At 35.7% G+C, this 109459-nt stretch overlaps 1 protein-coding gene, 2 long non-coding RNA genes and 1 other non-coding gene across 7 annotated transcripts; 2 read left to right on the top strand and 2 right to left on the bottom strand.

Moving 5' to 3' along the window:
- Positions 1 to 3190: 3190 nt before the first annotated feature.
- LOC149082662 (uncharacterized) lies at positions 3191 to 6229 on the bottom strand. Its single transcript, XR_016193194.1, has 4 exons — positions 6056 to 6229; positions 4593 to 4665; positions 3605 to 3648; positions 3191 to 3406 (listed from the first exon to the last, which is right to left on the bottom strand). It is a non-coding gene; the product is annotated as an uncharacterized LOC149082662 (long non-coding RNA).
- Positions 6230 to 6471: 242 nt separating this feature from the next.
- LOC149082660 (uncharacterized) lies at positions 6472 to 27732 on the top strand. Its single transcript, XR_016193193.1, has 4 exons — positions 6472 to 6710; positions 18231 to 18297; positions 20912 to 20940; positions 24648 to 27732. It is a non-coding gene; the product is annotated as an uncharacterized LOC149082660 (long non-coding RNA).
- On the top strand, positions 21016 to 21087 carry TRNAQ-CUG (transfer RNA glutamine (anticodon CUG)). The gene has a single exon. It is a non-coding gene; the product is annotated as a tRNA-Gln (tRNA).
- A 1432-nt stretch (positions 27733 to 29164) lies between the features above and the next one.
- On the bottom strand, positions 29165 to 90731 carry LOC149082659 (uncharacterized). 4 transcript variants are annotated; one of them, XM_089235932.1, is made up of 25 exons: positions 90610 to 90698; positions 86738 to 87342; positions 83860 to 84030; positions 81519 to 81636; positions 80855 to 80889; positions 78949 to 79073; positions 78420 to 78677; positions 69780 to 69872; positions 68230 to 68317; positions 66954 to 67087; positions 64380 to 64439; positions 62610 to 62665; positions 61785 to 62004; positions 60903 to 61002; positions 57613 to 60633; positions 56540 to 56616; positions 55830 to 55980; positions 54763 to 54896; positions 51564 to 51743; positions 50945 to 51187; positions 49072 to 49147; positions 44863 to 45155; positions 41495 to 41714; positions 36440 to 36588; positions 29165 to 31464 (listed from the first exon to the last, which is right to left on the bottom strand). In XM_089235932.1, exons 2-25 carry the CDS (start codon positions 87087 to 87089, stop codon positions 30841 to 30843), a joined length of 6978 nt encoding a protein of 2325 aa, XP_089092058.1. In that variant the 5' UTR covers positions 87090 to 87342; positions 90610 to 90698; the 3' UTR covers positions 29165 to 30840. The 4 variants fall into 4 exon arrangements, with proteins under 4 accessions (XP_089092058.1, XP_089092060.1, XP_089092059.1 ...); XM_089235934.1 differs by lacking the exon at positions 83860 to 84030 and having other exon boundaries at positions 87187 to 87342; positions 90610 to 90731; XM_089235933.1 differs by lacking the exon at positions 51564 to 51743.
- Between the last annotated feature and the right edge of the window lie 18728 nt (positions 90732 to 109459).

Genomic DNA, 109459 nt, shown 5'->3' with positions numbered 1-109459 from the left:
CTGCTGACAATTTTCTTTTTGGCCAAAGGTTTGAAGAATTATGTTTCTCTTTGTTGTATAGCAACAATTTTTTTTTATTTTTGTAAAAATACTATACAATATAACTACAAGGTACACATTTCACAAACATTAAAATCATATTTTGCATTTAGTTTTTTCACTTGTTCTTCATCATCTGAAAATTGATGAATCAATAAAAATCCAACCCATTTTTTTTATTGGCAATTCGATTATTTTTTATATTTGTTTTCAAAAACAGTGGGAAGTGATTTAAAATTACACAGGAAACTTTCTACAAAATATTTTTACATGAGATTTTAGTTATTAATTTACAGTAAACAACCTAGAATAACAGTATAAATTTATAAAAAATGACACAAATATGTAAAAATTCTGTTTATGTATGCCATATTTCTAGGATTTCTGGGAGAAAGTACTGCAGTGTTGAAAAGCAATAAAAGATATAAGGGCTGCTCACACAGTTTAAGTGTCGTGTCAAAAGAGTTTTTTTTAAACCAGTAAACTGTGCAAATAGTCTGAGATATACTTCTCTGATGAGATAGAATGAAATTTAAGTTTTTTAACTCTGTACTTCAAATCTTTAATAAGCTATTCAGCAAGCTATTAAGTGAATCTATTTGCGATGGTAGCAGTTTGAGGGCTAATTCTACAAATATTTGGTAAAATGCGTAAATCATTTCACGTTTGACCAAACACGGATTGTGGATGTTACACATGTTTATTAGAGATTGAAAAGATCAGGTACTATACTTTCACAATTTAATGAAATGATATTTAAGATGATGATGATTATTAAAAATTCCAAAAGGCTGTTTTTTTGTCAACATTGTATTTTACAAATTTCAAACTTAACATTTGTTCGCATCAAGGTAAACGACTACAAGTCTCATACATCGTTTTTAAAAGTTCAAGTGTCACACAACACACATTCCCAAGCAATATGCAACATTATTCAGGGTGATATTCAATGCCAAACCAAAAATATGTCGTGAGATCACTGGTTCTATTTAAAACAGTTTACAGACCTTCAGCTATTTAATTTCATGAGTATACAAAAAAAGGAAACCCATCAAAAAGTCATCATTTCAAAGTATAAAAATCATAACAAAACAACATTAAAAAATAAAATAAACTTTTTAAAAACCAGTTAAATAAAATAAATTAACCACAAAAAATAAAATACATATATAAAAAATGAGTGATTAAGGCATTAAATTAAGCATAGAAAAATAGCATCACATTTTCAAATAAAACATAAATATTTGGCACAAATGCAATGGTACTCTCAATCTATTGTAAATACTAGTTAGTTATGGTTTAAGCTCTAGTGAGAGCAGCATCTCCATAAAAAATATGTATTCAGGAATTTGAGTAAATTCAGAAAATACACGTAATGCACTCTTGACGTAGGTGTGGAACCAGGGGGGCTGAGGCTATTTGACCCCCCCTCTATCAACAACTAGCATACAATGCAACACTCTCTAATGATTCCCTTATATACTGAATGACTAGTAATATTCAGCCTCTCCCCCCCCAATGTTTTCTTAGTGTTGGTGCTTATGGTGCCTGATGTTTTTGACAAGACTAATGACAAAATGTCTATTGATTTTGTAAAAAAAAGATGAGGGACACCTTCAGATATACAATTCAAAATAAGAGAGAAAACTCCAACAGTAACACAATTTTCATGCTTAGTTCATGTACAGGCTATCAACTTTGGATTTGAGGTTTTTTCTATTTATTTGATTAACAATGATGTTAACCCAAGAGATCTAAGAGGGATATAGAAACTTTCAGACACTGCATGCCATTAAAAATTTTCACAAAGTCTGAGGATCATTAAGTCCTGCTACTGTATTTAAAATAAGTATTTAGATTCACAAGGATGCTATGTAAAACCTAACGTGTCAAATGCACAGCATTACTTGTGAACCTGGGAAAACACCTTATGTGGAGTGCTTGGGTTCCATGTGGGGGAGGGGGGGAATAAATAATTACACCTGACTTCTGTTTTTCTTACTCTTTTTCTGCTCTAAAAAAAAATTGCTTGCAATCACAGTGACACAAACTTCTGATACAGAAGATTCTGGAAGTGTGGCAGGAGTCTATTTTTGATTTACTGACCAAAATGGGGACCCGCAATCTTGTTTGTCTGGAGCAAATTACATGTCTTTTAATGAATTATATACAGACAAATCCCCCATGCATATTGACTGGAAGTTGAGGAAATCACTCGAAGACAATGCATTGCATGTGTGATATAGACAAGCTTGTAAAATTCCAAATACTGAAGTAATCCTGATAAGCTTACTGAAGTTGTATGTCTTTTATAAGAATTTTTAAAATGTAATCACATTTTCAATTAAACTCTTTCACAAAATTGTTAGTCATTAATTAATTAATACAACAGATTCTCGATAATCCTGTCGTGCACTAATCTGCCCTGTCCAGTAAGCCTGCATTTTTAGGTGGGTTTTCTTTGAGCTTAGAAGAGAAAAACATGTCACTTCATGTCTGTATGCAGAAGTTTATATTCTTTGAGTGGGCTTTTTCAATTAACTTCCACTAATCCAGCAATTTCAGTAATTTATCACACCCTGATCTAATATGTGTAGGATTAGCGAGAGTTTACTGTACATTAATTAATTTTGATAGGTCAAGGAAAAACAAGCAAATTAATTAATGGAGAACTTTAAGCAATTCCTTCTGTGAAATTAAAAACTACTGTATTATTACAGAAAAAGTCCGAAAACAAACTATTTAAATAAACACCATTAGCAAAACATAAAAAACAAAAAGATAGAAATTATTTTGCAAGTATACTGAAGAAAAAAATAATAATGTTCACGTTGAATTAACATTTCAATATATATATTCAGTGAATTAAATATATGGCCATACTTAAATTTGACACGTATATAATGTATATAAAAACATTTTTGTAGTTAGGGACTGGCACATATTTTTCACTATTTGGATAATTTGATACCTCAGATAAAGTAAATTTCATAGCAACATAATTAGGTTTCATTTATTCAACTCATCACAAAACATGAGAGGTTTGTCAGTATTATCTTTCAACACAAAACAATAGAACTTCTGAATAAAGAAATACTATCAGACAATACTTGCACAAACCCCTTTGTGTTAATGATTCAATAAAATATATATATATAGGACTATATCAGCAAAAGCATAGGGGGGGGGGAAATATAGCAAGATTAATTTTGCTTTTTTTTCTGCCCTCTTCACACAAATTGTTGATGAGGTAAACAAGATCGTGTACTTGATCTTCTAAGGAAACAAAAAAGTAGTACACCCAATCCTATGCTGCCAGATAGCAAGACTACAATCAGCACTATGCCCCAAACTGGAAACCTAGGTCCTAGATGGAAGAAGTGAAATTTTTAGAGCTGTTTTCTTTAGTTTCGCACCAGTTATTAACAATTTTTAACACTATAAAACTTTAAAAAAATTATTAAAAACAAATTTTGCTTTTTTAACCCAATTTAGACCGACCTTTTAAGTATATTATCTCAATAGATTTAATGAAGCAATAAAAAGAGTAATGAAACTGATGTACCTCTTCTAGGAAACAAATGTGGAGCTTTCGGAGCAATTGCACCCCTGAAAATGAATTAAAACGTATTTTCAATCATTTTCATAGCTTACAACAACTGGTTTATAACAAATAATTCTTATGGGGTATAATGCAACAACTTTTACATGAATGAAGTCAGATATAAAAAGTGTTTATTAAGCAATGTGTACATGAATGAAAGTCCAGTAGCTAGCTATAAAAAGTGTGTATTATAAATTATATCAAATAACAACCACCTCCAACATAGATCGAATTGAAAAGATATTTACAAAAAAAAACTGCATTAACCATTTAACAGCCGAATTAAGATTTGAGAATGGATTTTCTTTTAATTTTCTCCTGTTATTTCCTATGTTTAACTGCTTGCATGGACATGTAAATCTTATCAGATAAAGATAAGAACCCTTTACTGGTTCTACTGAGTTTTAAGACGTTGTAAAACACTTATAGAAGTGATTCACAATGTACAATGAATATTTCAAATAATACCTCTACTACTACTTAACCATAAATGAACCTCGTACACATTCTTCTAGGGAATTTCTAATGAATTGGTAGAAGCCGGAATGTGCGTGTAGGCTTACGTGTTGTGAATCTAACATGAAGTTTGTTTCTGTGTAATGCTTGTTGTGTGTAGTGCCGTCAATTTTTCTAACTATGAGTGAAGTGTAGTCATTGAATAATTGTACCGTTGTATGCCCATTGCTCTCTGTGGCGAGAATTTTTTAACTGGGAGATCGGCTTGTATCTGTGCCTAGAAGTTGGGAACTACAAAAACCAACTTTAGCCAACCACCAGTGTAGCGATGGTGGGGTTCGAACCCAGATACTCATGAAAAATACCACAACAAAGTAAAGATATCAAATAAAACAAAAACATTTTTTTGGTAAAAAAAATCTGTTTGGTCCTGAATTAAACGGCTTATAATGGTAAAACTATAAACAATAATAAAAAGTTGAAAGTTACTAACTTAAGAATAGCTTTAGCTATTTTCTTCTTTCCAGCTTCCCCAACTTGAATCAGAATGAAGAATATAATCAAGCCTGTCAATAAAATAACTAAGACTATATATACTTATCACATATAAAGCTTAATAAATGATTAACAATTATTATTAATAAATTAATGATCCTATTCAAAATAGCATGTTGCCTTAAACAGTAGTGATTAACCACTCAATACAGTGGAACCTCATTTTACATTGCTCAGTCATGTGACTTTCATGTTTATACAACATTTGACTTTGGTTGCAATTGGTTTCTACACATTTTAATGTTAAAATAATTAATTTATTCGATGCAAAGCCTCTATTATTTGACATTTTCACTTTCACTTGAACTCTAAATCTTTTGAAAAAAAAAGTTAATTATATCCATCAAATGTGAACAATTTTTGTATGCACTGAAAATGCATTGTTGCAACAGTTCTTGCATATTGTTACTGCAATAGTTCTAATATTTAGGGCAATTGCTGACGTTTACGAAAATAGCCAGTGAGCTGGCTGATGGGCATTTAGAATGGGCACTTGAGTGATTCATTTATTGATTGTTGCTGAGAATATGCAGATATGGCTAGCACAAAAGAAATGGGTTTTGATTGTTATGACGCTCATATGTCCTCTCCGAATTTTTTTTTCTCCCAATGTGTTCAGTGTTATCACACACGGTAAGAAATTTCATCGCAAGCATTTGGAGGATACATGACTGTTGATAAGAGACACATTTGGTATACAGAGAAGTCACCAAGCCAGTCATAATGCCGCTGGGTTGCCGTATTTCTTGTTTTTTCTATGCAGGTGGAGCTAGTTCCACTGTGTTTTCAAACGGGTCCCTAATTTGTTTGTTTGACTGGATCTTTTGAAATTTGAAACAGCCATTGCATTTTGTTGCTATTTTTCCAGTTCAAGTAGCGGTGGATTATTTTTTTCCTGTCGTCAGGTCAGGTTGTCGTTCCATTATATTTATTTCTGTTATTTTTAACCCAGAAATCAGAGAGTATTTATTTTTACACCCACAGAACTATTTATAACAAAGATCTCATTTATGCTGTTACATTTTCTCTTGTGTTTTGTCTAGAAAGTGATATTATTATTATTATGCTTGTTGGTTTCTATTATTGTTATTCTGTTTTTTATGCTTATTTTTCAGTATCGTAACATCAGTAGCGGCCTTAGCGACTTTTTGTCGGGCCATGTTTTTTCGCAGAAAAAAATTCGCTAAAAATTGCCAATCTCTTGATTATACTGAAGCTGTTCCTCTTTGTTTTCCCTTTTTAGCAATGCCTTGGCGAATTTTTTTTTTCGGCATCCGTAGCGTTAGTTACGGCCTTGGCGACTTATCGTCGGCACAACGGATGTGTTTAGTGTCGAAAACATCGTCAATGCCTGGATTATAATACAGCTGTTCCAACTATTGCATTAAAAACCACACTCACCCACGCATATAAATGACAACTGGTTCCTTTTAAATAGCATATTATTAGAGAAAATCAAAACAAGATCCTTGAAAGAAACAATTATTCTGTGAAGGAATGAAAAAAATAGAAAGCTTCACATCTCCACAGTGCAATTTAAACAATCATAATTATAAAAATATAACCCTACTAAAAAAAAACAAAGCCTCAATGTTTACAAACAGAAGACGCACGCTAGTACTGACGTCTGTGACTTAAAAACATTTTTCCTTGCCCTATTTGAAAATATTCTTGATGATGACTGAAAAGTGATTTAAAATTTCGAAATATTATAAAAAAAAGGCATATGAATGTTGAAAATTTGAAAATAAATAATACTTCGAATATTTTTTAATTTCCACAAGTAGATATATTTTTTATTTTCTCAGTGGCAACACAGATAGCTCTGTCTTGGGTGTGGTTGTCGTGGAAACGTTAGCATTTTGTTTAGATCTGATGAAGGGGGACAACAATTTCGTTATGTGGGGATAATAATGATTGTTTTGATCATGTTACGTGAATAAATGAAATTACTTCACGTTAATAATTAAAAAAATTTAAAAGCGACGATTTTGAAAAATTAGAATTTTTTTTTAAAAAATTCGTAGGATGGCAAAGATTCAAGCTCTGCTTTACTGTAAGAGATTGTTTATAAATTTACCCTCCCCTTTTTAATATAATATTTAAGTAATAAATTTCATTGTTTGTTTCATTTCTCTTACATAATCATTATTAAAATTTCTCTTAAATGCCAAGAATATAAGTGTGTAAGTTGAGATTGGATATTATTATTGTAATATATCTGAAATTAATAAGCTAGTAAAGTGAAGTTTTTTTTATAAAAGAAAGAGGGATTTCAGTGATTGCTCTTATTTTTGAAGTAGTGTGATGTGTTATGTGTCCCGGTCTAATTAGCCCTCGTGTGCAGAAAATGGCCGTAGTGCGATGTCAAGGTGGAAAAGTCATGGCACACTTTTCCCCCTCTTTTGACATATGACATAGTGTTTTTTTGTAATCGAGAGTTATTCATATCATATTTATGTGTCATGTTTTTGTGTCATAATTATGTGTCATGTGTTTTGTGTTGTAAGAAAATAAGTTTGTTGTCCTTTTTTTTTTTTTTTTTTTTCAGTTGGGAAAACGAGTAGGTTACACACATTTTTTTTTTTGTACACACGGTATGTGTTTTCGAAATTTTTGATTTTCCACACGATGTCGTGGACTTTGACCGATTTTTCTAAATTAATCCCCTGGAAATTTTGCTCCTTGGTGTCAACAGTCAACCGATTTTGAGGCATCTTTGTTGAAAAAATTAAGAGTTTGTAAAAATTTAAATTTGTTCCAGGATAGTGAAGCAGGAGATGGCCATTTTTCGAACTTTCGTTTCCGATCTCGAAGGTGACGCGGAGAGAATATTTTTTTTTCTGTTTGTTTGTTTATTTTTGCAGAGGGAAACACACAAAATTACCGCTTTTCGTGTTTGAAACTTTTTGCAACATCATCAGAAATTTTCTAGAGGATGAGACATACATGCTGATCTATTTTGTGGAATCATTAATTAAGTAATTCATTAATAATTTCTTTTTTTTGAAATGGAAACTTACACACGTGCCGTTGATATTTGTTAACGTTGAATTTGAATAATAATTCTGATTGGAAAATATTTAGATATTTCAAGAAAGTGTATTCTATGTGTCATCTTGAATTTAAAATCATGTGTTAATTAATTTTTTTAATTTTCTCTGTCATATGACGAAATTCTTTCTGTATCATTAATTATGCGTCGAAGTATGTCATGTGACCTATCATTGGAACGCGGAATTAATTTCCCATCTAATGGTAAAATTTAATTTGTATTTTTTTAATGATGTGTGTACGTAATTAAGCGTTTTCCATTTTGTATAACATTTAGTGCATTGTCCTTGGGATCAGAAGAGACTCCCCGTAGGAAGAAAGTTTCGTTCAGGGCGTTATTTTGTCTGGATTTTAGACTTGCCCTTTCACCTTAATTGGTCAAAATTGATGTCGTAAAAATTTACGCCACGAATCAAAGTGTGCGCATTTTCGAAGCCACGCCCACTTTTCATTTTACTTATACCCTCGAAACGTCGGTGGGTTGGTCAGTTTTGGTTAGTCGTTGGTCAGTCTTGGTGCAGTCTTCCGTGTTTTCTCTCGTCGAGAAAAACGCGGTAAATTTGATGTTAGTAATGTGAAATCGTTCTCGCGAGATGTTGCTTTCGCTACCGCAGTAGTTTCTTCATTTTGTTGCCGAGGCAAATCCTGAAGCCTGTCACCATGTCCAGAGCAGAGCGGAGAAGGATCCGGAGAGTTTTGTCCTGTCTTGGATAGGCCGCCTGTTTCCCGATGTCTCTAGAACTTGATTCGAGATCCAAGAACTGTGGCAGGAACACTGACCCCTGGGTGGCAGAACGTCGAGTCACTCGGAATTTGTGAGTATGTGAGATATTTCCTCTTTGTTCTCTCTCTCATTCACCATTTCTTATGAGTTCGTGGCGGTGATCCGAAAATTTGTTAAGTTGTTGTTAATATCATGATTTCTTTGAGGTTAGATCAAACTCCCCCCCGTTGAATTATTCAGTTAAGTAGAAATTTCTTTAATGTGTCTTAATGCTAATGATCGCTATGGCAATGCACCCATTTGTGTTTATTTCAATATGTTTGTTTCGCTGTTTAAAGTAAAGGTTTGTTAAATGTTGATGTTGGAAAAGCATTTATTTTCTGCTATAAGAGACTTTTGAATTTGCTCAATGTCAGTTTTGAAGTATTTTAAATGATGCTGCTGTATTGTTAAAATATCTCATTGAGGAAGAAAAGTAATTAAAATTTAATTATCTTAACTATTATGAATGTGTATGTGTGACTTGTAGTGATTTGGTTTTTTTTTTACTTGTTTTCATGTGGTAAATGTTAATTAAGATGGAACACTAGCACTCCCCGTTGATAAGGGTTATTTTGTGGTCAAGGTAACCACGCTCTGTATGCCCTATTCGAATCACTGGCCTAAGTGTTGAAAGATATTCATATAAGGGGAAAAATGATCATAGTTCATAAATAAAATTGTTATGGTAAAATATATCTTGGGGAGAACACCATAACATATTGGTGCCGTGTTCTCCTAATAAGAAAATAACCAACATAACATATTGGTGCCGTTCCCACTCGAATTGGAGTGCTCAGTGCAACACACTGTAAGCTAACAAGGTTTCTCTTTTGTTTGTTTGTTGAAATACATCAAGTTTGTCAATGTGTCAAGCAAGTCACACAGGAAAAAAAAAAAAAGTTCATTTGAAAGTATATAGTATATATGTGTACATATATTTTTTTGAGTTGGAGCATTTGTCATTGTGTTGTAACAGTTGAAATACATGATACGAGGTATTGTTGATCGAATCTTTTAGGGGTGACCTCTTTCACTTTTTTTTCTACATCTCATTGATTTGTTTTGAGTGACACACATACATTGACCATGGCACAAGCACAAGATACACAAGCTCTGTGGCCTATTCTCATGGGTGCTTATAATAATTTGCCCATATTTTCTGGCACAGCTGAACCCTCAGCTCGTGAACTGTTTCGTTGCATTGACAATGCTGCTGCATTGGCAGGCTGGAATGCCCCACAGAAAAAACAACTTGTACTGCAGAAGTGTGCAGGCAAGGTGGCCTCACACTTGCGAGAAAATGAGTACAGAGTATCTCAGCTTACCTATGATCAATTGAAAGAGTACTTAATTGAGCGTTTTGATGCTCATGTCACTCCTGAACACACATTAGCACAGCTCACCAGTTCAGTCCAACAGGATGATGAAAAAGTGAAAGACTTTGCAGACAGATTGGAAGCTCTTTCTCGTAAAGCAGTGCCAGTCACTGAAGGTGAGGATGAATCTGTCACGACCTTGAGGAATTCACTCCTCCTTTCTAGATTTACTCATGGTGTCAAACCCACACTTAGACAGTTGATGGCGACGCAAGGTCCCACCACATTTCAAGCTGCAGTGCAGATCGCTCACCGAATTGAGTCGGTGACTAACATGACAAATCTCACAGCTTGGGCTGCCGTAGCTTCACAAATCACACCTCAACCATCTCTTCCACAGGTGCAGTCGCACGTGACTCCCTCAGTGTCGCACAGTGTTGATTCAGACATGCTATTGTCACTTATGGATAAGGTACAGTCACTTGAAAAGTCATTGAAAGAATTGTCACTTTTAACTCAGGCTAGTGCACCAACTACTCGTTCACGTTCACCAAATTTTCATTCGTCTACTCAAAGTGCTCAACCACAAAACTTCCAGTCACATAATGTACCCTACAGTGACACTCGTAAGCATCCAGTTACATGCTTTTATTGTGGATATCGTGGCCATGTTGTTAGAGAATGCCGCAAAAGGTTGAGAGACCAGTCCTCTCGTCAGTCTAACACTTACTCACGTGGACACTCTTCTCGTAACCAGCCATTTCATCGTCCACAATTTTCACGTCCTAACCAGAATCGTCCTGTCAGAAGCTCACGCTCCACACGTAATGAGAATACACAGTTACAAAAACATGAAACTAGGCCTACATCACCAAAAACCACAAATGAAAACAATGCACGCTCCTCTTCTCCAAGAAGGGTCACTTTTCAAGACAATGTGCAGACAAATGAAGAGACTGTAGACTGTTCTGAGTCGGACAAATCACTACCAGTTGTTGATGTCACAGTGGATGGTCGTAAACTCCCATGTCTTGTTGATTCAGGTGCTTCGCTCACTCTGATTTCTCATGTTTGGTGTCGAAACAATCAATTGACTCATAAGTACACACATATAACGCCTGTTATCATTAAAGGTGTATCCGGAGAGACACTTAAAATTCAAGACACTATCACTCTCTCTTTCCAAATTTTGGACAAAACAGTAGAGCAGACATTTTTTGTTATTCCTGCTAGTTCGTCACAGTTGTATGAAGCTCTCTTAGGAGTTGACTTCTTGACTAAGCACAAGGCTCACTTCACGTTCTCTTCAAATGGTATGATACTGACATTCCCAGACTCTAAACAAGAATGGTCAACTACACACAGAATAGCATATGGTAGGTCAACCAAACAAGTCAAAATTCCTCCACACTCAGAGATATTCATTCCCATTGTTGTCAAACCTCGTGTGTCGTCTAATCTTTTGGTAGTTGACAGAAAACGTCCACTTGTCCAAGTATTTCATGTATCAAGTTTTTCAAAATCCTTTGAAGTGGTTAAAAAGAATCTTCGTGTTGCAGCAGAAATCCAGGAGTCGAATCGTTCAGTGAAAGCAGTTGACAAAAACATACAGGTTGGAGACCACGTATACCTTTTCACTCCTAAAGTGCCACCTCACCTTTCGAAGAAATTTTTCAAGAAAAACACAGGACCGTACAAAGTGGTAGATAAGCTGTCACCAGTGAGTTTTCGTATCCAGAAAGTCAATAATGAGCAGGATACACAGGTTGTCCATGTGGACAGATTGTCAAGACCACATACAAAATCTCCACCTATTTCTTTGGACTCTAACGTAGATCAAAATCAGTCCAGTAATTCCCAAAAGCCAGAGTCGAACGAAGAGACACAGTACATGAGTAATACGCCTTCTTTGTTGTCATTTAGTGACATTCCTTTGTTCAAGTCATGTAATGTGCCTGTTGTTTCCAGATGTAATGTACCTATTGTTCGAAGACGTAACCAATTTCATAACCTTCGTCCCAGTGTTGTTCGACCTGCAAGGTTTCGGGACTAGTTACATTATTATATTTCAGCTGTATATGTATATATATTTGTTTTAATGTTATAATTTTCTTTGAGTACTTGTTGTTTCTGAAAGTATATTCTGTAATAATTATTTGACATATAAAAGGTTTGGTGTTTTGTAGAACTGTTCACGTTCATGCTATAAAATGTGTGATGTAAGAATTACTCATTATTTTTTTTGTTTTCTGTGTTTATAATCAAAATTAATTGTGAATGTGCTCAGGATAAATATGTGAACGTACATATTCAAGTTTTCTTTTCTTTCATACATTCATGATATGTAACTGCTGTGTCCTCTTTGGGAAAGGTGATTGAGCTGCCAAATATTTTTTTTTCTTTCAAAAATTAGGCTGTAACCACACACACACACACACACAGAGTCTGTGCAAATTTCGAATCCTACATAGGGATACACAAAAAGAGAAAGGATTTGTCAAACTAGCCCAAATTTCTCACTCTCCAGTGCAAACTTTCGGAAAAATCAGACGTTCATTGAACATGTGTAGATCATGAGAATTGGTGTCTCTAGACAAAGAAATATTGTAAGATGATACATGTCTCAAGTATTCAGTATATATGTCATGAAAATGTTTGTCGCTATTTTTTTTTGAAAGATTTGTCTTATGACATAGGCTGGTGTTGTGACCATGGTGAACAGGAATCCCTTATACCCTGTTTTCTCACTTTTAACTTCGCAAGTTTCTTTAGACCCTAGGGTTGTGATTACCGGAAACCACCCGAGGTAAACCCCTGGCGATCCGGTTCGGGCCAGTTTGTTTGGGCAAATTCGGCTTGTTCGTTTTTGTCCGGCATTAATCCGCTGAGTTCTACAGTTGAAGGTAGGGTCTTTGACTGTGGAGCGAGGATTGGGAGCCAGAGGTCGGGCTATTGCAACTCATCGAAATCCTGGTTTTCAATCCATAATCGATTTCTACATCTTTGCCACGTCACAGCACCCCCCTCTCGAGACCACATTAAATTTTTTTTTTTCATTCACTATTTCATATGTCTCTGTAACAAGTTGCATTGTTTACCTTTACCAGACCGCCAGAATGAGAGAGAGACGGGAAATCTCACATGCTTGGATGTATTTTTCATTTATGTAACATGTTTTAAAGAATATATATTTTCTTATGCATAACAAATGTCCATATGTGCAGAAAAATGTCACCTTTTGAATACTAATCATGTGTTGTTACTTGAGTATTCCAGAAAAAAAAAAAGGGAGGAAACCAAAAGCGAAGAAAAAAATTCTGATAGCAAATCAGTGTTAACCATGGATGTGATAATGTAGATGATTGTGGACAATCAAAAGAATCTCAGAAGAAGTCGGTTTGTAGATTTAAAATGTTACTTATTTGTGGTATCTGTGAAACACCAGATCTTATTTGTGGTATCTGTGAAACACCAGATCTTATTTGTGGTATCTGTGAAACACCAGATCTTATTTGTTGTATCTGTGAAACACCAGATCTTATTTGTGGTATCTGTGAAACACCAGATCTTATTTGTCGTATCTGTGAAACACCAGATCACTGTTGCATATTGATGATTGAAGTATTTGTACGTTCATTTCTTCTACGTTTTCATAGTTCGTGTGCAGAGTCCTAGCCAGGAAGACATTGGAAGTAGGTACTTTGAGGTACTTTGATGGACTTGCTCAGGTGACACACTTTGATTTTATTCGTCTGCGTGGACAATATTCTTTTTCCTCGTCTCAGAATTTAGTCATGGAATGGTATAGCGTTTGCACTTGTTCTTTTCTACTAAAACCACACTTGGTATTTGCCAAACAACTCACTCAGTCACTCTTTCATTCATTTTCTTTTTGGCATAAACAGTGACATATCCTCAGTTCTCTACCCTGCCTTTTTCTTTGTGGATGTTCCGTCTTCAAAAATTTTCCCTGTGTGAAAATTTTTTTTCCAGATCCGTCGGTAATATGTCAAGGTGGAAAAGTCATGGCACACTTTTCCCCCTCTTTTGACATATGACATAGTGTTTTTTTGTAATCGAGAGTTATTCATATCATATTTATGTGTCATGTTTTTGTGTCATAATTATGTGTCATGTGTTTTGTGTTGTAAGAAAATAAGTTTGTTGTCCTTTTTTTTTTTTTTTTTTTTCAGTTGGGAAAACGAGTAGGTTACACACATTTTTTTTTTTTGTACACACGGTATGTGTTTTCGAAATTTTTGATTTTCCACACGATGTCGTGGACTTTGACCGATTTTTCTAAATTAATCCCCTGGAAATTTTGCTCCTTGGTGTCAACAGTCAACCGATTTTGAGGCATCTTTGTTGAAAAAATTAAGAGTTTGTAAAAATTTAAATTTGTTCCAGGATAGTGAAGCAGGAGATGGCCATTTTTCGAACTTTCGTTTCCGATCTCGAAGGTGACGCGGAGAGAATATTTTTTTTTCTGTTTGTTTGTTTATTTTTGCAGAGGGAAACACACAAAATTACCGCTTTTCGTGTTTGAAACTTTTTGCAACATCATCAGAAATTTTCTAGAGGATGAGACATACATGCTGATCTATTTTGTGGAATCATTAATTAAGTAATTCATTAATAATTTCTTTTTTTTGAAATGGAAACTTACACACGTGCCGTTGATATTTGTTAACGTTGAATTTGAATAATAATTCTGATTGGAAAATATTTAGATATTTCAAGAAAGTGTATTCTATGTGTCATCTTGAATTTAAAATCATGTGTTAATTAATTTTTTTAATTTTCTCTGTCATATGACGAAATTCTTTCTGTATCATTAATTATGCGTCGAAGTATGTCATGTGACCTATCATTGGAACGCGGAATTAATTTCCCATCTAATGGTAAAATTTAATTTGTATTTTTTTAATGATGTGTGTACGTAATTAAGCGTTTTCCATTTTGTATAACATTTAGTGCATTGTCCTTGGGATCAGAAGAGACTCCCCGTAGGAAGAAAGTTTCGTTCAGGGCGTTATTTTGTCTGGATTTTAGACTTGCCCTTTCACCTTAATTGGTCAAAATTGATGTCGTAAAAATTTACGCCACGAATCAAAGTGTGCGCATTTTCGAAGCCACGCCCACTTTTCATTTTACTTATACCCTCGAAACGTCGGTGGGTTGGTCAGTTTTGGTTAGTCGTTGGTCAGTCTTGGTGCAGTCTTCCGTGTTTTCTCTCGTCGAGAAAAACGCGGTAAATTTGATGTTAGTAATGTGAAATCGTTCTCGCGAGATGTTGCTTTCGCTACCGCAGTAGTTTCTTCATTTTGTTGCCGAGGCAAATCCTGAAGCCTGTCACCATGTCCAGAGCAGAGCGGAGAAGGATCCGGAGAGTTTTGTCCTGTCTTGGATAGGCCGCCTGTTTCCCGATGTCTCTAGAACTTGATTCGAGATCCAAGAACTGTGGCAGGAACACTGACCCCTGGGTGGCAGAACGTCGAGTCACTCGGAATTTGTGAGTATGTGAGATATTTCCTCTTTGTTCTCTCTCTCATTCACCATTTCTTATGAGTTCGTGGCGGTGATCCGAAAATTTGTTAAGTTGTTGTTAATATCATGATTTCTTTGAGGTTAGATCAAACTCCCCCCCGTTGAATTATTCAGTTAAGTAGAAATTTCTTTAATGTGTCTTAATGCTAATGATCGCTATGGCAATGCACCCATTTGTGTTTATTTCAATATGTTTGTTTCGCTGTTTAAAGTAAAGGTTTGTTAAATGTTGATGTTGGAAAAGCATTTATTTTCTGCTATAAGAGACTTTTGAATTTGCTCAATGTCAGTTTTGAAGTATTTTAAATGATGCTGCTGTATTGTTAAAATATCTCATTGAGGAAGAAAAGTAATTAAAATTTAATTATCTTAACTATTATGAATGTGTATGTGTGACTTGTAGTGATTTGGTTTTTTTTTTACTTGTTTTCATGTGGTAAATGTTAATTAAGATGGAACACTAGCACTCCCCGTTGATAAGGGTTATTTTGTGGTCAAGGTAACCACGCTCTGTATGCCCTATTCGAATCACTGGCCTAAGTGTTGAAAGATATTCATATAAGGGGAAAAATGATCATAGTTCATAAATAAAATTGTTATGGTAAAATATATCTTGGGGAGAACACCATAACATATTGGTGCCGTGTTCTCCTAATAAGAAAATAACCAACATAACAGCGACAAAAATGATCAATAATTAGATTTATTGCATTTGAAACTGCTGGTGCGAACTGAACTCAGATGTTGGAATAGATAGCACATTTCAAATTATTTTGGCAGTTTAAACCTTATATGCTCAATCCATGGCCCGTAGAGTCATCTGATGTGGCCTGTGACCCCAAACCTAATTTTGTCGAAATGAACTAAGTGGCACATTGACAAATAACTTGAGTGACTTGCGACATATTTATAGATAACTTAAGTGATCCATGGATTATTTGAGTGGCTCGCGGCATATTTATAAATAGCTTAAGTGACCCGCTGCATGTTTACAGATCATGAATGACCTGTTGCACATTTACAGATCACAAATGACTTACACACATTTACAGATCACTTGAGTGACCCATGGCACATTTACAGATCACTTGAATGACCCATGGCACATTTACAGATCTCTTGAAGGACCCAAAACACATTTTCAGATCACCCAAATGACCTGCGGCACATTCCCAGACCACTTGAATGACACTGCACATTCCTAGATCACTGAAGTGGACTGAGACACAGTTACCTATGCCACCTACGGCACTTTCCCAGATCACTAGGGACTAGTTACAGATCAACTAAATGACCCACTGCACAGTTTTTTCCAGATCACTCATTCAGCCTGCAGCACATTTATAGATCATTCAAGTAACCCATAATGCTGATAAAGATCACTCAATAGCATAAATGGTGATAATGGGGCTCACACCCGGATCCACACGATGGGAGTCCATGACAATGACCACTCGACCACCACAGCAGTACTGGGATCTTTTGTGGGCCCCCAGACCAGAATTTCATGGGGCCCCTTTATGATGAACTTATAGTGTGAAAAAACAAAAAAATGATAACCATCCCGGGCCCTCAGAGCTGGAGCCTTGTCAGCCCCACTCTTGTGGTGGCCATGTAAAAAGTAATACTTATTTCAAATAATTCAATCAAAGCAGAACTGGCAGGACTTGATACCCAAAGCATTGCTTTACACGGTTAGATACAGCTTGTATTGGAAAACTATTAGCCTACATTATATAAATGCTAGTAAAAATACTGTATCGTAATCAAACTTAGTTATTCTTACTTTTGCGCTAAGAATAAGTTTCAGGAGTTTCTTAAGCATCATATACAATCAGCACTGCCAAATTGAAGGACATTTTAGTCCTACAATTTATTTTGATTGCTACATATACAGTCAAACCTCGTTAGTACGTCACCCGGTTAACACGTCACTCTGCTTACCGGATCACTTTTTTGGAAGTCCCAATTGTCCTCAGGCAGGAATTGCCCAGCTATGGCTTACTCCGTTTAACGAGTCACTCCGCTTATCAAGTCATATTTTTGATCTCTCAAGAGTGACTCATTAACGAGGTTTGACTGTATTCTAATGTTATGCACAATAGAGGTGTCATTTTAAGTATCCATGATTGCCTAGATGATTTAATAATAGAAATCAACATTACATATATGGCATAAATGAACTTCGGAAACACCTATCTGCTATGAAAAGAGTACAACAAATGTTTTATATCAATATACATATATAAGCAGTTGAAGAAATTTTGGAAGGTCAAGAATCTTATCTTCAATTGAAAAATATTAAATAGTTCTGTAGTTTTTCCTTCAGCTTTTATGTTATGCTCTATTCAAATTGTATATTTTACAAGAAAGAATACATACATATTGTCCAAAATAATTCTTTAGAGAGCAGAAAATTATTTTACAATCATATTAAGTATTCTTTGTATAACATAATCACTTTAAACATTACATGCAATCAATGTGTGTATTTCCAAAGGAAATTTAATATTGAAAAAGCAATATTCGAGGTTTTTGACATGACTGTTTAAACTGTCAAAAACTGCCATGCGCCAGAAACCCTGATTCAGCTGTATGCCATAAACATTAAAAAAAAAATTCCTATAGATTTAATTGGGAATTTTTAAGTTAGTGTTCCATCGAATTGCTTCAGATATTTTAATTTTATTTTGTCCTTCAGTTTAGAAAGGTTAAGAAACACTAAATTCGAGTATTACTGCTTCATTATGTAAAAAGTTTGGGAATTTGCTGGATTGTGACAAAACATCATAATGTGAGGCAATAAAGACGGCAAAGTAATTGTGCCAGTTTTCTACTCACATGTCCTACCTTGATTTTTAAATAATATTTATTATTATTTAATCTTTTCTAGTGCTCTGTTTTGTTGCAACTACGCTAGCATATGAAGCGAAGGGAATACCTGACCCTAGAGGGATTCAGTAAGTTTTATATTTTTATTGAATTGAACTGGCTTTTGTTACAAATTCTATGATTTTTTATACATGTGTGTGCTATTCCTTCTTCAATTAACCTTTATCATTATACCTACATTTTCAAGAACCTAGTTGCAGTTTAATGTTTGATCAATGTAAAAACAAAATATTGTTCTGGATTAATTCTGTCACAAGTTCTATAAAGATGAAACAAAATACAGAACATCACAGATCAATTTAGAACAGCTATTTACACGTATTCACAAGCAGAGATTTCACTACGCATGCTAAACAGAGCCCCTGACAGACTGCTTCTCAAGCGTACACAAGAAAGGTGAGTTCGTCACTATGACCTCTCGACCACCACAGCAGCAAAAGTACTTCCATCTGTTTGGCACATGCTTAAGGGTATGAGGAAAAAAATATCTCGAAACCTCAATTGTCAGATCCCTTTTCCTTCTACAAATTTCTTTGGCACCAAGACATCATTCAGAGCATCGATGCTGCTGCCGAACTCGCCAAGTTTGTCACCAACATGGTGAGATTTACAAAGAAATGTGCTACTTTTCATTTCTATATAAAATAACATGCCGTAATAAATGATAAATAAGGACTATTTACGCAATTTTTGTAATCGTATTTTGATGCTTTAACACCGGAAGATTCAAATGCCATTTTTCATGATTCTCTTGTGCTAAGCTTTGTAAAACTGCACCTGAAATGTAACATAAAAACAAGGGTAACCACTGATAGGCATACAAACTCTGAGGAACTTTATTTTTGTAATTAAGTCAATTTTTGCTGTTTAGATCACATTGTTTAGTTAGAAAATTCACTTAAATAACATATTAATGCATTAATTTCTTAGAACATGTGACCGAAACAAAACAGAAGTATGTTTCACCTCTGGCCCTGCTGTCATTTTGTTTGTTCTTTTAGAAAATGAAATTCTTTGTGGCATTTAGTTTTGTGAATATGTAATGGGTGATTTCTGATTTCTCACAGAATGGCCTAAATTGTGTCCACAGCAGTTTACATTTAATAACTTGACACAGAAATTTTTTGTCACTTTCTATTTAAATTTGTGTTTCTGAAAAATCGCCAATCGCCACTGTGTTTTTAATTTTTTCATGAATAGATTTTTTTAATTTGCTTGAACAAATTTTCATTTGTTTAGGGAATGTCCTCTTTGCTGTCCCCAGTGTATTTTTCAAAATCATAATTTTCTATCGTGAAACAAAAATATATTCTTTTTTCCCCAATCATAGGTCAGTTTTAGGACTAGTATACTTTCATCTTTTTCATAATTTCAAATATTTTTATCAGTAGTTTATAGCAAAATGAAAACTTTCCCCATCTTTTTTTTTTCCATTTGTGACATTTGGAAAATATTGGTTCAAATCCTACAACAGTTGCTCTACTTATCAAATTTTGTATTAAGGAGGTTAAGAAGAATGTTGCTATTACTTGAACCTCCTTTTATATCAATTAGAATTAGATTTATTGAGGAAAAAAAAATGAGAGTGTTTTTATTAAATGTCCTTCTGGCTACTTTTTTTGTGAGAAATATATGATCACGAATAATTTTCACTTTACCATATGTTTCAATTCAGAGACATCTATTATTTCTGAAAAGCACATGTTTTCGACATGCTTAGTTTTTGACCAGTGTTGCAAAACATGTAAAAATGTCTTCCTCTTGGTATTAGCTAACCAGAAGGAAGGTTTGATCATAAGTTAAGGGGAGAGGGGAAATTAAACAAAATCTAAATTTCTTGGTTGCAATGTCAAGGTGCAGTAATGTTTCATCTAATGACTTTGCTTTAAGAATGCAACTCGTGCTCTAGCAAAACAAAGAAAAATTAGAAATCAGTTGCCCCCATAAAATTGGCAAAAAAAAAAGCAATTGACAAAAATATTGTTCAGAGTATCAGTGTTTGTTCAAGTAGAAAATGAGCTACTAAAATAGATGGAACATGTTGCAATAGTCAAGCATTAATATCAAATTATGTACCAAAACAGGTGAAATACCTAACTGATTTGTCTATCTCTTAACATGATTAAATTTAAATTAATTTTTTTCACCTTGAATTTTTAAAAAACTTCATTGTTGACTATATTTCATTTATTAGCAGGTGAAGAAGTGCCCCCTAAAAATTGTTTTGGATTTTTTGGGTTGGCATTTTTTTTTTATAATTTTTTTTTATTTTTCGTCCAATTTTGTGAGAATGACCCTAATACGTATAAATATGATGTAAATAGAGTCTCACATATAAAGCTATCAAAATGATGGTTTAACAGATTTAGAGGGTAAATAAAGTTTTCCTCAATGCCACAGGGGCATCTGCAAGGAAAAAAAAAAGAAAAGAGAAATGCAGGAACACACACACTTGAACTCTACACACTAAAAACATCTGCAGGAAGAAACATAACCATTTGCTTCTGAGGGGTTGCTATGATTAGAACAAATTTTGTAATGATCAGAAAGATCTCATTGAGAGTCTTTTTTTTTTTCACCAGATGTTAAAATATTACCATTGATCCACCCTGTATTGTGTGTTGAGATTTGCTGGTGGTTTTGTTTCTTATAGTTTATTATATATATATATTTTTTTTTCAGGAGCCATACGAGTAGGAGTACTGGTACAGGTAATTTTTTCCTTGTTATTTTAGTGCTATGCATTAATTATTTTTTCATTCTTGTTTATATAGACTGTACAGGGTTCCCACATGGTCTAGTGGTTAGGGTACCTGACTCTGACCCAGGAGGCGTGGGTTCGATTCCCGGTGTGGGAAGCATTTTTTCCGCTGTGGTGGTCGAGTGGTCATAGTGACAGACTCGCATCGCGGGGATCCGGGTTTGAGCCCCACCATCACCACAGTGGTGGTCGGTTGAAGTTGGTTTTCTGTGGTTCCCAACTTCGAGGCTAAAATGCGAGCCGATCTCCCTGTCAAAACGTCTCACCACAGAGCAACAGGCCTACAAACAGTACAAATATTCAGTCACTACACATCACTCACTTCACTTCTGAGATATATATGGCAGCACTGAAAAATCACAGACAACACTAGATACGCACTCAGACTGTTAGGTAGACAACTTTACACAACTTTAGGTAGTAAATTGCCTATGGCGATAGACCTGAGTTGTGCTTGGTTGAAAAAAAAAAGACTACAGGGTGATTTTATAATTCTCTTTGTCATATTTTATTGACTAACCGTTATTCCTAGAGGCATACTTCCAATTAGAAAAGTATTCAAATAATGTGAAGAGACTCGGATATGCCATTTATGTTGCGAAGGATCATAATTCAAAAGTTGGAGAAAAGTTTGGAAGGAACAGCATGAATCAGGGAAAGAAGCATTTTCCATCAGTTTATGCTGTTTTTTTTCCCTAGTTTGCTCAGATTTTTGTATTCAAATAATTCAGCGCAGTTAGAAACATGGAATTATTTTAGTTGCCATCAAAAGAGAGACACAGGTTAACAACTTTCTGAGTATTTGGGCACACAGGGATGGTATAAAAAGGTTATTTTTTTATTTTGACAACTATACAACCCCTTACAACATGAATGACATATCTGAGTTCTACACATTATTTGGGTATTTTTTGTAATTTGAAGTATGCCTCTAGGATCTATGGCTCGGCAGTAAAATGTGACAAAGGGAATTAAGAAGCCACCCTGTATACATTCCTGTTGTTTTGATATCTATTGCCTAAGGGGCCGTTCAAGTATTACGTAAGCAAATTTTTATCCACTTTTGACCCCCTCCCCCCCTTGTCAGCAAAATTTCGTCATCAGCTCTGCCCCTCTGAATCCTAACTCATATTTTCATAAAGGGTGGTTGATGACGTGAGCATTATCCAAACCCCCCCCCCTCCCCCCTTGTTATCAAAAGTCAGCAAATCGGAAACCCCCTCCCCATCGATGATGACGTAATACTTGAACGGCCCCTAATAAATACAGTGATGATAATTAAATATTTGATCCAAATGCGTTTGGATATTTCACATCTTTTTTTAGAATCGCTACAACAAATTTAACATTACAACCTGGACCAAATCGTTTGTTATATCACTGCCAACTGAGCTAGAGATTACATGACTTTCTTCATCCAACCTAGGAAACATTCTCTCTGATTAAATATATTCCCCACGAATATGAATATATTGCCTACGAATATAAATGTATTCTCTATGCTCATCTCCAGCATGTCAGCTAGAATGTGTCATGTGACCAAACACATCGAGTTGGCCATGCCTGAGATTTGGACAGATAAAGTCTCTAGTTTTGTTGGCCTTAAACTAAGTTAGCCATGATTATATTGAGTTTTCAGTTCATTGTATTTTACACCCTCATATTGATGATCATTACTAGATATATTATGATCAAAAATTTTGGAATCAAATGTGACTATTGAAAGAAATGGAATATTACTTGCACATGTGTCAGCAGCTCTTAGTGAGAAATGACTATTTTATCTCCGAGCTGCGAGACATTTAAAAATTTTATTTTAGGAATTGTAAATAAAACATTGAATGCACTGCATGCACAACCTCATAGCAGCCTCTCATGTTCTCTCTCTTACTCTTTGATAAAAGTTTGATTGTGCCCAGCTCAACGCAACAGCAGCCACCTGGTGATAGTTTTTGTAATTGATGACCTTGAATGGTACACTTCAGAGCTGGAGTGAACAACTTCTGGGTAGACCAAAGAAGCTCTACCTGGCCCACGAACAATGAAAGGAATGAAACAACTGAGAAAGCTCACGAAAAAACAATGTCAATCCATACAAAATGATATGCATAACAGCTTAAAGGCAATGAGCGCTATGTAGCCATCTTGCATGTCTGCCCTTCAGATTGAAAAGATTATGCACTGCTGGTCTATGGTATTCAGATTATATACAGCCTATATTTTTAGAAGAATGATACGTTGATGAGAAATCAATGCACTGAATTTTTATGGGTATCTTTTTTCAGCCACCTCGTTGGGCATTTTGTCTGTTGTGGCCTTTTTATTTGTATCAAATGGCTGGGCTATTGGGTCATGATATGAGGAAATCCATTTTTTGGCATTTCACCCGCAGCTGCAGTGCATATCTTAAAGAGATGCATTTATGCATAGGGGACTTCTACAGTACAGATATGTTATATAGTACAGTGACACCAGGATTCGCATCAGTGATTTGTTCCAAGACCAACGATGTAAGTCTAGGTCAATTTTCTAACTGCTTGTGTCTCTTCCGTTTTCAGCAGGAGGGGAGGTAAAAGCATTTTCTTTGTTCTTTCTCATCTGTTGAGATTATTTAATCATTACACTTCACTTATAGTTGGAAATATTGATGACAGATTGCAGCACTTTACATAACAAACATTACTCAGAAACAAGACTTCACATTGAATTCACAACATGTACTAATTTGTTAGAAGTTTCGCAGAGGAATATGGGCAAGGTGCATGTGTGTGGTTTAGTAGTAGTCTCTTTCCTCAAGTCTTTGAACTTATCGGATTCATGTAAAAAGTTCTTCTTTTAACCAGTCAACTGTCCAATTAATTTTTCCGAGCGTTACTCGCAGTGTCCACTTTTTTTTGAAGATGCGCGTGCTTTTTCCCTTTTTTTGGAAGTTAGAAATATTAAAATATTTTTTATAGCATGTTTTTTTATAGCTTGAATGTGTCGAGACATAATATGACGCCCCAAAAGTGGGGAGGGCGGTCATAATATCCTGTGACTAAAAGAAATGCTGTTGATGGATTTATGTGGAACCATAGTGGTTGAACCTTTGCTAAAAGATATATGAGTAATAAAACAGATGTATCTTCGCAAGGGAGTTGGAAATTGAAACAAAAGTGATGGGGATGCAGCTTTGCAAAACATGACAAAGATAATAGTAATAATAATCTCAGACCTTGAAATATAATTGTCAACTCCATCTTAGTGATGAGATAATAAAGTAGAAAAATGGCTGTACAGAGATGGCAGCACATGTATGACAAATTATTTCGTCATATCTATGTGAAAAAGACTGAAAAGTCTGCGTGTCGGCAAATGCCATCGTAGGCAACACCATTACGTATATCAGTGACGGCAAATGCCGTCTTAACCACTTGACTGGTGAAAAATACCAAAAAAAGTCTGTGCGTCGGCAAATGCTGTCGTAGGCACCAACATTACCTATGGCAGCGACGGCAACCGCCGTCGTAACCACTTGACTGGTTAAAGAATTAAGGTGTATTCATTCTATATAATTTAGTATTTCTAAAAGGTAATATTTTTAATCGTTTGAAGAATTGTTTTATATGCAGTATTATTAAGTTAATAAGTAGAATTATTTATCTTCATTACCTATAGGTCCAATTTTGCCTGGTTACATAGTCGTATCATTGTTAGCGTTTATCCTTTTCATTGCAATGATGGCCATCTTTTGGTGCTATAAGCGAGAAAAAGGGATTCGTGGTGAAGAAAAAACCATTTTCTTCACAGAGAACTGATGGAGGGAACAGTGTGTTCATACACACACTCATGCCTGCAAATACGATGATGTTCAGTGTCTGTTTTATCCTATCAAAAAATTTACGTCTTCGACCTAGGATGTATAATATATATGGTAGAGGGCAGGAAATAGGGGAAAAAACTGTTGTGTGTGTGTGCATGTATACACTGTTTAGATTAGCTGATGACCAAAAGTGTTTCAATCATTTGTATTAGGTTGCAGAATTCCATTGCAGGAAAAATTGTATTACAGCCATGATGTTGTATCGAAGACCTTTGTATAAGATCGTATGCTGATATAAATATCTGTATTTTATGGGAATACTAAACAAGTTCAAAATTTTACAAAGTTATTTTCATTGCTTATACTCTTTATGTTACAGACATTCAGTGGTAAATGTACCAAAATTATAAAATGCTAAATCTGTTATAAGGCTGAATATAAAACATTGTTATTGAAGTATCACTGAGCTTGTATTGTTTTGAAATGTTATTGTTTTACATCAGAAATTTAAACTTGTAAAATGTGTTAGAGTGTGCCTTTATGGAATTCTTTGATGTTAAAAAATGAGTGATAATAAGCATGTGTATCAATGTCTGAAAAAAAACTTTACAATTATTCGTAAATGAATGATTTAGATGATTAGCTGTGTTGCAAAATCTGTGTTTGTTTCATAAAGTGATATCGCTTGAATGTGCCTATACATATTAGAAATTTTAGAAGCAAAAAATATCTTCTAAATACTCTGGGAAATATACCCCAACTTGCCATCAATGCGAAATGCATATGACCTATTTTTATATGCGTTTTCATATTTCATTAAGCTTCCGTCCATTTTGCGTTTGGCTTTTATATACTTGCAATTTTATAAGTTTATATTTTTTCAAATTCCTGATGTATTTAGCTTAGAAAATGAGTGTTTATGAGTGAGTACTGAGAGCTTTGTGAAGTTACGCATGCCATTATAAGTTCTATGAAAGATGGATAGAGGTTACTGTAATGTATTTCTATAAAGTGGTAAATATTTTTTCCGGGTGGGGGGGGGGAGAAAGGGGAAATTGAAGTTATTAAGTAAAATTTTGCTGTCGTAAATGAGAGCCTGAAATGTGCATGTTTAAAAACTGATATAATCCTCGACAAACATTCATGCATTTCTTATAAGGCTTAAGAAATAGATTTTGCGCAGCGATTTCAGTCTTCATAAAGACAGTAAAAATCTCATTTTATCGATATTTTTTCAAAGATTTTAGTCATTTTAATTTTTTTTTTTTAAATTCAAACATTGCACAAATAATGTTTCTCTATTGAATGATATTTAGTATGTGCTGAATAAATGAGAATAGTTGTGTTAATAAAACAGCGCAACTCAATAGTATTGTTCATTTGATGTTATTCAAAGTATAGTAGAACCTCGATAACTCACCCCCAAAGTACAGATGAACATGTTGATTTAAGCAGATGTCAAGTTAGCAAGGTTTCATTTGATCTCAGACTCTCAATTTTCAAACATCACATATATATATACACATTTAGAGTTACATAATTCCATTATCCATAAATTAATAAAAAAATGAAAAATATCTGAAATTTTTTTCCACAAAAAGTTTTTGAATAATGGGGTTGACAAAAATCACAATTTTTTAAAATTTTGCATCTCTAAGATTTAAATAATAAATTTTGAATTTAAATATTGTGTCTAAACATGACTGAACAATACTAAATCCTAAAGATCCTACATATGTTTTTAAGTAGAGAAATCAGATACCAATTTTTTACACAAATTTATTTTTAGCTTATTTAACTATCTCTTGCTCGAAAATTTCAGCTATCATCTGCACTTAACTTTTGTAGTTCCACAGGTAGAGTTCCCAGGCTCAAAAAGTGGAAAATGACCCAACCCCCAAGCATAGCTGCCAACTTTTGAAAATGAAAATTCAGGAGATTTTCGCGCAAACCCGTATTTTATGCTAAAACCACTCCCTAATAAATACAATAGGGATTTTCCAAACATAAAAGTTAAAGCGTAGGGAATAAAATCCCTACTCAAAAACTGAAGTCAAATTAAAATAGGGATTTTACTCACATGGAAGTTAAACCCTTGAGAATCAAATTCCTACGCAAAAAACAAGTGAAATTGGAGGCCAAAACTTCAATGATGTAAAAATAAATATTGTGTTCAATCAGAAACGCTGTGAACAAACATTCTGCGCGAATGTCCCCAAAATCATCGGAAGATGAAGGAAAACACCGGCAATTTTTGAAGAACACTGACTTTTTGTGACACTTGCTTGATGGTTTTTTTTTCATTTCACATGAGTGATGATGTCAGTCTTTCCATGACCGATGTTTATGTCCGTAACACAAAGGAAAAGTTGGCCCTCTTCTGGAACGTTTGATGAAAGGAAATTCATCGGAATAAGTATCTTTAAAATTGATTAAATATGTTTTTGCTTATGAGTATTCATGCTTTGTTATATCACACGTACGTAACTTCAACAAAAGAAATTTTGACCATATGCGCGACACTATAATCTTCAATTATTATCCAGGACTATTGGCTGCTAAGCCATTTCCCTGCAGGATAAGACGAACAACTTTCTTGTTACCATCAGAGGGTTTGTAAAACTTCCTTATAAAGGGAATTTCCCCATTTACGACGTGTGATGTCATTTCGAAAGGGAAAAAAAAAGAGACTTCATGCCCCACAAGAAATTTCTTAGGAATTGTTTTCATAAGCGGGAATTTTTTTTAATGAAGTAGGAACAATTAGGGACTTTTTTGATTTTTGTAAAAATTCGGGAGATTTAAGAACTTTTCGGGAGGTCGAGCGATGAAGCTAAAATTCGGGAGACTTGGCAGCTATGCCCAAGGTATGAGGACGTATTTTCAACCAACAAATGACAAAAAAAAAAAATATATATATGAAACCAAGAATTGTTGAAGTATACAAAAGAATTATGAGAATATATTAACTAGCCAATCCATGGGCAGTTTCGAAAAATTAGTTGTGATAACACAATGCGAGTCAGTCCATTTAAGCAGGGTTTAGCTATTATGTGTCGAGTTAAAGAGGTTTCTCCCCATTGAATAAATGTAGAGTTATCATGGGTCTACTGAATTGATTTTATTATGACTTGGTAAATGTTTGAGTATTTTCTATGGCTTTACAAATGTGAGATTTCAAATTGTGAAGAAATGGGCTCTACATGGTAAACATGAAGTTTATGTAAATAATAGCAATCTCACTTGCATCACAAAAAAGTATTTTTTGTCCCGGTGTTTTAACACATTCCATTTTATAATTTGTTTTAAAATTATTGTTCTGTATTTTGATGTTTACTGCCATTAAATAACATTACAATTAGTAGAGAATATGCATTGTTATTGGGAAAGTCATATCAAATATACTGTTTCCATTACCTGTACATCACTGAGATGTAACGGGCACCAAGTAAAGCAAGGGAGCCATGGATGACGAGTTTGAGAACCACTGTTGTACAGAAACAGAACTTTAGGGCTTAATAATTTAAAAAAGTAATTTAGGCGCCAATTACAGTGAAACCTGTGGGAAACAGGATGCTATGAGACTAATATTTCACTTTAGAAAAATTTCCCTTTTATAAAGGTGCAAATCAAAGCACTAATCATTGAACACTCTTTTGACTGCAATCCAGACAGGTTTCACTGTATACTCTGTTTTTGAGTAAAATGGTTCCAATTTGTTTTCAAGTTTTAGGGGGAGGGGAGACCTAGTCATCCATTTTCCATGTTGGTCGGCATTATGATGTAATGCATCATGATATGCCTACCCATGAAAGGTTTAGACAGCTGGCAGATGCAAGGGATGAAATTTTAGAATGAAAATTTAACTGCCTCTGTCTAACCACTGTTTCCTTGTAATTCAGACAAGTTGGCTAAACCACAACACTACTAAAGCAATGAACATTTTTTATACCCTTAGAGCACATAACTGGACAGTCGGACCTAACTCAGCAATAATAGCTCATATATACTGATAAAAGCCACAAGATAGCGATGTTACTCTTTGCTATTCATACAAGGGGTTGAACAATTTCTTCCGCAGAGGCAACTGAATTTTCTTTATAAAATTTCATCTTCATATAAGTCAGTTGTCCAAGCCCTTGCATGAATACCGCAGAGTGCCATCTCCATGCTGATATAATTTCCGAAAATTTTGTGCTGTCCTTAAACACTAATTTAACAATCATGTATATAAAAATTTAGGTGCTAATACTAAATTTTTATTCATAATTACCTGGGATTTTTTGAGCCGTTATACGCATACATAAGTAAATGTAGTTCTCATATTGTTTTAAAAGACTAAAAAAATGAACAAAAACTTACTAATTATATACATTTTCTTTTTTCATACATTTTAATACAAATTCAAACAGAACAGTAAATATACATAACAATAAAGCTCCAGAATAACAAAAAAAGTTTCCAGTGGATTATTTTAGTAAAAAATCTTTTTTTAACGAAGCTAACTCAATACACATTCAATTTGCAGATGTGTACACTCACAAAACAGTTACCTCGAAATTCAATAAGATGCAAGCAAAAAACAAACATGGAGGAAAAACCAATTTCTGACATATGCATGTTTTCTTTTAGAATATATATGTTAGAATGCAAAGACAAATTTATACACAATAAAAAATTTTGTTTTTCATTCTTATCAGGTTCGTTGAAAATCTCAAGCAACAATCAATTTTTGATTGAGGCTATGGTGAAGTTAAGTTCCTTAGAACTACTGATTCCTAATGGTAGAGAACACAGTGGTTCTTAACTAGGAGGTTGATAGACCATTGAGAATCCTTCAAAGAGGTTCAGAGGGGCTGTGAGTTTGAAGGAGGAAACAATTAACTTGAATGGTTTCAGTGCTCTCCTTCATCCAATTGTGAAGATCTTAGTGCTTTGGAAGAATTACATAGAAACAAACTTCATATTAGGTTTATGGCATGTACAAGCACATTTTGGCAAAAAAAACAGTTCATTAGAAATTCCATAGAGGAATGTGTATGAGATGCATGTACGGTTAGAGTAGTAGTATTTTAGCTTTTCGTTAGTTTCAATTTTTTTATAGTGCTTCTTAGTGTTTATGAATGTTACTAAGAAATTTTGGGCAGTTCCTAGAATGAAATAAACAATTTTTCACATAGAAACCTATAGAAAATTGCATTTCAGCTAACAAATGTAGTTCTGGAATGAACTATGTTAGAGACAAGGTATTAATGTACTTCTCAAAAAACAAGAGAACACTGAAACTGAATCACACACATATCAAGACTACATATTTTTCTCTGAAGACGTAAATGAAACAAAATTTACATAAATGAAAACGTGGAGAAAAAAATGCACATACACCTTAGAAACAAACAAATAAAACAATTATTAAAAGTGTCCAAACCTTTTAGTTCTTGTCTGTGAAAAAACTTTGCTGGCAACCTTGACACATAACCAGACACAAAATGCACCAATACAAACTTCTTATGTTGAACATTTTTATTTCTGTATCCATTTTCACTTTTCATAGACGGAATAGTTAGTAATCAAATTCAACTCAATACATTAATCATATTAAAAACACATAAAAAATGTAAAAACATAAAAAAATAGTTACTTTCAAAGTAGTTTACACATTTATATACTGCATAAAAACAATTGGCAAAATAGTATGAATTTATTGGTGAGATGGGATAGTTGATACGATACTGAAAAAAAGGGGGGAAGGGAATCACAGCAGATATAAAGAATTACAACAATCATTTACATATCATCATCACGAATATGATACAGCTCATCTTTACTTCTGAATAAAGTTATTAAAGTTATAAAGTAATCAACTATTAAAGTAATTAACATTCATTTATACAGAGTGAACACAGTTTTCATGCACAAGTTACATTGAAATGTCATGAAATAATTAAGAAATTTGAAATTTTGCATTGATAAGAGCATTACTGGAAAAGAAAAATAGCAGGGAAAATTTGTTACAGTATTGCCAAAAAGTTTTGCATGAATGCTACCCTAAAGCTGGTTGTCAGCTTCTGTCTGCTTTTGTGAAGATAAACCAAGGATGAGATGAGGCCTACGAGATTCTTCAGGAGGTGATGCATTAGAGAAAACCCTGTTTCCAATGATAATAGGTCTTTTTGAAGAGCCATTGTCTGTCCCAGCTGCACTTCTTACTGACATAACAGGCTCCTGAATGGCAACGGTCTGGTGGCATTGTCCCATGGCACTTGATTCGGAAGATTTAACGGCTCTCCTCACCGTGCAAAAAATTGAGTTACCAGATGTACTTGGATTCCCAGATAAAGCTGCTGAGACTACCTGAAGAATATTTGTTGATGGGTTTTGCGTGCAATTCCCGTCAGACGGTGGCTTAGGCTTTATGGCAACCTGTGGCTTGGATGTAGGACCAGGGACTAGCATGGTTTTGACATGAGGCATCATTAGATGATTGGAATTTTTCTGGATGTTTTTTGGATAAAAAGTTCTAATTGTTTGAGTTACTGTTCTTGGAGCAGTTGCAGCAGCAGTCGCTGATGAACTAGCAGTAGCAGTTGATGCCACTTTGTATAAAGTAACAACTGAGGAATTATCAATGGTTTCTGATTCTGGACGTTGGGCATGGTCTTTCTTTACTTCCTAAAAAAAAAGAAACTTTACATGAGTGTGAAATTTAAAAAAAATTTAAACTTTACAGACACTGTGCGCATATTTATCATAATTTTCTGAATAAAAAAGACAGTGGGAAGTAATTGGGTGTAAGTTGCAACCAGAAAAAAACAGCAGAAAATAAAAGGTGAACGAAACACTTTAGCTTTGTAATTATTGTCTGCATATATATATATATATGCTGTAATTATTTTTGTGAAAAAAAGATGTGCAATGCAGTCATCAATCTTTGAACAGTGTGTCTGTATGTTCTTCACTCAAATTTACATAGCGTCTTATTTACTAGCATATAAGACAAGGTTTTTTATCAAATTTTCACCACTTCAAAACCCTAGGTCATCCCACATGCGCGAGAGAAAGATTCATTACATATATTTTTTTAAAACCATCCACAATTGATGTTGTAATTACAGCTTACCGCTGGGGACAATCTTTAGAGATGGGTCACCTCATGGACATACGCATCAACAAGCCATTTGAAGATTGTGTGGGAAAACTGTACACAAAATGTGACTTACTTCTCAACTGTACATGCACCACCAATATTCCTCTGTGGAATTTCTAAAGAATTGGTTACATGCAGGAACATATTGTGTGTGTATGCATGTAACCCCAACATATTTACAACATAGTTGCAATGTAATAACAATGATTATAATGGAGTTGTGATTGTTTCCTGTTATGCTGATGCTGCCATCTCTCTTCCATGTTTTAAAGTGAAAATGGTAAATGCTTAAATTTTCATGTTATGCAAGTATCATGTTGAAGGTCTGCCTACTCTATATAGAGAGACTTTTTTCAAACAGGAGACTTGCTTGCATTCATGCCTTGATGTTCAAAAACCCCAGAAAACCATCTTCAGCCAACCAGCATGTTGCTGTCAAAGGGATTTGAATCTGTATCACGATGAAAGGCTTGGCTTACTGATGAAGCTCATGAAGCGACGCAACCAGCCACATCAAATGGGATAATGGTTTCAAAGCTTACTATGTGAGTGTCAGTTGCATAGAAGAAAATATCACTATAGAGTGCATATGGCTGATATCAGCCATTCAGAAAATGTTGCATTTCAAATGCACTCGACAGAACTAAGGACGATGCTTTGTTGTAGTGACAGTGAAAATAGAGTTGTAGCGAAACTTTGGAGGGCAAGTTTAAGTAGAAGAAAGATTGTAGTATTAAGGGAATGTGGTTGTTTGTCTTAATACATGTATATTTTGCTAATATCTGTGAATCTACAAAATAAGAAATTGCATTAATAAATCTTTCCCTTATTTTGATCCCTAAAATCATAAGTCATCTTATATGGGAGTAAATAGTATTTTTTATAGAAAAATAAAAAATCGTGAATTGAAATCACTTTTTGAAAAAGTCATGAATTCTATGAGATTAAGATTTCTGTTCCCCTTGCTTTGAACATTTCCTTCATACTGAACAATATGGAATTAAACACAGTGACATAAAACTTTCTGGCTATTGTGGGTGCCATCATCTTCAAAAATTAGCTCCTGATGCTTCAGCTTAATTATGGTCGACGGAACGTAAGTTTGTTGTTTTCAAGGCTTTTTTTAGAAATGAAAATATAATTAGCTGCAACCAAATACTGTGCATGAAGTTGATATTTTGCTTTGATAAGGGTAACTATATCTTATCATAAAAAATACTGGAAATTGGGATCATGAATGCAGGACATTGAACATTGAAGGACCAGACACACCCCGCTTTCCATCTCAGAGAGATATTGAAGCTTTCCCGGGGAATGGGTGTATCTGGAAATTTATTAATTTATGTGAAAATAACAGACAACGATACATATATACAATAAAGAATCTGGAATAAAAATTGTGATCATAGCATCATCCACAGATAACCAGTCTGTAATCGTAACACTGTCCTTATGTAGATAATCAAAGGATAATCTTGTCTTGTATATGATAGAATCTGGAATTGAATTTATCCAATCTAGAATATACCAATCTCATTGATTTTCAGTATAAGCAATCAAGCTGGAATAAGATACTAATTGATGTCCATATGGCCTTTGATATATTCTGGTGAGAATCAACAATGTCCTGCAATGCTGATTCTCACCTGAAATGTTGCCAATTGTCAAAGAAATTAACACAAACATTGCTCACATAAATAACAGTTGGTTAGAAATAAATTGCTATAAGCAATTTACACCAAGAAGCTGACTTGGCTCTTACTGGTGATCACAAAATTTTAAATTATATTTATAGGATAATTCAGCACATTTAATAATAATTGCAATAAATAAAAGAGAAAAAAAAAAGTCTGCAGTAATTTGACATGTATTTCACGAAAAATAAATAAAATAAAAACTCCAATATGCGAGATGAACATTTAATCACATTCCAGGGTTCTCACAAAACCTGCTAAATCAGCGGTTCTCAACCAGTGCTCTGTGCATACTTCCCAGGGGCTCCATGGCCGCTCAATAAAAAAAACAAACTAAATTTGAAAAAAATAACTTTAAAGAATAAAAATAAATCAGTAACATTTTGATGCATAAATAAAAATAGGCCTATGGAGCTCAGTCATAGAAATTGTATATTAGAAAGGACTCAGCGAGTCAAAAAAGGTTGAGAACTACTGTGCTTGATCATTTTCCTGACAAACTCTTGAAGAAAGAAATATATAACTCTAAATCATAACCTTTCATAATTCAAAATTTTTGTTTTTCGAGTATGTTGCATTTCCTTTCACAGAAGTTTTCCTTGACCTTTATCAAACACCAGCTATAATACCGGGCACTGCCCGGGTTTTCTTCAATTACTGGGTTTGAAAAAGTGACAAACCATTGTAAAGGCTGTCTGAAACAGCAGTTTGAAACGCATTGCTAGGGAACCACGGTAACAAAGTAAACATTCCAAAAGTGATTGTTGAGTTCCAGAAGCTAACTGTTGCCTGATGGTTTTTTCGGGCATTCACCATGCTCTGACAAACTTTTAAAGTAGCCTATTGTTCAGGTCCTGTTTTGTACATATGAAAAATTTGGCGACAATAGATTTAAAATTGTAGATTTGTATAGAGAACACACACACAGACGGAAAATCAATTTCATATATATAGATTTGCATATTTTCCTGACTTTTGCCAAATATTTTACATTTTCACTGATTATCCAGATAGCTAGGAACACTGCATTCATTATAAAACAATTTCTAAATTGTGTAAATTATCTTCATCCCCCCTGTTCTAGAAAAGATTATGAATTAAAGTTAACATCATTAAAAAAAATGGGGGGAAAAAGGACGTTAAAAAAAGTAAAATTACAAGGGAAATATATGGAAAATGGGTCATATATACTAATGAGCATGTTGGGGCATTAAACATGTAATAGATCTTTTACTCTCCGTTAGGTATTAGCAGAACAACAAACAAAAACTCATTCCCTTAATGTGAGCTTTAGTTCAGGAATTTTTTGAAAACTGAAGCAAACTGTAGATAAAAGTATTTATAACTGTGGTCAATGCATTTTCATCAACATCATAGGTACAGCCCAGAAGTTTACGCACTAAAAATGGTCGAAATAGGCAGGCCAAAAAAGGCCCTAAAATGCCTAAAATAGGCACTAAAAAGAAGCATTTATAATGTTTAGAAGGAAGAAAAAATAACTAAAAAATTTGTTGCACTTAATCTGTCTACAGTTTGAATTATAGTTTACAATAACTGCTTTATTATCCAAGTTAAATTGATTTCAAGCAAGAAACAAAATGTTAGTAGACCATCAGAATTAGGTAAATTGTAAGACCACCATTACCAGACACAAAGCCTGTAGCAAAAATTATCTGTTGCGCCTCCTTCGAGTTGCAAATAATTCTCGTTTATTTGCTATATTATAAAAATATTTAACTTTTTTTTATAATACCACGTATGTGGGACTTCAAGCATGGGAGGGCCCCCATCTGGTTGCATCTGTCACACACACCAATGAAGGTGACTCTGGACTATTTAATTGAGTCTCTCAATATGTAAAATAAAAAGTCATGGTTGATTTCAGTGCATTTATGGTGCAAAAAAATAATCAAACCAACATGGGCCCCGGAGCTCTGTCTGCTCCTACTCCACCTTGTGTGAACCATGACATCAACCGATAACCTTTTGGGACAGTCATCGGTCAGCTACACACATATGATGCAGTCCAATGACTGAGCAAGCCATGTGAAGCATGTGGGGAAATAAATTTCCAAAATTTCTCCTCTGCATTTTTAACATGGGCTGCATTCACCTGAAACAAAATCAGTCACACGTCTAACACCAACCACTCAAAGCAAAGTTAATGCATGGAAACACCAATTTTTTTATCTCTCAGATCACTTATTCATATTTAAATGAGCCTGGAAGGGTGGGGAGCTTTCAGATGATAATTAATACTGAGAGTTGGAAAATTTTAAAAATAGCAATTCTTTTGTTCTTAATGCTCAAAATATTCAAGTTTTACAATTTATGGCCTCTTAAATTCACTAATAAATTTAAAACTATGCTAAATTAGGCATAAAAAGGCATTTATAGCATTCGGTCCAAACTTCTGGGATCTAGTTATAATATGACAGTTGCAGTGTAGAAACAATACCATTGGATTACATTTTTTTTTCAAAATTTTTGCTAGAATGGAAAAAATAAAGGGAAAAAAATTACAAATTATTTTGTTATGAAGGAAACATTAGGATGCAATTTTCAAATGTGAACAGTGAATCAACCCAATAGCTTGGACATTATAATTATTGAGGTAAAGCATTTGACTTTATAAACTTTTCTAACATTTTGTAAAACAATTCTTTTCCACTGAAAGGCTTCTGGGATGACGTGTGAAAGTTTTTAAAGCATTTTTCCAGACTGAAGTTACCCCTAACACTAATAGTTAGGAATTGGCCATTAGACAGCGATAAGAGTGGATAATCTATGTATAATTCACACTCACCTTGGCATTTCCACTGTTTATTTGTCTCAGACTAGCTGAAAATTTCGAGTCGTATCGTGCCAAATGTTGTAAGGCTTCTTTACATTGTAAATTCATTATCAGCAATAGCTCAGACCGTTTGGCAGTTGGGAACTTGCTCAACACAAAATCTGTAAAAAAAGAAAGAAAACATTAAAATTTAACGTTCTAAAGTTAAATTCTAACATCCTAAAGAGCATTGGACATTACTATAAAGAATGCATAATGCAATTCAGCCTTTTGAATGACAGGATAAGGAAACCAATGCCACAGATCTGAAGGAGTGTGCAACCTTTGGTGGAGGGGGAAGAGGGTTACACATACCTATGGGCCAGATATACAGTATTTATGCTGACTGCTGTGCGGTCATGTGGGAATCTTGTCCTGAGGATCCAAGTTCAAACCCTATTCACAGCACAATGGTGGTCAGCTGAAGTTGGTTTTCTGTAGTTTTCCAGCTTTGAGGTGCGAATGAGAGTCGGTCTCCCATTTGAAAAAGTTTCTCCGCAGAGAGCAGGCAGACCTTCAACATGATACTGACATAACATGAAAATTCAAACATTCCCATGTTTACTTCAAAAAGTGGAAGACAGATGGCAGCATGAAAAGGAAATAAGCGCAAATTGACAACATAAATATGTTAGGGCCACGTATACACTCAGAACACACATTCTCTCCGGCATTCGCTGATTTGTTAGAAATTCCTTAGAGGAATGCGTAGGAGGTACATATATGGTTAAGTTGTAGTAGTATTTATGTTGCTCATGGGCCTGAAACTTGTATGTATAGGCTGACCATATGATCTTACTTTATGGGACATTCCCATAGCTGCCAACTTTTGAAAATGAAAATTCGGGAGATTTTCGCGCAAACCCGTATTTTATGCTAAAACCACTCCCTAATAAATGCAATAGGGATTTTTCCAAATAAAATAGGGATTTTCCAAACATAAAAGTTAAAGCGTAGGGAATAAAATCCCTACTCAAAAACTGAAGTCCAATTAAAATAGGGATTTTACACACATGGAAGTTAAACCCTTGGGAATAAAATTCCTACGCAAAAAATAAGTGAAATCGGAGGCCAAAACTTCAATAATGTAAAAATAAATATTGTGTTCAATCAGAAACGCTGTGAACAAACATTCTGCGTGAATGACCCCAAAATCATCGGAAGATGAAGGAAACCACCGTCAATTTTTGAAGAACACTGACTTTTTGTGACTTGATGTTTTTTTTTTTCACTTCACGACTGATGATGGCAGTCTTTCCATGACCGATGTTTATGTCCGTTACACAACTTGTACAAAAAGGAAAAGTCGGCCCTCTTCTGGAACGTTTGATGAAAGGAAATTCATCGGAATAAGTATCTTTAAAATTGATTAAATATGTTTTTGCTTATCATTATTCATGCTTTGTTATATCGCACGTACGTAACTTCAACAAAAGAAATTTTGACATATGCGCGTCACTATAATCTTCAATTATTATCCAGGACTGTTGGCTGCTAAGCCATTTCCCTGCACGATAAGACAAACAACTTTCTTGTTACCATCAGAGGGTTTGTAAAACTTCCTTAAAAAGGGAATTTCCCCATTTATGACGTGTGACGTCATTTCGAAAGGGAAAAAAAGAGGCTTCATGCCCCACAAGAAATTCCTTAGGAATTGTTTTCATAAGCGGGGATTTTTTTTAATGAAGTAGGGAATTTTTAGGGACAATTAGGGATTTTTGTGATTTTCGTACAAATTCGGGAGATTTAAGAACTTTTCGGGAGATCGAGCGATGAAGCTAAAATTCGGGAGATTCCCGAAAAATTCGGGAGACTTGGCAGCTATGCATTCCCGTAAAATTTGGACCCTCCCAACTTTTTTTTCTTAAATGTTCCATTTTCCCCTTATTTTCTACTTGGGTATAATTTGAATTTTATGGATTAAAAATTGAAATTATTTTTATGACACATTAATATAATGAAAATTATGATTCATAATTAATAATAGTCATATAAATATAATTCATCTCATATATTTGGCAATCAGATTTTTATATAGTGATAGATGATGAATAGTAACTTGCATTTGACAAATTTTTTGGCTGCGATTGGCAAAATTAATTACAATAGAACATTGATTATCCTAACACATCGGGACCTGTTCAGAAAAGTGAAAAGTTCAGAAAATCGATTTCAAAACTAATTTGATAACGCAAAGGAATAGATTCAAATTCAGCAACAAAAACCTTAAAGTAAATTTAACTGACTTATTCTGAAAAGTAAATGAAAAAAAAGCAGTATATCACAAAAGAAAAAATTTTTAAGGAAAAAAATAAAATGGTAAAACAAATAAATATGCGCATGATAAATAACGCCGTCAAACCATTAAAAAAAAAAGAATCGATCTTTAATTGCTTCAACTTGCTCATACAACATTTTGCAGTCTCATCCCGTAATAGTTTCAACATTAAAAACTGAAGCGGGTCAGCTTTAGGCACAGATTCTAACCATGCGCTACATTTTGTGAAACACTGTTCTGCCTCACTGTGCGTTATTACATCTGTAGCTGGTTCATCTTCATCACTTTCACAGTCATCCTGATCAACTTGATCATTCACTTTCATAATTATTTCTCCCAAAAAATGGTATCATAGATCGTTACCATCAATTTTCAACCACTGAGACACACCCTCTTCATGACAGGATTGGAATACAGGGAGTTCCTGAAGCATATCTAAGCATTCTTTCGAATATGGAAGATTTTGATTGTATTTAGTGGTTGCGTTAAAACCATGAAAATACGGGCATAACTTCCTAAAAAAACTTCGTCAGACTTAAGTTCATCTGCTGTTTTCAAACTGGCTGCAAAATTTTCTATTTTATCACATTTTTTTAAAATCACTGCTGGTTGCCACATCTAGTTCATATTCAGCTGCAAGTTTCCACCATCATTCCATTGTTTATATCTATAGATCACAGGTACGATATGTACAATTGTTTGGAAGTGGATTATTGTACAAAAGAATGAAACTATCGAGTTGCGAGATGAGAGGATTCTAAGTTCCAAGGAAATACCAACTGTATTCAGCATCATTATAGAAATATCAGCATCATTATAACCGATAATATAATCATATAACTTTGACCGAGCTGTTCGAAAAATGGATGTTCGGACAATCGATGTTCTACTGTACTTATTTGAATGTGCTAGATACTACAGAGAAAGATTACAACAAACAAACTCTGCCTAAAAATTAGGTAAATGAATTCCAATTGGAAATAGGAAGATTTTGTTTTTATAGAACCAAACAGACCTACATACTAGAAATTATTGTATATGATATACTGAAGAAACAAATAAAATCAATCACAACATCCAACAACAAGCAGGATTTTTTTTTACACCAGCTCAAATAAAGATCTGGATTGAAAAAGGCAGGATAAAAGAGATTCTACCATACTACTAAACACCACACATTACTGCATAAATGATCCTTTGGGGAATTTCTCTAATGAATCAGTTTAGGTCAGGAAGTGTGCACACATGATTGTTTGAGGTATATATGTTTTAAGTGCTTTTACAATCAAAGTGCACATGCATTTCGTAAACATTCCTATCTGTGAGGATCTTAATAAATTGGCGCATATCATCAACAAACTCTCAGTGAGATATGTGAAATTTTTTTTATAACAGCCGTTTTGAGTTCGCAATGAGTTGTAGGTTCAGGTCTGCCTCTTTCGCAGAAAATGATTGTGGCATGACAAAAATGCTAAAAATTTCACATTTCACCTGTATGACAATTTCCTCATCACAAAGGAAAATATTGCCGAGAAAATTTATGCCAATTAACTAAGAGGTCTGGACATTGAAGTTCTACTGTAATTGACACAAATTTAGTTTGGACACCAATTCATCCAATGGGGGGGGGGGGTGTCTTTAGAAAAACTGCTAATCGAATGTTTATTAATTACAGATGTAAGTAATATATATATACTGATATTATCATGACGTACCCTGGATCATGCAGAACTTATCGTATGAGAAGGGCTATGTTTAACTTTAAGAAATTAGCATATGATTAGGAAATGAGTGAAAAAAAGGAAAAACACACACACACATAAATCATAGCTTGCATCTGTCATATTATGTTGGAGAAATATTATGGTTTGCTTTGAATGCACATTTGTGTTTTAGTGAAATTAATTTTTTCACAAAAGATTATTATTTTTTAATAGTGGCAACAGTGCTGTAGCGATGCTGTGAAACAGAGCCTGGCCATGTTGTCTATACTCGAAGGAAGTTAAATGCTTACCCTCCCTCAGAGCAAATGAAATCTCCCTTCTCCTCCTCCATGCACGTGCACAGTTATAATAGGAACACAGTTGTGGACGAGCCGACCAGAATACTTATGCAATGCTTTCGAAGAAAGAGTGGGTTAAAAAGTAATGTGCTAGAGATTGCAATGCACAACACTGTCACACAAAAGACTACTAATAAACTACACAAAGCACATCGTCCATACTCCTCTAAGGAATTTCACACAAATGAGTAAGTGTTAGAATGCAAATGATGCGTTGTGAACCTAATGTGAAGTTTGCTTCTCGGAAAATGCTTGTTGTGTGTTAAGCAAGTGCTGCCACCTGTCTTCCGAAGATGGCAACTTGCCACCAAGGACTACAAGAGGATTGTGGTGTATCTGCATTGCCTTACTGAACAGTAGCAAGATGGGCTAGAGCTTTCACAGAGGGACGCGAAATGTGCCAGGCAATAGACCACTCTCTTTGCAACTTCCAGAGATTAGGTAGCATATTATCAGTATCCAAATGCTCCTGCATCGGTGGGAACACTGGTGGTTAGATCAAAGGCCTGTAAAACTTAGAACCTTCTATGTTTACTATTTAACTAAAATATAAATAATTGCCACTACTAAAAAAAATCAACCCATGTTAAATAGAAGAAAAAAAAAAATTAAAACTTCCACAATATAAATATTTCTACATAATCATAAGGTTTTCAAACTTTAAATGATATATATATTTTCCCTCTACCTAATATGGATTCCACAATATCATCTGGTAAATTGGGTTTTGTCTCTTTGTGTTCATCTGATACTGGCCACTCATACACATAGCCATTGGCCAGCATTCCCAAGTCCGGGAAGAAAGTATCCACCAAAGCTCTGGTTAGTCTCATGGAAGAAGTTTTTCCAGACTTCAAGCAGTTTTTCAGGCTTATTTCATTTATCTGGAGACCTCTACCAAATGGAACCTGTAAATGATTCAAAAGGAATTCAAATGAAAACGAAATTAGGTGATGAACTCAGATGCATTTGCCTACACATTGAATCTTTATTAAATTAAATGCTTGACAAATTGGAAAAAAATGTAAGCTTCAACAAAATTTTCTAGGAGAAAAACATATTTTTTTCAGAGAAAGCTGTCAAAAATAATCTATTCTGAGACTTAGTAACCCTCAACTCTTACATCGGCAACCCCAAAATATCTCTGGTTCTAAAACGCTCTCATTTTGGCAATCCTGAGCCCAAATGCAGTTGTGAGGTTTTCTTCTCCTGAAAACACACTTTCCTTCCCCCTCCTCCTGTCAATCAACTGTGGGCACAGTCAGCTTCTGTTCAAAGTCTGATAACACAAAGGAAAAGAATGGATTGTTTTCTCTTCCCCTTCGAGGTAGTATAGTATCATTGCATACAGCATAAATAACAGAAAACAATCTTTTTTTTCTTCTCTTCCTCATTTATTATTATTCTCAGTTTAGGGAGGGAAAAGTATTTATCAGCTAGCAATAAAAAAAATTGTTGTTGATAATAGGTGGCAAATTCTAGAAGGTTTAGTGATTTCTATTGCGGCAGTTATAATGCACAAATCAGGGAAATTTTAAAAACTGCTTGAAGGGTTAACCCTTTAGCTGCAAGGAGACCAAAAGCCCTCTTTTTTCAATTTTCTTTTGGGAAACATATATGGCAATCAAACTCAGATGTTGCAAATTGAATAAAATCGAAAAAAAGGGTGATGCAAACGCAAAATCTGGGTTCAAACCCAAAATCATCTACACAATAATGATTGAAGTCAGACATTAATACTAATCAATCATATGCATACCTTTCTATACAGTACAAGGAAACCTTTTTTTTTTTTTTTTCCAAACCGAGCATAACTCAGGTCTATCACCATTTATGGGTGATTTACTACCTAGCGAGTTGTGCCGGAGGTATAACTGTGTGTGTACCTAACAGTCTGAATGCGTATGTAGTGTTGTGTTTGATTTTTCGCCATCTACATTTCAGAAGTGAAGTGAGTGATGTGTTATGATTGAATTACATTTGTGCTGTTTGTAGGTCTGTTGCTCTCTGTGGCACGACTTTTTAACGGGGAGATCGGCTCGCATTCACGCCTTGAAGTTGGGAACCACAGAAAACCAACTTCAGCCAACCACCACTATGGCGACGGTGGGGTTCGAACCCAAGTCCTCGCGATGCGAGCCAGTCACTATGACCACTCGACCACCATAGCGGCTGCAAGGAAACCTGTCAGAGAATATAGAAATAATAAATAAATATAAGAAACTATGCAAACCAAATCGTGGCCATCTCCTTGGGCATTTGTCTGTTGTGGCCTTTGTATTTGTATGCCATCTATACATAATTTAATCGTCAGTCGGGTGTAACTGATCTAATTGGCACAGCCTCCACATTTTTTCTTCTTTCCTTGACAGCACTAGTGCTAAATCTAATCTACTTCTTTGAGGGGCGCGGTAGCCCGGTCGATAAGATGCTCGCCTAAAGTACCGAAGGATGTTTAGAGGTATCGCGAGTTCGATACCCGGTTTGTCCTTGTCAGAAAACTTTCCTGACACAGGGGTACAACAAAAAACGGCGACTTGACCGCAGCAAAAAATTGCTACAGCAGGGAGTCCCCCATCGAGGGGTTAGCGCACCACCCTCTCGATGAGTATAAAAAACAAGTCTGCCGTTTGGAATCGGCAATAAATTGTAGGTCCCAGTCTAATTAGCCCTCGTGTGCAGAAAAATGATCAAATGATCAGTAGCTGCCAGTCAGGTTTGAGAGTGTGTAACAGTCAGTTCACTTAAAACCTTACCAAACGTGGGTGGTGACTAAAGCTAGGCTCATTGAGCCCGATTATGCAACATTTTGAAATTCAGGCACTTTAATCCTTCACTGCAAGATTGGGTTTATGAGACCCAGGCACATATATTTCTCCAATTTGCTGACAGGTGACAGGAAAAATTTTCTTGAGGTTATTGCCAATTTTCTTTCACCTGGCGCATTTGATCTGACATTCACAGCATGACCATTTTTTCATATCGCTCTGTCACATTAGAATTTGTTTGACTGGATATATGTCCAATGCATGATTTTTTGCAGAAATTTTTGTGTTTTTTCTTCTATTGACATTCCTAATAATGATGTTCATCACTTGGCAGTTGTATAAAAGTAGTTAATTTAGTGTTCAATATTTTTTTTGAATGTGAGCCAATCAAGCACACTGCGCCCAAACTCTGCGGGCAACATATTACGGCTGACGGAGGGTAAAGAATTTCATCTTAAAAAAACAAAAAAGGATGATTGAGCAGGCTACTATGCTTGCTCATCACATCAGTGATTATGGGAGCGCTCTGAGTCTTAAACATGTCCCAGACAGGCTGACATAAATTTTGAGAATTTTATTTTGTTCTTAGACTTACTTCAATTTGCCCAATCACAGAGAAAATTTAAGGAACAATTTTTTTTTTTTCTTTAAATTTTTCAGTTGATGCATAGTGTCAGGATTGGGTTGAAATCAAGATTCGGAGAAAAAATGTGGTGGCAGATCACTTCGATAATTTAGTGAAGATGATAATCAGTTACGCCGTACACACAACCCCAGTGCAGGCATTATAGGACTGCCTAGAACATGGGTGCACAACCTCTGTAGGTATATACGCATACTTTTTCTTTCTTTCTTTCCAACTGAGCACAACTCACCATGGGAAATTTACTACTGAGAGTGTGTTGGGCCCGAGGTGTGTGTGTATACTTATCAGTCTGAGTATGCGCATGAATTTTTAAAGCTGCCATATCTAAAATTGTTAGTGAAGCGTAGAATATCAGTGCCATTGTAGGCCTATTACTCTCTGCGGAGAAACTTTTTAACGGGAGATATGCAAGTTGACTACTGCTTGCAGGCCATGGGCTGTTGCACTTGTCACATCATTTGCATTAGCACTTTTTGAGGGTCAGGTGAAACTCTGCTTCAGCTGCCATTTGGCTCATGGGATTGTGCAATGATGGTCTAAGATGCCAATGATTTATTCTTTTTCATTGCATAGTTGGAATAGTGACCATAAAAAACAGGTTGTTCACTTAAAATAAAAATAAAAAAATAAATAAAAACTCACCATTTTTGAATTTGAGTACACTAATGACTCATCAATCATATCATCATCCTGAACAGTGTCATTTTCAAAATTAGTACCATCTTTTGAAGATTCACTTTCAACTTCAGCAGTTAAAGAAATATTGTCATTTTCGCTAACTGAATGTGATATTGAAGGAACACTTTCAGAAGTTACTCCACCTTGCTTCTTTTTCAGAGTTTCTTCGGTTTCTTTAGTCATCATATTTATTAGTTGGATTGCTGTGTCTAAATCTGTCTGACGACTTCTAACTTTAGTGATAATTTCAGTCGAATCTGTAAAGAAAGACAACAACAAAAAAAATAATAACAATATTACATACAAGTAGTCACAGACTTAAGATCTGAACTACGAATAAACTACTCCCACTTACAGAAGATTTCATTATTGTTCCTTGGGGGAAAAAATTGGGGAAGAAAAAGCATCAACTGTGAGCAAAAGTGTAAGGATGGGTTTCCATGTGAAATTAAGCATTTTCTTTATTTTCTTTTAAAGCGAATATAATGTTTGCCAAAAAATATTTCTTTCCCCCCCCCCCCATAATTTACATGAATTTTGATCAGTATTCCCCCTCTTTAAATCATATAAATGTTATAAATATCTGTGAATAGACAAACCAATCACAAAAATATACATACACATGGAACAAAAGTGTTACATAATAAACAAATTGTAACAGGTATCAGAGAATGTACCTCAGTCATAAGTCAGCTACTACTCGTAGATTTTTTTGTAGTTGAATGTATCATATATGCACATGTATATATTATGCATATATATATATATATATATAACAAGATATTGGTTATTTGACCGATATAGGTGGTTATTCCACCTTTCTGATCATTGATAATTCTCATAAAAATATTCCAGTATATAGGAGAAAGTCACTGTTATAAGGGATTTATTCCTATTGATGGAATCTAATTCAATGCACATAAGAGCTACAGGAAATCTCCTGGGCAAAAGAATATTATTATTATATACAAACTTATTATAACAGATGATATTGTCATGTGGAAGTTTCACTGTACACAGCTATTGAGATATAAACCTTGTGATAAAAATATGTCAAATAAAGTTAATGACAGTTATATGCACATACAGTTGACATTCGTACAACATTGTGACTGTTCTATAATAACAACTAGTATGATAAATAGTTATAATGGAACAAATAAGTAGATGAGGCAAATGTTTTTCTACCAACATGCACCCACGCAGACACCATGTTTTTCCCCCATCTAATATAACAACCTACTAAGACTACCACTTACTACAAAAGAAATGAACAAAATCTTTCACTGTGTTTGAAATTGACATTTGACAATTGAGAATCTCCTAACACATATTGATGGGAGCAGAGACATATGCAGGGAGGGGCCATGGGGGGGGGGGCAATGCCCCCTAGATGATCAAAAATTTATTTTTTTACAGAAAAAAAAAAAAAATTAAAACACAGGAAGAAATTACCTTTATATGTCATTACAATCAATTTCTGTTAATTTCAATGCTATTTGAAGGCTAAGAACCCAAAATTTATTTTTAAGAAATTCATTGCAACCTACCTTCTAAGTCATATATGATTGCCAGTGGACGAAATGTGGTCCTGGGGGTTATCTGATGTGACCTGCCCCCCCAAACCTAATTTTGTAAAAATGAACTAAGCGGCACATTTACAGATTGCTTAAGTGACACGTGACACAATTCCAGAACATTTAAGTGGCATATGGCACATTTTCAGATCACTCAAGTAGGCCCATGGCACATTCATATGCGGCCCAAGTGCAGTTATATACCACTAAAGTTACCCGCAGCACATTCCCAGATTACTTAAGTGATCCACGTCATAATTACGGATCACTTGAGTGATGCGTGGCACAGTTCCAGAGCACTTAAGTGGCTCAGACACATTTCTAGATCACTTGGATCCACGAAACATTTAGAGATCACTAAAGTGGTTCTGTAGGAGACTCACAATAGGGAGAATGTTAGTTCAGGTGTTCACAAACTAGCGAAAGGCTTTTTTTGTTTTTGGCGCACAGAATAAGAGGCCATTAAGAATATTTCATATTTTTATAAAGGGTGGTTGAACACATGAGCGCATCCTCCAAATCCCCCCCATCAAAATCGTAAACCCTCTCCTCTCCATAGATGCTGATGTAATATGTGAATGACCCCTAATTACAACTTTATTACTATTTTCTAACCTGATGCACTTTCTTTGCAACTGCAAAAAATTCTGTCTGAATAGTCAATTCCCTTAAAAAGCCCATTTTTTCCCCCAAGTATAAACTTAATCACCTACTAACACAACACCTGTTTCCTGTGGAACGATGGGGGGTTGTTATAATGAGTGTCAACTGCACATGTATTTATACAGGGTGCATAGCTAACAGCATGCACAATTATGGTGAACCATTGATCCTAGAGGCATACTTCCAACTGGATAAAATATCCAAATAACGTAGAGACCTCAGACAGGTCATTCATGTTGCAAGGGGTTGTATAGTTACTAATATTCGCTGAGATAATTGAAGTCAAAAATGGAGAAAAGCTGGGAAAAGACAGCATAAATGGGGATAAAACATGTTTTGCGTTTATGTTTATGCTATTGTTTCCCAAACTTTTCTCAGTTTTTTAATTCAAACACTTCAGCAAATAGTAAACTTAGAAAAGTGGAGTTTTTTTTTTGTTGGTGAGACCAGGCAACAACTTTCTAACTGGGTTCTTGAGCACTGGGGTGTCCGTATAAAATTCAGTTAATTTTAGTTAATTTAATTTAATTAGTTAATTTTAATGAATATAAAATGCCTTGCAATATGAACGACTTACCTAAGGTCCATTGCGTACATATTTGCCTACTTTTTATAATTAGAAGTATGTCTATAGAATCAAGAAGTCGTCAGTAATTTGCCATGTATACATAAAAATATGACATTTTAGATACATTTGCCATCCATATCTTTATGCAATTTTTTCTTCTTTTATCAGTCACCTTGTTGGGTAATTTACCTATTGTAGCCTTTGAATTTGTATTTAAAAATAAATTGAAAAAAATTTTATATATATATATATACTAGCTATAATACCCGGCGTTGCCCGGATTTTCTTCAATGAGGCTTTTTTGGATCATGTGATATCTCCCTTTTTCTTTGAGGGACATGCAAACCATGTCTAAGTTCACCAATATGGCGACTTCTTGCGCGACTCATGAAAGAAACAAATCTAGATTTAAAGAAACGTTAAAAAAAAAAAAAAACCTTTTCTTAAAGGGTGCTAGGTATTTTGATCCCCCCCCCCCGAACTTCAAGATATCCATCTCTGCCTGTTTCTGCTTCAAAAAATGCTTAATTAAAGCTGTGGAATTTTTCGATGTACTTTTTACAGGCCCATAATTAATTTTAAAACAACCTAAACTATATGAATTTATGCAGTTCAATATTAAAAGACAATACGGAGATATTAATTTTCATGCTTGAGAAGATATAAATAAACGGTTGAAATCAATGTTATTGCATGGATATCCAACTCAAAGTAGGTCTGGCTAATTACTTCATATCTAATCTCCTGGGCTTCGAATATCTCTAAGCAAACTCAATATTTCAAAAATAGAGTATTTTATACAATTTTTTAAATTATTGATGTGACAGTAAACCCCACCAAATTTCCGCATTTCTACATTAAAATCAGCAATTTTAACACTGATTTCTATGAGAATCACCCTTTTTCTGACCATCAAAGCGATGCTGATGATGATTACGACACCATTTGAAAAACCTCATTACTAGGAATATTGAAAATGTGGCAAACCATTATAAAGGCATAAGTATTATACATACATTGGCAGCGTTGAAGAAATTACAAACCATTGTAAAGGCATATACACGTCTGAAACGCATTGCTAGGGAACCACGGTAAAACCAAAGTAAACGTTCGGAAAGTGATTTTTAAGGCCCAAAAACCATTGTAGCCCAACAGTTTTTTGCCCATTTGGGGCATTTGCCCTGCTCAGACGAAATTTTAAAGTAGCCTATCGTTCAAGTCGGGTCCCATTTGGTATATATGCAAAATTTGGCGATGATCGATCTAAAATTGTAGATTTGTATAGAGAACATACATACACACACAGACAGACAGAAAATCAATTTTATATATATAGATAACTACAATATATCAAGTGAATCATACCTTGCCCAACTGCTTGAACAGGCGGATTTCCTGGCGATGATGATGATTCTCCTGATTTTACAGAAGTCAGAACAAGCTGCAGAGTTATGTTAAAAGAAAGATATAAATACATATGAAAAAATAAAAATAACATCAAAATTATGTGTTCTTTTCTCAGAATCAGATCGATGAAAGTTTAAGGAATAACATTAGCATTAAAATTAATTAACAGAATGAGAAACTTGTAAAATTAAAGAAACATGGAAATAAGAACATATATTTGAAATACAGTGAAAACATGCCTCAGCTTGTGAATTTTTTAGCTAACAAAAATTTTTTGCATGATTTTTATGCTTCGGCTAATGAACATTTTTGTTGATATGAATGCATACACTATCATAAAACAGTTGTGTCATGAGATTGCAATCATTTGATGACAATTTTCATTGCAATCATCATCATCATCATCATCAGAATTAGTGTCAGAAGAGCCCAATTAACTCATGTCCACCTCAATACACTTGTCTTTCTGAAATTCTTTGAACCATTTCATGTGCGATGAAAGATTCAGCTAGTAGAAAATGCATTAAAAAAAAGGGAGCCTATGTTTTCAGAGCAAGCGTTCTTTGAGTGCAAGACTCTAAACATCAAGATGAACAGTCTGGACATTCTAGGAGATTATTTTTTCCATTTGCATGCATCAGACACAGAAATGAGCTGACCAAGTCACAAATGAATAGGGACACCTACAAACTCGATTGTATTGTGTCAACACTAGATTTAGTAGACTAAGTGTCCAAGTGGCATGGTGGTAAAATGCTCATCTACCACCCCATAAAGGTTGATGTCATGGTCCCATGTTCAAACCTGAGGGAGGATATAAATAAGATGTTTCCCTAATTAGCTTGAGGCGACCACCGCTAGACAGCGTCTTCATTTTCAACTCATCTTCTTAATGGCAGTAAATTGCAATATAGCGATATGGCCAGAGTTAGTGTTTGGTGAAGTAGCTTTAGTGAACTAAAACTGGTGTTGGTTGTGTACGATACTGGAATATAAAAAGATCCTCAGCATCTCTCATCTTCCTGTATATTCCCATTTACCAATTTTGAAGCTGTTCATTTTAACCTTCAATCGGTTTTTGTCTTTTTTAGAATATTCCTTGGTATTTTAAAAAAGCCTATCTTTAAATTTTGGGCAGAAGCTGAAACGAATCAAACAATTATCCATAGAAACCAATGGGAAATCATGTTTCGGCTAATGAACGTGATTCCAGAATGAATCATCTCTGTTAGCTGAGGTATCACTGTATATCAGTCACAATTTTAAAATATAATTGTACCTCAATATAATAAAGTTATGGGATCATAAAAAACGTGTTATAAATGATGGAGAATGAAAATGAGGTTTTAATGGAATGAATCTATTTACCCAATATTTTTTTGGAAATTTATTACTATAGGCAATTATGAGGGCTGGACAAATGCCAGGCACCATATCGCCATGGACACTAAAAATTAGTATTGGCACCTAAAATTTTCTATGTGTAGTTACAAAATTGGTATCTCAGGACAATACAAAATTTTTGGAATTTATATCAGCATATCTATCAATAATGAAGATGGTAACTATTCCTGGAAAAGTCTAAAGAACTACTATTTTTGACCAGTTTTTTTTGCAAAAAAAAATGTTTGGCACCTAAAAAGTTGTTCTGGTGCCATGAAATTTTTTTGCAATTTTCAAGCCCTACTATTATTATACTATATTATGCAACAAAGATATTTTTTAAAAATAATATTGGAATAATCAGATTGCTTTACAATAGCATAGAATTGTTTAAAATGACATCTCAGAAAAATACAGAATAAGCCGATAGACAGAGAGCAATGCATACCTGTACAGGTGCATTAGGCAATAGTAAGGGCCCACTTCCTTGAACATTGCTTTGTGTAGCACCAGAAGAAGAAGAAGACAGCAGTTGAAATTGAGACTTTGACGATACAAATTGAACTTTTTGCGAATTCCCAACTTGAGTAGTCAATGACTGTGAAGACAGAGGTACAGTTTGTGATCCATCATTCCCATGTCTGACACTTACACGAAGCAGTTTTTTCTCTGATACACCTGGTCCACCAATCTGAAATGTTTAACAGTTTTTTTTTGACAATAATTCCAATTTTTGGACTAGTATAACAAAAATTCAAAGCAAAAACACATTTAATGTATTAAAAAAAATGTTCACTATATGCAGATAAAATCTAGCATCGAAAAATTGGAAATGCATCACTTCATGTTATAACTAAGATTTACAAGTTTTAATATGGTTACAATAGTTACTTGTGTTCAAAAACGGCATTTCAAAAATTTATGGTTATTGAGAGAGTGTATTTTTAAAGGATTAAATTAAAAAAAAAGTTAATATTTTTCATATTTGTTTTTAGCTATGAATAAGACAGTAACAAAATAAAAAAAAAATCAGTTATCATTCCTTCAATATAAAATGACTCGTTCACCTCCTGAACAGTTGATCTCTTAGCAATTTTTACAAATTCATTTGGTGATTTCAGTAGAGGCGGCTTTATTTGAGGGCATGTGAAGCGATGTAATGGCCAGTGATGCTTTTGGCATGTGCGTGAACAGTAACTGGTGCTCCAACAGCAATAAAACAGAGCCGGTTTTTTGCAAGTTGCACACTGTAATAGTTATAATAAAACAATTATTTGTGTGATTTTCAGTAATAATAGAAATATACAGTCAAACTTTGATATCTTGTGTGAGGAACATCTCTCCCAACCACTTGGGCCAATTGGATGTAATTTTCCATTGATATATCAAAGCAGTTTTTTCTGAAATCCTTGCTATCTTGCAATGAAGATTTAAATTAAAATTCACTGAGTATGAAGCTCTGGTGATTGATGCATATAATGAAGAGAATATTAAAATGAAAATTTTTCTCTTTAATTTAATTAAGAGATATAAGACCTTTAATAAAATAAATATTAGGCCTTCAGAAATAAATATTTTAAAAATTATTGTTTCAGATCTAACAGATAGTGCATAAGTAATAATTTTTTTTCCAAATAAAAAATGAGACCAAACCTTGTATTTTTCAAGATTTCATTACTGATGAATGAAATTCATACATGAGAATTATATTTTTTCTTAAAGTAGAAAAGTTTTTACAAATGAAGTACAGTTAAACCTGGTAAAGGGGCCACTCCTGGGAGAACAAAAATTTGACCCTGTAAGCAGAGTGACCCAATAAGCAGAGTAGGCCATGGCACCACCACAACACGAGTTCAACCTTGGGAATTTATAGATTCAAGTTCATAAAAACCAAAGATAGGGCGATTTTGACTACAGATGTTTTTTTTGTAGTTTTTATGCTAAAAACTAAGTCCAGTGGTGAAGATGCACATAAATAAAATTTAGAAGGGATTGTCACACAGCTCTCTCAAAGTTATCATAATGTGAGCCAGGAACCTTAAGTGCATTGGTGGCCCTCATGATAATGAGATTTGGTACCATAATTTTTGAGAGTAACTGTGTAAATAAGAAATTTGGAAAAAGAGTGCAAACCATCCCAAAAGATGGTCTCTCTCTGGGTGGTCAGCAGTCATGTCTGTCTGTGTAAATAGGAAGGCACGTATCTCCTGCTAGGTAGGGATCTAGAATATATTTTTGCCCAAGAGCCCTACGATACTGTTAAGATGGTCACACTCTCTCTTCTATTCTATAACCAGGCCTCTAAGCCAGGAAGACCATTCTATAGTAAATTCTGCAGAAAAAAGCCATGCAAAATTAGGTTCATTCTGATTTGAACTGAAAGTCTATCAAGCTCCCTTAAGTGGGAGCTTACGCTGTCAAATGATGAGAAATCCATCAATAGTCATTAGTTGAACATCGAGCTTGCATACATTTTATGAAGAGAGAGAGAGAGAGAGAGAGAGAGAGAGTTTATATACCTACAAAAATTTATAAAGGACATTTTCATATAAGTGACCCTTTAAGCAGAGTGTGGAGGTGCAATATCTCTCAGGGGAGTTCAGAAACATAAGAATGCCATTGAAGACAATCTGGATTGTAAAAATGTGACCCTGTAAGCGGAGTGACATGTTATTCTGGTAACCCACTAACAAAGTTTCACTGTATGCACATAAAGTTATGTACGTAAATGATATAAAAGTAACCAAAAATTCATTAACAACATTTTTGCTATCTACCGGTTGAACTCGGCTAATTCAAAGCTCAAAGTCACCAGGAAAAAATTTGAAATATCCAAAATTCAAATTATCCCATCAATCTGTCCTGAATCCACGAAATCACTACAAATTGCAAGTTAAACATCAACACTCACATAGGATAATAATTTTTATAATTAAAATTTTATCATCAGTTGCAAAACTGTTTCTCAAATTTTAATTTATAATTAGTGCAATTGATTTTAGCTGCTACGTTGTTGCATTGTTCTGAAACCAGCATCACTGCAGAATTTTTTTACCATGAAAAGCCTGATTTATACAAAAAGTAAAGTTGATGATCATCCGTTATGAAACTGTTTCCAAATTTTACTTATGCTATCAAGGAAATATACTTTCATTAACATATCACAATTTATACTTTTCATACTCAATGACGACAAAAATATTCAAATTTTGAATGGTATATTTTAATCCATAGGTTGAACAACACAATCATTATCAAGTGAATTAATCACACATTCTCCATGCACTCCAGCTGAACAATTTTAAAATAGGCATTAAATAAATATAAAAAAAAAGTAGAGAAGAAACAGAATTTTAAAACTTTTATTTGTCTTTGAAGATTTGTTTTTTACCAACTTGGTAAAGAAAAGTAGAGCTTGACTTTGATTTGTAGAATTTTTCAAACTAAATTTGCTCATAAAACAAATTATGATTTTTCTCCCCCAACTTTGAATCATACAAAAAATTTGAAAAAAAAATTGAATTAAACTCAAAGTTTTAACATTAAATTAGATAGAAAACTAAATTGGAATTCATAAAAGTACAAATTATCCAAAAATTGAATTAACCAAGTCTTACTGCACATCAGCTGCAATATTATTAAGTTATGAGTTGAAGCATTTTCCACAAATTCTGTGCTCAAAGCACTAAAATCATTAGCAAAGTTTACAAATATTTAGAAAACATTCATTTCTTGAAAAGAAAGAAAACATTGTGGAAACACTAAAAATATCTTGAGGAAGAGGAGCAATGCATATGTGAGATGAAATTTGCTTGTGGAAAAACTTATACAAGTTATTAAGTCATAAAAATGACTGACAATAGGGTACAATAAATAGAGGATGACAGAGTTAAATCTCTGCTTTCAAACAAACTTTGATATTTAAAAACTATGAAGGGTTGAAGAAGCACAATCATACGCACATGTCTGAGGCTTGAAAAATCCAAAAAAAAAAAAAAAATTAAGGTGCCAGTAAATTTCATTTGGCGCCAAGAAATTTTTTTCCTGACACAAACTGGCCAAAAATGGTGATTTTTTTTTACCTATCCAAGACTTAAGGATCTCTTTACATACTAGCAGACATGCTGGCATAATATCCGATAATTTTGTGCCGTTGACTTCAATTAAGCTATCATATGTAAAAAAATGGTAGGCACCAATTCCAATTTTTTAGTTGCCACGGCGACCTGACCCTGGGATTTCTCCAGTCATGCACGTCATACTCACCCACTGCTTCTCTTTTGTCTTTGAAACCGCTTTGTCAATTTCTTTCTGGTGCTGTTTTTTCAAGGCTTCAACAGCTGCCATTTCAGCTTTTCTATTCAGTTCTAATGATGCTCTCATCTCCATCAATGTCAGGTCTTGGAAGGAAGAAAGAGAAATAGTGATCCACAAAAAAAAAAAAAAAAAAAAAAAAAAAAAACTGTTCTATCCAGATAAAAAAGAATTAACTGGTTAAACTGGGAACACATAAAACATTTTTTTATAAAGTCTAACATTTTAAGGTAAGATATTTATTAATTATTTTACCATGTATATATATATATACTTTTTAGTTTAGTTTTGGATTGCATTTTTAATTTGGCTGCTGTATTTTTGAAATATATGGCATTGATATTTGTTACAGGCATCTTTTTGTCAGCCACCCTGTTGGGCATTTTGCTTGTTGTGGCTTGTGTTTGCATTAGATGGTGCTGCAGGATTGAAGGAAACGCGTCGCCACAGACACATGTGAGGAAAAGAAAAGTTTGAATAGTTGAAAAGGCCAGCGTGGTTGTGTGCTGTTTGTCTTTTTACATTTACCACTGTGAATGTATGCTTAATTGTTGTGTCATCTATTACTAGATATTGTACATGTTTATTAATGAATGCGGCCTCCATCTTTGTCAAATGAGTCACACCACAAGCCCTATGACTTAAGAGTTCCATTTTATTTGATTATTACAGAATGATTGTTCAAATTATGCAAATAAATTCAGTTATTCCTTATCAAAATAAAAACAAAGATTAAAAATTTACATTAAAATCTAAATAGAATAAAAATGTCTCTCAGATACACATATATCCCCTGAGGCAAATAGTTCTCATTGAATATACAGTGAGCAGCCATATCTGAGTTATATGAGTTAATTCAAGTTCCTTCTTGGGATACCTCGAACTTCTGTTGCAAAGAACCAGTCTCATGATCAAAATTGTTGGGCATGTGTGAAGCAATAGATGCAAGAGAAATAGAGGACAGAACTCCAAATATCCCCTAGTTATATTACAATACATTGTACGAAAATTTCACTTACTCATGTTATGTCGAAGTTCTGCCATTTCTTGAGCATGATACCATTCCATCTTTTGAACTTTTAATTTGAACAGTCGAATCGTCTCTCTTTGGCTTTGTACAATTTCTTTTAGCTTCTCCACACTATGTTCTGGCTTGCCCACTCTTGTAGCCTTGAATGAATAAATGTATTAAAGAAAGAATAATTTTTTTTTAAAACTTATGCATGAAACTTTTTACAAATAATCTTTAGGCATAATTTATAGCACAGAATGCACAATCTCTGGCCCCCAAAAGGTTTCCTGAAAAAGTATCAACCCAAACGACACCATCAGTACACCAGTTTGTGACCTCAAACAGTAGCCACAGTCATACTTGGTGTTAAAAGTTCCATACTTGGATTACTTGGTTAAGCACTATCTGGTTAAGAGCTTTATCAGTTTTCCCCAGAGGAATGTTTACAATATGCATGTATGGTTTTGTAAAAAAAGCTTTGGCAATTTTTGAGGGGAATTTTTTTTTGTATTTCTTTTTGTTACGTAAATTTTATTGAATTTAATCAGACCACGTTTTTTTAGCTGCATTGTAATGACAGATGTTAAAATTCTGTTACAGTGCACACAAAAAAGTCTGAAACATAGATGATAAAATGCCTAATGATTTTGTAAATATATATAATCATTCACATGCATTTAAATATGAACATCTCATAAAATGAAATCGATTAGATACCTGATTGTTATTTGCTGATCTGTCACTTTCCATAAGAAATATTTTCTTTGGTGGCGAATCATAACTGCTAGCATTTTCTGGAATAAAACAAAAAAAAAAACAAAAAAACAAAAAAAAATATTCAGTGGATTTTTCTTCACGATACTAGTTTAAAAGATATAGCACAATTGATAAATCATGTTTTAAAGAACACTCCAATTAATGTTAAACTTCTGGAATTCTGATGAGTCAAATATCTGTTTTAGTGAAAGTTTTCATGTGACTTCAGAACCTTTCATGTTACTAATCGAAATCTCTCTCTCTCTATATTGCTCTCCGAAACAAAAAATACTTTCGTGGCCATCATGTAAATTAGATTCAAGTTCAAAGTTTTCAGGCTTTTTGGCCGACGTGATGTATAGTTTTTGTCCTTTGACATTTCAAAATTGTAGACTGGGTCAGGTTGACAAGTCAGCCAAAGCGGAGCATGTCCTAACCAAGGATCACAAAATTCTCTTTGCGAACACCCAAGTGCTATCCAACGACATAAAATATTTTCTATGCATTTTTAGAGAAGACCATAGAAAAAGGTTGAAGACCTCTGTGTTAGAGGGTAGTTTTGTGTTCTCATTGAGAACCAGATGTTCTCATTTTTGATGCCATTTCAAGTGTCCTCCTATGTTTGGGAAAATCCCTTCTTTTGTTCTCCTTCTCAGGCTTCTAATATTATTTTTTTTAGTTTGAAACATTTTGTTTCTTGCATTGTTTCTCCCTAAATGTATTGATCAATTGCTGTCTAAATTCCCAGAATTTTTTCCTGTTTTTGCTTTTTTTTTAGCAGTTATGTTATAGTGTTGGAAAAAGTTATTGTTCCAGTTGGTTTTATTTCTCAGAAAAGTGACACCATTTGCTATAGGAATTGAAAAAGTGACGTCACTACGGGTGCGTGCACAAGCACTTTTTCCTCGACTTTCTCAGTTTTTGAATCTGGTAACCCTAATAGAGGATCCTGTTAGAATATTAACGTGGTGTGTATGTGTGCGTGGTTCTCAAGTATAAATGCATGCTGAAATGATAAAAAGTAAAAAAATTACCATATTGGGATTCTTTATTTGTAGAAGCATCTGATAGATGACTTCTAACACTTTCGATCTTCAAAGTAATATCTTCCTTCAAGTTCTCAGCCACTTTATTCTTTTTGCTTTTATCATCACTAATAATTTCAGTCATATTTCCAGTTGCTAAATCCCCATCTGTTTTCTTGATTTGCATTGAACTGCTACAAATAGAAGCGTCACCTAAATTCACCACAGCAGAGGTCTTACTGATGCTTTCTTCTTTACATACAGAACTTTCTACGATATTTACATTTCTCATTTTTATATCTAAGTCTTTTGGAGTTTCGTTCAACAGCGAAATTTTATTTGTGTCAACTGCTGATGGCATTGACTTTAATTTCATACTGAAATTGTTTTCAAAATGCATGTTTATATTTACAGGATCTTCAGATTTGAATTTCTTGATTAAACTATCTTTTATTAAATTCTGCCCATCATTCTCAAAATTCCTCTTCATGGAGCCACTGGGCTTCGACTCATTATGATGAAGAGTTTCATCTGAAGTACAGGAAGCATCCTTTGCTTCAGTAAATTCCTCATCATCATCAGATGAGACATCAATAATGGAGTCTTCTTCAGTTGTCTTACTAGAGCTCTGATCTTTCAAAATTTCTTGTACATCCTCTTCTTCTTCACTATCTGAACTAATTAATTCAATACAGTCAATGACTTTTGAAACACCACTGACATTTCCTGTATTTTTAACCTCTTTTATACTCTTATCATCTCTGCTATCATCTGAAGCAGAGCTTTCTATGGGCTCTGAGACCTTTTGTGGTACTGTATTAGATATAGAATGACTGAATGTTTTGTTCTCCCCATCACCAACTGTTGCATTTTCAGCTTCACTGCTGTCTTCTGCAATATTTGACACAACCGGAACACCATTATTATTGCCCAATAACGAGACTTCATCATTTATGCTTGTAATGTTTTCATCATTGTGGCACAGTTCGTCTGAAGATGCTGGCCCAGTTTTCTTAATTTCTTTTAAATTCTCATCACACCTGACTCCAAGGCCATCATTCATATCTTCGTTTGGTGGCTCACTGCGCAATGGATCTTCTTTTATTTTCTCTTCATCACGATTTAAAGTAACAGACAATTGGGACTTCACACTACTAACCAACTCTTGCTCTGCTTTTCTTTCAACAATTCCTACACCAATATCATCATTTTTAGAAATTTTACAAACTTTCTCTTCATTTGCAAGCGGTTTTTCTTTTGTAGTTGAAGAAAGTTGTTGAAATTTAAGTATATCAGTTTGAAGAACATCATCATGTTCCGTATCCCCACCATTTTCAGTTTTGCTACCACATGCAGGCACTTCAACGTTATTATTAGATTGAGAAAACTCTGAGCTTGCAGAGTCAATGTCCATCGTCTCTGTCTTATTTACTTCATTATCTACAGAAAAATCACTGATAAAGGCTTTAGAACTGGCTGCTTTATCTTCAAGAGGATTGTTGTTAATTGGAGTAGATACATCTGTATCAATTTTCTCTCCATCACTACTTAATGAAACCGAGGGAATATTATCAGATTCCTCATTGGAAACATTTTCAGCGTTTTCTAGAGATTCCAATACAGGATTCTCCTTGTCACATATTTGGTCTTTCGTTTGCGATTCCTCTTCATTTTCTTCCTCCTCAGATTCATCACACGATGATGATGAAGACTCACAGCTTTCATCATCTTCTTCTTCTGATTCTTCTGAAGAGCTTTCATCAGACGCAGAGCTTTCTTTTTCTGCACCTTCTTCCTCTTCACTTTCTTCATCACTTCCTGATTCACTAGAAGCAGCGGAATGGCTGTCTTTGATTTCAGTCATGCCAAGTTTTGCCAGACAGGACTGAATAGTCTTATCAAGCTTCAAATTGAACGCATCAATTTTTGGAGCAGGAGGTGTGGTGATGACATTTGCACTTGCTTTGGTATCTGAAGATGGCGGCATTTCTTTCTTTTCATTATTTGATGGAAATGAAGTTGCAGCAATCTTATCTTCAAGTTCCTTATTTCTTGAGTGATCCTCTAGAGCTTTTGTATTATTTTCATTAGTTCCTTCAACTTGCTTACTAGGAGCACTTTTTTCTGTCTCAGAGGTTGATAGTTGTTTTTTCCCTTCAGAAGTGATCTGATTATCAGTTAAAGATCTCAAACTATCTTGGACCTCTTTCAGCAAATTGACTACAGTGTTATCAACATTAGAAGTGATGGTAGGAACAGGATTTTCTAAATCCATGGGTACAGTGAGATTTTTATCACCTGAATTATGAGGAACTTCAGTATCAGCTGAGGGTACATTATGAGGATATTCTGAAACTTCATTTTCTTTACTTAGGTCTTCATCTGCTATAGTATTTACTGGAGATTTTCTGTTCTCAGAAGTCCAAGAAACAGCACTATTTGATTGGTCTGACTTGATTGAAACTCTGTTGTGAGGGCTATCAGCACACACAGATAAATTTTTTTCATTACTACTGCACAGCAAGTGCTGGTTCTCATCTATCACCTTTACTTGATCAATGTCCATCACTGGAATAGAACTACTTGATGGTATTGCACATGAAGAGCCACTGTCAGAGGTCTTAGTTTTTATTCCTCTTTCATCAACAGGAAATTCATTCTTTGTAGAGTAATCAACTTCTCCCTTTTCCACTTCTGATGCAATGTCTGTGGAACCATCCTTTGAATCAGTACCCATAGAAAGTATCTGTCTGAGTTTTTTCAGGGTAGATTCAAACCCACTACCATTGACTGGACTGGAAGGTGTAATGATGTCAGAAATTTGGTCTTTAATCTCACAATCATTGTCTTGGTCTTTTTCTTTGCTAATTTCGAACACACCACTGGGAACATTTTTCTTTGGAGAAATTGCTGCATTGGAATCATTTGTTTGAGATTCGCTGGAGGATTCAAAGCTTAAAGAACGACTCACTCTTGCAAGTGCTTCTTTCGAAATTTCATTTTCATCTTGTAAAACTTTGATATTAGACTCTACAAGAGATAAACAGTAATAATAAGATTAGCATAAAAATGCTAATTTTTACATGAGCTACAGCTCATTTACAAAAAATTAAAAATTATTTAATTTACAAATGGAAAGGTATACAGCGAGAAATGGCTTAACCAAAGTTTGGTTTATTTAAGGTAATCCTCATAGATGAACTTTGAAAATTAAGTGCAGTAAAATGATGTGCAAAATGCTTCGCATTGCTATAAACTAGTTTGAGAAATGCTTAAAAAATTATATTAAGGCTATTTACCAGAATCAGAACATGTGGTCGTAGGTAGCGGTAGCTCATATGAACTTTCTAGTGTACAATTATTTATTGAAGGTGTTGATGACTCTTCTTTGACAGAAATCTGGAACATAAATTTGATTTTAGAAAACTAAAAATACCAGATTTTTATATTTAAAATAAATAAAATGAAACTACTACTAATAATATATGTTATATCCTTTTCACACCCCTCAACCCCAACTGGATAAAAAAAAAATATTTTTTGGTTGACTTGTGTTTATTATATGTCAAAGTGCCTCTTAAAAGGAAAATTTAATTTAAAAAAATTAACTATTAGGATCAATATCTTTACTAGGACCATTTTGTGAGTTTCTCATATGAGTGAATTTCTCATTGCTTTCATTTGAAAAAAGAATCCATTAAAAAACATTTAAAACCATTCAAAACAGTTAAACATGAGGGTGTGTGGCGATGCTGTCGGCAAGAGTGTGTAGGTGTTGGTTTCGAATAGCATAAATCTGCCAACACCTCGTTATGTGCGCGCGCCTTTTCTTAGCCTCTCTTTCGCTTTTTGGCAGAGAAGGCTTTGGTTTCTTGCAGAGTAGAGATGTCTTTTGACTGTGTGTCCGTGTATTATTATTTCGTATATATGTGTTAACGTGCCGTGTGTTTCTTCTAATTAATAAACCGTATATTTAACCGTATCTAGAATTGAACAGTCTTAGTGGAGTCAAATAAAATTTAACTATGGATAAATAGCTACTTCAATTTAAATGTCATTATCACCTCCGGCAACTACATATGGTGTCCACAGGTGGACTTCGTGAAACAACAGGTTTATGCACATTAAAAAAATATTCTCTGGCACAGTCATTGATTAAAATAAGAATATAAAAAAAATACCTTCTCAATATCAATGCCATGGAAAGAAAAGATTTTATTATCAGGATCAAATGGTGTTCTATAAGGTGCATATTCAAATTTCCCATATTTTCTTTCCAGATGTGCAACATGAATACTCAGCTCTTCAAGAGCAACATCATAATTTCCTTTCTTCTTTGGCTTACTGGTTGTGGGCATTTCTTTGGATAGATGATAACACTGAGAGACAGAAACCCAAGCTCTACAAATTAAAATCAATCATACATATGAGTGAAGGCAAGAAAATGTGATGGATACACATACATAAAATAAAGAAACAAATTTGCATTGATATGAAAATTATAATCAATATAACTTTATTTTTCACACAGCAATTTCGTGTCAACCATCACTCCTAACTTGCTTAAGACCCCCCCCCCCCAGCATTTACCACATAATTTGGTGTCATTGCATGACATTAACTATAACAAGGATTTTCAATCTTTTACACAGTTGCAGGCTGTATTGAAAATTTCAAAGAATTTTTCAGACTATCAAGCTTACTAATCATGTGCTATAGCAATATTAATTACCAACAAAACAAAAAACAAACCAATGATGAAGATAAATATCTAGGAAAAACAATATCAATGTCATGAAGAACTCCCTGGTTTTTACAATGTGGTACAAATCCCACAATAAGAGAGATGTACACGTGTCTTATGTCTTGTTGCTCACTTTGATAAACAATGTTGTCAGTTTTTTTAGGCTTCTTCATTTTCTCAAACTTTAAGCAGCATAAATATTAAGAATCTAACAACATTCAAACTATGCAGATTGAACAAAAGAACAATAGCAAATTCAAACCTGTCATGAGCACCAAAAAACCTAGCATCAATGTTGTAATCCTGTATTCTTACAACCTAGGTAAAAAAGAATTTTAATCAACTTAGATAAATAAATAATCATCTATAAAGACAAAATGAGGAAAAATGTGATTTAATCAAATTCATAAAGACATGACAATTTAGAAGTTACTTCACATTATTTTAACACCATAATGATGACTGAATCAATTGAGCCAAAGATAACTTTCTTTGATTTGGCTCAAATTATCTTACACCTGTATAATTGAAATAAAAAATACACAGATTTAGATCACTCAATACCAAAGCCATTACATAAATTTGAAACTTTTAGGTTTGACTTTCCTTCCTCATCAATGATATGTTTGCTACCAGCGTCAAATATATGTGACTTCACAATTTTCTTATTGAGCCCATAGTGTCCCAGACATATGACATATACTTGACAATGGTTATATATGACAATGGTTTATGATAACTGCTGCACAAAATTGTGTGCTTTAATAAATAATCCTAGTTTTGTGATTGTTAAAGCATCTCTTCTACTTGTATGAATGTTAATAATTTATTGAAAAAGAAACCCTAAGCTATATTAATTACTCTATAAAATACAACCAGCTTCATATGTTCTGTATTGAAAACCTATGTAATAACATGGGCCGTTTAATAAATTTGAAAGACAATACTACTAATATATATCAAATTTTGTTTTTGGTGAAGGTTATCACACCACACTTCACCCGTGTGGATGGGTAAATTACTCTGTGCTTGAAAAAAGAAAGATTTTCACCAAATGATAAGATAATTGCTAAAGCAACTGAATATTTTGAAGAGTTGGAAAAATCAGTCAATTTGGTCATAATTGGAAAACATAACACAAGTCTCACTGCACTATAACTTGAGGGAACTAAACTAAAAAATTGGGAAAAACAAATGTCAATTCAACTTATTATGTGAACAAAAAGTTAAAGTTAACCATCAATAGAAAATATTTTACCAGACTAGACTAGCATAAGAATTTTTCCCCCATGTCCAGCTCAATAGAGGCTGATAGTGGGATTAAAAACAGGCTCAAGATGAGCCTATGAAGAAGAGAAAAAATATGGAAGTTAGTAAATGAGTGCATGTATGTGTAAAAAACAGAAGATTTTGACAAGTCCAGGAGATAGGTCAAGATTTTGGTCTAGAAGGCAAAATGCCGCCAATCACGCTTCAGGAAATCATGACGTCACAGCAGGATCAACCCCATTGGACCAAAGCAGCTATCCATCACCCTATTGGCTGAAGTGCTTTTGACTTGATATCACGATTCAAGTCGATTAATCTTTTCGCCCAGAGTGGAATAGGGGAAAAAAACACCTGCCTTTATGGGCTGTAACGCAAAAAACCCCTTTTTTCATGATGTTTAGTCCTTCATAATGGTAGATAACGACCTCTGCACAACAGATGGCGATCTACCGACGCTGGCTTGTAACAGCTGAACCATGTCGGTTAGGCTTAATGCGCCATTTGCTTCTACGAATTTAATGATGTAGGGCTGTATTTCTGCGGCCGGGTCGACAACACTGTCCAAACTTGTTCCTGGCGAATAATCAGGAGATGCTATATGTTTCAGGCAGTTTCGCTCCTGTCTGTTGGTTCTTCCCACTTCAGTTGATTTTACAGGCAGCTTAACATGGTCGCTTGCCTTGGACCTAATGGAGGGTCCTAGAAAATATTTTATCAACAAAATAAAGATATATATATATAAATTGATTTTTATACCACATACTTTTGCTGGCCAATAGGGAAAGCCTTTCAGTTTCGCCCAAACCAATGGATGAGGCTTGCGCTACAAAGAAATAAATAAAAAAAATTCAAGTTATAAAATAGACACAATTACTAATAAAGACACAGACATTGATGACAAATGAAGAGCTTATTTTCAAAAGAGAACATTTCCATTTTTTTGTCCAAATTTACTTTTCAATAATTTCTGAATATTTGGTTGGGATGAGCTCTGTCAGATTATGAAAAAGGGTTTATTCTTCAAATGGGAAAGTTTTTGGTAGAAATCACAATGCAAAGTTAGTAGTTTCTACCAAATGGAAATATGGTATTATTTCCATAATACATATATTAAAAGAACATGACAAAGCAGTTTTCTTATTTGCCTAAAGGGATTTTTTTTTCTTCAAAATGACACATTTTCAGTAGTGATTTCAAAGTCACATTACAAAATGATCAAGTTTCTTATGCTACTGACAGGAGGGCAGTAAAGGTACCTTACTTGGCTAGGTGAGCCCTTCTGAAATCAACAGGTGGCTTAGAAATTTCCAATTTTTCAGTCTTAAAAACCAGCTCTGAATTTAATAAAGTAACATACATTTGCACTAATTTTCTTTCAACATTTTCAAAATTTTAATAGCTCACATGAATATTGAACAAGAAACATAGTATTTAAATATTCTTCTAACACTCCCATATTCTACCCATTCGGCTATTTTTCACTTTTGTAAAGCAATTCATTCTGGAGGAATAATTTTTTTACTTCTTAACTGTGAATTTAGCAAAATTGGAAATGTTCTTTATTGAAAATAAACTCCTCAAATGCACTTACTATTGGTGTGAGATTTTATGTACACTTGTCTGTCATTCACTTCAATATTTTCCTAACTACAGTATTCTCCCACATTAGCGTGCTGCCAAACTTGAGGGATTTTGGCAGCTCGAGATTTGACTCCAGATTTTTTAACGTTTGTATCTGATCAGTTCTCGGTATACTGGGTAAAGGGAGGTTTAATAAAAATCATAACATGCATTTAACCACATGAATGGATTTACAAAATAAAGATGTTTAAGAATTTTCCAGAATCTGTGATTTGAATTTTCCAGTATTCCCAGCATAATGGTCTCCCTCGATGTTTCCCGGCACGTCGGCTAATGAGAGAGAATACATTAACTACAGAGCTGTTGCTTTAAATGAATCTAATAAGAATAATATTATTTTTTGCATTGACAAACTTTTGTATCAATATTTTATCTCTAAGGGCTGCAGCTAGAAATATAAATCTGCATGTTGCAGGTAAAGGACACTTATGTCCATTTTCATCAACACTGAAATAACAATACAGTGAAACCTGTGTATAACGATACTGTCTATAACAATATTTTCTTTGGAATTCCTATTCAATAAGAAATAGCACAAATGCTCAAACTGTCTACAACGATAATCTGTACATAAAATATTTATGTACAGATGTTCTCGAGGGATACTTCATCAGAACATGCCAGAATTTCCTCGTTAATGATGGAAGAAACACGCCACCCATATCGTCAGCTTGGACAGGCTTTATTAACCTCAGTCGTGACAAAACTTTCAACACTTTGCAACAGATGGCTCCCCAATTCGCATCCAAAGACCACTCGGACGCAGCAAATACAAAGGCGAACTCTTTGGATGACCAGATGTAAACATCACCCCTCTACGACTCATTCGTGTGAATTCTGACCACGAGGTCCTGATGACGGCTCTCCATTGAAGAGCCGAAACGCGTCGACCATTCGACCAATTGAATTTATTTGTCTTGAAAACGTGGCAATTTTTGTATAAATTAAAACCAGGCAAAGTTTCGCATTTTTGTGATAACATAAAATATTTGTTCTACATCCATACAGTATCATTATAGACAGGTTTAAATGTATTAATTTGTAGTACTTTTGTTAAACTACACATAAGTATAGGATACTAGAGGCTGAAACACACTATACTGATGTTGTGAATTCTGATTCGTGGAAATTCTGTGGTGTGGAATTTGTCCATCACAGAATTTCCACGAATCAGAATTCACAACATCAGTATTGTGTGTTTTGGCCTTGAGTCACATTTTAATAAATAACACAGAAATATTCACTTTATAAAAGAAGCAAGCTCCATAGAAAGACACAGTGAAATATTTTTTTAAAAGGCTCTCCTGTAAAATGCCTCTTTTGCGACATGGTGCCCTTTACCTCAGCTATACAGAAATGTACTCTGTCGCTCGGGGCCAGAACCTATTTTAGTGTAATCTCTCCCTTTATTTTAAAAGGAAAAAGACTAGGCAACATTCCTGGTTCAGTGTCTGGGGCACCAGATCTCACTGCCCTCCCTTAATTGTGGCCCTTATCTCACCACCATCTCTTCATTAAAAGAGGAGGAAAAAAACTATACAGAATGAAGTTCTCTTCTGGTTTTAGATATAAGTTCAAAACTTAACGTAACTTTGATGTTTGTTTCATAAATTTTATGAGCAAGCACTCTTCTGAAAAGCATAAATTAAACACACTAAGCATCTAAAAATAAAGCATAACTTAAAAATGCACATACACATAACTCAGAAAACCAATATTTGTTTCTTGTAGCAGCATGCAGAAAACAATCAGGACAGACTTCAATTTCTGCCATATCAGCTTCACAGCTTTTGACTAGGGATTTGGCACTTACAGACAGTGGGTGTTGAGCTAATGAAGACAAAAAAATAAAAAACCATCATTGACTCAGTAATCAAATAGATATGCTCAAAGTCTATATACATATATAATTTATTTTTCGTCAGTGCGCTTTTAATGCATACCTTTTATTTTCATCTGATCATTACAAAAATTTGGCATATAAAGGGGAATTTGAATGTGGTTAGACCGAATTTTAGAAATTCTTCCTGGTTCAATTTAACGGCGAAACAACCTGTTTGCTTTGTCCCCCCCCACAAGCATTTAGAATAATTTGAAGTTTGATAAACATCAATATAAGTATGTCATTTTCAGAATGTGTATTTTCTCAGAATCTGAAGAGAAGAGGATGTAAAACAAATCTGAAAAAAGGTCCTTTTTCCAAAAAGCTATAGACATTTCAGAAAAAAATGTTTAGAAAGAATAAGCTCAAAAATCACATTTTTCATAAAATCATTTTGAAGATTTCTGCAATGTGTGAAAAGCAATCTAAAGAAAACAAACAAAAATTACAAATTTCTTTAAAATGTTTTTGTGACAGCTCATAATGAAGAAACTGGCACTAAGAATGGTTAACCCTTTAAGAGGCAATGACGAGATATCTCGCTTCCATACAAGCCACTTATTTCAGCATTGATAGGCCCAGATGTTTTGTAAAGTTGATCTCTCAATGGAAAACTTTTTCACCTTTACTTTGAAAATCAGAAAGAAGCCTACTTCATTAAAAAAGATATGGCATTCTGAAGGGGAGTTTAGAGATTCATAATTGCTGCTTAAAGGGTTAATTATAAACTTTTGTGAGGGTATAGTTATCTTACATTGATGATTTTGATAACTCAAATTTTGGATAATTCAATTTTTTTTTATAATACCCTTGAAGCTCAAATCAAGCAAGTTTGACTATGTACCAACATAAATGATAGGCTACTTTGGAAGTTTGTCTATAGATTAAATGTCCAAAATCATCAAAAAACTGTCAGGCCAAAATGAATATCTGCTAGTTAGAAATAAAATCAGTAATTTGTTTTTCAAAACATAAATAAGAAAAAAAATTAAAGTTTTGCTAATTTGTTTTTAAGACATGAGTAAGTTCAAAGACCATCAAGGAATAAACACAATGATTTGTAACAAAGAATAACAAAGCAAACACTAACAGCCATTGAATACACAGGAATTATGTTGAATCCATTTAATATCAGCAAGGAAAGATTCTGTGCAGCCATACATCTTAGCTTTTACATTCTGAAAGACAGAACATGGTCAAATTTATTCGGAATAACGTTTACATTGAAAAGAAAATATTATAAAATTAAAAACATTATGCCACTAGCACTGTAACTGATATTACCATCAACATAGAATTAATCTCGGGGTACAGATAATTGATGATGAATAAAAAAAAAACAAGAGAAAAAGTGATTGGTTGATTGACAAAATAATAACAAACTAGAGAAAATGTAATTTTATGAAAACTTTTACACACTGAAAACTATTTTTCCCCCTCTCAAAATTTTATGGGGATGATATGATATTTAATACTTTTTTCTTATTATAAAAAGAATGTTACTCAAAATCAGTTTCACCTCAATGGCCTAAGCTGGATGAAATAGTTACAGCAGCACACATACATATGACCAAAAATGCTTCATTTTGAAAGATTATTCTTGAGGAGATTCATCCTTAGTGGGTTTTATTGATATAATAGCTCGAAGCTAATCTAAATGATTTATGGTTTCAATCAATTCATAATCATGAAACGCAAAATATAATGCCCATTAAGAACAAATTTTATTACATATTTTTGGACCAAAAAAAACCCTACTTTTCTTTTCATAGTCAGGGCCACTGTATACATGGTTCAGAAAATGATGTAAATATGCATTGTTCAAGCATGTGATACATGAGTGCTGCATTCAATTTTGTCAAATCAATAAAAATACATTTGTTTTAATTGATGCAAAGGTCTTCAAATTAGGATTCACAAATCCTATTTCTTATATACATTCTTAGTATTATAGTTAACTTCACACATGTTATATTTAGAAATAAAATATTTTAGAAATTTGTAAGGGTAAAATCCTTGAATGGGACAGATTAGCTCATCTGGTCTGATTTTGTTTTGTATAAGCTCAGAAAATATAGGTCAAAAAAGCTATTGTTTACTATTCCCGGAATGACCTCTGTCAGACCAGACACGGCCCAGGTTCTGTCCCTCCCGAGATATAAGCCTTTTACCCATGTGGGTTGGGTCATGCTCGGAATGACCTGGAGCCAATCACCCATGGATATGGTGGCCTAACTATATAACCTTTTATCGACTGAATTCAGATTTGGATTGATTTTTACAATTTTTTCCTTTTATTTCTCCTTCTGATCCTTCAGTTTAGACATATCAATCAAAAAATTCATGAAAAAAAATTTCCCCTGTATGTTTCCTGGACTTAGAAACAACATTAAAATTAAAAACAAAAATAAATTTTATTCTCTCTTAAAAATAGGTAATTAAAAAAATTAAATTGATAGCATGTATGTTGAAATGATTGAAATTTTTGCTTTGTAAATTAAGTTTGGCATTTCACACATTCAAGGAAAAAAAATTGAGTGCTTTCATGAACAAAAAATAATTATTTCTGATTAATAAAACTGATGTTCCCAACTGAGAAGATTGGTCATTAAAAGGTTAAAAACAAAAAAATGCACACACCTTTTCAATGGTACCAAGGTCTATGGGATGAATGACATAATGAAGATATGATGAATAATATTCTACTGGCACAGGTTGGTGAAATGCAGCTGGCTGAAAAACAAATAATATATGCATAATCTATATATATAAATACAAGATATACGGAAGACTGGATGTTGTGAAGATATTTATTATTTCAGATGTTTATTTTTTAAGGAAGGAAAAAACTCATCTCTGCCTCTACCGGGAGTCGAACCCGGGTCCCTCGATTGCCGGACGAGTGCTCTGGTCACTAAGCTACAGAGGAGATAGAGATTTTCCTTCGCTAGAGCGTATATATGCCGAACGGAATATCTTCACAACATCCAGTCTTCCGTATATCTTGTATTAACAAGTGGAGAGCGACATTCATGTCATATATATATATAAAATTGATTTTCTGTGTGTGTGTTCTCTATACAAATCTACAATTTTAGATCGATCATCACCAAATTTTGCATATATACCAAATGGGGCCCGACTTGAACGATAGGCTACTTTAAAATTTCGTCAGAGCAGGGCAAATGCCCCAAATGGGCAAAAAACTGTCTGGCAACAATGGTTTTTGGGCCTCAACAATCACTTTCTGAACGTTTACTTTGGTTTTACCGTGGTTCTCTAGCAATGCATTTCAGACGTGTATATGCCTTTACAACGGTTTGTCACTTCTTTAATCCAGTAAGAATATGTATAAGTATAATAGTTTATGCCTTTATAATGGTTTGCCACTTTTTTCAGTAGACGTCAGAATCATTATCAGCATCACTTTGAAGGTCAGGCAAAGGATGATTCTCATAGAAATCAGTGTTAAAATTGCCGATTTTACTGTATAAATGCGTAAATTTAGTGTGGGTTTCCTGCCACATCAATAATTCGAAAAATTGTATTGAATTCTCGATTTTTTAAATATTGAGTTCGCTTAGAGATATACGAAGCCCAGGAGATTAAATATGAAGTAATTATCCGGACCTATATATATATATATATATATATATATATACTTTGAGTTGAATATCCAGGCAATATAACATTAATTTCAACTGTTTACTTATATCTTCTCAAACATGAAAATTAATGTCTCCGTATTGTCTTTTGATATTCAACTGCATAAATTTATGTGGATTTATAGGATATTTTAAAATTAATTATGGGCCCGTAAAAAGTACATCGAAAAAATTCCACAGCTTTAATTAAGCATTTTTGGAAGCTGAAACAGGCAGAAATAGATAACTTGAAGTTCCGGGGGGGGGGGGGGGGAAGACAAAATACTTAGCGGCCCTTAAAAAGCGAGGAAAAATTCATTTATACGTTTCTTTAAATCTAGTTTGTTTATTTCATGAGTCGTGCAGGAAGTCGCTATATTGGTTAACGTGGACACAGTTTGCATGTCCCACAAAGAGAGAGATATCACGTGATCTAAAAAGCCACATTGAAGAAAACCCAGGCAGCGCCGGGTATTATAGCTAGTAATAGCATAATAAAATTGTAGTGACCGATCATAAACGATGCTCTGTGACGTCACGATGTCACGTTTTCCCGTTGTAGCGTTTTTCGCCTTGTGATGGATGGTAACCTAGCAACGGATAGCCAGAGAGTTTTTGAACGTCTTACGGAGTTGATTGTATTTCGTCGTAGAGTATGGATGCCGCGTATAACTTGTCTGTGTGTGTGTAAATAAAATGTTCATGTCTTTAAAAATGAAATTTACATCTTCTCATTGCCGTCGCCTTTACTGGTGACCCGGATGTGATCCCGAACCTGTCAAGAACTGATCGCCATGGCTGAATAGCAAGAGAGCGATCTTCGAGTTCAAGCTGTCCAACGTTCTCGAAGGACAAGATCAAACTTTTTTTCGTCCATCTTGACGCTGCCTTCAAGATCAACCATGTTACTGCCGAAGGAACCAAGTATAACTACCTAGTCAATTGCTTAGATGTGGAGATCTTGTCAATGGTAAGTGACATTGTTTTCGATCCTCCCGCATCGGATCCGTTCTCGAAACTCAAGGAGAGACTTCTCGCTGTGTATAAACATTCAGCCGCGAAAGAGGTCAAGATATTGTTAGAAGACCTATCCCTAGGTGATCAGAAGCCTAGTACGTTGCTACGTAACATGCGCAAGCTTTTGACAGGGCGAATTAGCGATGAGACTTTCCTCAAAAATTTGTGGCTTCAACGGCTACCAAAGAGTATACAAATGGTGTTAGCAGCTAACAGTGAAGAACTGGACAAGCTAGCCGAGTTAGCTGATCGAGTAGCTGAGCTCACCGAATCCAATTACCGTCATGTAGCAGAAGCCTCGTCTTGCTCGGAAATAAGAGACCTTAAACTGCAAATCTCGGATCTAACTAAAAGAGTTGAGCAGTTGGGCAAATATCCGAGGAATAGCCGGAACCGCTATCGAAACTCCAGTCGAGACCGACATTATTCTGGTTCAAGGAATTGCTCACGATATCAAGACTCCGATGAAAACACTGACGTGGGTTATTATCATAGCAGGTTCGGAAATAAAGCTTTCAGATGCAAGTCCCCCTGTGCTTACAACGCTCAGAATATTCAGGGAAACGGTCCAAGCCCCCCGCAGTAACGGCGATAACAGTCTTCACCATAGCCGTTTGTTCATTATAAAAAGGAAAAGCGGCATGAAGTTTTTAATTGACTCTGGAGCTGATATATCAATTTTACCTTACAAAGGCAACGGCAAACCGACAACTTTTGAGATTTTCGCTGCAAATAGTTCCCGTATATCTACCTACGGTTTGAAACTCCTGGAATTGGACTTGAACTTATGGCGGAATTACAAATGGCATTTCACCCTCGCTGACGCTGAGAAACCAATTATCGGATCGGATTTCCTTGCTCACTATGGACTCATCATCGATATCAAAAACAAGCGACTTATAGATCCACTCACTTCTCTAATGTGTAAAGGTTTTACTTACAATGGACCTTCGACAACGATTAAAACAATCTCAGGGAACAGTGCTATAACTGAAATTTTGAAGGGATTTCCCGAATTAACGATACCTCGTCCGTTTTCGAAGAAAGCCTCCCATAATACCTTGCACTACATAGAAACCAAAGGTCCTCCTGTTTTCGCAAAGCCACGCAGATTGCACCCAGCTCAACTCAAGATTGCCAAGACCGAATTCCAGATGATGTTGGACTAAGGTATATGTCGTCCATCGAAATCCAACTGGGCTTCCCCGTTGCACATGGTTTCAAAAGGACCGAATGAGTGGAGACCAACTGGTGATTATCGAAGTCTTAATCGAATTACTGTGCCAAATAACTACCCAGTGCCACATATACAGGACTTTGCCCAGAATCTGCATGGATGTAAAGTTTTCTCAACAATAAATCTGGTCAAAGCATTTCATCATATTCCTGTAAATCCCGACGACATTCCCAAGGCAGCAATCATAACTCCCTTTGGATTGTTTGAATTCGTAGTCATGGCGTTCGGACTCTCAAACGCTGCACAAACGTTCCAACGCTTCATCCACGAGGTGCTACGTAATCTCGACTTCTGTTTCTCGTATCTTGATGACGTGCTCATCGCCAGCCATGACACAAAGCAACATCACAAGCACCTTAGAGAAGTGTTTGAAAGACTCGATAAGTACGGACTGACAATCAACACATCTAAATGCGTGTTTAATGTACCAGAAATTTCCTTCTTGGGCTATTTGGTCAATGAACACAGCTCGAAGCCTCTCCCGGACAGAGTTCGTGCAATCCAAGAATTTCCTCTTCCAGAAAACATCAAGCAGCTGCGAAGATTTCTGGGAACTTTGAACTTTTACAGGCGATTTCTACCATCTACAGCAGCTGTGCAAGCACCACTTCATTCCTTCTTGTCCAGCACCAAGAAGAATGACAAGACATCAATTCCTTGGACTCTTGAGACCAGACAAGCATTCGAAAAATGCAAAACGCAGCTCGCTAATGCCACTCTTTTGCACCATCCTTCAGCATCATCACCATTAGTTTTACATGTGGATGCCAATGATTATGCTATAGGTGCCGCCTTGCATCAAGTATCTAACGATAATCAGCTACAACCACTTGCATTCTTCTCGAAGAAGCTTTCAAGCGCACAAAGAAGTTATTCTGCTTACGATAGAGAATTACTTGCAGCTCATTCTGCTGTCAAGCACTTCAGGTATATGATAGAAGCAAGACAATTCTGTATTTGTAGTGACCATAAGCCGTTGGTGTATGCGTTCAGGCAGAAACCAGAAAAGTGTTCACCACGCCAGCTACGACAGTTGAACTTTATCAGCCAATTCACAACAGAAATTCTCCATATAAAAGGTGTTGAAAATATTCCAGCTGATACTCTTTCTAGAATATCAGCCATTTCTGTATCCACACCTTTGGATTATGTGCAACTCGCAGCTGACCAAGAGAATGGCAACGATCTCAAAACCATCTTAAATTCTAGTGTATCATCTTTACAACTGAAAAAACTCAGCCTTCCTGACGCAACAGCCGAAATTTGGTGTGATGTGTCAAACGGCAAAATAAGGCCTTTTGTACCAATTTCTCAATGACGACGAGCGTTTGAATCATTGCATAGCTTATCACATCCTGGCATTCGAGCAACATCAAAACTGCTGAGCAACAGATTTGTTTGGCCTTCAATTAGATCTGACTGTCGTGAGTGGACTAGAGCATGTATTCCATGCTCTAAAGTTCACCGACACACTCGATCCGCACTGGCTGAATTCAAGGTACCTAACAACCGATTTCAGCATATCAATCTTGACATAATTGGTCCATTACCATTATGCCAAGGTTCTCGGTACCTCCTAACGATGATAGACAGATACTCCAGGTGGATCCAAGCCTCTCCAATGCCGGATCAAACTGCCGAAACAGTCGCCAAAACCTTGATTGCCACTTGGTTTGCAAGATCTGAAGATGTGCTACAAACTAGTCCACCAAATTGTTTATCTACCATTGAGAGAGCCTTTCTTTGAGATCATAGACAGGCCAGTTAACCTACGTAGGCATCGCTTCCAAATAAGAATACCAACGGCTAGAAGGGATTGCTTTTTCCACGGATATAGATGCCGTGTGGCAAGAATATGGAACAGTCTTCCATCAGAACTTGTATGTGCCTCCTACGCAAGATTCGCTTCCACTATTGGGGATTTCGACCTGACTCCGTATGCGAAGTGCTTCCCGTACTGACTATTATTATTATTTTTTTCTTTTTTTTTCTTCCAGTATAAGTGCATTTCATGCCTTCTGGGGTTATTATTGTTATTATTGTAAATAAATAAATTTGGCATACCGCACAGGATCACCACCGACCAGGGCAGACAGTTCGAGAGCCAGCTTTTCCAAAGCTTGAGCAGATATCTAGGATTCCAACATCATAAAACGACTGCTTATCATCCACAAGTAAATGGGCTGACCGAGAGACAACACCGATTGCTGAAAACTGCCCTGAGATGCCGTATTCAATCAAATCCTGATTGGGTTGATGCTCTTCCATTCGCCCTACTGGGTCTAAGAGCAGCAGTGAAAGAAGACCTGGGATGCTCTTCCGCAGAAATCCTGTACGGAATGCCATTGCAGTTGCCCGGCAAGTATTTTTCGAAAACACCAGACATTACACAATCCGATTTCGTCCGTCAAATCCAAAAGCTAATGCGTTCAATGAAGCCCGTGCCTACAACAACTCACGGATACACGTTGACGTATATTCCCAGTGATCTGCAATCCGCGTCGCATGTCTTCCTACGCAACGATGCACCACATCCTGCCTTACAACCAACATATCAAGGCCCGTTTCCTGTCAAAGATCGCCGAGAAAATTTTTTCGACATTGGCATCAATGGGGCAAGCAAGAGGATCTCCATTGATCGTTTGATTCCAGCTTTCCTTGGCGATAGCTTTAAAGTATCTTCAGAAGTGCCCATTCAGCCATCCAGTACAGCATTGTCAGCACAAGCAGTACCAGCAACTGTGACTCGCTCCGGTCGTCATGTCCACTTCCCCGACAGATATTCGATCACAAATTTCGTTGACACTAGGAGGGGAGTGTGTAGTGACCGATAATAAACGATGCTCTGTGACGTCACGATGTCACGTTTTCCCGTTGTAGCGTTTTTCGCCTTGTGATGGATGGTAACCTAGCAACGGATAGCCAGAGAGTTTTCGAACGTCTTACGGAGTTGATTGTATTTCGTCGCAGAGTATGGATGTCGCGTATAACTTGTCCGTGTGTGTGTAAATAAAATGTTCATGTCTTTAAAAATGAAATTTACATCTTCTCATTGCTGTTGCCTTTAAAATAAACTCATCTTCCATGTTTCAAAATCTTAGAGACATGCAATTTAAATGATGAAAATACAAACACCATAGAGAAAGTGAAAAACAAGGAGGGAAAAAGAAAATCTGTGCTCAGATGGCAAAATACCATGTCACTTTTCCCAAAAAATTGAGTTCGCATTCCTGAGTCGTGTTTGTTAAAATTTTAGAAGGTGACAAAATTTTGTCTTTCGCTTTCAGTTTATGAGGAAACAATGGAGGCAAATTGTAATAGGCCAAAAAGCCAAGTAAGTAAGGCATGTTGACGAAATATTATTTACAAATTTGCTATCATGAAATTTTAAAAAAGTTACATAACATTTTACCATTGGAGCAAAGAAATATTCCCTCATTTTACATTCATTATAAACTGCATTTTTTCAATCAATATACACTGAAGAGCCAAAAAAACTGGTCCACCTGCCTATCTCGTGTAGGGCCCCCGCGAGCCCGAAGAAGTGCCACAACACAACGTGGCATGGACTCGACTAATGTGTGAAGTAGTGCTGGAGGTAACTGACACCATGAATCCTGCAGGGCTGTCCATAAATCCGTAGGAGTAAGAGGGGGTGGAGATCTCTTCTGAACAGCACGTTGCAAGGCATCCCAGATATGTTCAATAATGTTCATGTCTGGGGATTTAGGTGGCCAGCGGAAGTGTCTAAAGTCAGAAGAGTGTTCCTGGAGCCACTTTGTAGCAATTCTGGACATGTGGGGTGTCGCATTGTCCTGCTGAAATTGTCCAAGTCCGTCGGAATGCACAATGGACATGAATGGGTGCAGGTGATCAGACAGGATGCTTACGTACCTGTCACTTGTCAGAGTCGTATCTAGACGTATCAGGGGTCCCATATCACGCCAACTGCACACGCCCCATACCATCACAGAGCCTCCACCAGCTTGAACAGTTCCCTGTTGACATGTAGGGTCCATGGATTCATGAGGTTGTCTCCATACCCGTACATGTCCATCAGCTCGAAGCAATTGGAACCGAGACTCATCAGACCAGGCAACGTGTTTCCAGTCCTCAACAGTCCAATGTAGGTGTTGTCGGGCCAAGGCGAGGCATAAAGCTTTGTGTCGTGCAGTCATCAAGGGTACATGAGTGGGCCTTCGGCTCCGAAAGCCCATATAAATGATGTTTCGTTGAATGGTTCGCACGCGGACACTTGTTGATGGCCCAGCATTGAAATCTGCAGCAATTTGCGGAAGGGTTGCACGTCTGTCACGTTTAATGATTCTCGTCAGTCGTCGCTGGTCCCGTTCTTGCATGATCTTTTTCCGGCCGCAGCGATGTCGTAGATTTAATTTTTTACCGGATTCCCGATATTCACGGTACACTCGCCAAATGGTCGGACGTGAAAATCCAAATTTCATCGCTACCTCGGAGATGCTATGTCCCATCTCTCGTGCGCCGACTATAACACCCCGTTCAAACTCACTTAAATCTCGATAACCTACCATTGTAGCAGCAGTAACCGATCTAACAACTATGCCAGGCACTTGTTGTGTTATATAGGCGTTGCCGACCGCAGCACCGTACTCTGATTGGTTCCATATCTCTTTATTTGCATACGCATGCCTGTACCAGTTTTTTTGGCTCTTCAGTTTAATATTTGACATTCATAGTAATAAAAATATTTTTTTAAATAATCCCCCCCCCCCCCAAAAAAAAATAGGGCTAAATTAATAGAAATGTACAAGTTTGCATAAAAGCAGCATTATTTTGGACCTATTCCTTTGGGTAAAAATTCTTTTGGCGCTTAAAAAATTGTTCTAGCGCCTAGATTTTTTTGCAATTTGCCCAGCCCTACTATACAATCCCCTCGAAATATGAATGACTTATCTGAGGTCCACATGCTACTTGGGTACTTTTTCTAATTGGAAGTGTACCTGTAGGATCAACAGCTCACCAGTAATTTGTGGTGACTGCTGTTAACTATGTATACACATCTATGACAAAAAAAAAATGTATCATCGCTCTCATGCTCAAATCATTTTTTTTTTCATTTATTTAAAAAATACTGAAGCATAATATAAAGCTAACATTGCTGAAACTCCTGTTTCAATGTATAAAACTCAGTGTGGCTATGAATACTTTTAGTTCTAAAACTGAGGTGCGAATGCTATGGTAAAATATTATAGCTCTGAAAATTCATCAGCTAAAAATGAAAAAAAAAAAAAAGGGTAGAAATATTTTCTTAAGTGTGTTTAAATTTCTCAAATACAAAATTGGTCTGCCTTGACATGCAAAGAAAGGCAGATTAAACTATGACAATCATTGCATCAAACTTACAGAGCGGCACCTCAGCTTTGATATGCAGCATTTCAGCAACATACAGAATTTCTCCAATGATATTTCAGAAAGAGCTTTCGACCGGGAATCAACACTTTCAGCATTTGTGATTTTGCGACATTCTGGACAGGCCCAATCCTCCTCGACGGCTTCTGTTTCACCTGCACATCGCATATGATATGCTCTCGGACAAATAAAACATGACAGAGAAACTCCTTCTTTATGACATATCCAGCAATAACAATCATTTTTCTTACCCTAAAGTAAAATGGAAAACAGTGAGTAATTACAAAAATAAAACACAAATACAACCACAAAAACCAAAGGAGGCAAATTGCTTAATGAGGTGGCTGAATGAAAAAAAAAAAAAAAATTGCTAGTATTCAATATGGTTGTCACTTATATCCTGGATAAATACTTATTTTACATCATGCAAGATATTTTAAAATTTACATGAGTAAAAGTAAAAATTATTCCTATGTGTTAAGGTACCTAGGTTTTTAAAAGAAAATTTATACAGGCTTCTTACAATGACTAAAGGAGAATGCTTTTCCATTTTTCGTCGTTTGTGAACAGATAAAGATTTTGTTGCTTCATTACTGCCATTGCTGCTGTTACTGCCAACAGATGGTGACCGTTTCTTTGGAGTTTTCTCTAAAATGATTAAAATACAAATATGAAAGAACATACATAAAAAATGAATTGAATACTAGTAAAATGTCAAACAGTGCTAAAGTAAACCATCTGGATAAAATCAACAATAGGCAATTTTTTCTCAGGTGTAATTTTCTATACAGCAATACCAAATATCAAAACTTATGGCAATTAGATATACTTAAACCTCGCTGCAATGGTACTTAATATAACGATAAATTCCTCTAGAATTATATTTTTTCAAATGTTGTTGAATGTTGGGCAATCCCCCAACATTGTCCATTAAAAGAACATGGCTTTATTGGAGAATAGAAATGTATTTTAAGAACTGAAAATGCAATGCATGTAATTGTATAATTATAATAAAAAAAATATATTTTTTCCAAATTATCATAATAAAAAAATAATGTCTTTTGGTAGGAATGAATATTTTCATTATTTTTTATAACATCAATATTTAGATCCAATGCATAAAAGCTTAAGGTATAGCCAGGGTATGAAAAAATCATGATCAAATGTTAATCATTAAGAATGCATATTTTCATATCATCTATAATTGTTTTTTCTCCTAATCTTTCAAATTTAATTCAGCATTAACGAATAAACTACAAACGAACTACAAGCAAAAAGTATTTGGTTGGTTGTTAAGAAAATTGTCCTATTAGTGTTACTGTTTATGACCCGCGGAAGAATTATATCCATTTGGGTTAAATAGTGTTTGTTTTGTAGTTTTATTTTTGCCATTCTGTCTTGTATGTTTTTGTGATATTTTGAAAAAAAAAAAAAAAAAAATATTAACACCAAAAATCCATGTTTATGTAACATGAAACGTCATTGAGCCCAAATTAATTTCATGGATTAAAATTTTTCTTTTAGAGAAAAATGTTTTTATTTTTTACGCCCGCCCCCCCCCCCTAAAGAGAATGTGTGGTGGCAACTCAGTATCACACATATGGTGCAGGCCATTCAGCATCAACTAAATAAAAAACATTCCAGTGACAAGATTGCTTCTTGCACAATTGGTGGATACATTTCTGATTTGCATGATGTTGCTTAATAATTTACACATTTTTATTCTTTAACAGATTTAATGAGTGTTGGTAGAAAATATGAGCAAACTCGAAATTTTAATATGAAAAGAAAAGTCAAAAGCCCAACGATATTTATGTTGGTACAACATCTATTATTATTTTGAATCATCAATTAGGGCATAGAATTCAATGCTTTATAAAAAAAATAATTCCTCTGTTTTTCAATCAGCGGAACCCTCATGCCACGAATTATAATGCATTGAAAATATTTAGTACAGTTTAGCTAAGCGCTAAGATTAACTCCCTATATTTTTCTGCAATTTTTTCCATGTACCAAATCTAGAAATAGAGCAGCTTTCTTTCTGCACTGTATCTAGGGATTAAGTTCAAGACTATATTAACCTCAAAGATCTTCTATACTTCTTTCAATCATGAACTTTACCACATATCAATAACACGCAACAATACCAGGTTACTTTTACTTCAATATCATTGAAGTTATGTGAAGAAAAAACAAAATTCAAATTTTGTGATTTAAATCAATGATTTTAATTATTAAAAAAAAAAATTAAGCTGATTTAAATTAGTGTACTCTGGGTATAGAAAAAAAACACACACACACACACAACAACCCTGTCTTTGAGTTTGCAATAGCAAAGTTTGACTATATAAATAAAATTTAAATACGAGGAAAAAATACACAGGTCATATAAATAATATCAAGTTCAATAGCAATCAAATTAAACTCACCTTTAGAAGATGACACTCTATCATCACTCAATGATCTATGAAACAATGAAATCAAGAATTAATTTAATAGAACACAAATCAGGCTTAGTTAAACAATATCAGTCAAGAGTATGCACACCAGCAATATTGTAAAACATCCCAAATTTAAATGACAATTTTCTTATTTAAAAAAACACATTATCTTTATGTGAATGCAAAATAAACGTATGTGATAGCTATCAGAAAGAATAATCTTAATCAATAAGTAAATATAAATCTAGGTATTTATGCTACAATTCAATCACTATAAAACTATACTGTGTTAAATAACAGTGTGTGACTATTATTCCAGGTTTCTCTTTTGCAGCATTTATGGAAATTTTCTAAATTAGATGAGTCTCTCTTTCTATCATTTTCAGTTACACACTTTCTAGTATTATACAGACAAATGTGAATTAACTAATTTCTTAAAGAAAGCAATAAATAATGGTACAAGTATGAAGGTTATAGTAAAAAAATTGTAACACAGTTGATTCAAGAGATGAAACTCTAATGCGATTACAGAAATGATTCTCTCCATAGGTGATATTGCAGAAAATTTTTTAAAATAAATTTCTATCAGTGGCAATATGGAAACAATATGTGTACTATATGAATGCAATATAAAAAGATCATAATTTTATACCTGGCTATAGAACTTGCAGAAATTGGTTCCGCAGAAAATTCACTCATTTCACTTAAGCATTCAGTTTGCATTTCCGGTGACTGAATATCGTTATTATTGCTAATTTCTGTATCCATATCTGAAATACACGTTCATCAAACAACATCAGAAACGAATAAAAAGTGATGATTTTTATTAAGTGATGATTTAAAAAGTAAGACATTTTCAATTGGGTTGCTGTATTTTTGAAATATATGACATCCATATTTTTATGGGCATCTTTTTATCAGCCACCTCGTTGGGCGTTTTGCCTGTTGTGGCGTTGTATTTGTTTTTGTATTTGTATAATGAGCAAATAAAGAAAATTTGAAGGAAAAATATACAGCCAATTCTTGTTTTCACAAACTAAAATGGTCGAAACAATAATTAGTTTGTAAATGGGAAAGACATTCATATACATATGGCATATTGCTTTGGCAGCACTAACTCATAAAAATGTGTCAGTTCATAAAATCAAGCATTGACTATACATAGCCTATAAAGAAAACACTTCTAATAGTATATTTTTAACTTTCAAGTTCTTCAGATCCATTAGTATGTAAAATTTTAAAATTTATGAATTGGATGCAAAAGAGAACAAGAAAAGAAAAAAAAAATCATGCAAAATACAAAACAATATGTGAACATGGAACAAATAATAATTGTATAATAATAATGATAAAGAAATTATAATCACAATAACAAGCAAAATTGAACAAGATAAAAACTAAAGAAAAAGTCTATTCTATAACTCTTGAAAAACTATAGATGAGCATTAAAACCAGCAGAAATATGAATCTAATTGGCAACAAAAACTCTTTGAAAACATAAATTATGGAAGCAATAAAACTATTTAATCAATTTTAGCATTCCTCCCCCAAGCGCCACAAATATGAGAGCTGTTCTAGCAGATCATTAGTTCATAGAGTAGCATCACCATATACAGTTGACGTCACTTATTATAATCACATGTAATGTTATCATTTGGGTATTGTTATCACTTTTTAAAAGAATGGAATGGACCAATATCATTACATGGGGAAAAATTCATTTATAATTATTGGGATTTTGGATAATATCATCCATTTTTCTTTTCCGTTGAAAGTTCCTTTGCACATTTTGAAGCTAAGGTTCAAACCAGACTAATTTTTTTTCCTAGTTTTTATGTTATTGTTACCAGCCTGCAAGAATATGCAAGAGGCTAGAAGGTTTTCTCTCAGCCCCCTCTCCCCCATTACAAATATTTCCGTACTTAAGGTCATAATCAGTCCGTAGTTATTCATGCTGATCCATGTACGTGTGGAGCTGCTTTTGTAATGGTCTTGAAGTTTCTTTGAGTTGTCCCCATTCAAATTTATTTTTTCCCAAGAGACACTCTCAAAGGATCTATAACGTCATTAAAAAAATATTGCAATTCATGATATACATAAGACAGTTCCATTCTCGCGGCTCACAATGGCTAAAAAATAAAAATTAAAAATTAAAGGATTTAAACTTAAAGGAAAAAACAATTTCGTTCTAGAATTAAAAAAAGGGAATGATTGTCTCATTTTATCAATACACCTGTTTATCATACATCCTATTCAACCAAACGGGTCGTATAGTCACGTTACTTGCAAACAGTTTTTTTTCTCGGATATACTTATTATTTGGTTATTGTTATCACAAATCCTCAGTCCCGATGTGATCACATCAGGCGGCATGGACTGTATAATGCGAGCCAAATTATTTGTCTAAATCCATTCTCAAGTTTCTTTCAAGTGAAACATTCAGATGAGCGTGGAAGGACTTACACACAGCCATTATTCAGCATCTCTGATTGAACAGGTTTCATGTTAACGTTTAGTTATTTTCATGGGTGCAAAAATATGCATAAAACTTTTAATTTTTAGATATATATATATTTTCAACAGTTTAAAAAAATAGAATTTGTTTTTTACGTCAGTTGAGCAATAAAATAGTCTATATTTTTATGGAAATTAAAAAAATAATAATTAATGAGATAACCGAAATTCGATATCTATCGGATAACCTATCATCTGTCAAAATTGAATTTCCAAGGGCCTTCCGATGTCATAGATAATAATTTATTTGCAGCTCAAGTATAATTTTTTTTCAATTAAAAAAAAATCCAGTGAGATACATTTATGAAATGAACAAGAAAACATTTCATGCTAAAACAAAATAATCAAGAAGTGAATTGAATGCTGATCTGAAAAAAGAAGGAAATAATACAAAGGGAAAAAACAAAAGGGGAAGCGTTTTCACTGGTTGATAGGGTTCTGCAGACTTCTATAACATCTACAGATGAATAAAACTATACCTTCGGCTTTAAGAACTGTAATAATTGGCCTAATGGTAGTTTTAGGTTTCTGTAAGAGCTTGCTTAGTAAAATTGATTCACTTGCTTCTCCCACTTTTGCAGTGGGGCAAGCTTTTACATTTTTTGGTGATCCTGCAGTTTGTCTTCGTCTTGCTCGCTTTGGCTGAACACCTGAGAATGAGAAGTACGAGCTTTAAAACAGAAACTAGTGTGAAATTCACATTAAAACTCACTTCCACAGACAGCAATATCACATGCACAACAATAAAGTTTTACAGAAAATGAGTTGGAAGCCTATAGTACAGAATTCAAACTTCATGAGGGGATAGCTTTACTATTTGAAATTATTATTCAGCAGTTTTATTCATAATTTTTAATTGAAACTTGAAAAAATGGATATTCTCTGCATCAGGATAACATTACTACGGGCATTTACTTGACACATGATGCAGAAAAAAGGAATGCTACGATGAAATCAGGGAAAGAAAGGTAAATTTTAAATGGAGATATTTTTCTTTGATGGATAACTTAACAAATTATTTGCTACCAATTACTATTATTAATGTACAGGTGATCAGATCCTTATCCTAAGGGATTTCTAATTTAAAGATCACAGATGGAGTGTGTTATTATAAGCCCAGAGTGAACCTTACCATAGCAATCACTGAAACAGAGTTAATTGTTTTACACTGATTGTTTGCCACCAATTGGCAATGATTGGATGGATGTTTCTGTTTTGTTTAGATGAAATGTGGTTGGCTTTGAGTGCCAGTATTTTGCAAATTCAAAACTTGGTAACCCTGAATGAATGTATGGCAATGCATGAAGCAATTGATCGAAACTGTGTGGTGGGTACCCATTGTTTTTATCCAGATGAAATATGATGACCCCCAAAGCAGAATGTTTAGCACTGTTCTGTGACGAGCCCTCGGCTGACTGGAAATCAGGGTTTAAGCTGGATAAAAAATTCCTTTTGCAAAAAAAACGAAAATGGGTGGAAAAGCTTTAGGAAAATGCTGCAATGCAAACAAGGGCGTAGGGGGGAGGGGGCCCGAAATGTGAAAAAATGGCCGAAAAAAGGGAAAAAGATGTCCAAATCTATTGTTCTATCACTTTGCCCCCCCCCCCGAACGAAATTTCTGGCTACGCCCCTGAATGCTTATGTAATGATTGATGGTTGGACGTCTACTCGTTGCATACCTCCTGTATGCATTTTTGCGAAAGTTGTTGCTACTTTTTTCGCATTCTATGCTTTTCTTTCGCATTTTGCAAAAAATGCGACCGTAGCTTAAACCCTGCTGGAAATGTTCTGCGGTAAAAATCCCCATACATGTAATAGTGTTTTTTTGCACTTTTTCTTGAAATTCTTCCGAATTGTTCTGCAGTAGCGCTAATCATTCCGCAACGTACGTCGCAGATCTTGGCACATTCTGCTTTGGGGATGATGACTTGCAAAACACAAAACTTTATATGATTTTACATAACAGAAAACATTTTCTTATAGTTGGGAGAAGTTAATGCTTTCTAATATTAACTCTAAAATACTAGCTTTACGTCTCAGGAATTCAGTCAGTGATGATATAGGTAACAAGCAGTTTTTATTTTAGTTGGTATTCTAGGGTTGTTAATAATAATAATAAAAACATGCTTTTCTACACTACATGGGCATTTCTTCCATGCTTACAGAAAAGTATGAAAGTCAGACCTGCCAACTTTTAAGCTTTGAGCATAAAATTTACACTTTTCTTGGACTGGGATTATACTATAAAAGTTTTAGAAAGCTTTAATAAAACTTGAAAAAAGCAATCAGTAAGCATCATGAATCAAAGGAAAATGATGTTTGTCAAAGTTCTCAGTGCTTTTGAACTGCTGGATTGTGCCACAACTAATAATGAGCAATATGCTTTATTCATTAGTGAATTCAAAAAGAAAAAAATCGATTCCTCATTCTCCAATAGCAATGGGGTTGCATTTGCAATAATGACTTTCTGGCTTTCTTCGTTCCAGTTTTTTTTCTCTTTCACCCTTTTTTTCACCATAATCTTAGAAACTAGGCTATGTACTATTTTGTATAATTCAAATTTGTTCAGATGCTCCAGCAAACTAATGATTTTAATTAATTTTGGCATTTAAAATTTTCATGGATAAGTCCCATTGCTGCCTCAGTTAACCGGGGGTATGTCAGAATATTTTTGGGGGTGCGTGATGGAAATAAAAAATTGTAACATGTTGACGGATTTCTCAGAAAAATTGAAATGATGAGAAGATAAATTTTTAAAAATATCTGGTTCTAGAAGTTGTATAATACATCATCCTAGAGATAACTCACAAGATGGCTATCCCTAGCATGATGTAATATAGAATAGGACATCAACAACGTTTTTTAAATAACTTGTGCATTGTGCTGCATGGGTTTTCTTTTTCGAAGGAATGATTTTGCCAATTTGCTGAACCCTCTGGAATTAAAAATGGAGAATATTTTCTGAATTTTGTTTTGAATATCATGACAATGTCTTAGGGATCCATTGAATAGTAATTGAGAGTGAAATTTAAAATTTATCTCATTTTAAATTGATCAATAATATTTTTCAGAGAAATACCTTTGAAATATCCATGATGGACACTTTTAGTGTTTTTTTAATTGAAATGAAAAATGGGTTTTAAATAGAATAGGATTTCAAGAATATCACAAATGCAAAGTAAATATAAAAATTCTGTCTTTTTGATTCTTAAAAAAATTTTCAGATTTCGAAAACTGTCCCCCCCACTCCCACAGTTTTTTTCCTCATAATTTCACTGATGCCTGCTTGTTTTAGTTGGCAGGTCTGATGAAAGCATATAAAAATTTTGTTTTGCAAATGTATTATATAAGATATACCTTTATTAGGTGATCTCGGATTGGAGCTGCTGTTACCAATGGCAGGTATGCTGCTCTGGATATCATCACTAGGAGGTTCAATTATTGTAGGGTAAGCATCAGTCTTCAGTTTGACTTTCTTGCGAGGTGAGCAGGTGGGATCATTTTTATTTGTCACAGCCTTGAAGTGCACGATATACTTTGTTTCAAAATGCTTCACACATACACCAACATTACCAGAGATCTTGAAATCCAATGTGCCAAGGCATTTCTCCCATAATTTTCTTCGTTTCTCGTCTTTTGGGAACACAAATGTTGGTACATATGGTTTATTATGATTCGAGAAACAACCAGGAACGCAACACTTCCTCATAATGACTGCACACTGCTAATACATGTGGTGAAGAAGGGGAGAGAAAAATCAATTATTACAGTTTTTTTTTAAATGAAAAATAAATGAAAAAAATTACTTTGTCACCAAGCTGGGTTCATTTATAAAATGTTCAGCATATCAGTTCAATGTAATAAAGATGTAGTAAAGATGCTCATTTCATGATTAACTGTACATCCAATGAGTAGGTTCAAAGCTTCTGAATATAGAAAGTCTTTCTTACATGTAGAGTAGTCTGGAAAGAAAAAAGAAGCTAAATTAGTCCCATGAATTTCAATAAAATACAGCAAAGCTGACTTAAAGTTCTGATGATAGACATACTTTGGGGTTGAAACACGTAATACAAAAGCGATGACATAAAATCCTGCTCAAGTTGTCTGAATTTCATGAATCGAAATCAAGGCAGGGTGCACAGTGGACTGATTTGACAAGTGATATGATTCGTAACACAAATGAAATTGATATGGGTTAGTTAGAAACACGAAACGAATACCAGTTTCATGTTTCAACCAATCCATAACAATTTTGTTTGTGTTTGCACCATGCTTTGTACATAACCTTTGAGCTGAATTTGCCTTTTGAGCTGTTTGTCCTTACCCCTTGCTTGCAAGAAAAATAATTCTGGGGAGAATACCTACTAATGAATAATGAATAAAACAGCAGAGCTGGAACTGTTTCGGATCTGTTGGTGCTTGGTTTGAGCTTTATGTAGAAGATTCTGATTTCTGGATTGGGGTTGCTCAGTCCAGAGCTAAAAGATACTGTGAGGACCCCCCCCCTCAAACCAGCACTCTTGCTCCAGTGCCAACGTGGGGGAAAAGAATTAGAGTTAGAGGCCCAAAGAATTTGCATGGGTGGGAGGGAGGGAGAGTTGAAAATCGCATAAAGTAACAGGCTAAAAAAACTGATTCACAAAATTTGATAAAAATATGAATTGACCATGAATTAAAAATTCTGGAGGACGGACGAAGTCCCAAAGGAATGGTTGGTGCTCCTTGAAATGTGAGCACCCATACAATCGAACCTTGTTGTAGCACTGTCCGAGTTGAAGCCAGAAATTTTCAGTGAACAAATCTCCCATGTATATAGGGGCTTACATGGGCCCAACTGTTACTTGATATACCACTAAATCAAGGCTGGAGAAATAAAAGAAAGAAAAGAAAACCTAGGTGCCAGAAAATATTTTTTAATCATCAAAAAATCTTTACCTGAAGCAAAAGGTTCAACATAACGTTTCTTTTGACTTTTTTTCGGGACATAGTGACCCTTTTCCTGTTGGCAGATATGCTGCTATTAATTTCAAAGATTTTATGCTGCTCTCTGCCTGCAATTTAGCAGCTACACAAAGAAAATTCTAGGTGCTATGGCGACCTGGGATTTGTCCAGCGCTGTGCTAAGCTAGTCTATGGCATTAGAATTCTGAGAGATAAATGGTGGCGTTAGATGATGGAGTTCACAATAGCATTCAGTCAACACATTCATGCAGGGATAGACAAATCAAGAAAAGTCTTAGTGCTAACTGAATGCTTTAGAAGCCCCACATAGAAATTTTTAGGAGCCATTATCAATTTTTTTAGTTGCTAAAGTGAGCTAGGATTTGCCAAGCCCTGCATTTGTGTATGTATAAATTTACAGTAAATTGCTCAAATAACTGATGTCATTTGAGCAGCATCAGAACATAAGTTTCTGTCTTTCCCATAAGTTTAAATACATATGTTAGGGAAGATGTGGCAAATCTGTTACCGTGCATAACAACCAGATTTTTATCGGTTATTATGCATAAAAACTGGATTTATCACATATACCATAAAATAGGCTATACAAATAAATGAAATGGTACAACAATGGTCTTTCAGTCCAAAATCCATGCACAATAGGTTGTATTTTGAAGCTGTTTATGAAATTTGCCAGAATTACTGCTTCTTTTTCACAGCGAGCATTTTTTTTTCACTGCCATTGATAAAGAAACAAATTACCATTGTCTCCCAAAGGTGTTTTAGTATTTGTCTTACATGTCAGTGGTTGCCTCAAGCTTTTTAGGGAGAATATCTTGGAATCTATATTCTTTCCTCGGTTTAAACTTAGGACGTGGCGGCAACTTTCATGGTGGTAGATGAACATCTTACCACCCATTTGGGTGTGAATGAAAGCCAGTCCCCCATTTGAAAAAGTCTTCTCGCAGAGAGTAGGCAGACCTACTACATGACACTCGCACAACATAAAAATCCAAGCATTTACCAATTTCACATAGAAATATGGAAGACAAATGGCTGCACCCATGACTGCAACTAGTGTCCGAGTGGTGCAGTGATAAGATGCTCATCTTTCACTTTGAAGGCTACTATCAAGGTACACAGGTTCGAATCTGGACAAGAACATCAAAAACCAGTTCTTTATCGAGCCTGGGACAAACAACAATGGAGCCTTCATTTCCCACCTAACTCTTCTGTTGGAAATTGATGTATGGCGATATATGATCCGAGTTGGTGTGGAGTAAAGTAATAGGGCCGCAACTAGATGTTTGATCAGCCGAGGTAAGTATGCATTTTGATACCCTCTTGTAACGTTGAAGGTGAGGTCAAAGAGGGAAATTTGAGTCCCCTTTGGTCAGGCGCCCGGGGCACCAGACCAACACCCTCTATAGAAGGCGGCCTCCGCACAAGGTTTGTCATCTCACTGTGAAGATATCCATTTCACCTATATTCAATGAATATATACAACAAAAACGGGTAAAGATGGCGCATGCATCAGCCTACTATATGCAATAGCTACAGATGGCCTTCTTCAGTGACGCCATGAGCTTCGCGCGGAGGCCTTCTATAGGTGATGTTGACTGGACCCACCTGCTCTTCTTCCCCCCCCCAGTCGCAGCTCTGGATGCACCAGCAAGAACATGGAACAAGCGGAACTCTCACAACATAAATACATTTGCCACTTACACATGAAACTCAGAATACACACATTCCGACATGTACTGATTTGTTAGAATTTCCGTAGAGGAATGTGTACGAGCAGCATGTATGGTTAAGTAGTAGTAGTTAAAATGTTAACAACCCTCCCTTTCCCCCAGGAAAATCCTGTGCACGCTATTGGCATGAACACCTACAGCACCCCTGCCTCTGACAGAGATTTATGGATGTCTCGAGATTTCATTGTAAACATATGTTTGACAAGGAATTTTTTGTTGCTACCACCTGGTGGTGAAAATTTTAATGCTTGGGTCCTCACATCTTGGAGATGGTCTCTTAAGTGGAAAATGTGTGGTGTGCAGGAAAGGAAAAAAGTCACCACCATATATGGTTCCAGCCCATGTCTCCATCATGTAGAGGGGGTGGTGGTGGGATGGACATGGGCTGGTGTTCATCAAAATACCAATAAGACTTATGAGGACATGTTTATAATTGTTTAAAAAGTACATGTATAATTTGAAGAATGTCGCCATCATGTGCATAAATTATGAACAATGTGCAAATTATAAGAAATTAGTTTGATTTATACTTGCCAAATTTATAAATTAACCTCTTGACATTGAAAATGGTTTTTTATTCTGGAGATGCGCATTGTCGATAATGAACTTTGACGTCATGTACGTAATGGACATCGATTGGTCAATAGCGGCATCGCAAAGCAGTATGGGATACGAGATCGTCATGCCCTCGACGTCACTTTGCCGAAGAAGATGTTGCCATTTCTTTTGGACAAGATATGCTAAATTCCTTTTACATAAGAATTTCGATGCACGTTCTTTTTTTGTATTTTCCTATTTTGCGATAGAGGGAGGCATTAAAAAAATTATACACGAAGAGTTTTTTCCCGATCTTGATACAAAATTAACATATTCCACACAGGGCCGCAACTAGGGGGGAGCAGGCGGACTCTCTCCTGGCGCTGGACCAGAGGGGGCTCAAATATTATTCTCAAACCTCTCCTTCAGCATTACAACGGGGCGCCAAAATACGGACTTGTCCCGGTGACCAAACATCTAGTTGCGACCCTGATTCCACATTTATAAACTTAAGCAGGATTTTCTCAAAAGATGGTGGGAGCATACAAAAAAAAAAATTTGAATCAAAATTTGGGCGGCGGTTTACGTTTTTGCCTGCAAAATAACACTACAGTCTGCACCATTTATAACAATCATAGATACTGTTATCATTTTGGTATTGTTAACACTTTCCAAAGAACGGTATCATGACATGGAAAAAAATCGTTTTCAGTTATCGCTACTTCGGATAATGCTATCAATTTTTTTCCCCGTTGAAATTTTTTTTGAGCATTCTGAAGCTGAGGTTTTTTGTAAACCTTATTTTTTCCCTTGTAAGTTAATCGTTTCAGGTGGGAAGTCTATGTAGGAGGTTCGAAGGTGTTGCCTCCTCCCTCCCTTGTTGACAAACATTTCGGTGCTCCGTAATTGGTCCGTAGCATTCACTATGATTCATGTGCCCGTGTGTGGACAACACCAGCTATATGCTATAGAAGGTGTTGGTGTGGAGCAGCTCCACACGGCTCTTTTGCAATGGCCTTCGTATGGTGAAAGCAAATGTATGACAAAAACTAAAGCTCTTTCTTTCAGTTCTTGATCAGTTTCTTTCAGTTGACCAGATTCAAATTTCTTTTTTTCCGACAGACATTCTCAAGCAATCTATGAAACGTATTCTACATTTAAAAAGAAATATGTAATTCGTGATGTACATCAGACAGTTTCCTCGACGCCTCACAATGGCTGCATGAAAAAAAAAAAATGCAGGATTTACGTTTAAAGGAGCAAAAAAGAAATCCTGTTTTAGAATTTAAAAAAAAACCAGAACAATTAAACATTTTGCAACCAATTATATAGGAAATAAAAAACAGAGTTATCACGTTTCACCAATATCTGTTTACCATTCGTCTCATTTGACCAAACGGGATGTACAGTTATCGGTTATTGTTATGATAAACCCAGAGTCCCAATATGATCATATTAAGTTACATGAACTGTAAAATCTCGGCTCGGGGTGGGGTGGGGTTTAGAACCCCCAAAAATCCCCTTTGCGTACGCCAAAACCTAAGTAGGACTTGACCAAGGAATTTTTTTAGCTTCTTTGATTTCAGATCCTTTCTGGACCGAACATGATCCCTGTCAAAGCCGTGTAAAAAGCATCATGAGTTCGGGAACAGTGATATTCTAGGGGGGCACTCTTAGCTGGTTGAAGTTACTTGCTCCCATCACCAATTTACATATAAAGTCCAGAAAGTTATATACAGTCGAATCCCGTTTTAACGAATATCGTTTTAGCGAAAAATCTCGTTTTAACGAACACTTTCCTAATCCCCCAGATAAGTTTACAAAGGAATAATGCAAAAACCCGAAATTCCATTACAACAAAATTTCGTTATAACGAAGTGATTTCTGCGGTCTCTTGGAGTTTGTTATAACGGGATTCGACTGTAGTACCAAATCTCGTTATCATGAGGGAAGCCCATATGATAGAGATTATAAAGATGGCACTGTTATCTGTCAGTCTTCTACGGGAGGAGGGAGATGAATTAATCTAAAATGAAGTTTCACAGAACTGCGACATGGCTGAAAATTCTGCGGTTTTGTAAGTTCGAGTCGCGAATATGAGCTGGTCTCTCATTCGAGAAGGTCTCTCCGCAAAGAGCACTCCGTTCGTCAACACGATACTTACATAATATGAAAATTGAGGCACTTTGTCATTTTCGCTTCAAAATATGGAAGACAGATGGGAGTACCATGGGAACTACAATTTTTGTCCGTTAACGGTAGGATTATCAGACATCCTCTTTTTTGATGTCATTTCAAGCGCCTTCCTACGTTTCGGAAAATTCGCCCTTTTGTCTTCCTTTTCAGGTTTCGGGAATTATTTTTCTTTTTTTTTACCCCACTTCGAAATATACCTTTCTTCCTCCACATAAGTGTTTTTGTGGTTTTTCCAATAGATGTGAATTGTACCACCAATAGCTAGAGCCATGGCCCCTCCAAGGGCAGGGCTGACAATGCTCCAGCTCAGGGGCCCTGGACGATTCTCGTCATTTTTTTTTGTTTTTTCATGCTTCAAATTCCCTGTAGAGCGGTCCGCGAAATCTGGTGTAGGGGCCCTGCCAAATGTCACAGCCTAGGGGCAAAAGCATAGAGTCCCTTTAATCCCCCGGCCCGTGTATACGCCAAATCCTAAGTAGGACAGGACCAAGGAAGTTTTACGAGCTTGTTTGATTTCAGATCCTTTCTAGACTGGAGATGATCCCTGTCAAAGCCGTGTAAAGCATCATGGGTCCGGGAAGAGTGATATTCTGGTGAGGGGTGGGGGGGGGGGGGGGAGGGGAGCCCTCTTAGCTGGCTGAAGTTATTTGCTCCCACCACCAATTTACATATTCAGTCAAGAAAGTTATATACAGTCGAATCCCGTTTTAACGAATACCGTTATAGCGAAAAATCTCGTTTTAACGAACACTTTTCTAATCCCCTATTTTACCCCCCCCCCACCACTTTTAATCCATTATTAGATTATTATCCACTATTATTCCCCCCCCCCCCCACCTTTTCTAATAATCACTATTCATCTTAACCAATATCCATTGAAACTCCTAGAACTTTTTATGTTTTTTCTTTTTTTACGGTTCTGTTTTGGAAAAAATTATTGTTATGGCCGATTTTATTGGTTAGAATAATGGCACCATATGTTGTGAATTGGGAAAAGTGACGTCACTAAGGGTACGCACAGGCATCCTCCTTTCTCAGTTTTTGAATCTGGTAACCATATTCTTTGATGACGAAAATATTGAGAAAACTCGAGGAAACAACACAGCCTGGGGACCGTTTAGGGACCATTCAAGTATTACGTAAGGAGATTTTCAGCCATTTTTGACCCCCCTTCCCCCTTGTCAGCAAAAGTCAGCAAAACACTGACCCCCCTCCCCCACTGTCAGTAAAATTTCGTCAGCAGCTTAGAATATTTCATACCTTCAAAAAGGGGTGGTTGATGACGTAATCAACTTTCAAAACCCCTTCCCCCCCCTTTTCATCAAAAGTCAGCAAATCCGAAACCCCCCCCCTCGATGCTTACGTAATACTTGAATACCCCTTACCAGTATGTGCTCTATATCAAGGGGTGGGGGGCAAAGATGGATTTTCTTGCTCTCAGATAGTAATTTATCCGGAATTGTCGAATAAAGGCAAAGAAAAAAATCGGCTTCTCTCTCAATTGCACGATCCTTGATGCACCAGAAAAGCCTTTGAAATAAATTTCTTGATAAAAGTCGTCTCGCCATCATCTTTACAGGATAAATGTATAAGTAATGATAATTAATCAATAAGTGCTGTTTGGGGGATTGAGTAATCTGGCATGATCAAGAACGGTAAAAGAATTCTGTGACTAAAAAAGAGAGACAACTGTTTTAAGTCTTTTAGATCCATAAATCAAGTTATTTCTTTTCGGAGGAATCACCTCCTAAAAACAAGTTTTTCCTCAAAAGCGGGATGTATGGTCACGTAAGTTTTTCTGGTAAACAATGGCATGCCGCATTGATTTGAAAAAATGGGTATATTCCAGGGTGTCCCAGACTTAAGCCTTATCAGCCTCCCTCCGAGATTGTCTTTAGTTGAGGCACATGAGGCGAGGATAATCTTGAGTTACCCTGCTTTTCTTCCCATCCTAAAACTAAGAAATTTCATCATAGCAGACAGCGGAAATATCTAGATCGGTGATTCCCAACGTGAGGCCCTCACCCCACAAAGGAGCAATTTGATTTTTCGGGGGGGGGGGGGGAAAGCAATTAATTTGAGTTTTTCCATGAAGGCTTGAAACCCCTGTCTTCCGAACCTTCAGTTCAAATTTTTTAAATTTTCAAACAATTTCTTGATGTGTGTGGCTTCTTTCTTTTATTTTTCCCTTTCAGTGGAAGGGCTCTTAATGTTTTGTGTTCCATGGAAAATTTGTGTCTGCATGAACGACGGGAAGAAGCACGTGGGGTCCACGGACCCTCCGTGTCAATAGAATTAAGAAAAATGAAGGCTGAGAACTCCTTCAAAAAATGATATTCTGTGAATAGAAAAGTAAAACCAATGAATTAGTTATTTTTTCATCCAAGCTCATGAACCCCTCAAAGTCTATCCAAGGATTAAGGACCCCTGATTAAGAAAAACTTCTTTTGAAAAAGTGAAAGTAGACAGAAAGGGAGGGGGGCAAAGATCCCGGTTTTAAAATTTAATGAGGCAGAGCAAAAATAATAATTCTTACATTTGGAAAAACAAACCAAAAAAAAACCGTTGTACATTATATCAGTCGGCTTTATCATTGAAGCTGGGGGGGGGGGGCACCGCCCTTTCCATGCCGTATCTCCCATGCTTGAGCCATTTTTTTAAATTCACCGCGATTTGCAGTAGCACTTTATTTCCCGCGATAGGCGACTTTTCTGTGATTTTAGTACGAGTTAGCAACTTTGCTTACTTTTGGCATCATTTTTGTATATCATCATACTTGGAACCCCATACTGTCCCATATTTTCACGTATTTCGAAAACCAATATCCCATATTTTTCTCGAGCAAATATGGTCAGCCTATCGAAAACACTACATAAGTCTCTATAATCAGAAGCAAATGAGATCAAGATCACTTCGTTTTATTTGAAATTCTTACTATCCGAAAAACAATACGTAATGCGTAATCTATTAGCTACTCTCACCAGACAAGGGTCCCAGTGCGAAAATATTTCCGCTGTGGTGGTCGAGTGCTCATACTGACGGACTCGCATCGAGAGGTCCCGGGTTCGAACCCCACCTTCGCCACAACGGTGGTCGGCTGAAATTGGTTTTCTGTGGTTTCCAAATTCAAAGTGTGAATGTGAGCCGATCTCTCCTTTGAAAAGTAGAGATCGGCTTACACAGTGTCTTGCCACAGAGAGCAACAGACCCACAAACGATACAAATGTAATTCATTACGCTTCACTTCTGAAATATAGATGACAGCACTGAAAAATCAGGCACAAGACTAAGCATCCAGACTTAGGTACTTACACTTCCGGCACAACTCACTAGGTAGTAAATTACCCATAGATGGAGATAGACCTGAGTTGTGCTCGGTTTGAAAGAAAGAAAGGTGCAAAAATATTAGCGGTGCCAGGTGCGTCTCACCAATTTCGGGGCACCAAATATGCTTAGGGCTCCGCCTCGATTTTATATAGTTTGTAAGGGAAGGAAAGCCTTCATTTTTTTTGTTTAAGAATATGCAGAAAAATATCAGTGAAAAAAAATTAAACACGCAAGTAAATGAAAAATTGATATAAAAATTTATGAAATTCAGAACTGATGGTGAATTTAGACTAAGAGAGAAACGATTCACATAACTAATGAAAATTTTGTACTTGATGAAATTAAAATAATTGGAAGAAATGATTCCGGCACGGTAATTCACCTCTGGACAGAAGAAAATTCACAATTTGGTGGATTATGAATTCATGTAAACAAAACACTTAAACCGCGAAACAGAACGGATCTCTTGATTGTGCTGCCATCTTTTGAACAAGTTGTGCTCCTATCCTTCTGCATAATATGCGCTAACCATTTATTTTTATATCTATATTTGGCCTCTCACTCTCTTGCTGATACAGTGTGGTTTTGTGAACAGTATGCAGAAGGCACGTAAATTCAACGGCCAACTCTAGAGCACGGGTTTCCAACTGGTGTTCCGGGACAGATTTTTGTTGGGGTTCCGCATGATCAAACGCTACGGAACCTTTAAAAATTCCGGAACCCGGGAGCTTTCAGAGAAGAAAATTTTCTTGTTACTGATACCCGCAAAGATGTTCTTTGTTTTGAGTTTCAACGAAAGAGTGTCGATAAAAAAATCCAGATCACTTGGTGGATTAATCTAGAGAGTGTGGAAGCATGTGAGTGACAAATAATGCGCAAATATGTGAGTGACAAAAACAGCCTACGAGTATGTGAGTGACCAAAACAGCATGCAAACATGTGAGTGACCAAAAGAATGACCTGGTGAGCGAGGGACGAAAACAGCGACGTAGAGGGTATGTGAACGACCGAAACAGTTACTTAGACACGCAGGCATATTTATGGGGTTGGGTGCTAAGCAGGCTAATTCCGAGAAATGACTAGTCAAGAAAACTAGAGGAAAGAGTGGCAAAATTTAAATAGCCTACCGGCCACAAAGCTATAAATTCACCTCTGAAGGTGGGGGGGGGGGGGTTGTTTCATGCAAAACCCTCATCGGAGATCTGTCAAGGTGGAAAAGTATAAGAAAATAACCAACATAACAGATCCCTAAAATACTGCCGTTGTCAATTGCTCGAATTTCGGCGCGGAAAACATTTGTCCACGTGACACCTGCTATTTATCATAGCACCTGATTCAATAATTGTAGAGTGCCCCTATGCTCCCGAGAAGGCCCTCCAAGCTGTACTTAGTGGGCCTATGCGTTAAAACAGCCCTGGGTGAGCTTATTAAAAAATCAGGCACTATCTCCCTTCTTCAATTCAGAAACAAACAAAATGGGTGGAACAAAACTAAATGCCTGATAATAAACAAATATCCCTCGTTTGAAAAGCTGTATATATGTAATTTGCATGCATTGTGTATTTAGACCATTCTCAAATCTCTCCCACTTCAACATGCCAGCTTCTTTTTCTTCTTTCTTGTCCACAAGTCTTTTCCACCCTTCTTTCGGAATCCCAGGCTGCGGTCTCCGGCCCTTATGTGCCACTGGGCGCACGTGCAATTTTTCTCCCTAGTCATTGGATTCAGTCACCCATTTTAGTCAAATGGCTTGTACGTTGCATCGAGTTGATGGCTGTCTTCATGGGGAGAACGACGCGAGTAATTCGAAACTTGCGAGCACGGGGTAAGGGGAGCCATCACTATAAATCTTTGCTAACTTTTCCGACACAACTCTGCCTCTTTTGAGGTAACGGAAGTAAGGTGCTTTGCATCAGTCAGGGGCTGTGAGCGGTTCTATCTATCTATCTTCTTTTCTCTCATGTGCGCGCGCGCGCACACACACAGATAGTCCGTGACGGTCACAGCTGTCAGCTTTTATTTGCTGAAGGTGGCACCGAAACTTCTACTGCCACCTATCAAATGAAAAACACAACTGTTATAACTCTTTGATTGGAATTGGTGATAAGTTTTCAATTAATGTGTGCCGCATGAAAAACAATATGGTATGATATTAATAAATATATTTTTTGAGAAATAATATAAATTAAAGTCTGCTGCAAAACACGGAGATGTGGAAGGATCAACCTCGTCGTTGTGACGTCGAGAAAGTGACGTGTTGATGTTGGTGGGACGTTGCGGCTTCTGATTAGGTGGATGGGGATCGGAGCCTTCATATTTGAATGACGGAATCGGAATTCGGAAGTGTTGATTTTCTAACCGTCCTCATCAAATCAACTGTTCCGAATTCCGATCCCCTATTCAAGTTTGAAGACTCCGATCCTCCCCCACCCAATCAGAAGCCGTCATGTCCTATCAACATCGACATGTCATTTGCTCGACATCACAACGACGAGGTTGATCCTTCCGCGTCTTCAGCAAAAGCGTGAGTGGATAACGGTCATACAAGGAGATCGTTTCATCTCCGTGCTTGTGGGAAGCAATACTGTAGATTTCTACCGCAGTAGTGAGCGAAAGGTTTGCTTCAAAGACGTCTGGAACACGACATAAGAGCTCAAAAGGTATAAACTTTATTATAGATTTGAGAATCTCCACCACACCATGTTCTCCTTCATCTTCTACCAGTTGACTTAGCATTAGCCGTCTGTAAACTCTTTTAATGGTCTCGAGAACCCCCCCTGGTCTATTGGCTGCCCCAGCGTTGTCACATTTTAAATTCACTACCAACTGGAACCCAGGCTGACTCATTCATCGTATTTGAGCAAAGGTGTGACATCAGTGTTATTGCCATAAGTCAGTGTTTCTCAAAGTGTGCTTCATCGGCGAGCTAGAAATATTCATTTGTTTGTCTATTTATGTTTTGAAGGGTTTTTTTTTATAAGTGAAAATATATACTTTCTCTCTCTCTCTCTCAGCTAGTCTGGGGAGCAGCGAGTGAATCATGAACTGAGCAAGAGAGCCGCGGGGGACAAAAGTTTGAGAACCATTGCCATAAATGATCGCTGCTACCTAGGGCACCTACACAGTTGCGCGGACTCATCGTCCTTCACATTAGAGCGACAAAACCAGTTTTTTGTTCAAAGTGACGTCTAATCTTTAAAAAACAAAAAAAGCACGATTGGGGAATAGCGATAATATAGACGTCAAACTTCGCTCATAGACATCGGATGAGTCAGTCTAGGGTTTCAAGGAGTCCGCCGTCCCCCTTAACTTGCTCTTTTTCAATGATAGGTGTAACTTGGAGAAGCAAACATGTTTTTTGCTCAAAGATGGAGGGCGTATTCTCCGTCCGCTCTTCTTCATAATCGGCTTATTCTCCCATAATATACCGTTACATCAGTAGAGTAAAATAGTGTTAAATTTCAATAAAACACACATTAACTCACACTAAATTCTACAATACATTAAAAAATAAATAAATACACGAAGCGAATTCTTGAAATTTTGAGATATCTAGGAAAAAAAACAGCTAAAGGTGTAACAATTGCTAATGATAGATATAACACAGTGGAACCTCGTTTATACGTGTCTCATGTTTGCGACACACGCTAGAAAAAAAAATTGTTATACAATTTAAAAATATATAGCCACGTAAGCGAGACACTTCCTGTTATCTAGTTTCACCAAAGTGCTATTTCGAAAACTTATTGGGAAATAAAACCATTAGTTTTAAAGTATTACAGATACCATACTTTGAGTAACCTTTTAACGTGCATTCACTGACTCATAAATTAGATGATGTTGGAAGTTTTCCAGACATTAACTGGAAGTTACCTTTCAAAAATGTACTCACGTGATAGAAAGTTTTCTGTTTGTTGCAGCTATGCGAAGAAAAAAATTATCGATTTCCATTATTTATTCAATATCGCTTGGCCGAGGCCTGTACAAGAGGATGCGATGGTTAATTATGACAAAAATGACGATTGAAGTTACAAGTAAATTCGGAAATCGTAGTACAATCTACGATACTTGGTGAAAGGTTGTTCCAGTCGGTTGACAATGGTACGATTACGGACTGATTGACTGTGGACGATGTTATGATCACAATTTTCATTCTATATTCCTTATCGTAAATATAAAATATCGTTGTTTGTTTTTTTTTTCACATGAATGAATCCAGGGAAAATCCATGTTGATGCTCATGAGCTGATTTCCCGATTCATTCTCAAGTCCAAATAGTGCCGTTTTATCCTCAGTTTGATAAAAAGTGTCTCATTCTCATTCTTTCTTCTCTTCAGCGCCTTTTCTTTCTATCCCCATTCAAGCCAAAGAATAGAGGATTTCATTCCTGCGGCAGAGTCTGCTCCAAAATTGAGTGCCGCTGGTAACTCGCGAGCATCCTTGTGGTGCTCTTTAAAGTACTACGAGTGTGTTCTCAATGTGCCTGATTCTATACTCGCGAGGTCGATACCCGTTTTAGACATTCATCATTTATGTTGGTCATAGTTTAAGCATATCAATGCTTAAGTTATATGCATGCTCAATCCATGGTCAGTGGGCCAAATGTGACTCTCGGTTTCATCTGATATAGTACGTGACCTCAAACGTAATTCTGTAAGAATTAACTAGGTGGCACATTTAAAGAACACTTGAGTGGCCCACGACACATTAATTAGATCATTTAAATTACCTACGGTACAGTTCCAGAGCACTTAAGCGGCCCACGCCACCTTTCCACATGACTCAAGTGACCCACGACACAGTTCCAGAGTATTAAAGTGGGCCGCGACACGTTGTGAAACCATTGAAGTGACCCACACTCTCATACTGGCTGAGCACCCTTGGCATAAGTACTCTTCTAATGCTGGGCATGCACCGGTGCTCCTGTGCAATATTGAAAGTCCACTCCGTAACTAATTTTTAAGATAACATACGAACGGGAGGGGGATGGAGTGGATGAAACTGGATGAACTGGTATTTATCACCTGAGGATGAACGGTACCATCTCAGCAAGAGAATGAATCTGTACATCACCGGTATGTGTGTGTTGTGTACACAATTCCACTATGAAGCAAATTTATTAGGTTTACATATTCTCAAAAGCCAAACCATTTTCTCTTGTTGAATCCTTTTGTTTGAACGTTTATTTCATTCCTTACAATGGATTTTTCCATCAAAACATTTATAGAAATCTGAAATAAATTCCACTTCATTTTTTATGCTAAAATATACTATGAAAGGCCCTTGACAAATCCTTGCCATGGGCTCCGCTCCAGGATATAAGGCCTTGTCCTCTTCTATTTCGATCACCTATAAGTAAACACAATTTACACGGATCCTCAGTGACAGGAGAAATCACTTCAAGTTTCTGTTGTAACTGTTGTTTGAATATTCAGTGAACAAGACAATGCCTTTTTTTGCTTTAAAGGCCAACGAATCGAACAGTTATATCGCAAATTTTCCTGTTTCCGAAATAAAAAAAACAAAACATGCTGACCGGTCTCTTTTGGTTTCATCTCCCGCTGGAAAAAATATAGCCAGTCAAATGACAGTTCAATAGAAAATTCCAAGTCAAAATGTTGAAATTTCCATCTTTTAAATGGCTCTTGATATGTTGGAAAACAGATCCACTCGTCACCTGCAGGATATGCCACGAGGAATGTGAAGTCAGAGATCTGGTCTCGCCCTGTCGTTGCGAAGGGTCCATGAAGTACGTGCACTGGGATTGTCTCAGTACTTGGATTGCGTTTACCACACAATGGAAATGTGATATATGCAACGCGAAGATTCCGAAAGATTTCCTCACTAGACAAGCTCAGCTGAATCAGATCGAAGCTGCTGCTAGTGTCGTCAATATCTGTCTGGCAGCGATCCTGTTTGTAGTATTCCTGACCTTGTTGCTCAGCCTTCTGGTGAATCAGGTCGATTCGGTGGTAGGAGGAGACCAGAGCGAGACAAGACAAGTGAGAACAGAGCTCCTCATCGTCTTCGGGAATCGAAAAATCAAACAGATTAATATAAGACCAGTGAATACTAGGAAAGGAGTAATCCGTTATTTTACGTCAGTTATTTACGAAGAACCAGACTCCACGACAACACGTTCTGCGACATCCAAACAGAACCAGAGCCACCAAAAAATGAGAGCCTTCTTTGACAGTTTCAGCTAGGAAATGAACTCAATATTTTTGTGCAGCTTACTACACAGCCTGGCTAATTTTTGTTTTTATGAATATCCTGTTCAATGAGAAATAAATCGGCCTATACCGAGAATAATACGATTGTTCTCATTACTCCGAAAAGAAAACCGATTAAGAGAACCATTTTTTTTTAGAAAAAATTGTTATGAAGTTAAACTCATAAGAAAAGGGTACCAAAGTGATGTCTTCAAAAAGTTTTGAAAACATCATCACCGAATTTACTCATTTGAATATATATTCAAAAATCTGGAGGAATTATTAAGGGTCACTCAAAAAATGTAAATATATTAATATTTTTATTTTGAACACCAATAGAGAGAGGCCTAGAATGAATTTGAAAATCCCGCAACCCTAGAGTGTTAGAGTGACGTCATTCAAACAACATATGATCAGGTACAGACAACACCTTCTATAGCAGAAAGCCTGAAGTCGTCCATTTGACCTGTAGTCGTTGGTTAAAGCAGGCCGACACGTGCGAAATCTTTATCTTTTTTTCCAGTACACCCAATGACTATACGTGAAATGGACGACTTCAGTGACGTCACGAGCTTCGCGCGGAGGCTTTCTGCTATAGAAGGTGTTGGCACACACCAGACAGAGAAAGAGAAAAAAAGAAGAAAAATTACTACTTGCTAGAATAGAGAAGCTGGAGGAAAGAAGGTGGAAAAGGTATATGAAATTTCTATTGATAAGATTTCTATAGGCATCGCCAATATTAATTGTATCCGCCGCTATTCTTTTTGTTTTTATGTGTTTCTGGGTGAGATGAATGTACCTAAATTTTTTCATAACTTTTTGAGGATGACATCTTGGGACCCTTTCCTTGTTAATTATAATGACATCGAAGATTACTCTAAATTTTTTGTAATATTAGGTTGGGGAAAAAGAAATCCATTATTTTTACGGGAACTTCAAGACTTTATTTAACATATTTCGGATTACCAATTTTGGTCAAATATGCACCGTTTTGTTCTATAATTTGTTGCCATTTTAAAGGTAGCTTCATAATGCCTCTCTCATAGAAGTCTTGGTCCCTATTGGCGAAAAACTCTAGTAATCGATTTTCACTATCTTCTCTTGATGCCAATTTCTTATCACTAAGGAAGTTTTGCAATGCAAGAAAAACATGGTAATCGCTTGGTGCCAAGTCCGGACTATATGGTGGATGCATCAAAACTTTCGAACCAAGCTCCCGGAGTTTCTGGCGAGTCACTATAGACGTGTGTGGCCTGGCGTTGTCCCGATGGAACACAACACCTCTCCTGGAGCTTGGTTGGAAAGTTTTGTAACTATGGCTTATTCGGATCTACATTTGCTCGATTCATCAATTATTTTGGTGAAACATTAATGCTTAATCTGACTAAAAATAAGTTTTAACCGTAACCAGATGGAATTAATACCACGAAAAATACGTGCTGTATTTATTGCCAAACACAGTCTATCACAAAGCATTAGAGCATGCATGTCACTCAACCCATGTCCCGTGGACCAAATGTGGCCCAGGTGGCCAACCAAACAACTCAGGTGGACCACGAAAGATTATCAAAACACTTAAATGACCCGTGGTACATTTTCAGACTACTTCAGTGGTTCGCACCACATTTCTTGATCATTTAAGCTACCAGCGGTACATTTCCAGGGTTTACGGAAAATTCACCGCTAGAAAAATTCACCGACAACAGTTCGATGCGAGTCAGAAAGCGAGGGAGTGAGCGATTGAGTTACTGAGTCAGTGAGTGAGGGATTGAGTGAGTGAGTGAGTGAGGGAGTGAATCAATCATTTGCAACACTACTATGTTCAAACTAACTAATTCACTCACTCCCTCACTCACATACTCACTAGGTCACTCTCACTTACTCACTAGGTCACTTTCACATATTCACTAGGTAAATCACTCACAGAATCACTAGGTAACTCACTCACAGAATCACTAGGTAACTCACTCACATATTCACTAGGTCACTCACTCACTCATTAAATTACTAGGTCACTCACTCACTTATTAAATTACTAGGTCACTCATTCACTCATTAAATTACTAGGTCACTTACTCACTCACTCACATACTCAGTAGGTTACTCACTCACTACTCTCTCACTGACTCAGTAACTCAATAGCTCACGCCCACGCTAACTGACTCGCATCGAACTGTTGTCGGTGAATTTTCCTAGTGGTGAATTGCATGGTGGGGAGGTGAATTGTTGTCGGTGAATTTCCCGGACACGCATTTCTAGATCACTTGAGAGACTCACGGCACAACTGTAGCTTACTTAAGTAATCTTCAAATGAACTGAGCCATTTAAGTAGCACGCGGCACGTTTCCATCACATTTAAGCAACTCGCGATGTATTTACTGCTCACTTAAGCGGCTCACGGCACTTTTATAGATCACTGAGGTGGCTCTGGCACGTTTCCAGATCATTTAAATGACTTGAAGTGCATTTCTCTTGCCACTTAAATTGCCCGCGACACATTTCCAGATCGATTAAATTTCATCTGGTACATTTCCAGATCACTCAAATTGCCCACGGCACTCTTTCAGTTCACCCGAGAGTCTCGAGGCACATTTCCAGATTACTCAGGTGGCCCGCACTATACAAAAGGTTGAGCACCCCTGCATTAGAGTATGCAATTTATTTTTTGGGACAGACAGTTTATGATATTGGTTTTCTCATGGATGAATACCATCTCAGACTAAAATTTAGTATTTTAAGCTTTTAAGGACGAAAGCATTTATATTCCGCGATACTTCCATTTCACTTTGAACATTCCCGAGATACGAAGCATTAAAATTTCCAAGCAGAAAAACTGTTTTCATATTTGCATAGAAATTTCACGAGTTATAAGTGTACTTCAGTTTTATGCGAATCGTACGGAATGCACACAAATCGAGTAAAAAACTCCATCAAAACAGGGTAGTAGAATTGTAAATTAGAGAAACATCCGAAAGTATGTTGTCTTTAGTGGCGGAAGGAATTTTACGACCAGGATTTTACGAACCCATTGTACTTTCAATTCCTTACCTCGTTTATTCTCGTTTCTAGTCTGCTCGGAATCTTGAAAGAACAATTCAATGATTCGAGATTTTGGTCGATCAGCAACTTCGAATTTGCATATAGACGTCTCGTTCTACGATATAAATTTGGAGCGCACAATTCAGAAATTATTTCTACATAATCGCGAAAGAGCATGTTCCGCTGCCAGAAAGATTGCGTTCCCCAACCATGATGTATGAATATTATTAAAGCGCGATATATATTATATCCAAGCCGACTGCTACCATGCGGTCGTGTGGGAGTCGTGATGCACTCACATCGCGCGAGGCTCCTGGTTTGAATCCCACTGACAGTTGAGTGGTGGTCAGCTGAGTTGGATTACTGCGGTTTTCTGACTTAAAGGCGAGAATGCGAGCCAGTCAACCATGCAAAAATGTCTCTTTCCCCACAGACAGCAATCAGGCCAACAACATTAAAAATTCAGTGATAATACAACAGGCAAAATAACCTGCCACGTTATTTGTTTTGAACCCGAAAGACAGATGACAGCATATAACAGGCATTTCTCAGAAACAAACTTCACGTTAGGTACAGAACACGTACACGGCACAATCCGACATGCTCAATTCGTTAGAAGTTCCTCAGATGATTATTTAAAGGTGCATGTGTGGTTTAGTAGTAGTAGCAGAGCTGTAACTATAGAATGTTTGTCGCTCACAAACATGATTTTGCCGCTCCCCCAAAACACTTTAAAATTCGACAGTTTTATAACGGTTTTGTTGATTCCACCAAAAAACTTGCCACCTCCTATATTTTTCTGCCCGGTGGACGCCCTGCCCCCCTGTAGTTACGTCCCTGAAGTAAGTATCATAATGTAGGTCTGCCTGCTTTAGTTCTTCCGACGACTTTGATGAAGTAATTCTGTCATCGTGGTTACCAGGTTATGATTCACTACGAATGAAAGAGGAAATGGAGAAGGAAGCAGGGTAAAACAGTTCACATAGACATATAAAATAGTATAGTGTATAATGTTATTAGTATAGAGAGTATAAAACTGCACTTTTTGTATCATGTTCGCAGGTAAATCAGGGTGTGTCCGTAGGTACATCAGGTTCTTGTACCTAAGGATGAAAATTTCTCCCAAGTTTGATTTGTTCAAAAATCAATATTCTAAATTTTAGATTTAAAAAAAAAAGACGTTATTCAGAAAGGTTTCTGGAGCATAACCTGAGCGTTTTACCAGGTGAAAATATATTCAGCAGCTGAGAAAAATTAAAATGTGAATTTTGTCCGTAGGTACAACCAAGGGCGTAGCGAGGGGGGGGGGAACTTGGGGGTCTGGTCCCCCCCCCGAAATGTGAGAAAATGACCGAAAAAAAGGAAAAAGATGGCCAAATCCATTGTTCTGTCACTTTGGCCCCCCCCCGAAATGAAAGTGGTCCCCCCCCCGAACGAAATTTCTGGCTACGCCCCTGGGTACAACGATCTTCCCTATTATTGAATTAGAGTGCTATGAGGTGAAAAAACGTAGACTGCAGAAAAAAAATTCGTCCTTTCTCTCTCGCTCTCTCTCTCTTCCTTCCCTTAAATTCTTCATTCAGTTTTTTTTTCAGCGGTAAAGGGCACTGTTTGGCTTGTCATGGTTCAAAAATAACAAACTGTTATTCTCCGAATATGTAGATACGAATCATGTGGAAAACCACAGTCGCAAATGATCAATCACTAGGTTTTTGAGACTAATAATTTCATCAGAGTTTGATCATTTTTGTCGCACCACGGTCATTTTCTGCACACGAGAGCTAATTAGACCGGGACCTACAATTTATCGCCGATTCCGAACGGCAGGCTTGTTTTTTATACTCATCGAGAGGTTGGTGCGCTAACTCGTCGATGGGGGACTCCCTGCGGTAGCAATTTTTTACTGCGGTCAAGTCGCCGTTTCTGTTGTACCCCTGCGTCAGGAAAGTTTTCTGACAAGGACGAACCGGGTATCGAACTTGCGACACCTCTGATACTTTAGGCGAATATCTTATCGACCTGGGCTACCGCGCCCCTTCATCAGAGTTTCAACCATACCAAGCAAAACACCGTGATTAAGCCCAAACGAGTCACTTGCGCGCATGCATTATTGCGCAAAAATATTTTTCTTAGTGTGCTCCATCACGACTTTAATCTCTTTGACCATATCAAATTTGTGATTGCATTCAAAATAAAATTCCGGTCAAAACTGCACGTAAAACGAAAGCCCTCTAATGCAAATAAGTCTTAACTTCTTCATGTCGTGACTCGCTCGCGAGCACCGTTTTTGCTTATCATAAAAAAACGAGCATCAAAATGACAACTCTGACAAGAGAAAGTCCCGACCTGGGGTACATTCATTTATTCATTTTAGTCCTACGTTCCCCAAAAGGCAAAAGTTTGCATGGACCGGTTTTGCATTTCTGAATATCGGAATAGAAGTTGTCGGACCACGTTTAAGGATTCTCATACCTTTTAACATGATGAAAAACTATGCTCCAGTAGAAATATCACATTAAAAAACACTATTTAACTATTGATTTATTTGAAAATTGTTACGCATATTTTTCATTAAATATGCTATCTTACGCTAGTATAAAGTTTTACATATCTCTCATACTTCATTTTTTGTGAATTTTAAAAAAAATAGAGTTAAAAACAGCTTGAGTTCACACACACATGGTAAAATAGCATGACATCAATGTAATTGAATAAAAATTGATTCAAAATGAAGTAAAACTGTCCAGTTCATGAAATGAAGATTTCATTGACTTAATCTTATTTAAAATTTTCTGAATTTCAAAACTTAAAAACTAAAATTTAATTTTAAATAAGATTACGTCAATGAAATAACAATGTTTTTGCTTCATTTCATGAACTAGGGAGTTTCCTTTATTTTGAATCAGTTTTTATTCAACTACATTGATGTCATGCTACCTTATCATGCACTCAAGCTGTTTTTAACGGTTTTTTTTTTTGGAAATTCACAAAAAAAGAAGTATAAGAGATATGTGAAACTTTATACTAGTTTAAGAATTTTGAAATAAATCAATGGTTAAATCGTATTTTTAACGATATTTCAACTATAGTAGCCATCTTTAACTCGTTGGTCACGAGAACTATGGTGCTCCCCTGAAGCACCTAAGTGCTCAATGCTCGCGAGCACTTGATAAATGTTCCAATTAAAAACCTTGTACGAATCACATTAAAGGATTGAAATCATCTTGATTTCATACACTCCTAAATTCATGAAAACTTGTCCCAAGGGTGCTCTTTTGATGATGGGGGATACAGGCAGTGCTCGCGACTAAAAACAAAGTTGAAAACCACTGTACTATAACATAGTTTTTCCACCATGTTAAAAGGTATGAGAACCCTTAAAAAGGCTTCCTAAAGGTGCCTGCAGACTAATATGACGTATTGATCTCGTGTTGACGTATGACCACGTGATACGTCATGACCACGTATGATCACGTGGAAATACGTGTGATATAGAATTGCAAACCTACTACAGAAATTTCATAGGTGGAATTTTATATCACACGCGTTACCACGTGGTCCCATGGCACGGCAAAGCAGTTTGCAAGCACCTTAACAGCTTACCGACGACGGATTGATTTTCTAACAGTCAGTGGATAAATACTTGGCGAATACATAATCGGCTGGAGATCGATTCAGCACCACGGTGCTATCGAGCGACGGGTTGAAGATGCCGTTTCTAATGGATAAATCTAATGGAAAATTATCTCAGAAACACATCAGAGAGTTTCAATTAGAATCGATCGACGGGAGGAAAACTATTAATGAAAGTAAAAATTTTCTGTTTGATGAAGAAATATGAAATGAAAGAATTCATTGGGGGGAAAACACGTAATCTTACGGAAACTTTGGCATCTTCTTTCTAAAATATCTTTTATTCACTTTTACGGATGACTCTTTCTCATCGTAGGATGCTTTTCAACCATCGCTATTATCCGAGACGCGATTTTTGAGATGAATTTATTGGAATTATAGCTTTTTTTTTTTCAAACCTTCCGAAGAAGTTTTTGAAAAGAGGAAATCCATGTATAGCA

This window comes from Pholcus phalangioides, unplaced genomic scaffold (assembly GCF_987345545.1).
Source record: "Pholcus phalangioides strain wild (caught in Gottingen) unplaced genomic scaffold, Ppha-v1.0 ptg000009l_1, whole genome shotgun sequence".
Lineage (NCBI taxonomy): Eukaryota > Metazoa > Arthropoda > Arachnida > Araneae > Pholcidae > Pholcus > Pholcus phalangioides.
This window is presented reverse-complemented; position numbering and strand designations above follow the sequence as displayed.

Coding starts and splice junctions, on each gene's coding strand:
- LOC149082659 (XM_089235932.1), bottom strand. CDS start 87,089: ATGAGGAAGTGTTGCGTTCCTGGTTGTTTCTCGAATCATAATAAACCA. Junction 84,031..86,737: donor TCCGAGATCACCTAATAAAG/GTATATCTTATA, acceptor TCTCATTCTCAG/GTGTTCAGCCAAAGCGAGCA. Junction 54,897..55,829: donor AGAACTTCGACATAACATGA/GTAAGTGAAATT, acceptor CTTCCTTCCAAG/ACCTGACATTGATGGAGATG.